We start from the raw sequence: 144,179 nt of genomic DNA, 5'->3' as shown, positions 1-144,179 counted from the left end.
GTATTCCTTAATGATGTAAGTTTACTTTGATGAAGATAGTTCGTTAAAATTTCTTAGTTTTCTAAGAAAAATATCGCTTTTAAAATTGTACTTATTTGGAAAATATTCGTAACTTTAAATTTTTTTTATCGTTTAATAGAGATACAAATTGAATAAAAATCTGCGATAGTGCGCAACAAAATTATATTCCACATATTACGTATTTTTTAAAATGGTTTCAACGTAGAGGTTATTGAAAAGTAGGACTTCAAAGTATACATTGCGACCGTTTACCCAGGGAGGAGGCTGATGAAAAGGTTAATAATTTTATACAGATAATATAAATCAAAATTCTGATCTGACTATGGACTACAACATAGGTTGCTCTATCATATTTCAAGAATATAAATTACATTATTGCATCCAACACTGAGATTAACGACGTCAAAATATTACAATTTCGCGGATTGTTACCGATTTTTGTGAAATGGCTCTTAACATAGTCGCCTTGCTCTATCCTGTAAGGGTTGTGTGTCCGATTGCTGCCTAAGGTCTGCGTGTAATTTATAATATGTACTTTTTAGGTTTTTTAGACTGTGTGTGTATGTTGCATGTATTTTATTTATTCATTTTGGACTTGAATTTTGGCATTTCATAAAAAATTTGGAAAAATTCGTATTCCAATGGAAAATAATAAGACTTCATGGTACAAGTATTGAATTTTGGTGTGCCTTATTGAAATAAAATTGACAGTTTTGAAAATTTGAAAACTGGTGGGCCGCACAAAATCTCTATTCGAACCGCATGCGGCCCGCGGGCCTCGGGTTGCTCACCCCTGGTCTAGATATAATTTTTTTCAGTGATTGTTTTAGTAAACCTGCTGGTAAAACATAAAATTAATAAATATGTGCGATTATAAATGGATTATTAACAAAAAATCGTTATAATAAGGTCCATTAAGAAGTAGCAGAGTCATTTTTGATAGTGATAAACAAACTATTTACGGACTAATTTGTTTGTTGAGAAGTAAACAAAAACGCTTGATAATATCCAATATCACGTTGCTATTGAATGTTTATGTACTTCGTCATTCGCTAAGTAATTTTGTCTACAGTCCGCTGTCGTGACAATTAGGTTGATTCTTTTGTTCTTGATAGTAATATTTCGTCACCTTCAAGGTATCTCAAGTTTCTCTCCTCTTGTACGACAATTGTATTGTAGGTATTTTTTTAATTTTAGGAAAAAAGTCTTAATTATAGCTTTAATGAACTAACAAAAAACAAAAATTACTCAAAAAGTAGTTATCAGATCTCGATAAAATTTATATGTGACCACATAATAAATATCAGCTTTTGATTAAATTAAAAATTATCAAAATCGGTACACCCAGTAAAAAGTTATTGCGGATTTTCGAGAGTTTCCCTCGATTTCTCTGGGATCCCATCATCAGTGCCTAGTTTCTTTATCATGGTACCAAACTACGGATATCCCCTTTCCAACAAAAAAAGAATTATCAAAATCGGTACATCCAGTAGAACGTTATTGCGAATTTTCGAGATTTTCCCTCGATTTCTCTGGGATCCCATCATCAGATCCTTGTTTCGTTATCATGGTACCAAACTAGGGATATCCCCTTTCCAACAAAAAAAGAATTATCAAAATCGGTACACCCAGTAGAAAGTTATGCGGTATAATACAACGTAGGTCGACGAAAGAAGCGTCAAGTAAAAACGCATTATTAGATATAACTCGAAAAGTAGTTCTTAGATCTCAAATAAATTTAAATGGGACCAATTGGCACACACTACCTTTCGATTAAAAATTTTTTTGTCGAAATCGGTCCACACGGTCAAAAGTACTGATGTAACATACATTAAAAAAAAAAATACAGTCGAATTGAGAACTTCCTCCTTTTTTGGAAGTCGGTTAAAAAAACAGACTTCAAACTACATCGACAAATAATACAACTTGATTGACGAAAACATTTGTCAATAAAATACGCATTATTGAGTATAGCTCATAAAGAATTCGTCAGATCTCGATTAAATTTGAATAGCATGTGCAATGGAATTAATTGGAATCGACCACATGAAAATGAACAAAAAAGAATCATCGAAATTGGTACTCTAAGTAAAATGTAGTAAGTAGTAACACATAAAAAATACACTTGAACTGAGAACATCCTTTTTTAGAAGTCGTTAAAAAGATATTAAGAAGTAAATAATTATACACATTTTGTATTGTTGGTTCCGGTTGCACAAAATCTCCATAGATTTTAATAATAATAATTATAATAATAAAAACTCTTTATTGTCCACCAAGAGTGAGCAAAAATACAAAAATAAAAACAGGAGTTAAGTACAAAAGGCGGCCTTATCGCTAATGAGCGATCTCTTCCAGGCATCATTTGGGTAAAGGAAATGGTATATAAATATGTAGACAGTTTAGGTGTACAGTTTTACCTAAACATATACAATATATTTAGACAAATAAGATTTTCAGTTTGACCCTAAAGGTCTAACCAAAAGTCTGGTGTAGGTATCATCTTTAAACAATCTACTGTTTAGAAGTGGAATTATTACTCAAAATATAACAACAACAATGATGAATGAACAATGCAAGCGTCTGCGAGTATGAGCCAGTAGATTAAATAATTATTTTTAGGATACAGTAATGATAACAGATTATGTTTCATAAAAAAGGATTCTAATCTCTAACATATGTCGTTGCCTGGTAGATAAGGCTGCATGGCTTTGTGCCTACTGCTCAATGTTTTTTACAGTTATGTAATAGAGTGAAATAAATAAACATTCTGTTGGGGGTTTTATGGCAGATAATCTTCTTTATCTATGCAAATAAGTAAAAGTGAATCACTAAATGATGTATTGCTAAGCTTGAGAACGGTTGGACCTATTCAGCTGATTTTTTTTTTTAAGTTTACTAAAACGTTGTAGAAGGTTATCTATCTTCTTCTATATAAATAAAAATGGCTCGACCAATTCGGCTATTTTTTGTATGTTAGTTTTAATACTAAAAATAAAATTAATTTTTTTTTAACTTGACAGAACTTTTGACAGAACGAAATCTGGCCAGGCAGCTTGTTATGTAATAAAAATTAGGAAAATTAAGTCAGTTTGCAAGTCAAGACAATGTCTATAATAATATTGACTGCTATCGAGTTGTATGATGATGCTAGATCATGTCAGTTTTATCTCGCAAAAGCAATAATAGTGATTAGATTATTTTAGAACATATGGCTAGTATTATCTGGAAGAAAGTATTGTATTTAAACAGACGTGATGACTGGTGACTTAACTATTTAATATATGTACTTGGAAGTTATACTTTGGTGTGTTATAAATCTGGGATATATTGGGTGTTCAGAGTGAGGAAATTTGGACAGTTTTGGTACTAAATTTTTTATAAAATAGTGAAAAATGACCAACTCTACAGGAGATCACAGCCAAATAATACTGTAAAGTAGTATTGTGTTTCTGTGGTAAGGTGGCAAGAGTTCCCGGGGAGGGTCGGAGTATAGACGGCAACGAGCTTGTATTGCCTCTGGTGTTGCAAGCGTCTATAGGCTATGGCAACTGTTAATGTCGGATGGGTCATACATTTGTTTCATCATTACAGCCTATACAGTCCACTGCTGGATATAGGCCTCCACAAGTTTACGCCAAAAATAACGTAAACTCATATGTTTTGCCCATAGTCACCACGCTGGGCAGGCGGGTTGGTGAACGGAGTATTGGCTTTGTCGCACCGAAGATGCTACCCGTCTTCGGCCTGTGTATTTCAAAGCCAGCAGTTGGATGGTTATCCCGCCACCGGTCGGCTTTTTAAGTTCCAAGGTGGTAGCGGAACTGTGTTATCCCTTAGTGGCCTCTTACGACACCCACGGGCAGAGAGGGGGTGGATATATTCTTTAGTACCGTAGCCACACACTGTTTACCAATACATTTACCAATACATTTGTTTACCAATCTTGAAATTTAAAAACCTTATAAGACAAAAGTCACCATCTATAATGCTCTTGCGCGCAGTACATTAGAGTACTGCAGTATTGTTTGGAATCCGCATTACAAGGTGTACAGCAAGCGTTTGGAAAGCGTTCAGAAAAGATTCCTACGGCACTTGTCATATCGTTGTGATATATTGAAGAATTCAACAAGCTATTCGGATAGACTCCAACACTTCACCTGAATTCCCTTTCTAATCGTGGAGAGTTTCTCGATGCAATATTTCTATACAAGCTGGTCAATTCGCACACGGATGCTCCTCAGCTTCTATCTTTGTTAGATATAAATATACCTAAACGCCTACCGAGAGTCACCAGATACAAGCCTTTTGCTCAAAAATGAGCTAGGTCAAATCTGGGACTGTTTTCTCCTTTAAATAGACCCACGAAAGCATACAATGCTATTCATAATACCACTGTTTCCGTCAACCACTCAAGCCATGAAATTGATATATTCTCTAATAGTCTCAATTCATTTAGAAAACATACAGGCTTAAAATATTATGAATTACAAGAGATGGTTTGTACTAAAAAGGATTGATGTATATTATATTTATGTCCTAATAGTTTTACATTTTTTTAACGTCTACTGTCAAAATTTTACATGTAATTAATTTATAGTTTTTAATTCAATCTAGTCGATACCGTCTATTTATATTTATATTCGAATTAAGTGTTTTATTATATATATTCTAATAATTATAACTTAATTCAATGTTAGTTACTTCGTATTTACTTATTATTTTCAATTGACGTAAAAATTGTCTAATTCGCATTGTGGTTTGCACATGTAATTGAGGTGAAACTCACAATCAACATTTTATATTCATGCTATTTTTTTGTGATGTATTGGTGTTTATCTTGTGGGTGCAACTAAATAAATAAATAATAAAGACGTAAAAAATACACTTGTGTATATTTTCTATTCATATAGTAGCCGTGCAAATAAAAATATATTTTTTCATATGCTGAAGGTTAAATAATAAGCCTTAAGGCTTAACTACAAGTCTTGACCTAACTTAATGCCAAGTATTTATTATAAAGTTTTTGATGATCGCCAGTACGATAAACTTGCTTAGAAATATTTTTCTCTACTGTTACTGTGCTAATGCTCAAATAACCATTTGTTAATTGAATAAACATTAATAAATAGTTTGCAGTTGTTACCTCTAAAATGTTTTATGTCTAAATGTTTCATAATGTGGTTCAGTGAACAACTATAATTTATAATTTGCTTTTAATTCAGTCGTTGAAACTTTAATATAAACTGCGATATTATAAAAGTCAAGTCAGCTATTTACGTTGTTCTTTAACTACATAAAAATTACAAAACGATGTATCTATTTCAGGCGCAGGACTTGGTCTTCAACGAGAATGTCCTGCTACAGACATTAGGTTTCGATGTTGCGATCGACCACCCTCACACGCACGTCGTCCGCACCTGCCACCTTGTGAAAGGTGAGACGCGTTACGGACTTGTCGCCAGCGTGGCGGGCGCCGCACGACTGTCACTGATGCGGCACGGCTGACGTGAGGACGGCTCGGAATATTCGTTCGCTCGAAATTTGAATTTTTGTGCGTTCGAAATTTGTTTTTTTTTGTACATTCTAAAATTTAATTTGTATTGACGGTAGAATGTTTGATTTTAATTTTGGCGACGACAAAATTGAGATGCACTTATGATAGTTGCTTATTAACTTCCATTATTATAAATATGATTGTTGGATTATGGTGTCATATAAAATGGTTGAACTATTACAGAACGTCTACTTTTATGAGAGCATTATGCTAGATCTTAAACTCAATTCTGAATTATATTCTGATTGTATTGTGACAGTCATTCTATACACTATTGGACTGTGGTCACCCTTCCAGTTGCTCAAACCTGTAAATTATTTAATGATAATTGACAAATGAAACTAAAAAAGACAGATCCTAACTAGAGTGATGGTGTATATGTTGCAGTCAGAACTCTTAACCAGTCAAAAGTACTATTGACTAGCGAAATCAGTCAAAAGTACTTTTGACTGGACAAGTTGGTCAAAAGTGGTTTTGACTGAAAATTATCGGTTATTAGTACTTTTGACTGCAAATTCGCGGTTAAAAGTACTTTTGACTGACGCTCTCCGTCAAAAGTATTTTTAACTGCAAAAAAGCGTCAGTCAAAAGCACTATTAACTCGTTAGATGTGAATAAATTTAGTCAAAGATCCTGATAAACCATAATAAATGTATGCCCGCGATCTTCTTGCGACTGCATGTCAATCAGATTGACTTGGCAGCGGCAGTTCATTTCAGTGTGCAGGATCGGTTTCTAAACCTGACCATCCTTTTCTTGCTTTTCTTCCTTTGGCATACTTTGCACATTGATAAATATATATTAATCATTTCTTTTGTAACATTAGCGTACTTTTTTGCCGTTTCATTCTTAAGTCTATCGCGACCACCATGCCCTATAGAAATATGAGCAGCATCAATAATGTCGTAGATTTCCTCAGCCGGCAAAAATATTTGACAGGTTCTGTGTTTGCAATTAATTTTTTTATACCACAAACTTCAATGTGTTAAAGCGTTGTAGTCTACTGTACTGTAATGGTGTTTCCTTTTCATTAAATTTCGCGTCTTCCACATCCATTGCAAACTTTTTAAATTTTTCTTTTGTCATTTGTCACATTGAAATGACTATCTTTCATATCTTCCATCGCTAAAATTCTTTGCAAAAAGCCTTCTTTCTTTTCGTAGTCACTCATTTTTGTTCTAATATCAGCACGTTCTCCACTAATAATGAGTAATATAAAAGTTTATATGTGCGTTTGTCGTTATTTTTATCGACCACCTTAACTTTTTTAAAGTTTTGACTGATACAACCAGTCAAAACCACTTTTAACGGAATCATTTAGTCAAAAGTACTTTTAACTGTTATTTTAGTCAAAAGTATTATTGACTAAAGCAAACGGTCAAAAGTACTTCTGACTGATTTTGCTAGTCAATAGTGCTTTTGACTGGTTAAGAGTTTTGACTGCAACATATATATTATATCTAATGCACTAGTATAGTATACATCTCCTACTCCATACCAATTTGTCTATTTCTCTCTTTCTTCGATTTCGCATCCAATAGCAAGCAATAGGGTCTGACGTTTAATAAATATTATAATTAAATTCAAGCATTCATTTGATAATCGAGCCGTCCTCAAAATATAAAACAAAGCCGTACGCGTGCTATGGCATGGACCAACGGGCCAAGTATCTGCTATTATAGGTATGTTTAATTGACAATATATGTGTGTTGCCCCATTTCCTTGTTGCTCCGTAACTTACAATAAAAATTAATACTAAGAAAAGAAAAAAAAAATGTTGAGATGCTATATATTATTAAAAATTATTTATTTATATTTTATTATATTATGTTTGAAATATATACTGCAATATGCAGCTTAAATAAAAAATAAAAACTAAAATTAAAGAATTTTTAAATAAATGTTGTGGATATTCTACAATATTTTGTGGTTTTAAAATATAATGTAAAATTATTCTCACTATATGTTTATTTATATATATTTAAATGATTTTGGCATTCTCCTGGGAAAAGAATTTTTCAAATCGGTCCATTTTTTTATCCATTAGAAAACAAAAAAAAAGACAATTTTTGTTATTATAGTATTAGTATTAGATAAATTTTGTGTAGTAAACAACGATATAAAACTTTTCAGCTCCGAAAGATTTGGCCCAAACTTCATACTTCATGGCATCAAACAGTCTCCACTTAACAACGATGTGTCTCCAGTATCGGCCGACAGTTGTCGCCTGCTTTTGTATACATTTAGCGTCGAAATGGAGTAATTGGGCGGTGAGTGTAATATTGTTCTTACGTATGCCCAATTCCCATATTATTAAGGCAGGATATATCCTGTTTAAAATCTGGAGCAGCCCATCTGGGAAAGTATCACCACCTTACAGAAGCTCACAGTAAAATAACACTGCTATGTGATGAGTAAGGTAGAGAGCTCCTGGGGAGGGTCGGCAACACTATTACGATGCTTCTGGTGTTGCAGGTATCTAAACTACGGTATCCGCTTACCATCAGGTGATTAATAGGCTTGATTAATGACTTAGTTGTATTAAAAAATCTGTAATATTAGCTTATCTCTTTTACTCTTTTAGTAAAAGTATTTATCTTCCAGATACCTCAGTCGCACGAGGGTAGACATTGGTTTTCCTATGTGGATCGGAGTGTTACCACCGAGCTACTGGAACGTTTAACAGCGGAGTTCCTTCACATATTTGATAAGTGCCCATCTAGATTGAAGAGGAAGATGATGACCATGTCCAATAGTGAGTTGAAATAATTGGTACTAAGCTGTTAGGTGAGAGAGGACACAACCGGAAATATCCTGATCAAAAGCTTTACCTACCCAACTTTGGAAGTTCCTCGACCTTGCAAAAGACCACAGCTAAATATTACTGCTTTCAAGTAGTGTTTTGTTACTTTGGTGAGTAAGGTAGAGAGTTACTGGTGGGGTAGGTTCGGAAACGCGTTTGCTAAGCTTCTGGTGTTACAGACGTCTATAGGCTACGATAACCTGTCTGGTTGGTACTCTTGTTTGCCGACTTAGTCATATAAATAGGAAAAGAACACACATATGCGAAATATGGCTAAATATATAACAAAGACAATATTTTAAGAGGAATGGTGGAGTTTCTTGCCATTTCTTCTCTGCAGAATCTACATTTCTAATCGGTTGTAGCTTCACTTTAACTAATAGTAACTTAACCTAATTGGTTTATTGAAAACAAATATTGCTTTTGAAGCCTACACAAATAAAGTAGATTTTGATTTGATTTTTGACATGGTCTTTTCTTAACATCAAAGGATGTCTCTTACTAACTTAACGCCCGTGTTTTATATAGTTGTTATTGATATTTGTTGTTTAGCCTTTTATCGTGAAGAAAGGCTTGAAATGTAAATAATGTCGCGTGTATCAGCTGGTGCCTATTTATTAAAAGTAGTGGTGCCAGTTGTCGAAATTCGACCATAATTAATTTAAATTATAAGTTTGAAATTTTCAAGGTTCTGCTGTCGAAGACTATCTATAATAATAAGCAAAATAGTGTATAATTATGTGTGATGAATACATGGTTGTGTGTGTAATGTTTTTTTTTTTATTATTGATTCAATGTATATTTTTATGTAAAATTAAAAAAAAATATTAGCATTCTGCACTCCTCTATATAAACTATAAGCTTCATACTCCTCCGTCCGCGCAATTTTCGTAAAAGGGGTACAAAGTTTTTGCTTCGCGTATTAATATATAAATAATGTCTCCCAGGCGGCGGATCCCCGCACTCAGGCGTTCACCCATCCGGCTCAGCGGTTGCAAACTCACCGTTCGATAAGAAACACACACTGGCCAACAGCGATGAGATTGACAAGTCATTTGATAAAGGTAAATATAATTATGTATAAGCAGGATATGTACTAGTCAAAATCTTGTACAGATCGTCTCGTCTCTACATAATACGCTCTCAAGTAGCGATCCTGTGGTGAGTGACATAGCCAGAGTCTCTGGAGATTAGTGATGTAAATCGTTAACGATAAATACCGATTATTAAATAAAAAACTGGTTTTTACGTGTTTTATTAATTCATATATTCATCCTCAACTATAGAGTGTTACTGAAAGTCCATATCGTCCATCCATCATATCAAGCTATATAGGTCCTAGTAATTGATTTACCTTTTACTTTGCCATTTTCCAAACAAGATAATGAATCTGACTTTTTAAGACACTGACTAACTAGCTAGTTAAGTACTAGCCGTTTTTTTAATTGGGTTTAGACGAGAAAATTTAAATTACAAAAGATTATTCGAAACTTGCAAGCGCATTCCTAAAAAGAGTCGTCAATACCTGTAAGCTCACAAAAAAAACCGGTGATTATCGGTTTTTACAAAAACTGTTTTGTTTTTTTTTTAAGTTTTTTGCGAAACTGATTCATTACATGAGATGTATAATTTACTAAGGGAACAGCAGGATACTTCCGACTCGAAATCTGTTGCTGCCTGACTTTGGAAGTACTTTTAGCATTACAAAGACCGCAGCTAAATAATACTGTTCTCAAATAGTCTTGTGTTCCTGTGATATGTGTGTTGTTGAAGATAGGGTTGGCAATGCGCTTGCGATGCTTTTGCTGATGCAGGCATGGATAGTGTACAGTAATCGTTTACTATCAGGAGGGTTTTTTTCCTGTTTACCCCCATTGTAGTAAAAAAAATAGCTATTTGTTAATCGAATGTGTGAAAATATTGAAGCAGGTTTAAGATTTAAATAAACTCGTAATTGCTATTGTGTTATGTTAAGGTAGTGTTTTACATCCTTTACTACTGTGTCACAGCTACATGTTCATAAAGTTTTAAGTTTACAAAATATAATAAATACTAATCAACGATTATTTTAACAGAATACGAGCGTGAAAGGCGTCGTCAACAACCACCAGGCGGCTACGTTCCAGCGACCGCTCCACCGAATCCTACGCAACCACAGAAGATAGATTATAACCTATACAGAGAGAAGAGAGAAAGAGAAGAAAGAGAGAAGCGTGAGGAAAGAGAGAGACGGCAACAGCAAGCCGTGCAACGACCGGGGGTTCCCCAACCGAATAGACCCAACCCTCCTCCGCCTCACCATCGTCCCTCCAGCCAGCATCATAAACCTCACCCGTGGCCACACAAACCCCCACACCACAAACCTCCTCACGACCATAAACCTCCCCACGACCATAAACCTCCCCACGACCATAAACCTCCCCATGAACATAAATCTCACGACCACAAACCTCCCCATGATCACAAACCTCTCCACGAGCACAAACTTCCCAACGACCACAAACCCCCTCACGACCATAGGCACAGACAAATGCCAATACCGTCAACCTCTAGTCAACCGGTTCCGCATCAACCGGAAGTTCCCACACGCACCCGACCCCCCTCGTTATTCTCTCCAGAAAATACAACTCCGGCGGTCGCAGCGTCGGCCCCCCGGCGACCCCCCTCAAATCCACAACAGAGACCGAGGCCGGAACCTAGGCTAGTACCGACACTACCTCCCCATCCCCAAGCACCACCAGAATCAAAACCTCCTTCAGCGAGTCCACACAAAAAACGTCCAGATCCTACCGCTGTTGTTCGCGACATGCAACCCCCCGCCATTCTATCTCCGTTCTCGTCGCCCCCCAATAAAGAGGTGAAACCAAGAACAAGGTTGCCCTCGAATTCGGAACCTGAGTTAGTACCTGTAGTTAAGAAAATAGACGAGACGCCGGGTTACGAAAACGTGATCAGGGAGTCGCAGCGCGGCAACGCGATAAAGACTAGACAACCTGAAAGGAAACCTGAACCTAGGTCCCTGAACGGTATCGAAACCGACCCAACTCTAGTCTCCAATCTGCTCAAAGAGAGTTTAGTTAAGCCCGTTCCTATCACAGTTCCTACGGAGAAGAAATCCCCCGTCGAAGTTAAAAAGGAACCGGTTATAGAAACTCCGGCCCCCCCACCGGCACCCCCTCCCCAAGTGGAGCAACCCGTCCAACCCCCACCGGCCCAACCCCCCCAGCCCGCCCCTACGGAGGAGTCCGACCACAAACATAAAAAGGAAAAGAAAAAGAAGGACAAACACAAACACAAAGACCGCGACAAGTCAAAAGAAGAGAGAAAAAAACATAAAAAAGACAAAGATAAAGAGAAAGAGAAGGAAAAGAAACCGGAGTCGGCGCCGGAACCGGACGGCATCCGGATAACCATCCCCCGCGAGAAGCTATCCAGCCCCGGGTTGAAGATCAAAATACCCAAAGAGCGGCTCGCGGCCCCCCCACCACCGCCCGGACTCAAGATCAAGATCTCGAAGGACCTCCTGGAGACGTCTCGCAAGCGGCCCGCCGCCGGGGAGCCGGGGCCCCCGGCGAAGCTCAACAAGGTAAGGCCCCCTTTCAGGCCCCCCCTCCCGTACTACATGGTGCGGCCGCCCCCGCCGCTCTACTACTATTACCCGCCCATGTTCGCTCACGCCCACGCTCAGGCGCAGGCCCACGCCCATGCGCAGGCGCAAGCCCACGCCCACGCCCAACATGCCCACGCACAAGCCCACGCCCAGCCGCCGCTACCCGCCATGCCGCCGCCGCCTGTACCGCCACCTCCACCGGAGTGATCGCCATCATGAGCTACTGTTCAAATTAAATACTACCCTTTACATATTAATTTCGTTAAGTCTATATTTTATAGATTCTTTTTTAATTTTTATTTGTCATACATTAAAATGTATAAACAGTACGGCATTTGGAGGGTAGATCTTGATTGTAAGTAGCCTTTGATTAAAAAAAAATGTACTTATTGTACTAATTTCTGTCTCGAATGAGTTCATTACTCATTGATAAATATTTACTAGGAAATAATATATTTTTTATAAAGAAATATTTGTAATGGTGTTTTGAAAAGTTAACGTTTAGTAGCAAAATTATACCTTTTATAGGTTTCTCTAATCAAAAAAGCTGTTTTTGACGATTTTTATACTTGTACTTATTTTTATTAAGACTACGAAAATTGTTTAGGGGTACTTATTATGTTGTGTTTAGTTTTTTTTCTCAATTTATAAATAATTTAACTACTTATTCTTTAACTTCTTCTAAGTTTTTTTTTAATTGACTGAATTAGTTATTATTGTAATGGTAACACACATTAAGTTACGATTTTCGTAGTTTGAAAAAAAAAAAAAGAAAATCCTTAAAGAATTAGCTATTTTTGACTACTTTAACGGTTATACTGTATATATTAGGTTAAGAATAGTTATATTTTTAGATATGAATAGTATTTACAATGTTTTGTAATAATCTAAAAGTTATCGTTCTGAATGTACAAATTTTATTCTATACAATTTTTTATAGCTTATCGTCTATTTAATAAAAGCAAATAGATATAGTTGTACTTAAAAAAATATAATTATTACGTCCATACTTAGATATTCCCTCGGTTTCTATATTCAAAACTGTGTCGTTTTATTGAATACCGGGTCGTAAAACGAATCTTTTCACAACAGGATCCGAATCTTGGACTATTATTGTCTATGGGTACTATGTGATTTTATAAGTTGATCAGGGAAAGTCTGAGTAATTTAGAACATTACATGTCTTCCATAACTGTTTTTTCATTGACATTCCGCTAAATCAAAAATCTAAATGACAGTGTTCCGAAGTGGTTTTTTTTTACGCAACAAATTTTAAATTGTTGTATTTGATTTAAAAAAAAAGTAAATATATATTTTTTTATACAAATTTATAAATATTGTCACTATATTTAATAGTTAATATGAATTAAAAAGATATATTGTTGATGTTTTAACAGATTATAAATATATTGTTACAATGAATGGTAACACAAATATGTTTCGGGAGGTACTTTTCGAAACTGATCAAATCTAAATTTAATATTTTTGGGTCGAAATTTTTCAGATACTTATAACTTATTAAATTTCTTTCAAACTGAGTCGAATGTAATGTGAATTCCTTAAAAAAAAATCAAGTTTACCTTTCTCATGTATATTTCTAAATGACTATTTGAAGTCTATCCTTATTTTGAAGATAGTCTGGCTTAAGGATTAGTTTCAAATGTTATTATAGTTGGAATTGTATTAAAAACTTGACTAGTTTCAGAAGCTATCTCCTGAATAATGTTTATTATATATATTGTAAAATATACCTAAAACTTATTTATATTAACGAAAAAAATGTAATTTACTGAGACATGACTTCACTTGCTTATAAAAATCTATAAATACATACAACGAAAGTCGTTGATCAATAATATTTATAACATATATTTCATTATATACACCTAAAACCTATTTATATAAACAAAAAAAAAATATGTAATTTACCGAGACATTAATGTCATACATACTTGCTTATATCTATAAATTAAACGAAAGTCGTTAATATTTTGTATCTTAGAAGATTGTAGACAATTGAATATATATTTAAATTTATGGAAAGTAAATTACCTTTATATTATTACGTCATAATATAGTAGAATATTAATATATTTATTTATTTTTCCATTGACCCACATTTTCGCACGTTTACTTACGTTTAATTCGTACACAATTATGAGAACATGGAACAGTATATAGATAATAAAGTTTGTGGGGTAGATTTGTACGCGAGAGTTTAGGGGTTAGAAGTGTTGAAATGGGGTTATATTTATCAAAACCTACTTATAATTTCAAACTCATATCATGGTATGTTAGTTTGGGGACTACAAATATACGTGAGTGTTTAGGGGTTAGGAGTTTTGAAATGGGGCTTATATTTATCTAACGTTTCTATTCTTTTATGTCAGAGGCTATTAATAACTAGTTTTTCATATTTATCTATTTATTTATTTTTTTCTATCTTTTTAGTTTTTTATATATTAATCGATAATCAATATTTAATTATTTTCAATGTAAGATAAGATGTATGTAAGAAACACAAGCTAAAATTATAGTTGATTTAAAATCATTTCATAAACAAAATAAAAAGTGCGAAGATGTGGGTCGATGATCTATACACATAAGCTATTACACATTTATTGTAATTACAAAATAATCTCATGTAAATCATTATTTTTTATTATTTATTACATAATTACATACAGGGCTCTCGACTTCTAACTACGTTCTCTCAAATGGGGGTTCTGTAGGTGTAATAGATCACATTCCATGTGAAAAAAAATCCTAGCCCTAGACGAACAACCTGTATAATTTATTTGTTGTAGATTTGTTCAGAAAGTTTTAAATATACCGGTTCCATCACTGGCCAGGATATTACTTCTAAACAAATTTAGATCTATTTAATAATAATTATGATAATTTTATGTTTAATATATATTTTTATTTAAAACGAATATAAAACATTACCAGATCAGCTTTAATTTAATATAAATTTAAAGATTATAAATATATACCCTGTTATTTGTATTAAAAACAAAAATTTATTTAGTTTTTATTTTGCAAAAATAGAAAAAAGGTATAAATACAGGGTTTTTTGTAATATAGTGTTCCTTGAGAGTTGATGACTAAGCCAATCTTAAGGTATTATGCTCACAATTATGGTTACAATTTTTTTTTTTTTTTTGTATGTAATTACGGCCTGATACATTTAATTTCTGTTCCTAATCAAATGTTCATATGTATGGACTGTACTTTATATGTACATACATGTACGTATATTATAAAATAATAAATATAAATTACTGATTAAATTAAATCATGTAATTATAGTAAATACCATTTGTAAGCTATGTTCAATAAAATCAGTTAGAGACAGTAGCAACCTTACAGAAGATCACAGCTAAATAACACTTGACAAGTAGTGTTGTGTTCTTGTGAAAGTAAGGTTTATAGAGCTCATGGACAGGGTCGGAGATAAGGCTGGCGACGCGCTTGCGATGCTTCTAGTATTGCAGGCGTCTAAAAGCTACGGTAATCGATTACCATCAGGTGAACCGTACGCTACCGCACGTTTACCGACCTAGTTGTATAAAAAAGCAGTAGTTTATGTATAAGACAGGCTTCTAATGCTGCTTTGATTTCAGATGTCTATCATTTGTTTTATTTACACTAGCTTCTATTCTGTATGTGCATATACAAATATATACTTATTTGTTTAAAATGTTATAGAACATTGCTGTAAATCGCGATAATTAATATTTCTCTGTTGTGTACAGTCCCTACATATTTACCTTCAAGGAATAAAAATTCGATTTATTGTTGGTATACAGAGCAACTTAAAAAAAAAGAATGACCCAAATTACAACATTAATAAAGCTATTTGGATCTAATTTTAACAGTTTAACAGTTGTTAGTAATGCATAGTATCAAAACATTTTCCTGTTTTAAAAATTAAATTGAGACTTATCTCAACTGCACCGATCAATCAATCTCCTACGTGTGTTCTCCACTCTACGTGACATTGGCGGAATCAACCGTGCTTCTCTGGCACAACTGAAAGCCATTAAACCAATCAATCAATCAATCAAAACATTTTGACATTGAGCGTTTTTTTTTTTTTAATGAAAATACCTACAAATCAAGTTTTATTTCTTGGAGGTGTCATGATTGACATAATAATTGTATTATATATTTGCTGATATAAAAAAAAATGTTAATGTCTAAAAAGTTTCTGTAATTTTTGTAAATAAATATTTAAGTAATGGTGCCATTATCGTTACCATTTTTTTTGTAGTTTTTAAATTTTTTTCGAAACGAATTTAGCTATTTTAAACGTACTTAATTATTGTCTATTGTATCAATCGAATAAGTTTGATCATTATGTATGTATATCTAAATCATTAAAATTTAAAAATGAGATTATAATTACGAATTATAATTGTTAATTTAGTTGAGTAAATTTGTAAGGTCCTTAATTATTATTTTTTTAAGACTTAACTGAAAATGTTGTTTTTATTTTCTCAATTAAAACATCACGATGTAAAATTTATTTTGAATTTTATTTTTTTTATTTGACACCATTGTGGTTTGTATACAGTGATCGTAATTTTATTATGACCATGTTTGAGTTCATTCAAGTTTCCACTATAACGAATATGTATGCATGTGTGAATTGTTGCTTAACACATTACTGTTTCTTTTTTTTTATATTCACATGGTTTTTATGGCACATGTTTATAATTATTTTTTCTTTCTATTATTTAGCTGTTATTTTTCATGGTTTTTAATGATTATGATGTGTTGTTTCCGTAACAGCTACTTAATAGATTGCGCGCAGCTGTGTATATCGTCCTGTGGGGCTCAAAAACTACTATTCCAATGTTTTTTTTTTTTATTTCCAAATACTTTGGAATGGTATTTTAAAAAGCTAGGATGCAATTTCAATACATAACCGCTGGGTCTTTTTCGCTTTGTGAAATTGGTGGCGGGAGCTTTGTGGTTCGGATCGTCATTACGAACAAGGTTCATCGAACCAACTAATCAACCAACCAACTGACCAACCAACCGACCAACCGACCGACCAACCGACCAACCGACCAACCAACCAACCAACCAACCAACCAACCGACCGACCAACCAACCAACCGACCGACCAACCAACCGACCGACTAACTAACCAACCAACCAACCAACCAATCAATTAAAGTTCGATATGCTGGTTCGTTTTGATGTATCGGAAGTGCGGCGGTGGTACGAAATATTCACCAGTCTTGAGACTTATAACAAACTAATTTATTTCAATGATGTGTCAAGAAAGGTTCACATTTTTACATGCAATGGTTTTTAATTATTATTTTTTTTCATAATAATGGCATTGCTGTAAATATTTTAAAATAAAATTATATGTATTTTTATTGACACATGATAGAAATGAAACATAGAGAATGTTGTAGAAAGAACGAGCAAAAATATTTTAATTTCGTTTTTTTTCCTACCAGGTTAGTAATTAAATTTAGCCATTTTAAACAGAGGTTGTATAAAAGTAAAGCATAGTACAACTTTTAAAAAGAAATCGATATAGGAATTTGATTTGTCTATAATTTCTAAATATTGACAAAATAATTGCCAAATAATGCAACACTGCATTATTTGGCTTTGTCGGAGGTAAAAAGTTGTTTGAAACAAATCTTGATCGTTCTTTCTAAAATAATACCGTTCAAGGGAAGAGTTTTTACAATTTTGAAGTTATCAAATTGAAAGCCAAGTATAAACCATAATGACACAATCATAAAAAAATACATATTTTGGTACATGGTACTAAAAATGTACTCAGTATATCAAATAATTATATCCAAAAAAAAAAAACCAAATTGTTTTCTGTTTAATGCAATCTCATATTCAAGAATTTATATAAAAACATGTCAACGTGTCAAATAATGTTACTATTTTTTCCTATATGTCATAGTTGCTATAAAGCATTCGATTGATTACTTGTTAACACTTAATAAATATTTTATTCTCTTCCCTCGTACGGTCTCTATGTAAATTAGATTCGACCCCGCCACGTCTAGCCTCATAGGAACGACGACACACGGCTGTGCGACTCAATAGGATCGTATTGCAGGTCGACAACGGCAACGGACACCCGGGCAAGTGACAACCGTCACGCCACATCCCGTAACTGCGTGTGTCGACGTTCCTCATCAACAAACGGACCTCACTAGTGTAGTGTAATTACTACCGGTTTTATTTGTTTAATAATTATTTTATTTACTTTCTAATTTTTTTTCCCACTCGTGGTTCACGCCATCGGTTTGAAATACTGGATTCGTTGACCAATTAGAATGCGAGCATATGACGCTACAAATCTAGCAGCCAATCAGAGTTGAGTTCGTTGAAATTAATTTGAAATGATTGGATTTCTAGTATTCGAAGCCGGTGACACGCGACGGTTTCGAGTCGTGTTGCTTTGGGCGTTGTTTTAGTTTCATCATTTTTTATAATTAGATTTTTTTCATTTTTCCAAAAGAAAACATTCTCTCTCTAGAAACGTGTTTTTTTCTAAACGGATCAGTTAAAAAATTGATGAAACTAACGGTTTTATTTTTTTATTAAACGAAATTGTAAATATGGGAATCAATATGTCACTTTATTTTTCTTTCTCAATTCGTAAATGTATATAAAATTAATTATAATAACAAGTCGCGTCTATGTCATTCTAACGCCTGCATTTCGGATATACGATAATATTAGCCCAATGTTTCGACTGATCAACGTTGGTTCCACTTTGTTCACTATTATTAAAATTGTAGTTGTTTGATCAAGTTATGAGAGATCAGTGATAATAATATTAATATTTAAAAATATATCGAATATTGAACGGAATTTTTTTAACATACACTTTTCAAAACTATATTCTTATATAATAAATAAGTCGTCAATATTTTTTTCTGAATAATACGGATGTAACAGTAAATGTATCTGTACGTTAAAACTTTATGTTCCAAATATTCGGTATGTGAATATTTAAATATATAATCAAGTTCCTTGTGTGCTTTTATATCTATAGAATATTTTTCCGAAAATAATTTAAAAAAATTAAAGATTTTTTTTTAAAAGAGCTACATTTCGCTATGCCTTAACAATAATAAATAAATTTCAAAGCCTTTAATGTTAATATAGTTAGTATCATAATACAAAATAGTTATTGAAATCTTTATCACTTATGTACTATTTTGAAATGTCTTTATATACTGGATATATTAGAATGTGTATATAATATATCCAGTATAAAAAGATCTGTATGAAAGTAGTCATTTTAACGCCTCACCGAAGCACAATGTTCACATTTTTTTGTATATACATAATTGTACGATACATAGCAATAATAGGAAGTGATCTAGTGATGTAGATAACCTAAAGTACTAGACTGAGACTAACATATTATATTGGTTATCGCGTTGATACCAAAATAGTACCCAAAATTATTTAAATTTAGTTCCAATAACTTTTTTCTTTTAAATGTACATATTAGTAAATTTAATTTAAGTGTTTAGTGTATTTTTTTAATGAAAAAATGGTCACATGTAAATTTTTTTTGTCTGTTAAGTGACTAATTTAGGATTTAATAGTTTAGGGGCGGCGAAGTATATTTTTTTCAGATCTAGCAGCCCCGTGACTTAAATTTCTTTTTTTTTTAAATATAGATATCTTAGTTCAGATTAAAAATGTGGCTGTGAAGACCACTACAGTTTAATTTTTTTTAGTTATGTTAAGATTATTTTGGTATGTGACGATTCTTATGATACATTGTCGATTTAATTTAGGTGCATTACTATAAATTAAGGTATAAATTTTAAAAATGTATAAAAAATATTAATTAAGTGAACGAAATGTGTCCGTGTAGGTTGCAAGTTTAATGACATTATATTTAGTCAGTTGCTGGCAGTTGTTTGCAAGCCAGTGACTGGCAAAGTCAGCCTTACTCATGTCCGTTATAAATCTTACGTCCGTGTGGTCACCCTTTGTGGTTAGTATTGATTAGTCAAATAGTTAAATAGAGCCTAGCATCGAGCCTTCGTTGCATTGAAGACTTAAAAATCGTTGACACATTTTCTTCTTAGGGCGAAAATTAAAAAAAAAAGTTTTAAAAAGTATATTTTAGTTGTAGACGTCAATCATAAAGAAGGTGTCATTTTTTAATTATAGATGTAAGTGTAAATTTTGTAAATTATAAAAAAATAAAAACGAATTTTCGTATCTTAGTAGGCGTTAGCGTTATTTTTTTTTCGATTGTTGAAAACGAATCGTGTATATTTGGTAATGAAAACCTAGATTCGTACTGTCGATATTATTTCGAACAAAGTGGGACAATGTTTATTATTAACAATATTTATTGATAATTAATAAAAAAATATACTATTAATACTGTACGATTGAATTATCTAAAGAAATATAGGGTAACGGCCGCGTTCTTAATATGTGATTATATGAATCAGGTAAAATGGTTGTACTCCTTGTTGTCTATATGTGTATTGTGCGTTCGATAGTCGCCCTATAGCTTTTGTACAATTATTCCGCTCATCTCGGTCGCAAGCCCAGGCGACCCGTTAAATGTTGACCAAAAAATGCCTAGAACGTATGCTACATCAAAGTATTATGAAATTTAAACATAAAAAAAAAAAATAGTATCTATACTATATTTGGAACTTTATTTTTCATTTTTATTTCTTGCCCTCCTGACGACCCAAAGTATTTAGCTTAAACTACTCGAAATGTGTATATCTGTGGACTTATTTTCGTACATATGGTCAGTTATTATTTTATAATTTTAAAATAAATACTTTGGTTGTGTTGTTAGGAGTTTTAGTACTATAAAACGTCTTTAAATAAAAGGAAAAAACGTTTGTTTTTTACTACACTATATTTGTTTTCTTTTCTTCAACCAATTTACTCTATATGCATCATTGAATGGAATTTACACCTGAAATTATTGGAAATCAGATTACACAGAATCATATGACTTGGTATTACTTATTGGAAGTAAAAACTACAGTTAAAAATTGAAAAAAAAAATCGCGAGTTTTAATCAAACTATTTCTATTTAATGTTGATTAAGATTTGAAGTCTTAAATTTTTAGTAAATTATTTTGTAGATACATGACAACACTAAACAAAGTAATTAGGCTGGTTTTAAAATATATAGTTTAATTACATGCAAAAACAGAAAAAAATATATGGATGTGTAGTAATTATCAATAATTGAGTTGAGGCATGGCAGAAAATCATTGTGCTTAAAATCTGGAGAAGTCAAATGGTAAGTAAGTATATTAACCTTACAAAATATAGTAAATTAATCTTTTGACCGCCATAGTCACCTATACTTGACAAGGGCTCGCGAGTCCTGTGCGCCAACGACGCCGACGTCTATAGGCGACAAAAAACCCGGACCACAAAAATATTAAATTATTAAAAAAGTATTTCTAGTATTTTAATTCAAAATTTCTGAAAATAGAATATCCCTGCAACATTTGAGTATAAAAAACAAGTCTTAGAGATACATGTACTGAGAAACATTGAAATAAAAACATGCATTATTATTCCACGTAAATGATATATCCAGAACGCCGAAGTTGTCTATAGTTGACCGCTAGGGATGTGACACAAGAGGTATAAAAAAATAAATATTTACAATATACACACACCGTCATCTGTTCCTAAAGCAAGCAACTTAATGCTTGTGTTATAGATAACAGCCGACTGGTATAGCTACATATTTTTTTTATAAACTTACATATAAATAATACATAAATAAATAAATATATATTACACCCAGATTCGGGGTGGGAATCGAATCCAAAACCCCCGGAGCAGAAAGCAGGGTCACTACAAACTGCGCCAATGGGCTAGTCAAAATGGTATAGATGTTTTTTAAGCTATTCAAAATTGAATTCAAACGTGTTATATTTTTTATAAATAATTTGATATTTGAATAAAACAAAACTATCAGCTAACACATAAATAGCAAATGAATAAAAAAATCAAATCAACTAAAATCAATCAAATTGTCATAATAAATCTGATATCGCAAATCTGGCACATCCCTAGCGTTGTCAAGCATAGACTACCCTACTAGTGGTGACGTCATAAGAGGATAGTGAAAAAAGTAGTGCAGTGCCATAGATGAATTTAAACTAGCTATGCAGTGCTGGAGGGATACCTTAGAACATCGTGGCATTTTGGAATGCGTCGCATCGATGATTTTAATAATATACAATTACAAATTTTAAAAAAATATATCAATTTTTTATTTTTATATACTTTATTGCACTAAAAATAATGTACAGAAAAATTATACAAAAAAGTTGATGGCAAAGGTGGACTTATCTCTAGAAGAGATCTCTTCCAGTCAACCAATGTTCATGAGAGAGAGTGTCATATAGCGGGGAACACAGTGCAAGAATTAATAACGTAATAGCTAAAGAACTGTAATATATTACATACTTACAGGTATAAATACATACACTTACATAGATATATATAGATATAATACATATACATATACACACACACTACTTACATACATATATATATATATATATACATACATACGTACACACATAAATACAAATATATGATATAATATTATAGGTAATTATATACTTACATATTCATTAAGTAGATGATTGTAAATTGAGTTGAGATATAAAATGCTCCTTTAATTTACGTTTGAAGGAAACAAGGGAAGGACTCTTTTGAATGTTTTCTGGGAGTTTGTTCCACAGTAAAGAGGCGCGTACCGCAAATGAATTTAGTTTGAATTTGGTATTGCACTTTGGTACATCCAGCTTTGGTGTAATGCCAGGGCGCCTGGAACGATTAGGAGAGGGTAGGAAGTGGAAACGGGATCGAAGATAAGAAGGAGAGTTTGGGTTACATATGATGCTAAACAGAGTAGAAAGGATATGCATATCACGGCGAAGGCGAATAGGGAGCCATTTGATCTGAGCACGGAAGTGAGAGATACGATCAAACTTTCGTAGGCCAAAAATGAAACGTACTGCGAGATTCTGAAGTCGCTCCAATTTTCTAAGCAGCTCCTCTGTCACATCCAGATAGCATACATCGGCATAGTCAAGGATAGGTAGTAGAAGGGACTGCGCGAGCATATATTTGGTTTTGAAAGGAAGAAAATACTGGAGACGCTTGAGAGAGTGGATCGAGTAATGTATTTTTTTGCTGATTTCATTAACATGAGCTTTCCAAGAAAGGTTGCAGTCCATAATAAGGCCCAAATTTCTAACTTTATCAGCGTAAGGGATTGGGACCCCAGAGTAACAGATTTTAGGGACGGATTCCCATTCCAGTCTGCTTCTTAATCTACTGCTGCCAATAATGATGGCTTGTGATTTAGCAGGATTTACTAACAGACCAAAAGATTTAGCCCAGGCCTGAACAGCCGCAAGATCATCATTTAAAATTCGAACAGCCTCATCCAACTCAGTCAGCCCGAAGTGTCGGTATATTTGCAGATCGTCTGCATACAGATGGAAGGGAGAAGTGATAACACGTGAAACATTATTAATAAAGACAGAAAACAGTAAAGGAGATAATACGCCACCTTGTGGAACGCCAGCAGTGAGGTCCATCCAATATGATGAGTTATCGTCAAGAGTCACACACTGCTGGCGTCCAGAAAGATAAGAGTGAAACCAGTCAATAGCTGTGGGAGAGATATTAACAGCTCGCAAGGTACCAAGAAGAATATCGTAGTCAACAGAGTTGAAGGCACTGCTGAAATCCAGTAGAATCATGGCAGTGAGCTTGGTTTGATCCATCGCACACCGCACATCTTCTGAAACATTCAGCAGCGCTCCGACAGTGCTGTGGGATGGACGGAAACCGGATTGAAACGGACACATGAGGTTGTGAGAGGAAAGATGGTTGTAAATTTGATTATGGACGACGGATTCTAGGACTTTGGAGAGAAGAGGAAGAATAGATATGGGACGGAATTGAGAAGGATTAGTAGGATTGGTGGTTTTAGGAAGGGGTATGACAAGGGCTTTCTTCCATAGTGAAGGAAAGACATTGCACGTAAGTGAAAAGTTAATAATGTGTGTTATTACAGGTGCAATGTCCTCCAACACAGGAAGAATCATGCCGAGGCTGAGGCTATCACTACCAATAGCTTTTGTTGAAATGGAGCGGACATGCTTCTTGATAGTTTCTTGCGAGACTGTTTCAAAAGAAAAGAGAGGTAGGTCAGGTGAAACAAGAGTAGATAAAAATGAAAGAGTAGATGTTTTTGTGTTGGAGTCCACAATTATAGGAGGAGTAATGAAGTAAGTATTTAAAGAGTTGAGATCCACGGAACTTTTACAAGTTACCGTGGATTTGCCCACACCTAGTGACCTCAGGAATCTCCAAGCTTGCGCTTGGCAGAGACCCTGCATTGAAGAGTGGATGTAACGGCGTTTAGCATCCCTGCACAATCTGTTGCAGATGTTACGAAGTTTTTTGTATACATTCCAGTTTTCTTCGGTTGGATTTTTCTTATTTTTTGTTTTTGCTCTATCGCGTTTAGCCATTGACCTTTTGATAACAGGTGTTAACCAGGGAGCAGGAACATGTTTAATACGCACAGGTTTTACTGGTGCGTGTGTATCGTAAATTCTAATTAGTTCAGCAGTAAATGAGCTGACCATTTCGTTGATATTGTTTGCCGCAAGTATAGTGGACCAATCAGTGTTTTTAATATCCTCTCTCAAGCGTTCTAAATCCATATGCTTAAAATTTCGCTGAAAAAGAACTTTACCTCTAACCTTGGGTGGGCGAACTTTATAAGCAAGAAAAATAAGGTCATGGTGTGAAAAAGGGGCTGTCATCTGCCCATGAGAGATAGCAAGGTTAGGGTTAGAGATAAAGATAAGGTCAATGAGTGAAGGTCTGCAGTTGGGAAAGTAATGTGTAGGTGCGGTAAAATTAAGAGTCTGGAGGTTAAAAGATGACAAGATGGAATTTAAGGTGTTAGTTCTCATATCATTTTTGAGTAAGCATGTATTGAGATCACCCATGCAAATCACATGATCGTATATGGGAACCAATCTCTCTAGAATATCTTCGAGTGTGTCAAAGTAATTAATTTTGTCACTAGGACAGTACAAAACGCCGAGCAGTATTTTTTTGTGACGAGCTTTTAACTCTAAGAACAGATATTCCAGAGAGCCAGTCGCCTGAGAACTAGATGCGCAAACAACACTGGCGTGAATGTGGCTGCGCAGGTAAATGCCCACACCACCACCACCTCGATCAGCACGGTCATTTCGGTATAGTTGGTAGCCCGGAATAGAACAGTATGTGGATGGGATTGAGGGATTGAGCCAAGTTTCAGAAACGAGGACACCGTCGACTATGCCGGTGCTAAAGGATGTGAGAAGATCCGAGTAATGAGCCATTATGCTCTGCGCATTGATATGCACAAAGGAGAGAGAGTTAAGGTCTTTAAAAAAAACCTTTGATAGTTTCTCTTCTAGTAAATCAGAATCAGATAGCATAGAGCTAAAACTATTTTCAGCGCTTGCGTATTCATCCGAGGAACAAGTTATATAATCATCGTCAAACATGATATAAAAATATTAAATATAAAGTAATAAAATGTATGTATAGATATAAAAATAAATAGCTTAAAAAAGTTATACTAATAATAATAAAAATATTAAATAATATATATATATATATATATTATATATAAAAGAAATAAAAATTAATAATAAAAAAGATGAAAAAAAAAATTAAAAAAAAATAGAATTAAAAATTAAAACTACAAATAGCACTATACCTCACGCATAAGTTGACTTGACACATAAATATTAAATGTAAGATTAATATACACACTTATTTGAAAAAGTTATACAAAAAAAAGATAATTTACAGAAGCACCATAAGTTTTGCAGTGAAACGAAACGCAACTTGAATGACGTTAACCTTTAAACTACTTTGGCAAATGACAGCTGACAGTTTACAATTTTATGTTTGTTGTTATTTATAATTTCTCTGCTTTGTTGTTTTAGATTACATAAGTTTTTTCGCGCCTTAGTGGTTTTGGCTAACACACGTATTAGAGAGATTTTGGTGTTTTATTTTCATTTCTTTCGTTAATTTACTGTAAAAATAGTCTGTTTTTTATAATTATTGTATTCTACTCTCATTACTGGTTGTTGTAAGTGTTTGTAGTTAGTTATTTATTATTTTTGTAAACTTAAATTTATTTTAGTTTAGAAATAAGTTTTTTAATTCAATATGGAGGTCGATCGACCTCCCGATCCCCCCGATCCTGGGATTTTTAACAATATCCCTGATCCCTCTTTATCTAATTCATCTTCCGAATCTCGTAAACGACCGAATGAACATATTTTAACTGATATAGCATCTAAGAAAATAATTGTCAACCCGGCCACTGCAAATCCGTCCATCCAATCCATTTACGTACACCCATCTTTCTCTGAAGGTCCTAAAAAATACTCAGGTGATGATAAAGGCCCCTTCATCGTTCAGGTGTCACGGGAAGTAACTGAGCCCTCCTCAGGTACTACTCTCCGTGCGATACAGTTTGGGCAATTTTTACATAAACATAAAATCAGCTCCGTCGTAAAAGACGGAGTGAAAAATCTAGGCAGAAATAAAATCTCTGTTCAATTTGATTCCGCTGATGCAGCTAATTCATTTTTAAATAACCCCATTCTAAGCCTCTGCAAATATAATGCCTTTATCCCGACATATAATATATCTCGAATGGGTTTAGTTAAAGGAGTTCCCGTGGACTGGTCGATGGAGGAATTCGTCGACTCATTAGAACTTCCGGCTGGATGCGGTGAAGTTGTGAAAGCGAGACGTATGAATCGCAAAGTTCTCAATGAGGGAGTCATCACCTGGGTTCCTACCCAATCCATAGTTTTGACCTTTAGGGGACAAATATTGCCCACTAAAATCTTCTCCTATCACACTGCCCTTCCTGTAGAAACCTACAACCTTCCTACTATCATGTGTCTCAGTTGCTGCCGCTACGGACATGTTAAAAATCAATGCAGATCGAAACCGAGGTGCTACAAATGTTCACAGCAACATGGTGGAGATTCATGTGATGTCACTAAGGACAATGCTTCTTGTGTTCATTGCTCAGGAACGCATTTCGCTACAGACAAAGGTTGCCCTGAGTATTCGCGACAACACTCGATTAAATTAGAAATGGCCGCTAGTAATAGTTCATATTTCGAAGCATCCACTAAATTTCCTCCTGTTCGTAGATCCTACGCGGAGATAACTAAAGAAGTATCCTCCCCGTCCTCACATATTTCTCTAAACCCCCACAATGCCAGCCCTTCCTCAAACAATTCCATCTCCTCCTACCGCAAAACCGTAGTCCGTTCTTCTCGCCCCTCTTCCGCTCTTGGGAAAGGGTACGATAGACAAGCCCACCAAGCCATTATTGGCAGCTGTCCTTCCACCACTCCTAACGGTTGCGCTATTAATGAAAACAATAACACTCCTTCCTTTAGAAACTCCTCAAACCTTTTAGAAATGCTTACTGAACTCATCCTTAGTATGGTTGTTTCATGCAGTGATGTTCCCCTACCGTCCAACGTTGCCCTTAACCTTTCCAAACTAGCTAATTTTGCTAATAATGTTTCCGACCAGCTTCCTTCAGTGGAACTGCCAGAGCATTCGTCCTAAAAAACATGAACTCATTTCCCTCATCAATCAGCATAGTCCGTCCATTATTGCCATCTCTGAAACGTGGTTAGTTCCTGGTTCTCGGTTTCGGGTCCCAGGTTTCTCCTGTTTGAGAGATGACAGAAGTGATGGATATGCAGGTTGTGCCCTTTTTATCCGCCATTTTATCCCATTTTCTCAAATCCCCCTCCCTCCCAGCCAGCACTTTAGTGCTGTTGCTGTGAGATCCTTAAACATTTCTATCCTTTCTATATATATACCTCATCCTTCTTCTTCCCTTTTTCCAGATCTTCACTCTGTCTTTTCCATACTACCTCCTCCTGTCCTTATAATGGGTGACTTTAACGCTCATCACACTGCATGGGGCTGTCATTCCTGCGATAGATATGCTCACTTATTGGTGGACATTGTTGATGATGCCAATCTTTGCATCCTTAATGATGGTTCCCCTACTCGTAGGGTTTTCCCTTCGCAAAACCCCGGGTCTGCAGTAGATTTGTCCTTATCGTCTCCCTCTCTTGCTTCACAACTTTCATGGAATATCCTTTCTTCCACTTTTGGCAGTGACCACTTTCCTATCGTCTTATCTCTTAATCAAAGTTCCACTTCTTCTATTATCTCAAATCCTAATCCCCTATTAAAATATTCCCTCAAAAATGTAAATTGGTCTGACTTTGCCAGTTCTGTTGATGACATATTGGACGCTATCCCAGGTTTTATAGGTGTTGAAAATGTCATTCTCTGTTACGAATCATTTGTCAATGCTCTTACAACTGCCGCCGATTTTCATTTTCCTAAAAAACATTTTCCCAAAAAACAGGTGCTCTCCACTCCCTGGTGGGATGAGGAATGCACTCGTGTATCTAAACAAAGAACAGAGGCAGAGTCTATGTATTCTGTGTCTATGTCCCCTTCTAATTTTTTAAATTATAAACGGTTAGACGCTAAATTGAAAAGATTAGTGTCTAAAAAGAAAAAATGCTGCTGGGTTGATTTTTGTGAATCACTTTCTCCGCGATCTCCTTCTTCAGTAGTTTGGACAAAACTTAAAAAATTTCGTCGTTCCCTCATTTCAAGTAATAATTCTTCTAATGATCCATCAGAATGGCTTAACAATTTTGCTGACAAACTTGCTCCTCCCTTTGTTCCTCACCAGAACAACTTTCTTCCTTCTCTTCCAAAACCTATCTCAGACGAAATGGATGCTCCATTTTCCTTCTCTGAGCTCCAGTGTGCTTTGTCTGGGCTTACAGACTCCTCACCTGGAGAAGATGGCATTCCCTACTCTTTTATAAAAAACTTAAATCATAAATCTCAGGTTATATTTTTAAACATAATTAATGGATTTTATACAACAGGCGTTCTTCCAGACTCTTGGAAAACACAAATAGTTTTACCAATTTTAAAACCAGGCAAAAATCCGTCAGATTCAAATTCCTACAGACCCATCGCCCTTTCATCTACTTTAGCGAAAATTACAGAGCATCTGTTGAAGAACCGTTTGGAATGGGTAATGGAAAGTAGAAATATTCTCTCTCCCTCTCAATTTGGCTTTCGAAAGGGACTGAGCACAATGGATAGTCTCAGCATTCTCACCACAGATATTCGAATAGCCTTTGCAAAAGGAGAGTACCTTGTGGGTGTATTCCTAGACATAAATTCTGCATATGACAATGTTCTTCTCGCGGTACTCAGGCAAAAACTGCATCAGCTGGGTATTCCACCGAGGATGATACATTTCATATGTAACTTACTTTTCTGCAGATCAATATCTGTAAGATTCCAAAACGTCTGTCTTCCCCCCAGACTTGTCTGGAAAGGTCTCCCTCAAGGCTCCGTCCTTAGTCCTTTACTTTATAGTATCTACACCTCTGATCTCGAATTATCTGTCAACAATTTTTGCAACATTTTACAATACGCTGATGACATTGCCATATATTATCGATCAAATTCAGTCGATGATATCACATTTAGGGTTAACTCTGCTTTGCATTATCTAGGCCAGTGGCTGTCTGACCATGGCTTATCTTTATCGATAACCAAAAGCCAGGCAGTTGCTTTCTCTAGAAAAAGAATCGTCCCTGTCTTCGATTTTCATTATGGAGGTCAGCGCATTGACCTCGTAGATAAGGCTAAATTTCTGGGAGTTATTCTCGATAACCGACTTAATGGACTTTCTCATACAGAGCATATTCTTAAAAAATGTGAAAAAGGTATCAATGCCCTTCGGGCAGTTTCAGGCGTTTGGTGGGGAGCTCACCCATATTCTCAAAAACTCCTCTACAATGCCATAGTTCGTAGCCATATGGACTATGGTTTATTCGTTTTAGATCCTATTATTAAATCAGCTTCAGAAAAACTAAATAAAATACAATACAAATGCCTTAGAATCATTCTGGGTGCTATGAAATCTACACCTACGAATGCTCTGCAGGTTGAATGCGTTGACCCTCCGTTGCAAATAAGGAGACAATTCCTTTGTGATCGGTTTGTCAGCAAAATGTTACAGCTATCTTCACATCCTCTTTGGAGTCGTTTAAGCGAACTATCACAAATTCACAATCCCAACAAACCCGAATCATGTCTTTTGAATAGCTTCCTGTACTTTACTAAACTTCCAAATCCATATATTCAACTGCCTATAAATCCTCTTTTTTCTATTCCCTATAAAGCCCTTGTACATCGTCCTGTCATTGTTACGAACCTTGGTCTTATCAAAGGTTCCCCGAACACTAAGTCTCTCTTTAATTATGTAGTTCATCAAAATTGGTCCGATCATCTACTTATTTATACAGATGCGTCTAAACTGTCCGCAGATAGCTGCGTTGGCGCAGCCTGCTGGATCCCAAAATTCAAAATTATTTTACAGTTTAAGTGCCCGCCTGAATCATCGGTCTTCACCGGTGAAGCAGTCGCTATTTTGGAAGCTATTTTATATGCCCACTCCCATGATTTAAGACAAACCGTAATTTTGACTGACTCCTTAAATTGCCTATTAGCAATTAAGGAAAACCCGTTTCGTAGCAGAAAAAGATTTGTCATTATTTTAAAGATCAGGGAAGTTTTGTTTTTATGTCATCAGAAAGGATTGCAGATCACTCTTGTTTGGATTCCCAGTCACTCTGATATTCCCGGCAACGAGACTGCGGATTCATGTGCCAAATCTGCCATCCAAATCGGCTCCCATGCTCACTATAAAAATTTCTATTATGATCTTGGTGTTGCAGCGAATACTCGGTTGGCCAATTCGTGGACATCATCTTGGATATCATCCAAAATGGTAAAAGGTAAATACTATGCGAGCCTGCAACCAGAAATCCCTAGACGACCATGGTTTTTCCGTTTTAGACACGCCGATCGCTGGGTCACTTCGACCATTTGCAGGTTGCGTTTAGGTCACGCGTGCACACCCAGACATCTCGCAAAAATTAGAGTACGGGACCATTCACTCTGTGAATGCGGTTTAGATGAAGGATCTCCATCCCATATCCTGTTTAATTGCCCCAAACTCCTTCATCCGTTGTATGACGTACTCCCTCCTGAAGTTCCCCGCCCTATAAATGTTGAATCTTTATTAATGTTTGTGTTTAGTCCTCTGTGTTCGTTTTTATGTAAATATATTAAATATAATAAAATTAAATTGTAAATATTACAATGTATATATATATATATATATATATTTAGTACAATGTTATATACTTATAAATATTTTTATATTTTTGTACATTTTGAGAGTATTGTGAATAAATACATACTATTTTCGTGTATTTTCAAAATTTAACTAAATTGTATTCTCAAATCCACCGAAATAATAACAATCTCCGTCGTGTGTTCTCCATCCCACGTGACATTGGCGAAATGATATGTGTCAAACTGACACAACTAAAAGCCATTAAGCAAAGAACTAACTAACTAACTAACTATTTATAATTTCGTACGGTGAATATAAATTAAAATGAGAAATAGCAAAGTAACAAAGAAAAAAAAGACAGATAAATTTTACGATTACCCAGCACCTAAATTTACAAAAATGATATTGATATTAAACGTCTGTATGAACAATGCATATACAAGGTAATCATTTTTTATTATTGTAAGACTGCTCACTGTGTGGATGCTGCGAAATGATTTGTTTCAACTCTGCAAGAGTGGTAACTTTCTTCCGGGACTTATCTGGTAGCAAAATCACAATTACACCATCAGCTGTCCAGCACTTCTTCATACCGAAATGATTGCGAGCCGCCACAAAGATTTCTTGTCGGGGTTTTGTTAAAAATTCTGTTATTGTAATTTTAGTACCTCTCAAGCTAGTTTTGGCTTTCCATACTTTAGAGCGAAGGTGCAAATCGGAAAAGCGGACAAGTATAGGGCGAGCAGATTCTCTTTTTGTACCCAATCTGTGGCAAGAACTGAGATGTTCCGATCTTATATCAGGTATCTTCATCTGGTCAGACAACAATGCAATGACACTCTTCCGCACATCCTCATCTTTATCCTCCCTGACCCCATGGAAAAGAAGAAGCTTTTTGCGGGACTGAGTCTCCAGTTGATCCATGCCCAGAACCACCAGTTCAATTTGGGACTTAAGCAAGCTAAGAGTTTTCCACACTAAGGACTTGAAGGTTGAGAAGTCAGCTGCCAGGGATTTAACAGTGCAAGTTGCAGTACTAGGTAAATTAAGGTTCTTCTCAAATTCATCCATCCTGTTATTAATACTTGAAGAGAGTTCTTCCATAGTTTTCTGTAGATGCTCAACTGTAGTGTTCATCTTGAAGGTTTGAGTTGTAAATTTTGTGTGAAAGTGTGTGGAGAGAGTCAACTTACACTATACTAACTTAAATGTTGCACATATATATGTAAAACAGTTTTAAAACAATAATAATTAAGAGCACATAAAAATACGTCTGTACACTTTCGTGTCTACCCGCCGAAAAAGCCTTTTTATCTATGGTTAAGAGCGAAGATTACGATTTTCTTTCTCATTCTCAAAATCATCTGGTAGCATCAATATCATCTCTAACCCCTACTCTTATAAAAGCTTTTCTTCTATGCTTAAGTTAGCCTACGCTTGTGTGCGCCAGACCCACGGCTTTGGTGTCGTGAAATTAAATGGCGGGATCTATTACTCAATACTGTTTCAGTACTATTTGCTACCAAAGTAAAAAAAAAGTACTTCAGTAGTTGATACGATGAAGCAAATTAATATAATCGGTGCGGTCGGTGCCAACCTTAGTTTAAAAGAAATATTTACATGTGTTAAATATTACGGCTGGCACCGACCTCTAAATAAATAGTAGGCATATTTAGGTAAGTACTTTAGATTTTTTAACCGACTTCAAAAAAGGAGTAGGTTACTCAATTCGACCGTATACATATATACTACCATTAGTACAGACTTATTACCTAATGCGATAATACATAACTTCTAAAATATTGTAACCAAAACAACCAGTAACCATAACATATAATAAATAAAGCAGCTCTTGTGAATTCATCATCATACGTATTTATCATTATCACGAATATACTTGTGGCCGAAAATGAAGGATCAACCCTATGGAAAGAAATATAATAAAACATGGACAAATGGAGACCAAATTCTCATACCGAGTTTTAAGAATCTATCAGATCTCATAGACTCTCATAACCCTGTATGAGAATTTGGTCTGCATTTTTCCATGTTTTATGATATTCTTTCCATAGGGAAATAACTCAATTTATCACAGAGTGCACTATATGCGGACAAGCTAAGTAAAATCGAAATTCAGTCAGACCCCAATTTAACGTTGTAATCCCAGCGACGAACCATTCGAATAATTCACATAAACTTACTGACAATGCAGAGTATCATATGTGACTTTCATAGACGTTTTTTATAAAATACGGACAAGCTTAATACTTACGTGACGGAAAAGATGTTAGCGTATTACAAGCCTTTTTTACAACATTGTACCTACCATGGTGTACCTATCATTACTGACAATAGAACAGAATTTGTTAACCAATTATTTAACGAATTTACTAGACCATAAAATTAACCATCACCAAACCTTAGCTCATCCTCCTAATGGCAACGGAAATATTGAAAAATTCCACTCGACTCTCCTTGAACATCTACGACTTAAAATTTACAGTATAAAGATGAATCTATTGTCAATCTTATTTCCCACGCTTTATTTTAGACATAGTTTCATGAGATGTAGACCCTATGATTAGTTAAACGGACATTTTGATCCAAGAGACTGTCTTGACATTGACCTCACTCAACAAACGCTACAGCAATACTTACAGACACATAAAGAACAGATTAAAAGGAAGGAGTAACCGTGGTCGGCTTTAAGCTCGTGTTTGTTTCTCCTAGTTATGGATACTTTAATATCAGACATACAGCAGGAAGCACCCTGGTGTATGTTGTTTGCCGACGACGTTGCCCTTGTCGGAGATAATTGTTTTTTTTTTTTTTTTTTTTTTTATACATAGATAGGCTGGCGTTTGACCGCTATTTCACCTGATGATAAGTGAAAATGCGGTCTAAGATGGAGCACGCTTACCTAGAAGTAACCTATTCACTCGCGACTTAAAGATCCCCAGGTCATAGCTTTCAGGAAACACAGACGCTGGTAGAGAGTTCCATTCTTTGGCCGTACGGATCAAGAATGTACTAGCGAATCGCTTAGTGCGTATAGGGGGAATGTCAACCATATAAGGGTGACGAAACGCAGAGCGTCTGGTTGTACGATGATGGAAGGGGGAGGGAGGAATCAGGTCATGGAGTTCTTGCGCACACTCTCCGAAGTGTATCCGATAAAAAACCGACAGGCCGGCCACCCTACGCCGATGATGTAAGCTTTGCAGCTTTTTGGCAACCAGTGCATCGTCACCGATGAGCCTCCTGGCTCGTCTCTCAATTGATTCAAGAAGCTCCAGCTGGTACTTGGCTGAACCATCCCAAAGATGAGAGCAGTACTCCATGCATGATCGAACTTGTGCTTGATATAAATTCAGAAGCTGTTCCGGAGTGAAGTACCGTCTCACCTTCGAGAGGACGCCCAGTTTTTTGGCAGCTGTTTGAGCTTTTGCCTCTATGTACGAGCCAAAATTGAGGGTGGATGTTAGAGTAACGCCAAGAAGCTCCAGGTGGTCGGATATGGGCACGGGCACACCTCGGAAAGAGGGAGTCAGTTGGAAAGGACTCCGTTTTGCCGAGAAGAGACACGCCTGGGTCTTAGAGGCGTTGAACTTGACCAGATTTGCGTCACCCCAATCAGAGACGGCGTTAAGGGACAAGTTCAGACGCTGAATCATGGCTTCCCTCAGCGACTGGATCTCAGACCCACTCGCTCGTGCGTCGGACATGTAACGCTCGACAACGGTGCTGTCATCTGCATACCCAAAGGTCCCGGGTTTGAGCAGGTCGTTGATGTGCAGCAAGAATAGCGTTGCCGAGAGTACAGACCCCTGAGGGACCCCGGCATTGATGACCAAACGATCGGACTCGCAACCGTCTATAACCACGCGAATTGATCGATCCCTCAGGAAGTCAGATATCCAAACACAGAGAGAAGCGGGTAGGCCGTATGAGGGAAGTTTGCTAATAAGGCTATCGTGCCAGACCCTGTCAAATGCCTTCGAGATGTCGAGCGAGACCGCTATGGCTTCGCCGTGTTTCTCGATAGCCTCACTCCAAATGTGTGTGGCATACGCGAGAAGATCACCCGTGGACCGCTTGCGGCGAAAACCGAACTGTCGGTCGCTAAGAAGATCGTTCTCCTCAAGGTGTGCCAGGAGCCGATTATTCAGTATACGTTCCATACTCTTACAGAGTATGGACGTTATGGAAATAGGTCTGTAGTTGACAGGGTCAGCTCGACTGCCCTTTTTGGGCACAGGCTGCACGTTAGCTTGCTTCCAGGCTTTCGGCACTTGTCCTGTCGCTAGAGAGAGACGAAACAGACGTGTCAGGATTGGAGACAACTCAGGTGCGCAAGTTTTAAGTACTATGGCAGGTATTCCGTCAGGACCACCAGCTTTGTTCACGTCCAGATTGCGCAAGGTTTTAAGGACCTCTTTTTGACGAATTCGGACTTCAGACATAGACGTCTCGCATCGAATCGAAGAAATTGGAGGTGTGGCGCTGCCTGAGTCTAAACATGAGGATTCCGCAAAGAGATTTGCAAATAGGTTTGCCTTCTCCTCTGCGGTGTGGGCTAGTGATCCATCGGGTTTTAGCAGTGGAGGTAGTGAGGGGCGACAGAAGTTCGACTCAACCGACTTAGCCAGGGACCAAAAGGCCTTACTACCAGGTGGGTATGACGAAAGCCTAGTCCCAATTCTGCCAATGTGGTCAAATCGAGCCCTCCGCAGAGCCTTCTTGCAGGACTTGGCAGCTCTATTATAGGCTTTCTTCCTCTGGCTCACGTCTGTTGTCTTGTGGTTACGAGCATCGACCCAGGCCAGGTAAGCAGTGTTCTTTTCTGCTTCAGCACGAGAACAGTCAGAGTTGAACCAGGGTCGAGCTGCCACGGAGGCTGAAGCGTCAGTGAATGGAATGTAATACTCCATTCCCTGACGCAGCACATCAGCCACAGCATTCGCACATGATGAAGGATCATCAGAGGAGAAGCAAATCTGCCGCCACGGGTACGATGCAAAGAAAGAACGCATCTCATCCCAATCTGCTGACTTGTATCGCCATATTCGCCGGGTGCCTTTGGGGCAGGGAAAGGGCGGCGAATAAACGGATACAGACTTCACCAGACAGTGGTCGGAGCTGCCTAAAGGCGATGAGACCGAAACCGAATAGCGGTCAGGATCTGTTGTCAGCAGTAGGTCCAAACAGTTGGCAATATGCGTGTCAACATCGGGTACCCTAGTTGCTTCTCGGACTAACTGGGTGAGATTGAGCGTTGAAGCGAGGTTGCGAATCTCTCTACCAGCGTGGTCAGTGTGCTGGTATGGGAATAGCCACTCTTGGTGGTGGGCGTTAAAGTCTCCCAGCATTACCAATTGAGCAGTAGGATACCGCTGCTGAGCCGCGTCAGCCGCCTCACTAAGGTGTTGCATAAGCCTGGTTGTCTCCACATCTCCGCTGTGTGAACGGTAAACACAGACGTAAAGAATTTTCGCCACTCCTGTATCCACCAAAACCCATAGTTGGAGAAGTTGGGGTCTTCAAGATTACGGAGACGCCGGCAGCATATGTCGTCGCGGGTATATAAGCAAACGCCCGCGCGTGGTTTAAAATTATGCTCCAATGTATATCCCGGGTAACATAAGTATGCCGTGTCAGACGGACTGCCGATCTGCGTCTCCGAGAGGAACAATAGGGCCGGTTTCTCAGTCTCGAGATGGTGGTGGACTGCAACGAGATTGGAGTGCAAACCTCGAATGTTGGAGAGGTGCACTGATAGTGAGAGGGAGTGCAACCGCTGTGCTGCCTTGTTTTTGTACCTCTTAGTCATATATAACGAGTGAAGGAAGGCGAGAAGAAGGCAGTGAAATGAGGCTCCACGCAACTAACCCCCAGACTACCACCGGATCACCGCGCCGGAAAGGGGATTGGACTGGAGACTGCGGGGACGCCCGAGCCCCCCCGGAGATGTCCACCGGGCCCTCTCGTCCGGTCGCCAACCGGCACGATGGCGCATCCCGGGATTTTTCGACAGTTGGCGGGGCAGCCTTTCGTGTGTGGCTAGCACATTAATTGGGCCCCCAACTACCTGCGGTCGGCCAGCGGTGCACCGTGCCTCGGATCCCGCTACCCTCCAATTCCAATCACCACAGCGCAGCGGCACCAGTGCAAGTCAGTCCGGTCAATTCACGCGGAGCAACTATTTCGACCCAACTTCTCAGTCGGCTACACTGATCAACGTACCGAAACACGAAACCGCTTGACGGTACGACTTTGTTCAGTGGGTGGTCGCGAGCCGTCGGCCAGAGCCTACCACCAGTATGTCACCTGATTAGCACCACCCGGGGACCACGTGTAGGGTTTCGCAACGGGGTATACACCTACGGACGAGGGCGACTCAGTCCCCAAACAATTGTCTTAAGGTTCAAAGAAGATTGGGAAAATGGCAGGAAAGACTGGATAACGCAGGTTGAAAATAAGTAGCACCAAAACTAAGCACTTGGTCTGCAATTTCAGCGGTTCATCCAGTTTTTCCCACATTGCCTTAGATGGTGTATCCTTACCAGTCTGCTACGACTTTCGGTACCTCGAGTCATTGATCCAAAACGACGGCAATGTAGACCGTGACGTGAAAAATAGAATAAATGCGGGATGGATGACATGGCGACAGGTCATTGGAACAGCTTGTGATCCACGAATACCCCTTAAACTTAAGGGGAAAATCTACGGAAACGATCATAAGACCTATCGTAATGTATGATTGGGCAACGAAAGTGAGGGATGAAAAAATAGTGCACGCAGCCGAGATGAGAATTTTGAGATGGATGTGTGGAGTGACGAGGAATAATTGGATTAGAAATTAGTATATTAAAAGTAGCACCCCTGACGGAGAAAATGAAGATTAGTAGGTTAGTGTGGTATGTAATGAGAAGGGATGAACGCTGTAGGTATTGGTAAAAGAATGTTAGGGATGAATGTCGAAGGATGAAGAGCGATTGGCAGGCCAACAAAGCGATGAATGGATTGTATGATTGCGGACATGAGAAAGAAAGGAGTGAGCGCTGAAGTGACGAATAACAGAGAGGAGTGGAAGAGAAAAACATGTTGTGCCAACCCTACATAAGTGGGATAAGGACAGGAAGATGATGATGCTTTTAGCTTCTGAAGTCCCCTTAATAAATAAATAAGGTGATGGAAAATAAAACAAGAATGTTAATAAACATATATTAATTGTAACAATTACACATGAAACGTACGATAATATTCATAAAATTGACAAAAATAAATACATTTGGCATATACTTATGATTTAGATATACACGACATATAAACGTGTTATTTTTAAGACAATTAAAATTTTTATAAACAGTAAATATTGTTGTTGTACTCCTTAAGAAACGATATATGGTATAAAAAATTTAAGGAGTGAAATAACGCTAATTTGCCGAACGAGTCACATCATAATGAGAGAAAGAGATAGATATAAATGTCACGGTAATCCTTTTTAAGGAGTAAACTTCAGTCGTGTGTCGGAGTTGACTCACTCACTTTTTAATTTTAAAATGTATCTTGAATAGTTTTACATTTGTTTTTTTTATAATGTAATGTGTAAAATAAACTTATAAATGTTTTGCAATTGTCTGTTTGATAATTGTTGCTTTTAGCGTTGGAATTACAATAAATTCGTCATAACGGTAACATATTACGATATTACACAATTTTTTAGCCATAATTAGACGATATCGTAACGATAATTATAAAAAGTGATTTATAAATACAAACGCCTTATAGACACTACTGAATTAGGGTATTTATCACTATTTGATAACCGAGTCAAACTGCACATATAAGTCACTGATAAGATTTATCAGCAGAAGTTAAGACAGGCTCTTAGGTCTTGTTTCAATTCAACTACAAGTTTTGGATACACAGTTCGCAAATAGAAATATCAGACAGATGTAGTGGAGCTTGATGGTTGAAAAGGAAAAATATATAACAAACTTTTATCCGTTAGATACCGTTTTACGTCAGATAGCTTCATCAGCAACCGAGGAAACAAGCCGTCAATAAGATTAGAATTGTTAATAATAAATAATTTTGATGTCAACAATCGGACCATTGAGAAATAAATACCTATTGTGGTTTGATTGGAATGTAACAAATAAACAAACTATACAAAATATATTAAGGGTGACCTCTTTTGACTTTAAAACTTCTATTACTTCTGAGGAAGAGTAATTTTTAAAAGCTGTCTCTACATTTTGAGAAAAAATTTTCATGATTAACTGAGAATTGGAATCAATGTCATGTCTTTAAGACCAAGTACCTATTATATAAATTCTAAAAAATATATAACTTAATCCTAACAAATGAAAAAAAAAAATCCTATTTTAAGAATCCTATTACAAGTTTACTTTCAAATGTTGTTACTTTCAATGTTGTCGTAGGTGGAAAAGTAGAATTGACTAATTAGAAATGTAATCTGTAATGCGACTACTAACTTTACTGAATAACTCACACTCAATAAATAACGCTAAACATTTACATATAAATAATTAAGTAGCCGCTCATTTAAGTTTAATATTTCATTCAAATTACATTAGCATGAAATGAGTGAATTGAAACATATTTATACATTTTTATCGTATAAATAGAATTACACTTAGGTCCATAGTATACATTTAGTAATATTTTATTTACTTAGGATTTTCATTAATACGTAATTTAGGAACATAAAAAATATATTGAAATAATATACAACTAAGTACTAAATAAAAATTACTATTTTTTTTTATTATAACCATTTTTTTTTAATTATTATAATTCGGACTACATTGATACATTTTAGGGGTTGATGACATTTTTTTTTCATTTCGTAAAGTTGCTACAGTAAAAATATTTTCGTAATAACTTTATATTATTTGTGATGTCAACACATTAAAATACCTACTGAGTACTTACTAATATTTTATCCATATATAAAAATATGTAATTTTATTTTAGTTCAAAATTGTAAAATTTAGATAAAACGATTCCTGATGATGTATAAGAGTTTCAATATGTGTAAAAATAAAAACATATTTAAAAAAAATAACGCATATATATATTTAAAATACAACTAAACAAACAACTTATAAAAACACAACTAACAAAATTCATCAAAACAAAAGACGAATGTACATTTTATACAATTTTCACAATTGTCAATTTTAAGGAATGTCAAGTAAAAAAGAACTTATACAATCAAAAATCCAAATACATTTTATACAATTTTCACAATTGTCAATTTTAAGGAATGTCAAGTAAAAAAGAACTTATACAATCAAAAATCCAAAATGATATTCATTCAAAAACAGAATAAATAAGTCCTAATTTTATTTTATCAGTCGTGTATATGATAATGCCTGAAAAATTATCTTATCTATGAAAAAAAAAGTAATCTATGTGACATAATTTTTTTTCCATATATAGATAAATACTTATTATAACAAATATTAGTACCTAAATTAAAAAGAAAAACTCAGAATATTCGCAAAACTTAAACTCAAATTGAAGGAAAAAAAACTAGTTAATAAAAGCACATAAGTGCAGCACCTGTTTTAAATGACAAGAAAAAAATATTTTAATTAATAAAAATACACGTAAAAGAAAATAATAAATAAACGTATATAATTAATGTTTTAACTGTAATAATATAATAAAGATAATAGCACTATAATACAAGATTATAAAAAAAAAACACAAAGGTGCTTATATACATAATAATTAATAAGTCATAGTACAATGATTTCTGATTTTAAAGATATATTTTAATATAATTTTTAAAATTAAAATAATATAAACAACGGTCAAAATCCTTTTCATTACAACATTTCATTATAAATAAATAAAAATCTATAAAACGAAATAACAGATAATCAATAACGTAGATTTAAAATATTTCTAAATAAAAATATTTCTTCAGGCATTATTCGTTGTGAATCTGTCCACACGTTTTTACTTCTTTTTCTTCATCTGTTTTAGCTTTTTCTTCTCTTCTCTTTTCTTCTCCTTTTCCTTTATAGATTTGTAGAGTTTGTAACCGAAGAATACTGGAAATAAAAATGAATATATTAATAATAATAATCTCAAAAAAGAAAACATTGTGTTTTCACGATGCGTCAATATTCGCGATGAGTCAATATTTTCTTAACGAGAATAGACTACAAAACTTTATTATATGTTCAATTGTCAATTTATAATGTACAAATTTTTGGTTTTTCTGTTTCAGCATCTCTTAATAAGTAGCAGGGCCGAATTTGGAAGTATGAAGGCCCTGGGACGAAAAAAGCTGTCCATAATTTTTGGTCAAAATAAAAAAAAAATCAGTTCAGATATGTAGATATTGTGGATTTTTTTATAATATTGTTTTTCTAGATATTGATCTCAATATTGCTGACCACTACTCTCGTCTCTGATCGAGAAAGTAATATTTAATAATGTAAAATGTCAATTAAAAAAAAAAAAAAACGCAAATATTATTATGACATAAATAAATGTATTTTTTATAGACACAAGGTTGTTTGTGAAAGTAGGCAACTCATATCTGAAAGATATCATCTCTATATTTTATGAAGTTGAAAATATGTCTTATAATTAGTTTGATGGGGTCCAGTTACAAATAATATCATTCGTTAATCACCATCGGGGTTGATAGCTGCTAGACAGTTTAGTTAGTACATACATTCAAAACGGATTATATATGTCTTTTTCATAAGTTTTTGTTTTTAAATATAATTAATAATTATTAAGTTTATTAAGTAGAATCATAATCAGTAGTGATTTCCTGCGATCGGTAGTGACAGTTAGTGATAAGATTTATATTTTTATACCTTAATCTAATATTAGATTTGAATTTCCGTTGATATAAAACAAAATATCATAGTTTAAGTTCTAAGACCACGTATGTCAAAATCAATGACAAAACTGTAGGTATACTCTGATACAGACACAGTTATGTTAACTTTTTTTATTCATTTTACAAGTTTTTTGCCTTTTCCTGATCTTTTGGTTTTCCCGCAAATATTATCAAAATAAAAAATACGGTTTTTTATTCAATTAGGTCGACAAACAAGCGTACGGCTCACCTGATGGTAAGCGATTACCGTAGCTTATAGACGCCTGCAACACCAGAATTATCGCAAACGCGTTGCCGACCTATCCCCAATTTCCCCCAGGGGCTCTAGATACACACAGGTAGGTACACAGGAGGTCGAGGTACTCCCCAGTCAGGCTGCTTCATATTTTGAGCAGGAAATTACCTACTGTGTCCTACCTCAGTAAAAATATAAAAATCTCAGTATATTTTTGTATATTATATTTATTATAAGTTTGTATGTATGTTTGTTACTCAGTCACGACAAAACAACTGAACGGATAGCGATGAAATTTGCCACAGAGGCAGGTTATAATCTGAAATAGAATAAAGCGATTTTTATCCGACAAAATGTACCGTTTCGGTGATAGAGTTCCACGCGAAAGAAGTAACATTGAATAAGTATGAAATAAACAGGTTTCAATATAAAAGTGAAATTCATGTAATGATTTTTGAATACCTTATACTCGAGGCCTATTTAGGCATTTAAATCGTTTAGCATCTACCTTCACACTTTTTTGCTTCAGCCTGTAATATCCCACTACTGGGCCTCTTTCCCCATGTAGGAGAAGGATCAGAGCTTAATCCACCACGCTGCTCCAATGCGGGTTGGCGCTTTGGCGGATATATTCCCTACTATGAGTAACGATCGCTATCAGGTGTACATGGTAACAACCGGGACCGACGGCTTAACGTGCTCTCCGAGGTACGGTGTGGACCCACTAGGACTGCACAAACAACCAGACTACGGCAAACACCTGTATGGCCAATACAAATGTTTGTCACGTGCGGGGATCGAACCCGGAACAGTCAGCACAACAGGTACAATCCATGGCTGTGACCACTGCGCCAAAGCGGCGTCACACTTGGATATGTAAATTTCTGATGCTGAGATTGGAGGACTGAAATTTTAGTAAGAACTAGATAGTTTCGTACCTGCCGCCAATTGTTTTCGTGATTTTATTGATTTAGGTATTTAAGATTTTCTTTAAAAAAAAAAGATCAACCAATTTGGTGCAGTCATTCAGATATTCGAGTATATACATTTTGGTGATACATTTTATTATATAGGTAAAATCTTATAGCCAGTGTTACCGACAAGTCCCAACAAACATTTTTGTCATATAATCAAACAATTATATGACTTTGAGTCTTATTAAAGTTATATTACAGTATTTTTTTAACTCTACGTCATGTTATGGTGCATTATGTGTCCAAATAGACGTATAGATTTTTTGTCGTATAACATTGTCGTATAGACGTTATTTCGACATTTCTTTACAATCGTCATATAATAGCGTCTATGAAGACATCTATAAAACTTACATATACAACTTTTCGTCGTGTAAACGTTTTCGTAGTGTAAACGTCATAATACTATTAATTTTGTCATATAATTACCTTTTAAACATCTGCTAAACGAATAGTAATTGTTTACACGTAGTACTTGTAACCATTATATATAAGTCGAATAAGTGTACTAGTGTACTAGTGTAACTTGTATACATCCTAAAGTATTACAAAAATGATAATGACCACGGCCATTTCAAATGTGCGCATATCATTTCGATGAAGTCCATCTTCGATAAAAACTTATCAACATCCACATAAATATGGATCATAATTGTGGGGTATATCTAAAAAAAAAGTATTATTCAGACTTAACTAAGTTATATGTCTCGTAAATTCTTCTGTTCTGAAAATATAAATTATTTGAAATAAGTTAGCTAGGCGTTTATTATTTTATTATTGATCCCTAAATCAACTGTCATGGCGTACACATTTAAAATATGTACGCAGTATATACGTCGGGAAGTTATATAGTTGTCATATAACGCAGTCACTTAATAAATTATTAATAAAAATATACGAAAACATTAAAATTTTAAAAGCGCATGAAAAATTTGTTACAAAGTTACCTCACATTAATCAGTAAATTTGATTGCACAATGGTTTGTAACTGATGAAATGGTTTTATCACCTCAACAAAGTAAAAAATACAATATTTTAACTCAGCTGTCAAAAAAACTGCCATATTCAATTAGTGTGTGTTATGTTTATAATCTGTTACAATTTTTCATTCGTTCAATATAAAAGTATCATCTTTAAATGACAATAATACAACGAATACGTTAGATAAACGTCACATTGTGTGCCATTACTCGACACGAAGTCGAATACACGCCGCGACAGCTATCATTACATGACATGTAGTCAAATCGCCAACGTGTATATGACTCCTATGCGACTATATAGGTATTTATATGACTGTTACACGAAACTCTTAGCGCCTTAAGTTGAATAAAATGGGCCCTAATGCCGTCGAGTAAACGTTCTAATGTCGTTTATACGATTATACTAAATAACATTAAGTTGTCACCAAAACGTCTACTCAACGTCGTAAATGTTTGTTGGGGTTAGCGCTGATAAATTAGTGTCATTGTTTATATATTATATGGACGTCTAGTGACCTTTGATAGTATGATAGTTTACATGATAGTTATGATTTGACATTTATATTATGTCATGCATAATATAATAGCCATTCTGGTGCAGTGGAGTGAGAAGCTGCTATAGTTCGAACCGTCTCGAGTGGGATTCCAACTCGGAGTAGCTATTTACATTAATACAAATATTTATTTTTATTCTGGATGTATGTCCTTGTACGTCATACATTTTTCTGAAACAATTCATATGATAAAATTCCGTTTGAATATCATATCTAAATTCAATATCTATGGAAGTGGAACCAGAAGTCATCTAATTACTAGTTGTAAGACTGACCATTAGTTATGCAAAAAATAGCACAGATTATATTCCTTACACAATATTAAAAAAAAAATTAGAATGGCAACACCGTTCAACATTTTGAATATAAACGCGAACCAACCTAAATTTTAAATAAATATTTCTCATAACCAAAATAATAAAAAAAAACTTTGTTGTTTCAAAAACACGTGAATCGTCAAATTAAAATATATTCGTTTTAATTAATAAATTATAGTTAAAAGTGAAGCTACCACTGATAAGTTTAGTAATAATAAAACGTACCAATAATCACGATGAGCACAAAAACACCGGCTCCAATATAATACATTTGAGTGACAATCTCATTCTGTATCGCCTCTTCTAAGCCACTGAAGTTTATTGGCGCATCTTTCAATTTCGTTGCCAATTTCTTTACTAATAAATCTTTTAATTGTCCAGTAAATTCAGCCTTCATATCTTCCGGCATGTTATTATACTTCTCAAGAATATCTTGCAGTTTGCTTTGTATTTCTCCCGATTCTTGATTATCTGTTGCAGTAGCCGCCATGTTTTTTAGAAGAGACATTACGTCGACATTTTTCATAGATTTTACAACTTGATCTTTTATCATACTCCCGATGTCCATATTCGAATTTGATTGATCGATGTCCATTTTGTTCTTTTGCGCGGGAAAATAAAATTATTTTTTTTAAATTGAAATTACTATTATACATTAGAAAATTATATTATTTTTTGTTTATTTTAAATGTTATTGTAAATAAAATATTATTTATGTCAATTCAGATACTAAAGTTATTTTATACTTTAACTTGAACGATAGAAAAAAAAGTTATAGTTACCTATAGGTATAACCCTCTTTATCGAAATTGACTTGACAGCTGATAATAAAAATTAAAAAAAAAATCAGTTTATCAGTAAATAAATATAACTTACCGCACGTTACTACACCTTTAGATAAACTAATGAAGTCGAAGGCGATTATTATTTATCTTCGTATATGCAACATAATTTCAACTGCCCAATCGCGTGTTGTGATGGCGATATCGACTGTCATATCATAGCAATGAGCTGTACCGTTTTGATAAAGTTTATCTTAGTTTTATAAACGCTTAAGTTTGGATGTATGTTTGTAGCTCAATCGCGACAGAACTTCTCAACGAATTGAAATTAAATTTGGCACAGACATAGAGGCAGCTGATGGTAAGTGGTTAACGGACGCTATAGATATTGTATGTTTTTCTCGAATACAAAAATTAAGTTATTAAGTAAAATTTATTTATTAGTAAATTAATAAGTATTTTTTTTTAGCAAATGAAAAAAAATGACTTTTTATACAACTAGGTTGGCAAACAAGCGTGCTAGATTCCACAACAACAAGCCTATATAGTTTTTCACGTAGACTAGGGACTTCCAAACAAAACTTGTTTGTATTATAATAAAATTTGATATTAAATATTGAACAGATTCGCTGGACCGACGATCTACATAAGATTATCGGTGTAGGCTGGATGAAGATTGTAAAGAACCGGAATATCTGGCGCAAACTTGGGAGGCTTAATTATGTCCAGCAGCGGACTGCAATAGGCTAAACTGAGACTGCCAGAACCATTACCGTCCGAATTTAATCGCACTTGTTTTTAATTATAAAAACCAATACATTATTTACTTTCCATGAACTCAAGTAATGCGTTATCTGTTATCAATAAATTATTTACTCGACCGTTTTAATTACGATATGTAAGTGACACGTCGATAATCAGATATATAACAATAATTATATATACCAATTATACACCTATATAATATATAATTATACTTTTAATGGGACCATCTCAAAATCGCTACACCTAGAAAAAAATTATGAGGTGACACACAAGGAAACACAATTAAATTGAGAACCTCCATTTTGAAATCGGTCAAAAATGATTATTATTAATGTTACTAGCTGACCCCGTGAACGTTGTTTTGCCATATACGTTATTAAATCCTTTACCCCCCCCCCCCTATAAATAGGGGTGCGAAAAATAGATGTTGGGCGATTCTCAGCCCTACCCGATATGCACACAAAATTTCATAAAAATCGGTCCAGCTGTTTCGGAGGAGTATTGTGGCTATCACTGTTACACGTGAATGTTATACATATATATATATATATATATATATATATATATATATATATATATATATATATATATATTAGTGGTGGGGAGGAACAGGGTGTGAAGCCCCTCACCCACCATAGAAAAGGGAGGATCCTCCGACTAGGTGGGTGTAGTGTTTGGTGGGCTACTGTCCAAACGATTGTTGTCGGGTTCTTGTATATACACTAAATTGCTCTGATAACGGTTGTGGTCTGGGCGTTTATGTGTATTTCCAAACTCTAGACTGTATTCCCGTTCTAGTGAGAACTGTTGTTCGTGAGGCACTTTAACCGACTTCCAAAAAAGGAGGAGGTTCTCAATTGGATTGGAACTCCGAAACTATGAACATTTATGGACTTTTAAAAAGCTCCTTAAAGACGTGAAAATTTCCTATAAAAAATTAACTCCCTTCTATCTTTATTATTTATAATTTTAATTTAAAACTGAAAATAGCTCCCCACCCCCCGCCCCGAGTCAAGATAGAAGAATACTCTGAAGAAGATAAATCTTCAGAAAATTTAAGAATAGACTGTGTACATCTTTTAATTATAACCTCTTTTGAATCATAAAAAAAAAAATGAATTTAATGCAATCTCAATAAATAATGTCATTTAGCTATAAGTGATATAATTTAATATAAAATTAGAGTTTAATACAAGTAGTTCTACATTGTAATCAACAGATTAAAACATTTGTAGATAACCCTCCAAATATTTTCGAATTGATTCCACTTTACAGATAAACTTTTAAAAACATTCAATACGAAGTAATGAAAACTGAATATTACTATTTAGTATTTACATTAACTTGTTTTAAAATACTTTTTGTTTCATAAATTTCTTCCTCTGACTTATTTTGGTTATCTTCTAAACTGGCTAAACATATGCTAACTGTTCTTTTGTTGACTTAGAGTTGATTTATATATATGATAATGTGTGGGCTTAAAGGTGCTGTATTTTATTATATTGAAATAAATAGCCTTTTTTACCAGACTTCAAATATAGGGGAAAATTTTGAATTCGGCTGTATTTTTATACAAGTTCCTCAGGACTTTTGATTGGACCGACCGACTTCGATGATTTTTTATAATCGAAAGGTGGTGCGTGTCATGTGATGCCATTTAAATTTAAGCGAGATCTGAAAAGAACTTTTTGTGTAATCTCTAATAATGCGTATTTACTTGACCATTTTTGGTCGCTCATTACTTTTTTGCGATCCAGGAAAGGACGCCCGAGCACACAAACTGCGAAATATCAACTGTCAAGTTGCGCGCGACAAACCGTTCACGGCACCGTGATACGGCACGACGCCGTGAAATGTTACGGTTCGACGCCGTCACCGTAAAAAGCCACGGCGCTGTGCCGTGTTACGGCGACGGCGTAGTGCCAGCGACGTGCCGTTTTACGCCGACGGCGCTGTGTCGTGGACATGGGGCCGGGCCCTTACACCTCATAATTTTATTGGATTGGTCGATTTTAATGATTCTTTTTTTAACGATAGCTGTTGCTTGTCGCATAGTCCCATTTAAATTAATTTTGACGACACGTTGGCGCAGCGGTCACAATACTGACTGTTACGCTGGCGGTCGCGGGTTCGATCCCCGCTCACGATAAGATATTTGTATTGGCCATATAGATGTTTGTCGTGGTCTGGGCGTTTGTGCTTGTGTATTGTGTGTGTTTCCGGACCCCCGACACAGGAGAAAATCCTACTGGGGGCCGTTGAAAGTGAAGCGTTAAAAAAATTCATCGAGATCTGATGAATACTTTTTCAGTCATCTTTGATAACGCGTATTTACTTGACTATTTTTTCGCCTACATACGTTGTGTAACTTGTAATTGAAGCCAGTTTTTTTTCGTTTGCGAGCAAACACAATTATTGAAGAGTAAGCAAGTATAGTCTGTTATCTTGCGGAGTTTTCTTTGTAGAGAATCTATAGTATCTTCACAATAACAATTTTTTATATCAATGAATTATTATTTATAAATATTGTATGCCTATTATTATTTAATCGATTAACTGTTGAGTTTCTTGCCGATTGTTTTCAGTTTCACATTCCTAATAATATTAAACGTGAATGTAAGTTTGTTTGTTACGCTTTCACGCGAAAACTACTCAACCAATCATCATGAAACTTCGTACACATACTCTTGGAGGTATTAGAAGTAGGTAACATAGAATACTTTTTATTAAAAAAAATTCAATGCGTGCGAAGCTGCAGGTAAAAGCTAGTAATCTATAATTGTTTCATAATTATAATTTGTAAATCGACGATTCAGAAGTGCTTTTGAAGCCTACTTAAAAAGAGTAATTTTTTATTTTAATTGTATTATTTGTAGTAACGATTCAAAGGCGATATTAAAGCCTAATCGAATTAAGATACATTTAATATTTATCACAAATATCTTACGATGGTCTTTCGAAAATTAAAATGGCGTTAAAATGTAGTACTCAATCTAAATATGATTAAAAACTTACATATAATTAGGAAGATTAAAGACGCGAATACAATAGCTAAGTAGGTGCCGCTTCCTTGACCGCCGAAGAACTGAGGTACATCACCTGCTAGCATACTTCTCAAGCTCTGCTTCGTCTCCTCATCCATTTCAGCGTTTTCCAGCATTTCTAGCAAATCCTTTGTTGTTGGGACATAATTCGGATCGTCATTTTGCAATAAAAATTCGTAATCTTTCTGATTTTCGACATTTTCTGTTATAATATTAGCCATATTGTCAGCATTGTCCGCCATTATATCAGAATTGTGTACGGATGGATGTCTTAGGTCTAAGTGGTCGGGTTATCAAGTGGACGACGTATAATCGACGCGTGGATATCCACGTTGGTTTATTTGATTGGTTTAATTTATGAGTGTCAGCGTTTTAATACTGCAGTATGCCATCAACTTTATGTATAATTTTTCTGTACATTATTTTTAGTGCAATAAAGTATATATATATATATATATATTTATATTTTTTAGGGTTTAAATTGGCAATGAATGAAATATAAGTAATATTTTGGAAGAATTTTGTACAAACAAATACAACTATACTGGAATAAGCTGTGAGTCCCACGGCTGGACAAGTCTCCTATATCTATAGTATATCATCAACAGTTAAATCGCTGCAGTATATAGAGGTGCAAGTTGGTGATTAGTTCTAAAACCACAGTAGTAATCGTTATCAAGAGGTTATGATAATGATCGAAGTAAACTGCTTTAGAAGATCCCTGAGTCACAGGATATGGGTATCCTCGGACCAGGGATCTATACTTCAAAACAGACGACAATGTTTATGCTAATAGAAATGGGTGCTTTAGGGAAGGCAATCGATTCAATGATCACTTATATATCTTGAATCCAACCTAGCACACGTTACACGTAATATCTATAGTATATACTAATATTATAAAGCTGAAAATTTTGCTTCTTGTTTTTTTTTAAACGCGCTAATCTCAGGAACTACTGATTCGAATTGAAAAATTTCTTTTGTGTTGGATAGTCCACTTACCGAGGAAGGCTAGGCTATATGAACGCGAAAGCGCAGGACAAAGTTAGTAATAAGAGTGTTGACTATTCGCGGCTTTTTTGTGCGATTTTCATTTTATTTAATTAAATTACTATAATATAACAATAACATAATCTAATATATAAAATTGTCGTTTCGCGGTGTCTGTAGTCAAACTCCTCCGAAACGGCATGACCGATTCTCATGAAATTTTGTGTGCATATTGGGTAGGTTTGAGAATCGAACAACATCTATTTCTCATACCCCTAAGTTATAAGGGAGGGGGGGGGAGGATTAAGGGGGCTTATAGCATATATAGCAAAACAACGTTTGCGGGATCAGCTAGTATAAAAATAATATAATATAAAATAACTACAGATATTTTAATTTGTAAAGTTTATGGGTAGTCTGGAGTTTTTGTTATAGCGCCAATTCTCTTCCTTTTAATTTTCTTTATATTAAAAATATACGGATATAAACCAGAATATTTTTGTTTCTATTGGAGTGCAATAAGTAAAAAAAAAAAAAAAAAAAAACAAAATCCTACGATTTGGACCACACAACCTATTGATAAAATGTAAACACCTGTTTCAATAAGCACTAAAATGTGTTAATTTTTTTTCTTTTAATATAAAACAAATTATTTAATATGCCATAAAAAATAACTAACAAACTAAAAGACAGCAGTCTTGTTACAGGTGATTGTTAATAGGGGAATCTATACATCATCACAACATTCGAAAAAAAAAAATGAAGATAGGCTTTACACAACTGCTAGCGGTATCGCGGAAGTGCAACCGCGTCCCCATGATTCCGCCGGGGCGTGTCGAAGGAACACCCAAGAGGTTTTAGTCCGTGCAAATCGGACATACCCTCCAGCTCCCCCGGACTGGAGGCATCCGTTAGGGATTTCCTTAGGGTAAAAAAAACTTTGTCTTTACATGCATAATATTGTTATTAAGCTACTGTCTGATTCTTTTTTTATTTTATTGAAATCTGTATTTTGTTGGTTCAAACATATATTATTTATTTTATAAAATTGCTAAAAGTAAAAGTAAATCCTTAAAATAAATAATTATTTCTATTAAATGGTTTTTGGTATAGTATTTAAATAATATACTTTTTGATTGAAATTTATTGATATCTTCTTAAAGATGTTTTAAAAGATGAGGTAAAAATTAGATGGATGGAATTGGATGATGGATTAAAAAGTGTTAAAATGACAATGTTCGAGTTCAAGATTCTACGAAATGATTAGCATTCTAAAGTTTTATATCATATGAGATCATATGACTGTGCTACCATGATTTAGTAGATAATAAACAAAATATAGAAAAAATATAAAAATTATTAGAAACATTAGAAAGTTGAGTCTAATTAGCTTTCAAATGTAGTATCAAGTCTTGAATCCAAGTTTGTTACTCTTGTTAATATTAAAATATATTTATAATATTTATTAAATGACATTATGTGTTGTCAGAGTGGGTGGAAGGGTGGAATCAAACTTGCAACCGCATGAAAAGAACTTATACACAAAATAATATGAGAAATGTGTACATCTATTCCATTACAGCGAGATCTTATCATTAAGGATAAATTCAGGAATTATAGTATTTATGCTATATCACATTGATACTATACAAATTTTGATACAGTGCTTATAAATATTAAAGTCAGCTTTCAATACTTTTCTTTCGGTATTACATTCTACTGTATTCAAAATTCACTTCCACACAAAACATCTTTTTTTTTAAAAGATGAATTTCTTGAAAACACAAAAGGAATTAGCTGTAATTACTATAGAGAAGAAAATGTGTAGCTTGCATTTGATAGAAATTAGGAAAATATAATAAACAAATATTTTCAACAGCAATTTTTTTAATACCTTTAAAGAAAAAGTTGAGCAGGATACGCTTGTAGAAAGTCGTGTAGCGTACACAGCCTTAATAGCTACATTACGTACCTGATAAAGAAACAACTACGATTCCAGGAATGATGAAAACTGTGTTAGAAAATGCATGCTCCAAAGGCCCGTCTTGACCGCCACTTAAGTCCACCATTTTAAGTTTAATACTGATATATTACGATATAATACTATAAATATAACATAAACAATTAAATCAGAACATTCGTGAGATCATATGTTACTATTTAATTCATTTTTTAGTCAAAATATTCGGGAACCTGCTTTAGCGTTCTTCATTTTTGTTTGACAATTGACAAATTGACAATAACAAAACATGAAAACGTAACCTGTGTTGCCAACCCCAAGAAACTAAAAAACAGCAGCTCACCAATAAAAAAAAACAGAAGAAAACAGCAAAAATCAGTTATTTCGGATTTAACCGAATGCTACTCATTTGAAGATATTTTTCTATTCTATTTCAATTCTACTTCTATTCTATTTCTATTCTATTTCTATTCTATTTCTATTCTATTTCTATTCTATTTCTATTCTATTTCTATTCTATTTCTATTCTATTTCTATTCTATTTCTATTCTATTTCTATTCTATTTCTATTCTATTTCTATTCTATTTCTATTCTATTTCTATTCTATTTCTATTCTATTTCTATTCTATTTCTATTCTATTTTCTATTCTATTTCTATTCTATTTCTATTCTATTTCTATTCTATTTCTATTCTATTTCTATTCTATTTCTATTCTATTTCCATTATATTTCTATTCTATTTCTATTCTATTTCTATTCTATTTCTATTCTATTTTTATTCTATTTCTATTCTATTTTCTATTCTATTTTTATTCTATTTCTATTCTATTTCTATTCTATTTTCTATTCTATTTTCTATTCTATTTCTATTCTATTTCTATTCTATTTTTATTCTATTTCTGTTCTATTCTGGCATACAGGTTGCCTCGATCGATGGGGAAGCGGCAACGACGGCTCTCGTCTCCACGGTTTGTCTTCAGACAAAGAGAGCCATCAGCCGTTGTCGACGCTGGTACGTAAGCGCTGCCATAGAAAAGTGAAAAAAGGAGAGAATTTAGTGAAGTGAAAAAGTGAAGAATTAAGTGTTCATAATATTTATAGCACAAAATAATCGTTCTACAGTGGCGCTTCAAGTAAGCACAAAAGTTTCTTCAGCAATTCACACAAGTCACACAAAGGTTTAACATTTGTGAATGTTTGAAATGTTTTAAAATATCAGAAAAACATGTTTTGGTACTGGTACTGTATGGCTACGGTACTAAAGAATTTAGCCACGCATACGGTACTAAGAACTTAAAAAGCCGACCGGTGGCGGGATAACCATCCAACTGTTGGCTTTGAAATACACAGGCCGAAAACGGGCAGCAGCGTCTTCGGTGCGACAAAGCCAGTACTGCGGTCACCAACCTGCCTGCCCAGCGTGGTGACTATGGGCAAAACACATGAGTTCACGTTATTTTTGGCGGAAACTTGTTGGCGGAAACGGAAGAAGTTCCGGTTGTAAACAGTCAAATGCTCGGGAGTAGTCTAAAAGAACCATAATGCTGCTCAGCCCCATGTCCGATGCTTCACTAAGGTCCTCTGTCACGTGTAGTTTCTGTGCCATAGCCTCTCCGAAAGCCAGATTGGAGTTTGGGAATTATTTTTTTATTTTCTACAAATTGCAGTACTTGGTTTAGGACAACTTTTTCCAAGACTTTAGATAACACCGGTAATATTGATATAGGACGAAGATCTTTTAGTCTAGTGATACTGTTCTTCTTAGGTATTGGTCTCACCAGAGCCTCCTTCCAACACAATGGAAATTTATTAGTTTCAATGACTTATTATTGACTATTTTAGTGATAACTGGAATTGTCATGTCTAGAGTCATTTTTATCATATCTATATTTAAGCTATCTAGTCCTGATACTTTTGTTTTGATACTACAGATAATTTTTCTCACATCTATTTCATTTACTGGCTTCAATCGTAACCTATCATTTTGTACAATATTTGAGTTAATTGGATTTTTAATCTGGTCTGAATATGAATTGGCTGGCAACGTTAGGAAGTGATCATTAATTTTATCTGGATCATTTAAATGGTCGGGAATGATATTCATATATTTGTTACTGAGGTGAGCCGTATTTTTTAAATTTTTCCACAGAAGAGCAGGTTTATTTATATTGTTACTAGCTGCGCCCGCGACTACGTCCGCGTGGTTATAAAGATATGCATTACTATTAAGCTGCTTAACGCAAATTATTTTTTTATTTCAGTCACTTGAAATGCTTATCACTCTGAGTAACTTTTTTAAACGCACAATTTACTATAATTTAAGAGTTTTTTTATAAAACCTCTCTATACACCACATTTTTAGTTTTATTTTCAGGCTGCAGTATAAATAACCTTTCAGGCGAACTTATAGCTGCTGTATATGTTTCATACAAACTATCAACCCTAATTAAACCCCTTTAGCGGGGGAATATCGCAAAATCCGTTCTTAGCAGACGTCTACTAACTATAATCTACCGCCTGCCAAATTTCATCTTTGTCCATCTTGGATGGATGGAGCATCCAGCGGTTTTTGAGTTCTCGTGATGAGTGAGTCAGTGACCTTTCTCTTATATATATATAGATTACGATGTATTAGTTGGACACTTCCTCACCATTTATAGAGTTTTGAGTCCATTTGATGAGTGAGTCAACCTACCATACCACGTTTTAACCTCAAAAGGGAGTTGATTTCTAAAGATACATTATTTGAACACCTTCTTACCATCTATAGAGCATACATTTTAAATTTCAAGTCTCTTACTTCAAAAACATAGGACTTTCATACAAACTTCCAACCCCCGTTTTATCCTCTTAGGGGTCGAGTTTCGTAAAATCCGTTCTCAGCGGATATTTATGCCCTATAAGAAACATATCTGCAAAATTCCAAGTTTGTATCTGTTATAGTTTCAGAGATTTCGTGATGAGTGAGTCAACCTACCATCCCCCGTTTTAACCCCAAAAGAGAGTTGATTTCTAAAGATCGGTTATTTGAACACCTATATAGAGCATGTCTTTTAAATTTCAATTTTTCTATTCTGTTCTGTTCTTATTCTGTTCTATTCTATTCTGTTCTGTTCTATTCTATTCTGTTCTATTCTATTCTGTTCTGTTCTATTCTGTTCTGTTCTTATTCTGGACTATTCTGTTCTATTCTCTTCTGTTCTTATTCTGTTCTATTCTATTCTATTCTGTTCTATCCTGTTCTATTCTGTTCTATTCTGTTCTGTTCTGTTCTATTCTGTTCTGTTTTTATTCTGTTCTATTCTATTCTATTATGTTCTATTCTTTTCTGTTCTTATTCTGTTCTATTCTATTTTGTTCTCTATTCTGTTTAGTTTTGTTCTGTTCTATTCTGTTCTGTTCTGTTCTTATTCTGTTCTATTCTATTCTGTTCTGTTCTATTCTATTCTGTTCTGTTCTATTCTGATCTGTTCTGTTCTGTTCTTATTCTGTTCTATTCTGTTCTGTTCTATTCTGTTCTATTCTGTTCTATGCTGTTCTATTCTGTTCTATTCTGTTCTGTTCTATTCTGTTCTGTTTTTATTCTGTTCTATTCTATTCTGTTCTATTCTTTTCTGTTCTATTCTGTTCTGTTCTATTCTATTTTGTTCTTTATTCTGATTAGTTTTGTTCAAATTTCAAGTCTCTTACTTCAAAAACATAGGACTTTCATACAAACTACCAACCCCCGTTTTACCTTCTTAGGGATTAAGTTTTGTAAAATCCATTCTTAGGGATGTTTACGCTCTATAAGGAAACTACTTGTAGATTTTAAATTTGTAGCTGTTATAGTTTCGGAGATTTCGTGATAACTGAATCAACCTACCATCCCCCGTTTTAACCCTAAAAGGGAGTTGATTTCTAAAGATAAATTATTTGGACACCTTCAAGTCTCTTACTTCAAAAACATAGGACTTTCATACAAGCTTCCAACCCCCGTTTTACCCCCTTAAGGGTCGAGTTTCGCAAAATCCGTTCTTAGCGGATGTTGACGTCCTATAAGGAGTCTACCTGCCAAATTTCAAGTTCGTAGGTGTTATAGTTTCGGAGATTTCGTGATGAGTGACCTTTCGCTTTTATAGATGTATAGATAGATAGATTTATAAAAAAGTTAAAATATGCCTTTTTCTCTCTCTCTCTATAAATGCTGTAACATAATTTTTAAGGTCGCGATAGTAATCTTTCAATATTGTATTATTCTTATCTTTACGTGCTTTCATTAGGGCTTCGTCTCGCAAACTCATCATAAGCTTTATTGTATCTGTTATCCACGGTTTAGGTTTTTCTCTAATGATATTATAACAAACGAAGCTGAGACCAACACTAGCTCCTCAGGCGACATGTTGTTGGTGACTGAACGTCCATTAGACAGGCAACGTTGCTAAGCAAAAGTTCCGCATCGTCGCTCAACATGTTGACATGCATGTTGAGCATCATGTGTTGTGCGTCAAATGTTGCTAATGAATACATAGCTTTACTCACAATCTCAAAAAGCACTATGTAACAAAATATTTATTTTAAAATTTATCACGATACTACATGCATAGTATACTCAAAATTAGTAAATATTTGCTTTTGTCATATTAAATGAGCAGGAAATGTATACAAATCAAGGTGTTGCGTTTTTAAACTATTATGTATACTTTACACTTTCAGTTTGATATTTAAAATAAAGTACCCGGTTGACCGAGCTAAGCTCGGTATTTTTAGTAAATCGTGTTTTTTGGAAATCATAAAGTATAAATACGAATTACATATTGATAAAATATGAATAATATTTTTCGATTTTACCGACATAATAATAAAAAATAAGAACAGTCTATTTAAATAAAAAATAACGAGTGCAATTAGAAAAAGAAAAAGAAAAAATAATTGATCACGGACATGTGGATTTGAACCATGATCTTCTCGGTTGATCCCGAGCGGCCGATTTCCCACCGAGCTATTTCAACTACATTGACTTATGCGAAATTTACCTTCGTATTCTAACGATATTTTTTTCAATTCCTAAAAACAGGGATAAAACGACATTTCCTGAAAATGAATCCTAGCTAGATAGATTTATCTCCCCCGAAACCCCCTAAATACTAAATTTTATGAAAATCGTTGGAGCCGTTTCCGAGATTCAGATTCTATATATATATATATATATATACAAGAATTGCTCGTTTAATAGTATAAGATATGTTTTTACAGAATATACAATTTAATTTTAGTGGTACAATTCATTAACTATATATACTTCTGTTTTGTAAAAATTAATTTGAACAAATTATATTTTTCAGTTTAACATAGGATAATTTTTAGGTCTAGAAAAGGGATGAGGGGGATAGGGAGTCCCCCTGAACCCCACTATAATTCAATATTAGGCCGATTATCAGTATAATTTCCTTCTGTGACATCTTTCTTTTACCCAAGGATGTTTCTTATATATTTAAAGGCGCAGAACCAAATGTCAGAGCGAGAAAGCCGGATCGCAGGCGTCGTCATCGTATAAATGAAAATATTTTACTCTAAGTGGGTTTTAAAATTTATAATTTATTTAATTAGTTAGTGGTACAATGAAACAAAAATATATAAACGTAAATTTTATTACTGCATACTTTTGGCCTTAAAAGTAACATTAGATTAGACATTACTTAAAGATAATCCACTAATGACAGAGAAATACAACAGATTATAAAAACTAATATACACAATTCAAAATTTACTTAAGATTATTAGGATTAAAATAGTTATATAATAAAAAATAATAATAAAATAATGGAATGTTTTGCAATCATTAAAACAGCAATGTCATTCTTATCATGAAAAAATAAAATAAAAATAAATTGAAATATACTACTATTTCAAAATTTAAATTATAAAAAATTTAAATTATTTATGGACATGTAAAGAAAGCTTTAAATAAACTGTTAAAATCGTCAATTCATTTAAAAATAAAACAGATTGTTTTAAATAAAAGAAAAAAATCTTTATTATATGTATATCTTTTCTAGAAACTTTTATGAAAAATGTATGTCCTCTTTTTATAAATTCGATCGAAAAAGGCTATACTTACTATATTATGTTATATTTAGTAAGTCTTCCCACAGACTATTTTTATCGGCTACAGTTTAGTCAACTGTTGATTCAGGTGTTGTCAGATGTGTCAACTAGTTGCTTGATATATTGGCCAATTTTTATATTAGGGATCCGACAAAAATATCGATAGGAAAATATTATTTCGCAGTTTTATTATATTTTGACATTTTTATTTATATCGTTCAATTGTAATTAATTTTGAAGTGCCTCAATTTTAAAAGAATTATCACAGAATTTGAGGCGTTCTTCAAATTTTAATTCTTTATTTGCCTTATATTATTATGGTTATTATTATTTTTTAAAAAAGCTTAAGGCACTTTCGGAATGACATTGAGCAGATTATCGTGAAGCTATAAAATATCACTGTTGATTTTTTCTACAAAAAATTACAGTTATTGTTAAATCGGAGATTCATTAAATATTAAAAAAAACTTCTATATAAAAATAGGGAAAAACGTGAATACTACCTATTATCACGTATTTTGTAACCAATGTAATGGCAACATTTTTTTTAATCATCGATTTGACTCACACAAGGCTGTATTCCGAAATGTACTGGCCAGTATTACTGTAAATTGTACTGGTAACAGTGACTTTGTTTGTGGACTCGAGTGGTCAGTCATTAATCACGTGGTTTTCTTTTTGTAACTTTTCAACCCCTTCCCCCATATCCAATAATCACGTGTAATTTTTTTGGTACAAAGTATATTGAAACTTTCAGAAGAACTACCCCTAAAATGTTGACCTATATCAGTATGACTTACACAGACTGACTTATCAGAACACATTCTAGATTTTTCTTGACATTTATATTTGTGTGAATCAATACAAGGATTGTTAATATTAACTATTATTAAATTTAATTCCGATGTATTTTAATTCTTCTTAAGAGGATCGAGGTTATCTATTGAAAAATCGTCGTTTCCAAAGGTGATCCCTCTGCTAAATCCATCCTGTGTACAAAAAAAAAATATAAATAATATGTTAAAATAAATTAAAATAAAACATATTTCCGTTTATACTGATGCTGTAAAACGCTTTGATTTGAATTTGAAAAACCCGCCAATATAATTTAAAATTTTAAATATAAGTTAGATATATATGGCAACACTAACGATTTTACTTATTTATCTAATTAATAAAGGTAATCTTATAAGAGAAAGAGTGACTCAAGACTAAATAGAAGGAAATATTTCACTACTTTTAAGATATACCAGTGCGAATAATTCGCACTAAATAAGTGTAATAATTATCACTTTACAAAATAAAAAAATATTTATACGTGAGTTGATTTGAAATTGAATAAAAAATTTACCGACCGTCATCATGTTGACGTTGTTTTAAAATTAAAGCCTTCATATATATATAATTTTGATAATTAATTAATTTACAAAAACAAAAATAATGATAATTTTTTTAGTTGTTGATGCCAGTAGAGCAAACAATTATCTATAAAATGATATATAATTTATGTGGAGTAATAGTGAGGTCTTTTCTAAAAAGGGAGGCAAACATCCTCATCTTAGCGTATTGATATGATTATTCTAAAAAAAAATCTACTACGTACTTCTAGGAAATTAACTAAATACATTTAAATAAAAAACTATTTTATTCTAACAAATATTCTAAGGATGAGTTTTTAATAGGCAACTTACCAATCATCAATCTGTAAACACATTCTAATTTCACTAAAATTCGTCTACAACGTTATTTAATCTGTATAATCAGTAATTGAACTTTCTTTATATTAATTTAATATTACTTTTAAGTATTATAGGTTTATATATGAGAAAAATGAAAGCCTCTACGTAGTAATAATAGTAAAATTGGCTGGGAAAATGTATACATTGGACACTATTGTGCTGACTTGTTGTATTATTTCATCTCCAGACACTAATAATCTCACTCTATTTACATATATAAAGTCGAACAAATCCCATCAAATTTCAAATTATCATACACAAAGACACAAACATTCAAAAAATATGTCATTTTGGCTTTTGTTACTACAATAGACCCTAGTATTAGTTGTTTCTTAAAAGTATAGCTAGTTGAAATTAAATGTACATATATGATCAATATATTTTTTTAAATAAATAAATATTTTTAATTTAACACGGTTGTCTGTTACTTTATTTTACTAACCGACTTCCAAAAAAGGAGGAGGTTCTCAATTCGACTGTATTTTTTATGTACCTATGTTACTTCAGAATTTTTGACTGGGTGGACCGATTTCGGAAAATTTTTTTTTTATCGAAAGGTGGTTTGTGTTATTTGGTGCCACTTAAATTTATTTGAGATCTAACAACTACTTTTCGAGTTATATCTAATAATGCGTTTTTACTTGACTATTTTTTCGTCGACCTACGTTGTATTTATACCGCATAACTTTTTACTGGGTGTAACATTTCGATGATTTTTAATTTAGTCGAAAGCTGATGTTTATCATGTGGACACATTTAAATTTCATCGAGATCTGATAACTTTTTGAGTAATCTTTGATAACGCGTATTTACTTGACTATTTTTTGGTCTTACCTACGTTATATGTTGTCGATGTAATTGAATTCGGTTTTTTTTTTGTTTGGGATCCAATACAAAAAAAAAAAAAAAAATTATGTACAAACAATACAGATATATGTATGTTATACACACCTTCATCTCCGAAATAGTCTTATCTAAGAACCCGTTAAAGCTGCTGTCCAGCTCCACGGTTTGCTTCTCACTCAAATTCCCAAAACCGTTGAAAGTGTTGCCATAATTATTACCGAAGATATTTCCCTGTTTCTGCGTCTCGAACGGATCGTAGCCCGTCAGGCCGTTAGTAAACGAAGTGGTGGAATTAAAAACTGACGTTTGAAGGTTAAAGTCGCCTATGTCGTAGTTTGGCTTAGTGGTTGGAGCGAACGGTGACGTCACAGGTACGGAAAATGGCGTTGAGCCGAATATGTCGTTGTTTAGCGGTGGCATTAGTGTTTGTTGCGTTTGTTGTGGTTGCTGTTGTTGTTGTTGCTGTTGTTGCTGCTGTTGTTGTGGCTGTTGTTGTTGGGACTGACGTTTCGACGCTTTTGGTGGTGGAGCCACTGTAAATAAACATATTTATTAGAAGTAATACAGATTAAAGATAAAATACATACTTGTTTGATAGGTTAGTTTTTTTCACTTCATTTTAATTTTTTTGAGTATTAATGTGTAGTAAATTAATAATAACTATAATAATATAATTATACTCACAGAGAGGCGGCGTAGGTGTGGCGGTGGTCTCTGCGACGGGAGATGTGAAGCGGGTCACAGGTTCAGACTCAAAGGCACGCGGGTCGAAGTCTGAAATTAAAATAAATATGTATATATAATACTGTAAATACAATATTTATTATTACTTTTGTCTGTCTATTTGTTTCTATTAAGACTACGATTAAAACCTATCTCCCTGATCCCATCTAATCCGATATAATATATTTTAACATAGAAAGTGGGATATTTAATTTTTATTTGTATGGTATCACTAAATCACGGTCATACATAACATCAATTCAGTTTGATACTTGAAAAATATTATTATTATTTTGTTATTATGTACACTTAAATATATTGTCAATATTTTTTTTTCTTTCTTTGATATGTATTATTTCTGTTTTTGGTGTACAATAAAGTGTATTATTATTATTATTATTAAATATATAGACAATAATTAACGATAAATGATTTTGTTTCCGTATTAAAATTACTAACAAAAATATATAAAAAATTTACACAATGCCTTTATTATTAGTTGCCATTATTGTTAACGAGGTTCTAAAAACAGATGCGTGAATATTTAATATACTTACCGCTGTCCGAGTCTGAATTTAATAGAAGACCCTCCAACTTTGTACCGACGACTGGATTCTTTCCAGATGACGTGTCGCCGAGGAGTTTGCTAAAAAATAATATTGAAATGTTAATTTATGAGTCTTATTTACATAAAGTTTAGACGTCAAAATTTATTTTCTTGATAAATAAACTACTTATAGTCTGACGTCAAATTGATAATAGATTAATAATGTTTGTCTATACTGGATGAACTTAAAAATAATTTATAAAGTCGACCGATGGCGGGAACTGCTGGCTTTGAAATACACAGGCCGAAGACGGGCAGCAGCGTCTTCGGTGCGACAAAGCCAGTACTGCGGTCACCAACCCGCCTGCCCAGCGTGGTGGCTATGGGCAACACACATGAGTCCACGCCATTTTTGGCGCAAACTTTTGGAGACCTATGTCCAGCAGTGGACTGCGATAGGCTGAAGTGATGTGATGATGATGTCTATACTGATTGTTAAACATAACCATAATAAATTCATTCAAACCTTATACGCTTCACCCTGTCCCACTACTGGGAATAAACCTCTTTTCCCATGTAGGAGAAGGATCAGAGCTTAATCCACCACGCTGTTCCAATGCGGGTTGGCGCATATATTCCCTACTATGAGTAACGATCGCTATCAGGTGTACATGATAACAACCGGGACCGACGGCTTAACGTGCTCTCCGAGGTACGGTGGGGAGACCCACGAAGACTGCACAAACACCCAGACCACGGCAAACACCTGTATGGCCAATGCGCAACAGGTACAATCCATGGCTGTGACCGTTGCGCCAACGCGGCGTCAATGATGATTCAAACCCTAATAAGTTATAATTGAAATGAATTATGGTCGAATTCCGAGGTCCAGGTAGTCGATAAAGAGTAGCGGGGAGCACTCACCCGCGGCCGTTGTGCGCGGGCGGCGGCGTGGCCAGCAGCAGGTCGCGCTCGGCGGCCGGCGGCGGCAGCTTCATGTGGACTGCGGGCAGGCGGGTGGGTTAGTGGCGAGGCTGGGGGGGGGGAGGGTTGTGAGCTGCGGTAACCGCTTACCGACCGTGAGCCGCTCGTTGGCGGGGGAGGGGGGGCTGCGGTAACCGCTTACCGTCAGGTGAGCCGCTTGTTGGCCGACAACCAAAAACTACACCCTAGTCAATCTTTAAGTTGTTTAGCTTCTTTCACTTTACACCAACAATTTGTAGCATTTAAATCTTTTACCAGACTTTGAAGATGACAACACAAAATTAATATATATATTATATATTTAGATTGTACACGCTAATTTTGCGACTGTTTTATAAGTTTCCTGTAGCAGGACTACTGGAAGAGATTCCATCATGGGATAAGTAGTGCCTTTGTACCAGCATTGTTTATAAGAACTATTTCCTTTTGCTATCCTAGTGGACATAAACTGTTAAATAAAATAAATAAATTAATTAATTAAATGTCAGTTTTTTCATTGTATTACTAATAATTTTTCCTTACAATAGTCAACACCCGTAGTTCCGTTCAACGAGAACCCGTTTGCAACGGTAAGGGTTGATAGTTTATCTTCTAGCTCCGGGGGTAGTTTGAACTCTGCGATGTTCGTTAGATTGTTGCGGGCGAGATAAGCTGACAGGTCTTCTTTGTACGTTATTTTTGATAACTCCTGGAAAAAATGTTTGATTGATTGATTAAGTTCTTCTTCTTCTTTAGGGTTAATAGCTTTAATTATTTGATGATTGATAAAGTTATTGATTCATTAATTCATTGACTGATTGATAGATTGACAGATTCATTCGTTGATCTATTCATAATTTACTGATTTATTACTTAATTAACAGATACGTCATTGATTAATCCGTTCATAATTGACGGTTTAATTAATTGAAGAACTAATTCATTCATTGATTGATTGATAAAATTTGCCAATACCATCCCACAGCTAGACGAATGTTTTTTTGTTTAATCTCCTGCTGATAAAATCTATCATTAAGTTATATGCAACGTCAACAGGCAAAGTAGGCCCTCATAAATCGTGAAGTGACTAATTTTTATTTTAAAAGCATCAAAAATTTTGTCTAAGAAATTCATGTCATATTGATATTCATATTTAAATAAATATTTAATGAAATTACCTGTAAGCGTTTCTTGTACGCTTTCATTTGTAATTCGAGTCTCTTGTTCTGTAAGGTCAGTTTTTGCATCTCTATGTATTTTCCATTGTCGTTCAAAAACCGCCTGAAATTATTAAAATAATTAATATTATTATTAAGAAGATATAATTAAAATAAAAAAGAAATTATTAATCTGTATGCTGTTTTAATCGCAAAATAATTGATGGGAGCATATGTGACGTCATATTTGTAAGAAGATCATAAAAATATAACAAAGACTGAGGGGAAGTCCAAAATGGTTAAATTGTGCCGTGTAGAAGGCCCCTTATAACTTTTATTTTGTATTATTTTTTTTTATCTATTATTATAACCAATTAAATACTAGCTATGCCCCGTGGTTTCACACACGTTAATTTGAAGACAAAAATAGCCTTTCTTGGTAAATGGGTCTAGGTGTTTGTGCAATCCTTGTGGGTCTCCCCAACGTGTCTCGGAGAGCACGTGAAGCACTGGGTCCCGATTGTTATTAAGTACACCCGATCGTTACTCATAGTAGAGAATATATCCGCCTACCCGCATTAGAGCAGCGTGGCGAATTAACCTCCGATCCTCCTCCTACATGGAGAAAGAGGCCTATGCCCAGCAGTGGGATATTAAAGGCTGAATCGTAGTTCTTGAGATTAACGTGTTTAAATAGACTAACTTTTCAGCTTTGTAATATTAGTATAGATATAATTTCTTACCTATAAGCGAGATCGAATGCCTGACCGATAGTTAGGGTAATTTCTGATGCTAATTTCGTTGATATGAACACGAAGCATTCGTGTTTATCAGCAGAGTCATCTTCATCGTTGACTCCGTGCTGAGAGTTGGCGTCAACGCTGCCACCTGTGAAATATGTTTTGGTTAATTTAGATTTTTTTTGTATCCTACAACACACACATAGGTTTCTCTTTAGACCTTTATTATATCTTAACAATGACTCTAGTTTTGTCAATTATAGTATTAAAGTTTAATAAGATTAATTGTCTTAAATAAAGAACATTTTTTGAATTTTTACAAATATAAAAAGCCTATAAGGCATTAAAAAGTATATGTAACAGCACATTGAATTAATTAATGTTGTAAGATGTAATTTTTTTTTTAAATTAGTGTTGCAAGTAACAAAAATATGTTTTTACCTTTAGCTATAAAAGAGAAATATTTTTTGGCCCCTTTATCATCCGCGCAGTAGGATATCCTGTGGAGTGGAAACTGGTAGAGAACGTTGTTAGATCTCGGCTCCTGGAATAGAAATAACCCAAGGCTTATTCATCATTCATTTATCAAATAAAAACGGGCTTTAATCAAGGTAGGCTAAGAACACTTGAACTGTCATTTCTATTTTTTTTTTATCGAACTAGATTAGTGTGGTGTTTTTTAGCTAAGATCTTCTGTAAGGTCGAGGTACTACCCCAGTCGGGCTGCTGCTCCATATTTTGGAGCAAGAAATTTCCTGCTGTGCCCTATTGCCATTAATTGATTACAATTATCAGAAGTTACCACCGATTTTTAGTTCAGCAGTAGCTAAACTTTAACTATATTATATTAATTTATTAAAACACATTTTATTTTGTAAAATGAAGATTCGAAAGTGATTTTGAAGCCCAAATTTTTTTTATACTTATTGGTTTTGATTTTTGATTGTTAAGTTAGGTTTCGTATAAAAAAAAATATTTATGAAACAAAATAATACAATTTATCTACGACGAAAATGGCGATGTGAAATGATAATGGGTCACCTTTTTAGGTGTAGATAATCCCGAGACCATTGTTGCTGTAAAGTATCCGAAACGTTGGGCATTTAAAAACTTAATACACCGCGATAAAATCCGAAAAAGTTTTTTCATTGTAATGTTAGCATTTCGTTAATACTCATCAATATCGTACATAGACCATAAAACAAATCGTCAAGTTTAGTGTGTAATGACAGGAAGTGATTACAGAGACGGTCGTCATACTTGCGGCGATGACACGAATAGCCGCTAATACGCCGCGAGGATGAGGTGTAATCATAGGTGGTCCACGGAGACAATTGTGTTGGAAATGGCTTGGGTCTTACTAGAGATTTTTTGGTAATATGTTTTAAATTAGAGAATTGTCACATATACTTTATACGCTATACACGTGTTTGAGTATGGGGGAAATGTTGCCAGTTTTGCTACCTTTATTTATATCACGAGGGTAGAAAATAAGCGTATGGTAGCCTATGGATGCCCGCGACGCAAAGAGCTATGAAAGCACGTTATCGACTCTATTTCCGATCTTCCATAGCTTTCTTTAACTTTGTTTTAATACACAAACTTGCACGTATTTTCTTATACCACATGTATTAAATAATAAAATAATAAAAATCATTCTATTATCTTTGTTACAATTTATCAACATATCACCATTATATGTATAAATATATAAGACTGCCATTATATACTAGTCAAAATAATAAAACTCGGTAGACAAATGAATCAAAGATATATCTATCTTTGTCATGCGTTATATTCTGAAATGAGCAAAAATAATTCTATAATACCACATACAAGAAGTTGGACATAGTCTAGATCAGATCCAAGGGTCTCAGATCTATGATCTAGTTGGTAAGCGATTACCATAGCCAGATGATGTCTGTAACCGTCGACACCACCCTTGTAATGCTCCTGGTATTTATAGGCACCCATAGCCTACGGTACCATACCTACGATAGGATTACGATACGATTAGGTTGCCTGGAAGAAATCGCTATCGAGCGATAAGACCGCCTCATTGTGCATTATACTTTTTTTTTCTTTACAATTCTGTATGAAATTACTCTATGTGGTGTACAATAAAGATTAAATAAAATAAATAAATAAATACGATAATGGTTTAAGTCAAAGAAACTATTCTGCTGCTTGTTACCATTTCTGTAAACTTATGTTCATCATATTATGTCTTTAATTTTGTTCCGTAATAAACTTCGTGAGAGAAAGAAAAATGGAATTACGCCACTACACATACGCTAAGCATACTTTACAAGTAAAAGTTTCAAATTAAAACGTCCACAGAAACAGGAAAGAAACTGTCTATGACTAACTTCGGGCCATTATTATGAATATTCGGATTGAATCAATTTCGCGAAAAGATTGAATTGATTGAACAAACAATTGATGAATGATGGTATTATTGTTTATTAGCAATATCAAACATTGAATTGTCACTTTTCGCCTGTAGTACTAATAAAAGAAAAAAAAAACTTAAAATATAGGACAGTAATTGATTGATTTCTTCGTCCAGTGAAACGCGGTATGAAACTTTTATATATATTTTTTTATTTTTGAATAGAATCAATTAAATATCTAATGTTCTCCAGTCAAAACACACCTCAATTGTAACTTTTACAAGGGATAAGAATAATAGGCTTAACAACAACATATTAATCAAATTAATTAATTAGTACTTATCTACTGGTTTTATATCAGAGGTTTTCCTGTCTTGCGAAATATCAAACGCTTGAAATTTAAATCATAAATATTAATTACATTCAACTAACTTATCTGAGGCAGGACACAACAGGAAATATCCGCCTCAAAATCTGGAGCAGCCCGACTAGGGAAGGACCTCGACCTTACAGAACATCACAGCTAAATAATACTGCTTGAAAGCAGTATTATTTAGTTGTGTTCCTGTTGTGAGTACGGCAACCAGAGTTCCTGGGGGATTGAGGGTAAAGTCGGCAACGCAGCTGTGATGCTTCTGGTGTTGCAGGCGTCTATTAAACTTGGGTAGTTGCTAACCATGATGTGAGGTGTACGCTTGTTTGCCGACCTAGTTGGTTCTCAATTGCCCGATTAGTATTTCAAAACGACGTTACTTCTCACGCAAATAAAACTGAAGTTATTTACCGTTATATTTTAAACTCGGAAGACCAACCGGATCGAACGTTTCTCATTTCAAAAATAGAAAACTGACATACAGTACAAATAGTTGCAATTACATAAAACAGAGATCGGTAACTTTTTAAACGTTACGGATGCGTTCGTAATTTTAAGTATTTGATTGCAAAATTTAACATGTGTTACCGAAGCTTGTATAAATTTATTAATTTTCTTCATGGTTACGAGTAAATTCACTTTACATGGAAACGTTGGCTTACTTTTTTTAATTCTATTAAAAAAAATGTAGTTATTGATTTTTAAACATGCACTTTGATCTTCACTACTCATGAGGATGAGACAAAATTTTTAAGGCTAGAATAGAAGAATCTAACAAGGTAAGCTCTCCGAAGCCTAGGGACCAAGACTCAAAAAAAAGAAAGAAAATTCTACAATACGAATATTTTACCCAAGCGGCGATCGAGTAATTGCCGGTTTTTACAAACTTTTACTTTGTATATACCACTACAATGGAATGACCATCAAAATTTATATCCATTATATGTAAATTAAAGTATACCATATTCAAAGAAAAACATTAAAATCGTTTAACAATTTCAATGATCAAAACACATACATACATTTTTAACTCACAACTCTTCGAAGTCGGTTAAAAGTAAACGTGAATAATTTCATTAATTGAATTAAGCAAGTTCGAAAATGATAAAATCAATTTCTAACACTCCTGTCGTAATAAAGACAATAAACCTCGTTTCCAATGTTTCAGTCAGACCCGTTGATAATCCGCAACCACGCGGCTATTTCACAATACAACTGATCTCTCTCTTGGTAACTCAAAATCAATTACCAACTGTCAAAAATATAATTTAGAATACGAAAATTAAATCAACGTATTTACCTTACATCGTCACACATTTCTATATTATTAACTATTTAAGTTAGAAGTTTTCCAACATATAAAAACTAAACAACGAAGATATTTAGGGATAATTCAATTTTAAAAAATAAATTGGAGAATGTACTTATTTTTGTGTGATACAAATTTTTACCCAACCCACCAAACAAAAAAAATAGGGAGTTTTACGTTCATCTCTGTTTCACTTTTCGTATGTTCTTTAATTATAAAAAAAATATTCATGGAAACGAATAATAACTGTGACTATATATTTGTTGAGAGATTTACTGCATTTGAAACAGAACACTTCGCAGTAATTAACCGATGGCCACTGTTATTTCTTATTCTATTATTCATCTGTACATTTACTTAATAGTCACACCTCGTAATTTAGATAATTTAAGCACGAGTAATTATTTTAACATAACAAAAACTATCTGTTTGTTTAGAATTCTTAAGCTACGAAATAACTCAATTAATTTTAAAATTATTTCTCTTTATACTACTAGAGTTGCAAACAAGCGTACCGATGGCCTGATGGTAAACAATTACCATAGCCTACCATGCTGGCAATACCGGGGGCATTGCAACCGTATTCTATACATTACTACCGCTGTCAAGACTCCTTCTCTTCTTGTCTTGACAGCGGTAGTAATAATATATCCCCACGAACTCAAGCTACTTACTTACCGGAATATAAGACTACAAATCTATATATTACTGAAGGTTGGGGTTCTTTCTTACATATATTTTTTAATAAATGTAAATATTAATAAATAGTTATAAAACTTAAACACAGCAGAACGATTGATGACTGATAACATCTTTGATTACTTCATCATCATCATCATCATCATCATCATCATCATCATCATCATCATCATCATCACTTCAGCCTATCGCAGTCCACTACCTCTACAAGTTCGCGCCAAAAATGTTGTTAACTCATGTGTACTTTAATGGAATCGAATGAACAACTCTCGGAATAGAAAATAAAGCCACAGCAAACTGCGCCGACTAATCAAGTTACAACAATTATTCAAAGCGTGTAGCGAACACACGAATAAATTAACACACGTATACTCACCCATTTGTCTACATTCGTCATGTATAACCGCGCCATAACGATTACGTAGGCGAGTAAAAGTGAAAACGTCTAGAAATGAGCCGCCATTTTTGCGTAGTTATGGTTTGATCGTGAGGTAAATAATAATTTGCTTTTGTTAATTATTTTTTTAATACGAGGTGAAAGAGTTATTTGATTTGCCTTGCAGAATTTATCTATCAAGATTATGTTACTATAAATTCTGCTAGTTTTTACCTAAGTAAGTTAAGTATTTTACTTAATTTTTTTTTGCAGTTTGATAGGTAAATTTTATAGGTGACTGAGACGAAATTTGGAAGCTAAAAAATTGAAAGTGAGTGTGATTGAGAGTGAAAATATTTGGTTTATGAATACTTATTTAATGATTTTTGGAATAAAACATTCCTGTTTGAAAAATTCGCTCTAAAAATGAATGGTTTTATACAATATTTATATTCTTTATAGTTATTATCATTTAGTAAATTTTGAATTAAGTCATAAAGTCCCAAAAAATCACCTCTATTCATTGAATATTACAGAAACATTGATTAAATGTCACACTATAGAAAGAAGAAAAATTTAGAAGATAGTATTTTTGTCCTAAATCTTTAGCTTTAGTATAGATATTGTTTCCTAAATTAGTTTTTTAGTTAGCAACACTAGACAAAACTGACCTGAATGGCAACACCATCGACGGAGACGGTAATTTCAACTTTTTTACACTTCGCTGCATCCTTGGCCTCCGACTTCTTAAGCTGTTGTGTAAATTGTAGCTTTTTGATCGCGTCCTTCACCACCTCGATGCCCTTCGGCTGGTCGACTTGTGTGCAGCCTAAGAACTGGAATAGACATAAAAAATTTAAATATACTTCGCTAGCTTAGCTTGACGATACTGTACTATAATAATTAGCAAAATAATTGGGTTTCTTATCAAAATAAGAAACCGACGTATATTTAGATCGAAAAGTAAAAAAATGAAAACAAAATCATACATAAAAAAATCGGTTTAATAGATAAGAATTAAATCGAAAACACTAGACGCAACGATGCTGAGTTTAAGAATAAGGTTAAACAAATTGATATCAGTTCAGTATCAGTTTAGCACTTAAGCCTATTGCAGTCCACAGCTGGCCATAAGACTCCCAAAGTTCACGCCAGACATCCCGGTTTTTCGCAGTCCTCATACAGCCTACATCGGCAATCTTAATATTATCAACTAACTGATAATAGTCTGTTAAATACAAAAAAAATACGTAACTGCTGCAATAGAGTTTGCCGTGACGCACAGCGTGAACTTATATTTTTCCCTTCAAAACAATAATCATCATTGAAAGTGGAAGTTTCTAGAGACACTGGCTTTGGGCGGCAGTAGGGTTGTATCCGTAAATATCTTGACATAGAGGCTTTTAATAAAAGTTTTTTATCTACTACTAAGATTTATACACTAAGTAAATTATACACTCTAAGCTATCTTAGGTCTTTACCGGTCCCGGAAACATCATCATCATCATCATAACAGCCTATACAGTCCACTGCTGGACATAGGCCTCCACACATTTACGCCAAAAATAACGTGAACTCATGTGTTTTGCCCATAGTCACCACGCTGGGCAGGCGGGTTGGTGATCGCAGTGCTGGCTTTGTCGCACCGAAGACGCTGCTGCCCGTCTTCGACCGTGTATTTCAAAGCCAGCATTGTACTGTGTGGCTACGGTACTGAAGAATATAGCCACCCCCTCTCTTCCCGTGGGTGTCGTAAGAGGCGAGTAAGGGATAACACAGTACCGCTACCACCTTGGAACTTAAAAAGTCGACCGGTGGCGGGATAACCATCCCGGAAACATACTTCCTTTAAATTTAACCACATCTCTTAGAGAATAATCAAAAATACTTCAAAACTTTATTAACATTGTACTCTCGACCACGCTAATCTATCCTTCATGTCTTCTCTATCCTAAGTGACATTAGCGAAATCATCTGCGCTATCTTGGTACAAGAGAAAGCAGTTAATTATACTTAATGATTAAAAAACGCAAATTATGCAAATTACTTAGCAAACTTCAAAGATAAAGAGGTTCCTTTAGAAAACATATTCAAAGCAGGTTGACGTTACGTAACGAAAGTAAGTCGGCAACGATGAAGACATTTGGGAAAACGATAAAAATCTCACACGTAACTGTTGTCCTATAACTTGGAATCCAGTTTTGAATTTGAAGAGGCGATCGTTTGATAATTTTTGCAAGAATTTTAATGTGGTTACAAATATTAAATAACAATAAAAGAGAAATTCGTGCAGTTATGTTAATAATATTCCACATATGTAAATTTTTTTACGCTGTGAAGCAGCGTAAGCTCTGATTCTTCTCCTATATGGATCCCCAGCCCAGCAGTGGGATGTTGCAGGCTGAATCAATATATATCTTAATATATATAAATCTCGTGTCACAATGTTTGTCCTCAATGGACTCCTAAACTACTTAACCGATTTTAGTCAAATTTGCACACCGTGTGCAGTTTGATCCAACTTAAAAGATAGGCTATATTTTATTTTGATATATTATGTTATTATTATATTTCAGAAAAAAATAAGGTGATACGAAGTTCGCCAGGTCAGCTAGTATATATATATATATATATTTAACTGTCATGGTTACTTAAACAATGCTTATACTCGTATGTATAGCTGTGCTCGCAGCTCGTCCGCGTGGAAATTTAACAAAAAAGTTATTGTTCAGTTCGCAGATTTATAAAATAACTAAATTTATAAAATAAAAGTAGCCTAAGTTACTTCCTATTACATAAGCTATCTGCCAATGAAAGTCCCGTCAAAATAGGTCCAGTTGTTTCAGAGATTAGCCGGAACAAGCAGACAGACCGATAGACAAAAATTGTAAAAAATGTTACTTTGGTATATGTCCATATGCATTATAACTAAAAAGCGGTTACTTTAATATTCTAATAAACTCAAAAACTACTCGTCAGACGTAGAACGTCAGAGAATTTTCTTTTTTGGAGTCGTTTACAAATAACTAGGTACAAAACAAAAAGTGGCAATTAAACGTCTTTATTAATACGCTTCGCTCGCAATCAAATTAATATTAACTAGATGTGCTATGCGGTTTCACCCGCATTAATTTATGGAAAAAAACGCACTAAAATATTTTACAGCCCATCGTCTTCCTCGGTAAATAGGCTATCTAATACAAAAAAATCAATTCGAAGCAATAGTTCCCGAGTAGAGTTCCTGATAGAGTATTTACATATGTATAGATTTAAATAGACCCCAATACATAATATACCGATTTAAACAAAGGAGTTTTCGCGTGTCCGATTACATAAGTGAATGCATACCAATTGCATAATTTTTAACCTTTTCGGCTAATTTGTATCACGCGATCAACACAACCTACGAGTACCTTGACCCTATTCCTTCAGACAAGTGTTGTACTGATTTGTTTTAGAGCATTGTACGTGATTGGTGAAGCCAAATGAGTGTCTGGTAAATGATTCTGTATGTTTGTAGACGACGTCGCAACAAGGTTTTCAATTCGATTGTATTTATTTATTATTATTTTTTTTTTATACCATGATAGGCTTGCGTTTGACCACTATTTCACCTGGTGATAAGTGAAAATGCGGTCTAAGATGGAGCACGCTTACATAGAAGTAACCTATTCACTCGCGACTTAAAGATCCCCAGGTTATAATTTTCTGGAAACACAGACACATTTTTTATGTGCTACATCATAACTTTTGCTGAGGGTATCGATTTTGAGTTTTTTTTTGCATTCGCAAGATGATGCTTGTCGTGTGGTCCTACTCAAAGCGAAATCTGACGTAATTTTTAAGCTATCGGTTAATAGTGCATCTTAAATTGATTATTTTTTTGAATACTTACAGTAAATTTATCGTAGTCGGTTTTTATTTGTTTGAAAAAAAATCTAATATTGTATTTAGCTTAGAAATAGTTCATGTAGTATGTATAGTCCATATAATATGCTTTTCAATTTACTGCCTCTCGATTGTGTCCACACATATCTACTATAATTACAGATATGGTATGCAGTTAGTGATAGTAATAAGGTACATTTGTTCGTAACAAAGAACGTATCGTTTACAATACACGTGCGCTATTATCGCATGGGGGCGTTGTATGCGTTTCCAGATCAACGGATTCCACACATATTTGTTTATTTTTATTAATTGTTGTTTTGTACACATTTGTATCTTTATGAAAATCGAATTCTCGTATTATGGGACCATGTTTCTGGCAAATTTGGTATTCCACTACTTAAAATGCGTCAGTAATCAGAGAAAGAATGACAGGCGGAGTTTCTTGCCAGTTCTTCTCTCCAGAATCTACGTGCCGAATTGGTGGTAGCTTACGTTTAGCGTAATTTGTAGTTGGAGTGGAGAATGAATCTAATGTCAAAATGCGTTGTCAAGTCTTTCGTTGAATTATCAATTTCGTAGATTGTCAATTGACTATTAGGCAATAATTAATCCTTTCAAAATAGGATGTCATTTGACTTTTTACTAAAGGATCCTTCGAAATCTGTGGTGGCTTCACATTAAATATATTAATTTGTGAACTGATGATTTAAAAATGCTTTTGAAGTCAACTTGTATAAAGTAATTTATGATTTTGAGTGAATTGAAATAAGTACTTTAAAAAAGTGTTTATACCTTAACTAAATACGCCACATGGCCCTTGACAAGGGTGTCCGGCGCATGGATCCAATTCCTGCCGTTGGGAGCGCCGTTCGCCTTGCCCTTGCCCTGCCAGAACAACAGGGTTGACATTCTGAAACAAGATACACAACGTTATTGGGGTAAGGTAATTGAGGGTTAACTCTTAGGGTGGGGATGTCAGGAGGCCATACACGTATACTTAAGTACTATAAAATCTAGTGCAATTTGAACCCCTATGTCTCCTGACAGCACAGGACATAAGCTTTGTATGCTCACATCAATACCTAATAATACATATTTCAATAAAATGTAAAGTTCTATTCACAAAATACTTCATAAATATCTTAAATTTGTATCTCCAGGACTAATTCTATTCGAAAAATTATTTTCTAATTGTTACAGGACTCCTAAGAGTTTTAGAAATCTATAAGCGTGTACATATGATATATATATATATATGTATATTTTAGATGTTAGACATTGAAAACTAACATAAGTTAAAGAGACTAACAGAAATTAAAAGAAACGACTAATTATACTAAAAATCATATTAATATAAATAAAGATAAACAATACTTCATTTAAATTCATATAAAAATCTATTTGCGTTTTACAACGGCTCGTTTATTCCATAATCGTTCGATGTGAACACAACCTTATTCAATAAATAATACGTAACAATCGATAACTTTTCGTAACGATTATTCACACGTGGTTTTAATTAAACCTTCGTCGGGCGTTTTCCTTATAATATATTATTAATAATATAATTCTTGATAAAGTATACACATTGTTTCCTTTAATTAAACGTGGAATTGTTTTGTAAATAGTTTATATACGTAACAAGAAAAGATAAATAGTTATAAAGCTAAGTTTCAAGCCTCTTATTTATTTATAAATTAATAAGATTTTTTTATCTGTGAAAAAATACAGAAAAAAGAAAGTAGTAACTGCATTTAAATATAGCCCTGTTTGTAAAATCTTCTAAAAACCTACTGCTAAGTGTAGAAAAAGGAAAACTGATGTTCATTCCTTTTTTTTTCATCTTTAGTTATTTCTTTAAAATTTCATTAGAACCAAGATAAAATATAGAATAGAACCTCAACCTTTTTTTGTTTATCTTTTAATTAACTAACGCAAGTCGTGATTGCGTGACGCGTATTATTTATACCTACACGTACTAATATTTGATTATCTGTAAATTAATCACGAAGTACCAAGGTCCTACTATGCAGTACTAGTACATGACTGATTAAAAATGCCATCGCATAGAAACTTTTGTTTGTCTACAAAAAGTTGACAAGTCTAAAAAAAAAAATTAAACATTTTAATATTGCACCAAATTAAAAATATCCATGTGCATCGCCTCGTTTTTTTAAAAAGTTACAATGTCAAACAACACCCTGTTTGTTTCTGTTTGAAATGTCAAACGTTTTTTATTTATTTATTTACGGACGATTTTACACTTTTTTCAATTTGAATTTTAAATTAAATGGCCTGCTTTAACTGGTCAACATGCACACGGCGTTTTATTTTACTACGATTTAACTGGTCACAAGATGAGTCACTATTTTCTTGATTCAAAATGACAATTTTTATTTATTTATTTACGGACGATTTTATACCTTTTTCAATTTGAATTTTAAATTAAATGGCCTGCTTTAACTGGTCACCACGCACACGGCGTTTTATTTTACTACGATTTAACTGGTCACGAGATGAGTCACTATTTTCTTAATTCAAAATGACAATTTTTATTTAGGTAGAGCATAGTAGGATTAATTTGTTCAAAATCTGGAGCTGCCCGACTGGGGAAGTACCTTAATTTTACAGAAGATCGCAGCTAAATAATATGCTTTCAAGCAGTGTAGTGTTCCTGAGGTCAGTAAGGTAACAAGAGCTCCTGGGGAAGATTAGGGATAGGGTCGGCAACGCGCTTGCAAAGCTCCTGGTATTACTCATCACTGGGCCGTACGCTTGTTTGCCACCTTTATAGTATAAAAAAAACAAAGATCATGAAAGTTTTAAAAGATGTAAAAATAACATGAATCGTACAGTTCAGTGACGCATCCTTAAGAATCTTGAATATCAATGTCATATAATGACTCTATAAAACTTGCATTTTTATATTTATAGTTCGCGTCATGTAAAAAGAACGCTAGCCTTGAAGCTGCGCAGAAGCGATTTATCGGTCTATTTGGTGGTATGGGGAAGCGGGCGGGCGTGTTTATCACGTGTCGCATGCTTGCCGGTGTGCTATTGGTTGGACAGTTCGACGTCGACTCAAAATATTATAGCGATTATCGCGCACAAAACAAAATTCTCTATTTACTATTTATTTCACTAAAAAACAAATATCAATTTATCATTTTGATCAACACGTAAAAACTAATAAGATACGAATATCGAGAGTACAGATAATTAATATTTTTGAATACGACATTTCAATAACTAAAAAATTTGTTATTTCTTTTGTTTAAAAAAAAAATGTGATTTTGTAAAGTGATAATTATTATACTTATTTAGTCCGAATTATTCGCACTTGTATTTCTAGTATTTTTTAATGTACCTACCAATAACCATTATACGAAGCCGCGAGTGAAAGCCTAATTAAAAAATAAAACAGTAGTACTTGTGCGCGAGTATACCCATGCGCAAACGCACCCCCTCCAGTTTCCTTCAGCGTTCTTTTTACATGACGCGAACTATACCTCTAGTAATTTCCTGGTGTGCTACAAAAAGAGGGAGAAAGAAATATTTGATGATGTATTTCTATCTCTTTCTATTTTCGTTCGCAGCTATCTTTGTTTGTGTTGCAATGGTAAAAGATTTTACGAATAGTAAACAATAATAATAATAATAATCTTTATATTTTTTTGATACATAATTTTTAAATGTGGAAACTTTATTATAGTAGTATCTGATAGAATAGAAAGTCTATAAACGAAAAAGACAAATTCAAGAGGATTAAAATTGTAAGACATTCAATTAAAAAGTAGTACCTACCTATATAGAATATAGAAATAAGAAATATTAAAAATCAATTTAAGTCTTTTAATTTTACGTACAAGGTATAATTTTATTAGATAGTATTTTGAAAGTTTATCTGCTATTTCCTATTTTTAGTCTATATTCTTCCGCATATTTTTATATATTTTTTTATTCTGCTCAGAAACAACACTGTAATGTATGCATATATGTAAAAATAAAACATAATTGTTTAATTTAACCAAACACCTGTTAACATAATGATGCATTATTGCACAATAAGATATTTTTCAAGAAATACGTTGTGATTTATTATTATGCTTATAATTATTTATTTTATTCTCAGATTCTAAGATGGGTTTTGCCTAATTATAAAATTGTTAAGATCTACGCACATTGGCGGATAGGAAAAGTTTTTGCTTTATCTGCGGAGATGCATTAAAAACTTTTGCGTCATCGCTGAATGGAGCTGTCAGAGATAATTAATTTTTAATTAGTACCTCGGGAATTAGTTCCTAGATGTATTTCTAGCGAAAATATCTGGTTTAGAAGTTTTCTGTTTATAGTAATAAAATATGTTAAATATTACTTCATTTCTATTTACGGATCAAATGATTATTTTATTTTATTTTAATAATTTGGAACGTTTTCATTACTGTGTGGTTACGGTAGTAAAGAATATAGCCCCTCTCTTTCCGTGGGTGTCGTAAGAGGCGACTAAAGGATAACACAGTTCCACTACCACCTTGGAACTTATGGCAGGATAGCCATCCAACTGCTGGCTTTGAAATACACAGGGCGAAGACGAGCAGCAGCGTCTTTGGTGCGACAAAGCCAGCCCAGTCTGCCCAGCGTGGTGACTTAGAGCAAAACACATGAGCTCATGCCGTTTTTGGCGTGAAATTTGAGAGGCCTATGTCCAGCAGTGGACTGCGATAGGCTGAAGTGAACGCTTTCAATGCCTTCTTATTTCTTTTTAAATAACAACTTATGATTTGGCAGATTGCCCATGAAAATACCTGATACTTACCCGACCACCCCAAACTTTTATCTGTTCTATACCGTAATATTTTAGATAATAATCTGAAATTTATGAATAATAGATGACATAACCCTTATTACATTGTACAGAAACCAGTTCAATTTTTTTTGTTGCAGTGCATTTTTTTTAAAGTGTTGTGGAATTTCTTGCCAACTCTTCAACTCTTCTTTGCAGAATTTACACACTCAATGTTTATCTTTATTTTTAAACACATTTAATACCTAATATAATTTGTTAAATGACGAAGGTGCTTTTGAAGCTTGTCTCAATAAAGTTATTTTTAATTTTTATTTTGAGTATAAAAATCCGTGACATACCTCTAATGTGCCCGGGTCTTTATTCGCCATTATTAGTTTTTGCGTCGCAATCGTGTATCACGCGTTTTGATAAAAAAAAAACAAGTTATTTGTTATTTTTTACGACATGACGTCGAATCGAACATATAAAAAGTTGTAGTCATAATTTCTTACTTAATTAAAACAATCGCAAAAATCTTCCGTCATTTTCAACCGACTTCAAAAAAGGAGGAGATTCTCAATTCGACTGTATTTTTGTGTGTTACCACATATTTTTTTTAGTGAGTGTATAGACTTTGATGATTCTTGTGTTAATCGAAAGCTGATGCTTGCCATGTGGTCCCGTTTGAATTTGACTGAGATCTGACGAGAGAGATTTTAGGTTATCCCTATCTACGTTGTATGACTTGTCGGTGTAAAAATTAAAAAGCTTGCGTTATCAAACCCAAACATCTTTGTTTTGAAATATCTCATAAATACGGTAGATTCGATAATAAAAAACAATAATATATCAGAAAGTCTGTCGGATACACCATAAATAACGTACCCACAACTGGTAAAACAAAACTGTCAAAGAAAACAGCATATAGGTATTTGTTAAGACGATCGAGCAATTTGAATGCATGCAAATTAGGACTTAATTGCTTTTAACTGTTAGAATTAATCATTCTTTTTATTAGCACATCCGACAGTTTATTGAGCAATTTTAGCTAAAAATATCTAGACAAGATTTACAGAAAAAGTCTAGAAATAGATATTGTTTTTTAGTCTTGTTCAAATGTTCAAGACCTCTAGGTAGGTGATTTTTAAAATCTAAGCTGATAAATGAACTGAGACAAGTTTGAAATCCCAAGAATGTACCAGGACTACATAACCAAAGAGTTACCTTTGCACCGATTCCAAACACAGTTCATCCGTAAGCATGTTCCACAAACTACTTCAATTGATTCTAATATTAAAATTATGTGCAATAAAGTTCAAATTCAAATAATAAAGATTTGAGTTACGGTGTTCTGGAAATTTTATAATCGCCGAGTTTTAAATTAAGTAAGTAACGACTTCTAACAGGTTGTCTTAAAGCAGAAATTCGTATGGAAAGTAATGGAGTTACGACGTTCTATAAATAGTATAACCGTCCAGTTCCGTACTTAGCACGGACTGATACGGACTCGGCACACTGATGCAAGTGTACGTTCATTCACACTTGAATCGACGTAGTGATGTTTATATTTTTTTTTGTCGATGACTATTTTATGTTTATTATGATTGCTTTTTTATTTTATAGTCATTATTTAAATTTGTAAGTGTATATATATTCAAATTTTTATATGTAGTATGTTATATAGTATTAGTGAAGAGTGGAGACCATTATTAGTAGTATAACCTATTATCTGAAACTACTATTAAATTTTGATTTCAAATATTTTAGTAGCCTTTTTTAGTAGTTTTTACGTGAGAGTGACAAGCATCTATCCAAATGTTGGCATTTACAAGAACATTTACATTTGTCGAATATTTGAGGTTTGCCTGAAAAATAACGCGCTATTTACTTTTAAAAGTACACCTTAAAGTCACTGAATTTTATACTGTGATGTTATTTTAATGTTTATGCGTATAAAATAAAAAGTACAGTTTAATACTATTTTTCTTAGATAAAAACATCTTTTAATTAGTTACAATTTTTAATAGCACTAATAATAAAAAAATTGGTATAAAAAATTGTATATCTAATATATCTACTAATATTTAGTTACTAAAACTATTATAGTTTGAAGAGAATACTAAATTAGTCACACTTATCATCATGTATAAAATTATAAAACAAATTTGATATACCTCAATCTCAATAATCAAATTAATAACAAGGTCATGAGAAATTTGTCGATATCGATAAAACGTATTATTTTCACACACACACACACACACACACACACACACACACACACACACACAAAACGCAACACTGCTGTTTACAGAGCTATCCTTTGACTTGTACAGGAAAAACTTGTGATAAGCGGAATCCGCTACACTGGACCAGAAAGATATCTTAACAGCAGTAAAACAAGAGTTAGAATTGTTTGAAATTATAATCGAATAACAAAGAATTGTATCTTTGTGAATCTGTGTTAATTTATATTTAAAACTAGCTAGTTTTTATTCACCATTTTATTTTGTGAGTTATTTTTAACTTTCATTCATATAAACTTGATAGTGACTAATGATTAATGGATTAGGCTCCAATCCTTCTCCTAATGGAGAAAAAGGTCTATGACTAGCAGTGGGGTATTACAGGCTGAATCGTGTTAATGACTAACACAAAAAATAATTTTCGAATTTTGTGAAATTAATCGGAAGTATCGCATACATAAATATCGGTAATTCATTATATATTGTCATGTCCTTTTCATGCTAGAGGTTGTCTGGAAGAGATCGCTCTTTTAGCGATAAGACCGCCTTTTGTACATGTCTATATTTTCTTTTACGGTGTAAAATTTTTTCTCTGATAGTGTACAATAAAGAGTATTTTGTAGGTTTTTTTTGTATATAGATTCTATTTAACTTTAATATTCTTACAGTTTAAGCAGAATATAGTTAAAGTGGTAATTTTTTAAAACTGTCCATATTCACTTTTTATCGATAATTATTTGACTGACATCTCTTTTTTTGGGTTTATTTTCTCAGCATATAAACACACACGCCACAAGGTAACGACCAATATTATGAAAATATAATAATTCACACATGTAATAACATTATATATTAGAAGAAATAAAACATGATAATATTATATTTAACGCTTTTATGAAATATTATAATGGAAAAAAAGCTTAATGACTCACTGTAGGGTAGAATTAAAAAGTTTATAATCCAATAGGGATAAAAATAAGTAATAAAAGGCGTTACTATTAAATTTGTGTAAATAAAAATGAATGGCCGAAATGTATGCGCATAACTTCCGAACGGTTGATTGCACCGAATTGCATAATTATTATTTTGTTGTGTTCTTTGCTATCTGTATTTGTATTCAAGAAAAGAAAAAGTGGCGGGAATGAAGTTAGCGAAACGCTTCAGCCTGTAATATCCCACTACTGGGCATAGGCCTCTTTCCCCATATAGGAGAAGGATCAGAGCTTAATCCACCACGTTGCACCACTGCGGGTTGGCGGATATATTTCCTACTATGAGTAACGATCGCTATCAGGTGTACATGATAACAACCGGGACCGACGGCTTAATGTGCTCTTCGAGGCACGGTGGGATTAGCGAGTTTAGTTAGCGAAAAATCGAATAAAAATCTAGACTAGTTTGACCATAAGCACATCGTCAATGTTAGAAATAATTTCAATTTCAAAACTATTAACTAAACTATCAAGTTACCTAAGACGAAATGTCACGAACCTTTATCTCTGCATGTACGTATGACTCATGTAATATATAACGAGGGAATATATATCTTATTGGATAAGCTATAAAGATAAATTTTCTTTGAATACTTTAAGGAATTCAATGCAAGACGTTTATGCCTTAGGCATATCTTTACTAACAAAAATAACACACATATACATATATAGTATAAACTTACAACCATTTTTTTTCTTTCACCTAAATAAACAGATTCAATAACAGTAATCAATATAAATAAAAATTAATCCAATAAATTATACGCTCATAACTTTCAAACGAATGCACCAAATTGAATAACCTATTTTTTTTTTTATTCTCAGAACAAGGTATGTACAGAATTTGTTGCCAAATAAAAAAAATAACGATTTCAATTTACAGCAACAAGTAAAAAAAAAAAAGAAAATTAAAATCGTTTAACAAGTAACGACTAGAACGAGGTTTGTACCATACAATCGAAATAAGTGAAACTCTTTTTGAAGTCAGTTAAAATGTCGATATATTAAGAAAAAAAATAATGTGTTACAAATTCGCAACGCCGGGTCAGATATATACCTACTATAAACACTACGATTTTGTAAATGTTTCAAAGGTGGTTCACCAGCTAAGCATAATATCTCGATATGTGTACCATTATCATAAAAACGGTGCTTTTCTTATAAATATTTATAAGGACGTAACTTTGGAAATAAACTTTTATAAAGAAATATAAGTTTACTGCTATTTATAATCGACTTCAGAGGTTACTCAATTCGACCGTATGTATATTACGTATGTTCGGGTATAACTTCGTCGTTTATAAACTAATTTTGGTAATTCTTTTTTTTTTAAAGGAGTTCTCAAGATTGGACCACAATAAAGACACCGGGATCTGATAATGGAATCCTAGAGGAAATCGAGGGGAATCCTCCAAAACCGTAGTGACGACTAGTGCGTTTGTTAATTTTTTTTGTCAACTTAGTATGATGATTTTTAATCGAAAGCCGATGTTTATCATTTACTTGACTATTTTTATGTCTACTTTTGTATTACTTGTCTATGTAATTAAAGTCGGTTATTTTCGTTTGCGAGCAAACACAATTATTATTTTCGTTTCTAAGCAAACACAATTATCTAATGAATATTTATAAGTATTCCACTTTGAAAAGAAATCTCTAGGAATAAATATAAAAAATATCCAAATTTATTACCATATTATTGTTTGAAATGTTAACGGTGATTTTTTCTATGACAAAACCTTGACTTATTGAATAAATGAATTATTGATATCAGTACACAGTCGAAAATATTACGTAACAAGCTCAAACAAAAAGAGAAAAAAAAGCAATATGGCGTCGATTTTTTGTGTCTGTTTTATATATGAAGTTAGGGTAACTTTTGAATTATGTAATTGTTTGTTCTCAAAAAAAAAACCTACTTCAATTTACTTTGACATGTAACATAAAAAAAAACATTATTAGAGATTAATTGGAAACTACCAGTCAGATTTCTCTCAATCGTACAATCAGTAAAAAGTTACGAGTGATACACATAAAACAATAAACTGTAACAGCCAACTGCTGATACATCGAGAATGAAACCCATAACTGCCGAAGCAAAAAGCAGGGTCACTGCAAACTGCGCAATTGGTTTAGTCACTGTCCGAAGAAGAAATAGCAAAAACCTAAACAGTTACTCCTTTAAATCTAATTTATACTGAGTTAGCAAAAATTTTATTATTGCTAAACCATATAAATTTATTACAATTCATATTTTTATTTCTTCCTATTTTTTACAAATCGGATTGACAAACTAACAAACAGATAAACAGCTTTTTTTATAGATATACATTACATTACTATTTTCAATTGGCAACAAAGTGAGTCATATCTGTAACAAAACAATTTCAGCCTTTCACTTTTAGTTGTTCCGCTTCTCAGTCTATTTCAAATGTAGACGTTAATAAAATCTACATTTAGGTCTAACAATGAATTAGACTTTTATAAATATAGCAAGATATTTATCAGGTTTCTTAGTTGTATTATTTAAATTGATTAAGACTGTAATATCCCACTGCTAGGCATATACTCTCTCTGCACGTAGGAGAAGGATCAGAGCTTGATTCTCCACGTTGCTCTACTTCGGGTTGGAGGATATTATATTACTATGAGTAACAATTGCTGTCAGGTGTATATGATAACAACCGGGACCGATAACTAACAGTGATCTCTGAAGCTCGGTAGGGGTCTCCCTATGGACAGATACCCAGATCGGAAATATATTTGTACAAATTTGGTCATTTTGAGTTTCGGATATTTTGGCAATATTTCAAGTACCGAGTGCATGGATATAAGGGATGCCAACCCTCTGAAGGTTTAGAAAAGTGTGAATTGGCGAACGTATAATTTATTATTTTTTACTTTGATAATTTATTAATTTATTTATATTACACAAACACCATCATACATCATAAGAACATTGTGGGTATAAGAATATTAAACAGTTATACATTTTCTATTAATTTTCTTTTATACAAACTTACTTTAAATTTTTTTATATACATTTATATAGTTACAGTTCAAATACATACAATTTAAATACGTAGTTATTAGGTACATACATGTACATGTGTAATCTGTATTGTGAAGCAGTTGTTATACCTTAAAATATGCTATTACCCTCAATTACCATACAAATATGTGGTGACCTTGATGTTAGCAGTTTTTAAGTAGGTATATTATTTATACATACAACAAAGTTATCACTGACTGATGTCTGTACATGAGAGACAAAAAAAAACTAATGATAGGAATATCTATGAGGACAATCGACACGATTAATCTATAGTCTATACAAATAAATAAAATGTAGTGTCTGTTTGTACTATTAACATAACCGCTTTTTACTAAGTGTATGTATATACCAAAATAACATATTTTACAATTTTTGTCTGTCTGTTTATTCCGGCTTTCACTGGCAGAACGCTGATGTAATAAGAAATAACTTAGGCTATTTTTATTTTAAAAATTTATTTATTTTATAACTCTACGAACTGAATACTAACTTTTTTGTTATATTCCACGCGGACGAAGTCGCGGGTACAGCTAGTATCTATACATATAATAAAATGGTAGGAAAGTCAAAACTGTACATTGAATATTTTTTTTAAAGAATACTTGTGGTGTGAACTACAATCGATACCGAAGCCAAAAATATGATTTTTAGAATTTTTGTTTGTTTGTCCGGGATAAACTCAAAAAGTACTGCATGGATTTACTTCAAATTTAGCATGAATATTATGGAGAAGTCGGGTCAACATATAGGCTACATATTATCACGCTATCACCTACGGGGAACGAGCAGTGAACCTTTATTTCTTCAACGCATTCTGTAACAACGTGTAATCTAACGACATATATTTGAATGTTGTTGTTATTATGTTAATAACCATGCTATATAAGCTAGCTTCACACTATAAATAAAGACATTCTGTAGTATATTTACTATCAGCATTGCACCCGTGCGAAGCCGGGCGGGTCGCTAGTTATTAATAAAATTCTATTGATGTAGGTCATAGCAAGAAATGTCCTGTTCAAAATTTGGAGCAACCCGACTGGAATAGTAGGTCAACCTTACAGAAGATCACAGCTAAATATCACTTGCTATCAAGTAGTGATGTGTTCCTGTGGTGTGTAAGGTAGAAAGCTCTTGGACAGGGTCCGGGGAAGGGTCAGCAACACGCTTGCGTTGCCTCTAGTATTGTAGGCGTCTTTAGGCTACGGTAACCGCTTACCATCACATGGATTGTTTACTTGTTACTTGTTTACCACCAACATGGTATGGTAATGATACATAAAATAAGCGTACGAAGTCATGAACACTAGTTAAGTTAGACGCAAGTTCTCATCCAAACGATTAAAAGTGGAAACGTCATCGCCATTTTAAAATACAATGGAGTGACAAGTGATATCTCGACTGTCCCTACGTACAGTATCGAAACAGAAAATTTTCTATTTTTTTATTGCATGAAAAAACTACTTCTTATGTATATTTTTTTTTAAAGAAAAAAGAGAAAATGATATAAAATACACATAAAATCACATTTTTCATGAGCTTATACTCAATATCGATACTTAATAAATCATTCAGCGTAAAAAATGTAAAGTGCCTTTTTTCAATTTCGATATTATACGTAGAGACGGTCGATTTTTTTTTTTAAATTTCCTTATAAGGTGTAGAAAGTAATGATTATATTGTTTACACTTATCGTCTTTTGCGATGTCATCATTAATTTTCCTTACTTGTTAAGATGGCCGCTATCTCGCAATGGGTCAGGTTGGGGGTTAAGTTCTAACTCTTGCATTCCTAACGGAGAAACAACATACACAATACTGATCTACTTTTTTTTTAAATATATAGGAAAATACGAATGTTTGGCGTGAGCGGGGATCGAATGAAGGTAGTGCTTTGTCTTATGGCTGCTGAGTAAACGCTGTCGAATTAATTATTATTTATTACTGAAGTAGTCAACATTACATTCTAAAGTCATTATTTGTAATACACGCCATTATTATTTATGCTTTCCATAATTTTATGCAAAAAAAATTCAAATCGGATCATGTGACGTTTCATACATAAAAACAAACACATCATCTCCGTTATATTATAAACAAAAATATATCAGATACAAATGCAAATCTATCACTATAAACACGAAGAACGATACCATTTTCATACCACATCATCATTATTTACAAAAAGATCTACTATTAAGTTAGTACATATTACACTTCTGTTCCACATGTTCTGTGTCCATCAACAATGAATGACTACTACGATACTATTTATAGCCCAACATATAATGGCCCTCCCGACGGTCCCGCCAGTACCAGGGTACGGATTTAGCGAGATTGGACGAAATTGACCTAATATTTACCAATGGAACGAGATTGATGGCCCAGAAGGTTCCTATAACGGTAATCAAAGGGACTTTGAAGCATATAATGTGACATCTTTAGAGGACAATCTTTTTACGACAAACATATTACGATTATAACCTAAAATCATAATAAAAATATAAAAAAATAAAAAAAAATACAATGACAGTTAAAAAAATTATAAATATACAGATAAAAAAGAAAAACAAATTATATCTCTGTTTAAGTGAAAAATAAAATAAAAACAGTGTTGCTATCTCAATAATTTCTATATTTTTATATAGTAATATTATAATATATAAAATGAAGTTTCAAGTAGTTTATACAACATGGAAATGTGGTTGAATTACGATAATCGTAAACCTCAAAGCTATCACGATGATTTCCTAATGTGCTAAATATTGCACAACACATGAATTTAAAATATACTGTTAAATAAGTAAAAACACTATAAAAAAATAATTAAGGAATTAATGTTTGAAATTATTGTATTAGCAACAAGTGAGATCCACAGTAAGTTTAAAGAAAAAGAACTGGAACTTGAGTGAATAAATAAAAAGTATATTATTAAGGATTAAAAGTTGATTAAAATGTATAAATATAATTGAATCAATATAGGGTTAAGATTCGTTGAAGGGATAATCTCATGAAGTACTAAGTGAACCGATTTTGAAAATTCATACACCATTACAAATCTGATTTATCTGAGTGTCATAGTCTATATTATATTTCTGTACTAAAAATTGTTCAGTTACAAAGATTTACATTTTTAAGCTAGTCGCAAGAACAGTACTTTTCGTCGCTTTATTCGTTTGACGTTATTACATAAAAATGTTAGTCACAACATGATATATCTCTCCTTAATATGTACGATTTTATTTTTATGTTACCCACACATTATGGATTCTAAACATTTTTTAACGGTCGCTTAAACCGAAAATAAAAATCATCATATCAAGAATTTCGCTCTGGCGGGTACATCGTTCCATAGCTTAATTGGCTAGAGCGCCGACACGGTCAGTCGGAGACGCGGGTTCGAATCCCGCTGGAGCGGTCAATTTTTGATATGATATTCAAAATGTTTAGAATCCATAATGTGTGGGTAACATAAAAATAAAATCGTACATATTAAGAATAGCATGGTGTCGTCTCCTGTCAAAGATTTTCATTGTAATATGAAACTTTGAATAGTTACGGGTCTCTGTAAAGAACTCACTATAGACGGCGCCACGGTTCGCTTAAACCGAAAATAAAAATCATCATATCAAGAATTTCGCTCTGGCGGGTACATCGTTCCATAGCTTAATTGGCTAGAGCGCCGACACGGTCAGTCGGAGACGCGGGTTCGAATCCCGCTGGAGCGGTCAATTTTTGATATGATATTCAAAATGTTTAGAATATCTCTCCTTAGTTGATAGACCGTAATATGGTATTATATTTCCAAAAAGTTAATAAAATTTATTGAATGCTCAGCTAAGTACGGTGGAAATGCGAATCTTTACTTCAATAAAAACGGTTAAATTAAATACATAACTCTTTATATATCTGAAAATGATTTAGAAGCTTTATTCTGTGGAATAGTATAGCATATGGAATAATATTAAAATTTTAAACGAAATCGCAATACTAAGTTAGTTTAAATGCAACACTCGTATTGAATCCTTATACAATTATATTCAGTTATAATTCTTATCTGTGAAATTTTTTTGTAATCTGTGTATTTATGATTTAAACGTGTTTAAACGTAATGCAAATATTTTCTCACGTATTTAATTATTATCTGTGCACACAATGGTATCGTGTTCGCATAACGTTTATTTTTTTATCTGTGACGCGGATCGTATTTGCAGTCTGTATTGATATATTTATTATATTGTTAATGCATAATAGATATGTTATATATATGAATGATATATGATATGTTATTGAATAATAGATAGGTACTCTATATAGTTTTCATCATTAATGCTAATGTTTATATTGTATACTCGTATTATGCGAGACTTTCCCGTTTTCTACCATTAATATATAAACATTCAGTGGTCATGTTGTGTTTTCGTGGTGAAAAATTTTCAAAATCAGTCTAGTAATTTTTGACTTTATTCAAATTACAAACTAACAAGAAATCAAATGTTTCATCTTTATAATATAGTATAATCTGTAAAAATTAAAGCGGCCATTTTGACGTCTTTCTAACAAAATGGCGTCGTAATTAAATAAATAAACTTTTAGCGTTATTTTTATAACTACCTACTATATACTACATATTTTCTTAGATGTATATAAATAGCTAATTATAAATAATATATCAACTTCCTAGGAAGTATTTTTATTATTATACTTGACCATTATATAGGAACAGACATTTAACGATACTACTAATTTACTGTAATTTATAGACTCTGATAAGTATCTACTAATTAAGAATTGTATTTAAAATATTGGAATCTTCGTGTGATTTTTTTTTTGTAGTTAAAGAGCTAATTTTCATAATGTATTAACTACGTGACTAAAAATAAAATAACATTCTAGAATTAGCTCTTCAAATTACAGAGTTACAAAAATGAACGTGTGTTTCACTGAAACCAATTAAAGTGTAATTAAAAGTAATTCGCTAATTAAAATGGAGACGAAAAAGTTTTATGAATTTTTGCTTGTTTTGTAACAAACGCGATTTGTGCCGAGGTCGTCTGTACACTTGTTAGTTATATTGAGATTACAAATTTTAATGATAAATGAAGTTTTGTATATAATTTTTACGAATATAGGAAACTGCATTCCGTAGCTTCATCTTTAACTATATTTAAAACTATATACATAATTTTAATTTGTAAAATTACGATTCAAAGGTGCTTCTTAATCCTACTTGAATATAGTAATTTTTTATTTTTATTATGATTTACATTTTTTTTGTAGCTTCTCCAGAGGGGACGGACTTGAGAGCTTTAGAGGCTGGGGCGATTGAGGAGCGGGGGACATAAAAAGAACAATTTTTTTCTTTAAACATTTATTACTACTAAATGAAGCCTATTCAACAAATGACATAGTCAAATGGAATTAGTTAAAAATAGAAAATAGGGATAAGTTTATGACAGGTTGAAATTCGGAAAGGAGTTTTAATTTTTTTTTGCGGAGGGCCTCAGGGCTGAAACCCCTTGTCCTCCAAATCTAGCTCTGTTCATTAGTATTAATTCAAGCTATGTATTGACTTTCGTAATGAAAACCTGCAGTTGTAGATAAATGCACTAAATCGACTTCAAAGAGTTTTTTCCTTCATCCTTAAAATAACTAAAACATAAGTTTGACATCTTTAATTATATTCAAAATGAAGAAACAATACAGTTTTAAATACCTTTTTAAAACAATTAAATAATATTTTTAATCTACACAACCTAATTAATGATCTTTTAAAAGGTCAACCTTAACAAGATGGCGGTTGGCGCGAAAACGTTAAACCGTTTGAGGTTAAAAGTGAAAGAAATCACGCCTTCCATTGTTACAGTGCGAACTTATTCGAGGTAAACGTCCTGTGGTTAGATTATATTTAGATATTTCTAGAAAGAAAAAACAAGAATCGCAAAAATGGCGGATTTATAATATCTGTACTGTCATCTATTTCCATTAAAAAAAAAAAAAAAAAAAAAAAAAAAAAAAATATATATATATATATATATATATATATAAGTTTTGAAGTCCAGCTTGTAACTTAAAAAAAAAGCGTACTCGACTAAACTAAACCAAACTAAAGGGTATTTTGTTGATGTATTAGAAGTACATCAAATTATATTACAAATATTGCGTTATATTTACACAATTTTGGCGTATAGTCTACGTTTATTTATTAATGAGTAACAATAAGATTTAAGAATAAAAAAAGGGAAACATAAAAAAATTAAAATATACGCTTATAATGGTGTTGAAAAAAACCGACTTCAATTACATCCACCAGTAATAAATACAAAGTAGATAGTACCTATGAAAAAATAGTCACGTTAATATGCATTATTAGCCATAACTCAAAAGTACTCAGCAGTACTAGTTGTTCAAAATTCTAATGGCATTTATTATGATTAAAAGAATTTCGCGTTTTTCACACTATTATGGCTATTTGAGAAATCAATTATGCTATAACTATCATCTGTGTCATTAGCTCTAATGAATGAATTAATAAAATATTTTCATCTCAAATAGTAACAAGTGTATGAACGAAAACAAAACAACGTCAAAATTCTCATTAGAAAGAGGAGAATGAACAGGATATATCGAAGGCCGTTGCGTATGTCAGAAACGTGAACGCTACCATTATTTTGTGATTTTGAAATTCGTATTCGATTAAAAACAATTAAGTTTTTTTAATAAAATGTAAAATAGATTAGATGTACCTAGTTTGGTCGCTTACCAACAAAATTTTAGCTAGAAATTTTTATATCTACTCTAAGAAAAGAGACATGCATACCCTGAATGACGAGGTGATTGGGAAATCCGACCCTGGGTGATAGTATTATAATAATATGAGTATAATATGATTTAAAAAATCCGCTCCACAATAGTCAAGTACGTTTTACTAACAATTGTTTTTAACTCATTTTAAAACGCCTAGTTGGTTCTTTATTCTGTTTTGTTTTTTAAATCTGTAGTTGGTTGTTAAAACTGAAAGTCTGTATCAGTAAAATTTTTCACAAACGCTAGAAAGGGGCGCCATTATTATCTGCCCAAAAAAAAAAAACCCTCAAATCCACGGCTACAGTTACAATCTTCAAGATTCTTCACTCAACTTCTCAGGCCTTTTAAAAATCAATATTTTTAGGATTGCTATAATGAACACACCTCTTTCTATAGATTTCATACACGTAGTCTTTTAAATATTACGTTATAAGGATTTTACTTCTCAAAAGCTTCAAGCAGCCGTATTTTTTTAATCTGTATATAACAAAAAATGGCTCAAAATAATAATAACATTATTTTAGGAACTTTATAAATTCATTGTTAGTACTAAAGATTAGCTCATTATGAGTTAGGTAAATGGAATTTCCTTTTTACATAAATGCAACCCAATTTTTTGTTGTTTTTATTTTGCTGTAATGTATAAATGTTTTTCATAATTGCGTCCTTTATCTACCCTACAGTATGTAAAAAGCCTTTTTTTTATAACAAAGCTTCTGAGTGAGTGGTTAGAGGTTAATATTTTTTGGAACACAATATAAAATGATAATTAAACTGTGGGTTTAAGATATTTTTAAAAGATTTTTCGGACGGTACACTTTAAATAATGAATAATAGCGCCTTGCACTTAGCAGCCCTCAAAAGGATTTTCTACACTCACAATTTACAACCACGAACGCCCAGATCACGGCAAACATCTTATGGCCTATTTAAATGTTGGTCGTGTACGGAAATCGAACGCGCGACCGTCAACGCAACAGACATGAGCCAGTGCTGTGACCGTTGAGCCAATGAGTCGTTCAAATTCTATAACAAATCCCAAAAAATGTCATTTGTTTCATAATTTTTTTCTGCTTGTTTATTTTGTATTTTGCAATGTACAACGCTGAAACTACATAACGAATTGGAATTAAATTTAGTATGATTTTCGTTCATATCACCTAGTTCTTAGAACTGTTTATCACATTTCCCTTTATTACCTTATTCTCTAGAGACTGATATTTGTTACTTAATCACTGCTGAATTACTGACCAGATCATGACAAATTTTGGCAAAGAGTTTTTTTTATTTTTATTTATTTATTTATTCCATCATTTTACATCTAACATTACAGGATTTTACCCTAATGCGTTAGTGTCGTTGTCGTATTAAATACATGTCATATGAAGATATAAAATTTAGTTAGACTCTTCAAACACCATATGTTCGAAATGAAACTGTCCGTTAGCAAAACGAATCGTTTTCTAAATATAGCAATAGGGTATTAGTCCTAAGGTGTCATTTAAATTAATGTTATAATTATACTAGCTGACCCCGCAAACGTTGATTTGCCATATATGTTATTAACCCCTTAATCCCTCCCCCCTCCTCTTTATAACTTAGGGGTATGAAAAATAGATCTTGTTCGATTCTCAGACCTACCCAATATGCACACAAAATTTTATGAGAATCGGTCAAGCCATTTCGGAGGAGTTTAACTACAAACACCGCGACACGAGAATTTTATATATTAGATTACCCAAATTCCCTTGTGAAAGAAGTCACGGGCAACAGTTTTTTTTTTTTTTTTTTTTTTTTTTTTTTTTTTTTTTTTTTTTTTTTTTTTTTTTTTTTAATCTATGCCCCCGCACGTTATGCGAGTCTGTATCGGGCAACAGTGTTAGTGCAGAGTTAATTTCTGTTTAACATTATGTGACGGTACCATAGTGTCATTACGACGCGAGTGTTTATTTTTACTGCCAGTTGTCGAGTTAGCGAATATGTGGCCTAGACACAGTTTGAGTTTAATGCCGTTATTATAGGCTTAGTGTAAGTCTGAGCTATTTTTTTTAAACGTTTTTATTTTATTTATTCACACCTTTACTAGCCGACCTAAACTTTACACCATCATTTTTTTTAAATGCGTTTTTTTTTTCTTGTATACAGACCTTGTCTTGACAATAACGAACAGAAGTAAAAATATATTATCCGATTCGGTCGAGTAGTTCGGAACTTATGCGCATAATTTAAGGCAAATAATTGTTATTTATATAGATTATATAGTTTTAAGACTGTGTAGCTCAATGCCCATATCTTCCAGACAACTTCGTACCAAAAGCAAAAGAAGGCAAAAAAGAAATATTTAAAATCGATAGATAGTAGGCGGTGTAGTTATATAATAAACTTACACTATTATTTATCAAACCATAAAACAAGCGACAAAGCCAGTCCTGCGGTCACCAATCCGCCTGCCCAGCGTGGTGACTATGGGCAAAACACACAAGTTCACGACATTTTTGACTCGAACTTGTGGAGGCCTAAAATACGTCCTGTGGACTGCGATGGCCTGATGTGATGATGATGATGATGTGATGATTATCTATCATCATTTATATATTTTAAACAATACATGGTATAGTAAAGTTTATTTTATTTTATTTATTTAATGCTGTTTTAAAATGCACACGTTTTTAAAGGGCTTAACGTTTTTTCAGTTTCTATAATTCGCTGATCTATTTATGCACAGTCTAACTTAAGTTTTAGGATATGCAGGGGCGTATGTACCCTAGAGCTAATAGGGCCATGACCCGGGGCGGCAGGTTGCGAGGGGCGGCACAAACTGTATACGTACGCTGCTTTTGCTTATTTAAATTAATTTATGGGGCAGTAAACTTTATAGGCCCAGGGTGCTGAATCTTAAACTACGCCATTGAAGATGTGGACAAATAACAGACAATTTTATTATCCTACGTGTCTAACAATGACAAAAATAATAATAATTGTGTTTGCTCGCAAACGAAAAAAAAACCGACTTCAATTACATCGACGAAGTAATACAACGTAGATCGATGAAAAAATAGTCAAGTAACTACGCGTTATCAAAGATTACTCAAAAAGTAGTTATCAGATCTCAATAAAATTTATATGTGACCACATGACAAACATCAGCTATCGATTAAATTAAAAATTATCAAAATCGGTACACCCAGTAAAAAGTTATTGCGGATTTTCAAGAAGTTCCCTCGATTTCTCTGGGATCCCATCATCAGATCCTGGTTTCCTTATCATGGTACTAAACTAGGAATATCTTCTTTCCAACAAAAAAAGAATTATCAAAATCGGTACACCCAGTAAAAAGTTATTGCGGATTTTCAAGAGTTTCCCTCGATTTCTCTGGGATCCCATCATCAGATCCTGGTTTCCCTATCTATCGGTACTAAATTTGGGATATCTCCTTTCCAAAAAAAAAGAATTATCAAAATCGGTACATCCAGTAGAAAGTTATGCGATATAATACAACGTAGGTCGACGAAAAAAGCGTCAAGTAAAAACGCATTATTAGATATAACTCGAAAAGTAGTTGTTAGATCTCAAATAAAGTTAAATGGGACCAATTGGCACACACCACCTTTCAATTAAAATAAAATTTGTCGAAATCGGTCTACACGGTCAAAAGTTCTGATTTTACATATATATATATATAAAAAAAAAAAAAAAAAATACAGTCGAATTGAGAACCTCCTCCTTTTTTGGAAGTCGGTTAAAAACCGCAAATTATTCATTTAAAGCAACTTTTGCTTTGATCCAAAGAGGTTTTAAATATAATAAGTATGACAGGATAAATAAGATAGGAAACAACAAAATAAAACAAGTACCTACAAAGTTTAGTTCTTAACTTAAAATACCAAAAACTAACAATAAGTATGCAAAGAGATGACTATTTATTACCTGAATATGTTAACGAACTGCCCAGAGAACTGCAAGAAATGTATAAGAGTACCACGAAAATCAAATCACGTTTTAAAAAATATTTTTTACAAAAACAAACTGAATTAACTATGTGACTCTCTGTACCCAGATAAACCCGCGAGGTTTTCGTGGTACTTAAATTGGAAAGTAATATGTATTTGTACTTAATGCATTGGTCAAAAATTGAAAAAAAAAAAAAAACAAATAGCAAAGATTCCAAGTTTAAATCTAGTTAATTTTTTACCTTGCTAACTTAATTTTCAGTAATTCTTGAGAAAATCCCGAAGACATAAGAACTTTGTATAGTTTTCCACAAAAAACGGTAACAAGAAAAATTATATAAAAACGGTCTATTTTTCTACCAATCTAATAACTCGTTATTGCCACAAACAATAAGTAAGTTATGGTCTTTAAATCTCCTTAACTTTATAGTAGACTAACATTGAGAGTCTAATTGTTAAATCTTAAATTAATCAACCAATTTCAATGATGCATTTACCACCAGAATACCATAAAAAGCACAATAAAATCTATACTATTAAATGGAGAGCCGGTTGTTTGTTCGGTAATGCGAAAAATACTGAACCAATCGGAATAATACTTATAGCATAAGATGCGGCGTGTTTCGGAGAAGGTTTTAGTATATGATATGTTGGTGACTACTTATCGTGTAAAAAAATATGGACCGACAGAGGTTTTTTTTTATTTTAGAAGGCTTCGCGTAGAGTAAAAACAATTTTGAAATGGGCACTTTATGTAAGTATGTATTAAGTATTCAACGAATGAATTAATTAATAATTTGAAATGTTATATTTTTGAAGAATTTCGGAACGTATCAATCCGATTCTGCTGAGAGGAATAGGTAAGAAAGAAACTCCAGTTAATTTTTCATTGAACTGTAACTCTTTTATAAACGCAAAAATTACATTAAATGTTGTATGAAAGTAAAAGCGATACGCATAGGGTAGTTGAAACTTGAGTAAAAGCAGTGAAAATTGTAGTCCCAACTCAACTGACCCACTTAGACGCCCTAACTAGAAAGTTGGTCTAGAATTTCTATTTCATACATATCATTTGATTGATGGCTGTATACAATACTTATAAATCTACATTACGAATCGGTGATAGCTTCACTTAAAAACTTTTTTTTTTTTTTTTTATGTCACTAGGTGGGCAAACAAGCGTACGGCTCACCTGATGGTAAGCGATTACCGTAGCTTATAGACGCCTGCAACACCAGAAGCATCGCAAGCGCGTTGCCGACCCAATCCCCAATCCCCCCCAGGAGCTCTGGTCACCTTACTCACCAACAGGAACACAATACTGCTTGATAACAGTATTATTTAGCTGTGGTCTTCTGTAAGGTCGAGGTACTACCCCAGTCGGGCTGCTCCATATTTTGAGCAGGAAATTCCAGCTGTGCCCTACCTCAGTTATATTAACTTATATAATTATAATAAAAAAAGTCGATTTAAAAGTTACTAGTGGTCGTCATGTGGTCGAAATTACTATACTTCTATATATATTATACTTTATTGCACTCAAAAAATTGATATAAAACATACAATAATAGAAAGGTTTATGGCAAAGGTGGACTTATCTCTGAAAGAGATTTCTTCCAGTCAACCCATGGTCATGAGTAAGTGTTTCATATAGCGAGGCAAACAGTGCAAGAAGTATTCATTCAGAAGAAAATAAAAAATAAATAATAAATATTAAAAAAAAAAACACCAAAGAAAAAATAAATAAAATAAAAGAATAATATTTATATATATATATATATATATACATCCTGCTAATAATTAGGCGTCCCACATGGGCCGAAATGCATCTAAACTGGCGTCCACCTCCTTTAGACGTCCGCATATCGGACGCCACTTTTTTAATCGATGTCCCATTAGTCCTTTTGGCTCTAGCTACCTGTACAACAAAAATCGCCGGAAGTCAAAAAATCGTTGAGACATTTGCATTTGTATAACTAAAACTTCCGCGAAATTCCGCACCAACGGTGCAGCGCTAGTCTAGCGCGTATATCGACAGAGCGTATACTCTGCTAAAACTCTTCCGATACAACCGATTATTTGACGTCCTATTGCGACGTTGCCAAACTGACTGTATTTGAAGGTTTTGAAATATTAAATTAAGTCAAAACAAATAATTTAAAAACCGTTTGCCGAAGTTGCTACGCACGTGTCGCTGCTTATTTGACGCTCGGTTGCAATATACTGCTTAAGTAGTAAAATAAAATAAAAGTACACTTAAAAGGAAAAAGTGAGGCTTTAACGAATTTACGAATTGAATTTACATATTAAACGGAAAAGTGACACTATTTTGTCATAAAAATAAAAATATTTCTATAAGTTAATATACATTATCTATAATTTTTTGCATGCACATGGAAGCCAGGCTGGGTAGCAGTCTTTGAATTTGAAAAAATAAAGGTTCTGTTACATTTAATACATTTTTGCAATGATTTTTTATTTGGTTACTGAGCGCCCCTACTGAAAATTTGTGTTTTTTGTTTAGTGACGGTTTGGTCATGGACGTCGAATATGTACTGGTTCGAATAGTAGGTATACAGGTTTACGACGTCCGTATATAAGGTAAGGGCTACGCAATACGTAACACATATACGGACGTTAGTTTGACGCATACTGTTATTAAGGATACGAAGTTTTTTTTGCAGCTGTTCTGGCTTTTGACCCAATCCAGGCTACACGCAATGCCGTCAAAAAACTTTGGGACACTTTTAGACAATGAAAGTTTTAGGATTGCTCTCGGTCTCCGGTTGGGAGCTCCACTGTGCTTTGAACACAGATCCCCGTGCGGAAAAGAGGTCGATTCTTTCGGACTACACGGCCTTTCCTGTAACAAGAGTTCAGGTAGGTTTTCCCGCCACGGTTCCCTAAACGATACCATAAAAAATCTCTTGCCACCATCGACGTTCCTGCTATTATCGAGCCTACTGGAATTAGTCGCAATGATGGCAAGAGACCTGATGGATTAACGTTGGTTCCCTGGGAAAGGGGACGGGCGCTTTTGTGGGACGCAACCTGCGTTGACACACTTGCTCCTTCTCATGTCAGGGAAACAGCCTTAAAAGCGGGAGCCACAGCGGAAAAAGCTGAAACGACTAAACGGCACAAGTATTCGTCATTAATTTCAAATTACATCTTTGTGCCATTTGCAGTCGAAACACTTGGATCTTGGAGTAGCAGTGCTAAATTTTTTTTAAATGAGATAACTCCTCGCCTTATTGCCTCCACTGGTGACAAGAGGGCTGGTGCATTTTTTTGCCCAGAGAATCGGCATAGCGATTCAACGAGAAAATGCTGTCAGCATTCTTGACACGATTCCACGCGGACATGATTTATAACAAAACTATCTGTAAATATTTAGTTCTTAAGTTGTGAATTATAAATATGTATAATGTTTAATAAACTATTGTTATCCACTTAAAAAAAATTAGAAACCTACTTAAAAGATATACTTTATATTTTATAAGTAAATATTGTTTGACGACGTTTAAATTTGCCAGACGACGACTTAGGTAAATCATTCTAGTGAAATAGAGTTAAGTAGTTAGACTATTTAGTCTGTATAAAAAATATTTTAGCCATGAGTCATTTTTATATTGAAAATGATAATAATATGTTGTTTGTAAAAGCAGGTGGCACAACTATTTGTGGCTATAAAACATAATTAACCTATAAGATTCGTCAGCGAAGAAGAAAAAATAATATCCTCGTATTCTTGGATGCCCAGTTACCCATGTTCTAAAATTACTTGAAATCCGTTTAGCTGTTTTGGCGTGATGAAGACACAACGACACATACAAACATATAAAAAAAAATGTTCGATTCAGTAACCTGTATTCATAGACCGTATCACTTTTTTTAAATATCTTCAATGTACAGAAAGTATCCGTGGCAGGATAAGGGAACATTATTTATTATTATTCTTTGACGGTTCGCAGGAAAGTGGACATAACCTGCGAACCGTCAAAGAATACTTATAAAAAATGGACACAACGATAAATAATTATTTATTATATTATTATTCTGATGATGTGCTACGTCGTCAATAATTAAAATGTTAAAAGCCTAAATATAATATATGTTGCAACTCATTAAGAGAGCTATTATAAGATGAAAAATTGGAGGTGTTCCTATGACCGTTACATGTTAAAATTTCAACGAGCGTAATAGAATTATTTCTTAAGTTAACGATAGATGATCACACCTACTAGAAAACTGGCAACGTCGCATTTCAGCTTACTTCTCACTCATTTCATCATTACTTATATAGGACGCTAAATAATCGGTGCATTAAGTGAGGCTATATGGATATATGGAGGAAGCAATAACATAAGTATCATGAAAGGGGTTCATAAATGGTTGGGCACAACTGTAAGCAGAATATTCTCAAAAAAGAAATTTAAAGAAATTGATATAACCCACGGAATTTAAAATGAAAAAAATAAGCAACATTCGCAGAAAAAACATATAAAATGTAAGCATAACTGAGGGACGTCGTAATAACGCAGTTTGTGCTTGACGCCAAAAATGTATCTGGATGTATATATATATATATATATATATATATATATACAAAGATGTAACATACTACATATTAACAAATACATATAAAGATACATACCAAAATACAAATATACTTATACATATACATACTCACTATAATATATAAGTAAATACATACATATTCTATAATATACAGATGATTACACATTAGCTAGTGAAAGCAAGTGTTTCTTTAATTTATATTTAAAGGAAACAAGGGAAGGACTAGTTTGAATGACTCTTGGGAGTTTGTTCCATAGTATGGAGGCGCTATTCTATAATAATAAACAAAAGAGTATAGGTATGTGCATGTGTGTGTCAAATACATGGTAGTGTATTTAACGTTTTTTTAATGATTTAATTTATGTTTTACGCTTAATTAAAAAAAAATTATCATTCTGCACTCCTTCTCTAACGGCCTAAAGAATATAGCCACCCCCTCTCTTCCCGTGGGTGTCGTAAGAGGCGACTAAGGGATAACGCAGTTCCGCTACCACCTTGAAACTTAAAAAGCCGACCGGTGGCGGGATAACCATCTAACTGCTGGCTTCGAAATACACAGGCCGAAGACGGGCAGCAACGTCTTCGGTGCAACAAAGTCAGCCCTACGGTCACCAACCCGCCTGCCCAGCGTGGTGACTATGGGCAAAACACATGAGTTCATGTTATTTTTGGCGTAAACTTGTGGAGGCCTATGTCCAGCAGTGGACTGTATAGGCTGTAATGATGACTCCTTCTCTATATAAACTAGAAGTTTGCAAAATTCCATACTCATCCGTCCGCGCAATTTTCGTAAAAAGGGGTACAACATTTTTGCTTCACGCGTTAATATATACAGTTATGTTGAAGCGTACTTGAACAAAGCAATTTTGTTATTATGATTTTATATGTGCACATGAATTAGTAATGTATTTAATTTAACTACTATCACTTATTTTAGTACCAACTTTTGATTTTTTTTTAAACAAGATTTTTGCTTTTGCTTTTCAATTTTGTACACCTTCAGATTCTTTCCATCGTACCTCGTACAGTTCCCGGCCATAAATAATGCACATCGACCTTTGGAAAGAGGTCATCGGGTACTGTACAGTAACTGTCTATCTCGGTTGATAAGGATTGTTACTCGTCGTAGGGTAATTATCCGCCAATCCGCAGTAGAACAGCGTAGTGGCTTAAGCAACAAATCTTCTTCTATATAATTAAAGAGCAGCAGGACGTTACTAACTGCATCAGTGCATAAGCATTAAAATATTATCTACCTGTTTATAAGAATAAAAATTTAAATTTTTACATTAATTATTGTATAAACGTGAACAAGAAGCGCATATCGTTCTTGAGCATCTCCAAGGTTAACTGCAATGTAATACTATTATAATAACCCGTTTTAGATTCATACATAAGCATGCACATGATAGATGTGCATGCATGTATGTATCTGACTTTACTTAGTTTTTATTCATATCTACGTTGGTAAACAAACCTACGATCTGTTCGATGGTAAGCGATTACCGTAGCCTATAGACGCCTGCAACACCAGAAGTATCGCAAGCGCCGACCCTACCTCAGTCCCTGTCCAGAAGCGGATCGGACGGATGAAGATGAAACAAAACATATATATACTACTACTATACATATTCTACTATATATAAATACATATATATACTATATATATATAAAAAATAGAAGGGGTTGAGTATCCCTTTTGGAATTTTTATCATCGTTTCTAGACAGTAATAGAAAGGTTTCTACGAAGTTACAATAAAATGTAGTGTCCACGGGCAGAGATATAGACATTTGTAGAAGTAGTATATAGGCATTGTCTTATAGAAAAAAAAATAAAAAAAAAATAGAAGGGATTGAGTATCCCTTTTGAAATTTTTATCATCGTTTCTAGATAGTAATATAAAGGTTTCTACGAAGTTACTACAAAATGTAGTGTCCACGAGCAGAGATATAGACATTTGAAGAAGTAGTATATAGGCATTGTCTTAAGAGAAAAAAAAAAAATAGAAGGTATTGAGTATCCCTTTTGAAATTTTTATCATCGTTTCTAGACAGTAACAGAAAAGTTTCTGCGAAGTTACAACAAAATGTAGTGTCCACGAGCAGAGATATAGACATTTGAAAAAGTAGTATATAGGCATTGTCTTAGGAAAAAAAAATAAAAAAAAAAATAGAAGGGATTGAGTATCCCTTTTGAAATTTTTATCATCGTTTCTAGACAGTAACAGAAAGGTTTCTGCGAAGTTACAACAAAATGTAGTGTCCACGAGCAGAGATATAGACATTTGAAAAAGTAGTATATAGGCATTGTCTTAGAGAAAAAAAAAATAAAAAAAAATAGAAGGGATTGAGTATCCCTTTTGATTTTTTTATCATCGTTTCTAGACAGTAACAGAAAGGTTTCTGCGAAGTTACAACAAAATGTAGTGTCCACGAGCAGAGATGTAGATATTTGAAGAAATGGTACATAGGCGTTGTCTTAGAGAAAAAAAAATAAAGAAAAAAATAGAAGGGATTGAGTATCCCTTTTGAAATTTTTATCATCGTTTCTAGACAGTAACAGAAAGGTTTCTGCGAAGTTAAAACAAAATGTAGTGTCCACGAGCAGAGATATAGACATTTGAAGAAATGGTACATAGACGTTGTCTTAGAGAAAAAAAAATTAAAGAAAAAAATAGAAGGGATTGAGTATCCCTTTTGGAATTTTTATCATCGTTTCTAGACAGTAACAGAAAGGTTTCTGCGAAGTTACAACAAAATGTAGTGTCCACGAGCAGAGATATAGACATTTGAAGAAATGGTACATAGGCGTTGTCTTAGAGAAAAAAAAAATAAAAAAAAATAGAAGGGATTGAGTATCCCTTTTGGAATTTTTATCATCGTTTCTAGACAGTAACAGAAAGGTTTCTGCGAAGTTACAACAAAATGTAGTGTCCACGAGCAGAGATATAGACATTTGAAGAAGTAGTATATAGGCGTTGTCTTAGAGAAAAAAAAATAAAAAAAAATAGAAGGGATTGAGTATCCCTTTTGAAATTTTTATCATCGTTTCTAGATAGTAACAGAAAGGTTTCTGCGAAGTTACAACAAAATGTAGTGTCCACGAGCAGAGATATAGACATTTGAAGAAATGGTACATAGGCGTTGTCTTAGAGAAAAAAAAAATAAAAATAAAAATAGAAGGGATTGAGTATTCCTTTTGAAATTTTTATCATCGTTTCTAGACAGTAACAGAAAGGTTTCTGCGAAGTTACAACAAAATGTAGTGTCCACGAGCAGAGATGTAGACATTTGAAGAAATGGTACATAGGCGTTGTCTTAGAGAAAAAAAAAATAAAAAAAAATAGAAGGGATTGAGTATCACTTTTGGAATTTTTATCATCGTTTTTAGACAGTAATAGAAAGGTTTCTACGAAGTTACAATAAAATGTAGTGTCCACGAGCAGAGATATAGAAGTTTGTAGAAGTAGTATATAGGCATTGTCTTAGAGAAAAAAAAATAAAAAAAATAGAAGGGATTGAGTATCCCTTTTGAAATTTTTATCATCGTTTCTAGACAGTAACAGAAAGGTTTCTGCGAAGTTACAACAAAATGTAGTGTCCACGAGCAGAGATATAGACATTTGAAAAAGTAGTACATAGGCATTGTCTCAGAGAAAAAAAAAAATAAAAAAAAATAGAAGGGATTGAGTATCCCTTTTGAATTTTTTATCATCGTTTCTAGACAGTAACAGAAAGGTTTCTGCGAAGTTACAACAAAATGTAGTGTCCATGAGCAGAGATATAGACATTTGAAAAAGTAGTATATAGACATTGTCTTAGAGAAAAAAAAAATAAAAAAAATAGAAGGGATTGAGTATCCCTTTTGAATTTTTTATCATCGTTTCTAGACAGTAACAGAAAGGTTTCTGCGAAGTTACAACAAAATGTAGTGTCCACGAGCAGAGATATAGACATTTGAAGAAATGGTACATAGGCGTTGTCTTAGAGAGAAAAAAATAAAATAAAAAATAAATAGAAGGGGTTGAGTATCCGCTTTGAAAATTGTCTTATCTTTTCTTGATAGTAAAGAAAAGGTTTCTGCAAAGTTACAACAAAATGCAGTGTCTATGAGCCGAGATATGATAACTTTAATAAATTATATTTAATCGTCTGCTTAGAAAAAATCCCAAATTAAAAAAAATTAAAGTAAATTTTTTTTTTTTCTAATCTTTCTTGTTATTATAAATTACCTTTGTTTTCAAATTTTGACCCTATTTTATGCTTAGTAACATTAATTTTTTAGCTTTTATATCGAATTAGCCTCCTTTTTTAGTTTTTAAATTTAAAAAAAAATAGAAGGGGTGGTATAGTAGTATAGTTAGATGAACAAACGATACTAATTTGTGTAAAGTTACAAATCAATCTGTTGTTTAGAAGCAGAGATATAAAGAGTGGCTGCTAGTTTCAGCGTCATACAACATAACTCAAAGTCGACTGATGTTTTGTCATGTTGATCTTAGAAATGGTATCTGGTTCAATTGCATGTATCTCACTTGTATTCACCTCTATATAATAATATATCTATAAAACCTGTATATGTAGATTATGTAGAATAAATTTAAGCATATAAAATAGTTACCGCATTCCTTTTAGGCTAATCAACTTGTTTTTAGTTAAGTAGCTTCATTTTAACATGAATTATTTAAGACGACGTCATTTTAATGTTTGTATTTTTTAAATTTAACTAAGTCGGCAAACAAGCGTACGGCTCACCTGATGGTAAGCGATTACCATAGCTTATAGACATCGCAACACCAGGAGCATCGCAAGCGCTTTGCCGACCCTATCCCCATTTCCCCCAATAGCTCTGGTCACCTTACTCACCAACTGGAAAACAACACTGCTTGAATACTGTATTATTTATCTGTGATCCTATGTAAGGTCGAGGTGCTACCCCAGTCGGGCTGCTCCATACGTTGAGCAGGAAATTTCCTTCTGTGCCCCCTACCTTATTTAAGTTAATTGAGTGTAGGTAATAAATATTTATGATTGATATAAAGCATGATTTGATTGTTTTTTTTTACCCATTTTTGAAGAGTTGCATTTGTATTTACCTGAAATAGAAAAAAAATATATTATTAGCGACTGAAATTTAAGTTAAGGAAACTTAATTTAAATTAAGATATACAAAGAATTCGAGATACATAAAAATATAAAGCATATACTTATCATTTTTATTATTTTAGTCAAGATATCAAAAAACTATAAACAGCTAACTTAAAATGTTTTATAAAAAATAGATAAAATTTATGACAATACATATTAGTTACAACTAGTGGTCGCACAGTGGTCGGAATTTGACCATAATTGATTTATATTATACGTTTGAACATTAAACAAAAGAGTATAGGTATATGTATACGTGTGTGTGTCAAATACACGGTAGTGTGTGTAATGTTTTTTTTTATTGATTTAACGTATTTTTTATGCATGATAAAAAAATATCATTCTGCATTCTTCTTTGTATTAAGTATTAGTGTGTGAGATTTTATACTCCTCCGTCCGAAGGGATTCAAATTTTTGCTTCACGTATTAATTAAAAATTCTGACAAATAAAATAATAAATAAAGTTTAAAATAATATTTTATTCCACAGGAAAGTGTTAATTTTGATAACAGCAATTAAATTATTATAGGTTTCTTCATTAATTAGATTGCTTATTGTTTACGATAGTTTTAGTTTTTAAATATCACAGTGCCATGATTCTTTATTGGATAGCCTTTTAACCGAATGCTATACGCTATTTTTTTCCTTAAATTAACGCGTGTGAAGCCCCTTGGCAGAGCTAGTAATAAAAAAATTCGATAGCCAAAAAAAAACATTCCTAAGCAAAACTCTTTATAGGGACTCTGTCTCATTTAGGGGGAAATGGAATTTTTTTTTGAACATCAGTCAACAAGGAAACAAACAAGTAGGTATATAATATTTTAAGAAACTACATATAATTGAATCTACGCGTAGAAATTACGAATGATTGCATCATATTGCCTAATATATTGCTTAATATAGCTTAATATAATTTTTTATGTATAAACATATAAAAATTAATATATTCACAATATATATAATATTGTATCAATATCCTTACAACATTTACACGTGGCATGGTAGATAAAGTTATATTCTGAAAATGCTACCTATTTAAATACAATTTTTAGGTTCAAAATATTATAATAATAGCAGAAACATAATTATAACACATTTTTGAGTGGTTTTCCCTTAAAAAAAAGGGAATTCCCAAAATACATTCGGCGTTACCTCTTTTCCTTGTGGAGACATCAAATTAATACCCGGTTAAAACTGTTCTACAAAATTCTTAAAATCTAGTAAAAAAAAAACAACAAAATTTATTAAAAATATTTATATAAAAAATTAACTATAACCTTTGCCGCTGGTTTATAAGTGGGTTCACATTAAAGTGTTTATTAATTTAACCTCTGCATGACAAGTTAAAAAACGGTAAGATTCTTGACCTTCGTACAAGGTAATAACCACCAGAGGAAACGTACAGAATATCGGTAAAATTATCATTAAATTTGAGAATCATTTTCAATCATAATTATTTCTTTAAACAACTAGGTCGCCACAAAAGTACGCCTCACCTAATGGTAAGCGATTACCATAGATAATAGACGCCTGCAACACCAGAAGCTAAAATAGCGTATATTAATTAATTGCCGTATGAATTCAAATATTGCGACAACGGACGTTGAACTTTTAAATACATCTTGGATCAACTGTTTCATGACCGCCATTTTGTATTCATTTTTAAATCTGATTATAATTCTTTGTTTTTTTTTTTTAAAGGGAATACTTTTTAAATGCGATAAAAGTACCGTTATATTTTTTCATCTCGGATCAGCTGTTTCGTATTCACCATTTTGTTGTCATTAAAAAAAAAGATTATATTATCATGTTTTTTAATATTTTTTTTTGTCGCATTATGTATGCTGCCAATAAATATTGTATTCGTTAACTAAATAGTTTTGATATTCTTACCGTTAATATCTTTTTGTTTTTTGTCTAACTTTTTGTCACATTATCTATGCTGCCAGTAATTATTCGTTATCTAAATAGTTGTTATTTTAATAAAAACTTCGGAATTAAATATAAAAGTAGTGAATTAAATACAGATAACAATAAATACAAAACAATAATCTCTTTGAGTAATTATAATGCTCGCCATACGAGCTTCCGCATTATGTGCAATTTTATTCATATGTGTGGGTTTAGATTAACAAAGAACTTCTCGGTTAGATAACAAAGAGTTTTTGCGCATACAGCGGTTGACACACAGCATAACTAAGGCGGTATGGACTGTTATTGTTTATATTAGCATTTATTGTTTGCATATACCACTTATTTACTCAACTTTACTCTATTCTATATTATATCTCTCTTCTAATGATAAAACCGCCTTTTATACAAGTTTATGTTTTTTCTTCAAACATACATTTTTTTTCGATGAAAAATGTCGTCCTTTGGTGTACAATAACAATATATACAAAGTAAAAAATTTACATAGTTTTACTATACCTACATATTTTAAATAGAAATTTTATAATTGATTCATGCATACATAAGGCTGAATACAATAACATCTTTATCCAAATAAGCTTAAAAAAAGTTGAAATTAAATAAAACGAATAATTGTGTTTGCTCGCAAACGAAAAAAAAACCGACTTCAATTACATCGACAAGTAATACAACGCAGATCGACGAAAAAATAGTCAAGCAACTACGCGTTATCAAAGATTACTCAAAAAGTAGTTATCAGATCTCGATAAAATTTATATGTGACCATATGATAAACATCAGCTTTCGATTAACTTAAAAATTATCAAAATCTGTATACCCAGTAAAAAGTTATTGCGGATTTTCGAGAGTTTCCCTCGATTTCTCTGGGATCCCATCATCAGATTTTGGTTGCCTTATCACGGTACCAAACTAGGGATATCCCCTTTTCAACAAAAAAAGAATTATCAAAATCGGTAGATCCAGTAGAAAGTTATGCGGTATAATACAACGTAGGTCGACGAAAAAAGCGTCAAGTAAAAACGCATTATTGGATATAACTCGAAAAGTAGTTGTTAGATCTCAAATAAATTTAAATGGGACCAATTGGCACACACCACCTTTCGATTAAAACAAAATTTGTCGAAATCGGTCTGCCCGGTCAAAAGTTCTTATGTAACATACATAAAAAAAAAATACAGTCGAATGAGAACCTCCTTCTTTTTTGGAAGTCGGTTAAAAAATATATTGCATCCAAAAACAACTTTTTACAATAATAATTACTAATAGTACTTCTGTACAAATATTGTACGTACGTTCAACTTACGTAAGACCTCTGCGGTATAATTAACAATGGCGTTAGCCAACCTTATTTACCAACTTTACATATTATCACAATTGTTATAACTGAATTATTTATATTTTATTTACATTTTTTTCTATACATAGATGTTTATTTACTTTTTTTAAGAACCTATCTAACAGGTGTTTTACATTTATTTGGGATAATAATAACCTTGGTGTTAATACAAATTCAAAAATAAGTTTATTCAAAAGGGAAGAAACTCCGCAGATACTCTATAATAAAAATATAATTTTGTGTTATACAAAGGTTAATATCTTGCATGAAATACAGCGTCACTAAGTCCACACATCTTTATCATTTATGTAATCCTTCACCGAATAATAAGTTTTAACCATTAAACTTTAAATTTATTGTCAGACATTTTCAATATCGTTCGTGGGATTTTATTATACCTACATGCGAATACCATAACCCAAAAAGGAGACGTTTACTTTGCGCAGTCGGAAACTTGCTAGTTACAATTTTGTTATCCATTCGACAATAAAACAATCGATATTCTTGTGAATTAATCCAGATTATATAGCCTATTTTTAACCAACTTCAAAAAAGGAGGAGGTTACTCAATTCGATTTTTTTTTTTTTTATAAGACAAGGGAAACTCGAAAATCCGCATAACTTTTTACTGGGTGTAACGATTTTGATAAATTTTAATTTAATCGAAAGCCGATGTTTATCATGTGGTCACATTTAAATTTCATCGAGTTCTGATTACAACTTTTGGAATAATCTTTGATAATGCGTATTTACTTGACTAATTTTTCGTCTACCTACGTTGTATTACTTGTCGATATAATTGAAGTCGGTTTTTTTCGTTTGCCTGCAAATACAATTTTTGTACCAAATTTCATTGATATCAGTTCAGTCGTTCTGTCGTGATTGAGTTACAAAGATAAGTATATCAAAATATACGTATTTATAATACACTAGATGTAAGTCGCGGTTACACCCGCATTATTTTCTATTATGTGTTATTCTGAATTTTCAGTTACCTACATACTAAGTTTCATTAAAATCGGTTCAGTTGCTAGTGTGTGATAAAGAAATAAATAAGAATGTTCCAAAGGATACGTAACTAAAGAAATTTACTAACTATGACCCGCGGTTTTACCCGCGTAACATTTGAGTACGCACTTAAATAATAAGCACACAGCCTTCTACGTTAAATGGACTATCCAGCACAAAAATAAGTTTTCAATTCGAGTCAGTAGTTCCTGAGATTAACGAATTTAAACAAACAAACAAACAAACAAACTTTTTCGGCTTTACGATATTAGTATAGATAAGTAAAACCACAAAATACTAATAGTTGCATTAAGCATTTCAAAGTTCAAGACGGGTTATCGTTAAACATTACTATAATTGGGTCAGACATTAATTTATAGGTTATTAATATATTTCATAATCAAAGGCGGCCATTATGCTGATTTTTTTTTTTATAGTACGTACAACAGTGGCAATCAAGCAGACGGTCCGCTTGAAAGCGCTTACCGTCTTACGCGCCTTTAGACGCCTGCAATAGAAGCATGGCAAGCGCGTTGCCGATTGTCGATTGGAACACAACACTACTTCAAAAGCAAGATTTAGCTGTTATATTTTTAATGGAAAAAGGAACAAGCAAAAAGATCACGTATTTAAAAGTTGAAAATAATCATTATCAACATAATGTATATTAATGAAAGTATAAATAGCAAACGACAGTTTTTATTGTATCCGAGTGATAAAAATAATTTATTGTACAATGTATTCGTACATCGACTTGTTATATTGATTGATAATGTCATTATTACATATTTATAGAAGTAAAACATAATCATGGGGTCGTCCATTACTACCCCCCCCCCCCCCCCCCCGTGAATACGCCACTATACTGCCACCCCCCGTATCCAAAAATTTTTTTTCGGTACATAGTATATTGAAACATATATATGAGAACAACCGGTACCAACATCTTAACGTCCTATTTGAGGCACGGGGAAACCTATAATGACAGATACCTAGAACGGAATACAAATATTCACTCCGAGCGGGAAACAGCACTACACCAGAGCGGTCGTCTTCAAATGAACACGAAACTAAACACGTAAGTCAACTTAATAGTCCATAAAATATTGTGTTGTAATATAAATATTTATTTTTATTAAGCAGTCATTGAATACATTGTAAGTCTAGAATGTAGATGTTAATTTAAAACAATTATTGCTGGAGATGCTTCATTTACATTGTTAGTATGTAATGGTTTTATTTATGTATTTACTAGCGACCTCTGTCTGTCCATATTTTGTTACACGTGAAGTAATCACCAACACATCACATACTAAAACCTTCTCCAAAACACGCCGCATCTTATGGTACAAGTATTATTCCGATCGGTTCTGTAGTTTTCGCAGTATAACGGAACAAAAAAACCGGCACTCCCTTTATTACTATAGATTCGAAATTACATAAAGAAAATAACAATAATATAACGCCAAAAATAGAGAAAATATTTAAAAAATGAACAATAGCGCATGAAAGTTAATTATTTCAACTACAAATTATATACTGCACTTGTAAATAATGTGTAATGTTTATATTAATATTACAAAGTATTTATTGTCATCTTAATAACGACATTTATTTTATTTTATTGGTATAAATTTATGGAGGTCCTGTTTCACCGGTTTTTTAATATCGAATATCCCTAAATTTATGAGATATTTCTATTCGCAAAAGGGAATCTATAAGTTGTAATTAATTGAGAAGCAGATCCTAAAGGCCCATTCTACGAGTACTTCCTGCTGTTAAACTATTTTAGTAATAAATTGATAACTAAAGTATTAAAAACTTAGTAAACTTTTATAATAAGTACAATCAAAATTAAAAAAAAAAATAGTAAGGTAATATACTTAGGTTTAGGTATACATAAAACCTCCTTTTTAATTTTTAACCGACTTCCAAAAAAGGAGGAGGTTCTCAATTCGACTGTAGTTATTCGACCGGGTAGACCGATTTCGATAAATTTTGTTTTAATCGAAAGGTGGTGTGTGCCAATTGGTCCCATTTAAATTTATTTGAGATCTAACAACTACTTTTCGAGTTATATCTAATAATGCGTTTTTACTTGACGCTTTTTTCGTCGACCTACGTTGTATTATACTGCATAACTTTCTACTGGATATACCGATTTTGATAATTCTTTTTTTGCTGGAAAGGGGATATCTCTAGTTTGGTACCATGATAAGGAAACCAGGATCTGATGATGGGATCCCTGAGAAATCGAGGGAAACTCTCGAAAATCCGCAATAACTTTTTACTGGGTGTATCGATTTTGATAATTTTTAATTTAATCGAAAGCTGATGTTTATCATGTGGTCACATTTAAATTTTATCGAGATCTGATAACTAATTTTTGAGTAATCTTTGATAACGCGTAGTTGCTTGACTATTTTTTCGTCGATCTACGTTGTATTACTTGTCGATGTAATTGAAGTCGGGTTTTTTTTTCGTTTGCGAGCAAACACAATTTTTTTTAATATTTAACGCAAAAAGAATGATAGATGGCATTCTTATAAGATGTCAAAGAATGCCAAAATAGATTTACTTTTTATACAAATTTATATTTATTAATAATTTTTCACCCCTATATAAGATAATAAAATAATTTTCTGACTCTTAAGGTTAAACAGTAATATTCTTCAGTCCTCATATTTCTATTGAGATTGTACCCTCGACCGCATATCATCTGTGCTCTTTTAGATTTATTAAAAGCCGGTGATTAAATAATTGTGTTTGCTCGCTGACAAAAAAAAAAAACTGACTTCCAATTTACATCGACAAGTAATACGTAGGTAGTTGAAAGCATTGTCAGTTAAATACATATTATTTGGGATAGCTCAAATCATAATGATCAAAATATGTACTCCCAGTAAAAAATTATGAAATAACACACATAAAAAATTCAGTCGAATTGAGAACTACTTCCTTTTTCGAAGTAATAACAAAAATCAAAAGAATGTTATTATAAATAGTCAATATTGTTAGGCCTTGAAATATATAAACAATATATATTTAAGCTAGTTTTTAAGTATGTGAAAAACCAACCAAGCAGACCCAAGCAGATACAGGAAAATAGTGTTAGCTATTCCTTGTATAACCAGTTTTGGTGTCCTCAGTATAACAAATACCTTTTATATATTATTGGAATCTTTTTTTATCAAACAAATAATTTATACAAACAAGAAAGAATATTGGTCTTTTTTTATTCTTCATAAAACTAGGTCGGCAAACAAGCGTACACCTGATGGTAAGCGATTACGATAGCTTATACATAGACGTCTACAACACCAAAAGCATCGCAAGTGCGTTGTCGACCCTATCCCCAATTTCCCAGGAGCTCTGGTCACCTTACTCACCAACAGGAACACAACATTGCTTGAAACTGACCGCTTTTCCTAATTTATTACATTAAATATAATAAGAAGAGTTATTCTCAATGTTATTTTTGTAATTAAATAATATCATTAAAACGAAAAACAAACAATAAGAAAAAGGAAAACCAATTTGATGCTGTCGTTCAAAAATTATGCGCGTACATACATTTCGGAAATAATTTTTTATTTATGTATGTAGATTAATTTTCATATGACATCACACATACAATAAAGCAACGCTACCAATACTATAAATTATTCGCTAATCTATTCCATATAACTTATAAATGCGAAAATTCAGTCTGTTGGTTATTCAATATCAACAGATTAACATTTTTTTTTTAAATATATTTCTTTACCATTAGAAAACTATTACAGGCTAATAAAGTAATGCCGTGACTCTTTTAAATCGATTAAAAAATTCGAAGAACGTTTAAGTCCTTTTCTCATTGTCAAAAAACGATTCGTTATTGAATAAAGAAATCAGATTTTTTTAAAGAGTAACTGCGGAGTTTCTTTCTGCAGAATCTACATTCCGAATCGATGATCACTTCACTTTAACTATAATCAATTAAAACAGATATAATCTTAATATATATATATATAAATTACGCGTCACGTTGTTTGTCTGCGATGGACTCCTAAGCTACTTAACCGATTTTAATCAAATTTGCAATTATTGTATTTAAGAATAAAAAATAAGGCCGTACGAAGTTCGCCAAGTCAGCTTGTTTTAATTTGTAAAATGAAGATTGGCAGTTGGTCTTGAATAAGCAATTTTTATTTTTATTCTTTAACCAGGCATTACTCGATAACTTGCCAAAATCTATCTTAATACAATAAATGCGTAAATTTATTTGACTGTCTAATATAAAAACCGATGGTCAAAGTACACAAAGTTAATAATAAATTATGCTAAATATAGTTACATAACTATTCAAATAAATTGTTAGTTCACTTAACATTTTATCAACAACCCAGCCATTATTATACAAGCGAAAGATAGTATAGATCGGTATAAAATACGTGTTAAATATTTTTGCTTTGTTCATAATAACACATATTTATGAACATCTCGCAGTCAATTATGTGTATAAGGTACATCTAATTTATTTAAATATACAACCTTCGCGCTCGATCGTAATCGTGGCATACTTTAAGACAATATAATCATTTTGTTTATCTGTGACCTTTGATTTTGTAAAAAATAAATTAAAAAATAAATAAATAAACACGTCCTAGGAATGCTTAGTAACATTTTTTATTTTATATGTATACTTTGTATTTTAGACAAAACAAAATAAATAAAAGAACAGTTATTCGACTATGTTTTGTATCTACTTCATAAAAAAATTAAATAAAAAGTTTTATAGTAATTCAACTTTTTTCTATTTGGAATGTATTCTAATTATTATTAATAAGGATAAATGCTTTTAACCCTTACTTTATAAAGCGAGATATTAAAAAAAAAGCAAAAAAAAAGACAAAAAGGATCTTTTGTCTTGAATCACTTTCAATTATATCTGTATTTATGATTTTAGTTATTTGTTTTTAAAATTTAATTTTCAAATTAATAACAAAGTCATAACGTCTTCTCATGAAAAATATGTAAAATAAACGTCCTCCAACAAAAACTAATCGTCATACCCCCAACTATGTCACAATAAAAGAACGTGCCTAAAAACAAACAAAAGAACAACATTACTAACTATAAAAGTAATTGCTCAATAGATAATTTTACAATAAAAAAACTATTTTACACAGTAAATCCTCTTTGAAGGAAAACTTACAAAAAACTGACCTTGAATTAGATTTTGACACTTTCCCATTCGCGCCAAATTCGATTTCGCTACCGCCATAACTCGTCACCAATGGCATGTCGCCTTCCGCCATGATTATTTTATTAACTTTTTAAAAACCACAAATACACAATGACAAAAACCCAACGATAGAAGTCCACGTCAAAGTTTTTTTTTCGTTACGTAAATTTATTTATTTTATGTCTCGTTACAACTAGCTCGTCCGACGGCCAGTGATGCACTGAACTGACCGATTATTTTATTGATGCTAATGATGAACGCGAGCTCAGATAACATATGACGGTCTACACTGTCATTGATAATAAAATGGTTTATGCAATAACTCTCTCGCGGTTTATTTGATTTTTTATATTATTAGGTTTTGAGTAGACTTGTAAAAGAGGGGCCTTATAACTTTTTACCAATTTTGATTAATCTTTTTTAATCGAAAGTTAACTTTTTGAACGAGATCTAAGTAGTTTTTGAGTTATCCCTAATAATGGTGGCTGTTTTATCGACACTTACGTAATATTATTTGTCGATGTAATTAAAGCCGCTTTTTTTTGTTTGTTTGCGAGCCAACACAATTATACCTTTGTTTGGACTTATGCCTAAAATTATAAAGCCTCACAATATATATATACCATTATTTATATTTAAATAGAAATAAATATACTGTCATAAATTAATTTATGTTAAATTTATAAATCATACCTGAGCAGTCATTCGCACGTAGAGTGTAATATCGAAGACACGCAAACATTTTTCTACGCAATGTATCCGCTTTATATTCAGTCTGTTCCGGATTTCTTAATTTACGTAATAATGTACTATATTAAACAACTTTATTATTTATTCCAACATATTTAGTGGTGTATTTTGATTAAATGCTGCAATCAAACGAACGAAGCGTTGGCGCAACGGTCACAGCACTGGATTGTGGCTGTTGCGCTGGCAGTTGCGGGTTCGATCCCCGCACATGACAAACTATAAGGCGTTGGCCATACTGATGTTTGCCGTGGTCTAGGTGTTTGTGCAGTCCTTGTGGGGCTGTCCACCGTGCCACGGAGAGCACGTTAAGCCGTCAGTTCCGGTTGTTATCATGTACACTTTATAGCGACCGTTACTCATAGTAGGGAATATAACCGCCAACTCTGATCCTTCTTCTACATAGGGAAAGAGGCCTATGCCCAGCAGTGGGATATTACAGGCTGAAGCGATATTTCGGACAGGTTGCAGACAGTTACGTGCGACTCATTTAAAATGAAAATTACGGTAAGTCGCAAATAAGTTAAAGTTTAAGGGCCAGTTTTATATTTGCGAATAACAATATCTCATAAATATAGTGGAGTTCTATGGTGCAAAGGCAATAAATCAAACTTTTCTTACTTTTCTCGGTTAGATACCGTCATCCGTGAAATAGCGTTATTCATAACCGGTGAAACATGCCCTAAAGAGGTTTTGTTGGTAACCTAAATAAACAGTACTTTAAGAAATATCTTGGCACACTCACGTATAAAGCTGTTCAGTTTCCCGTTTAACGTCACAGCCGTATTTACCAGATAATAACGCCAGACTTCTCAAAACTAATAGGATATTCCGCGTCATCTAAATGATAATGTAAACGCCCAAAAAAACAACAGATTCTGGGTAAATACACGTTTAAGATTAAAAGACAAAACACAACTTTAAAAAAAGAACAATAAATTTTTAAAAAAGAACAATACTAGCTTTAAAGTAAATTAAACCAGATTTCTACATTTAGAAATAGACCTTTTTGCATAAAAAACAATAACGAGCCGTTTTGAATATTGGAAACACTTTAGTCTAAGTGGAATCCAACTTATATTCAATGGTTCACCATTCTTATCACAAAGTAGACTAATAATCCATTTGAATATGTAGTCGTCTGGATTCTTATTTTTTTTTTCATTTAACTAGGTCGGCAAACAAGCGTACGACCTACCTGATGGTAAATGGTTTCCACAGCTTATATACCTGCTACATCTGAGAGGATGTCTGATGTAGCGTAAACTTTTATATGGTGGAATAAGCTGTATACTGAAATACTTTTTTTTATTACATAGGTGACCGCAGGGCTGGCTTTGTCGCACCGAAAACGCTGCTGCCCGTATTCGGCCTGTGTATTTCAAAGCCAGCAGTTGGATTTTTATCCTGCCATCGGTCGGCTTTATAATTTCCAAAGTGGTAGTGGAACCATGTTATCCCTTAGTCCCCTCTTACGATACCCACGAGAAGAGTGGGGGTGGCTATATTCTTTACTTTTATAATGCCCTCCCCAAATAAAAAGACTAAGCGTAAAAAGCATTTGTATATAGTTACATAGGTACTTATAATAAAACTTTAACAGATCGAATTACGTACATCCAAAATATAAAAATAATTGGATGTAGTAGACTCGATACTAAAGCCGAATGTGTGTTTGTATTAACGGTTAACGACAGTCTCAGTGGATCAGCATGGTGGATAAAGCTCCCATCCATGCAGAGCAAGGTCCCAAGGCCTAGCAGAGGTATGTTACAGGCTAAATCAATCAATCTATCAAAAGACTGATTCACTTGAAAGAGGTCGTGGAAGTCAGACCTTGGCTAGGTTTTTGGATATCTTCTACTTCAAAGTAGGACTAAAAAAGTAAAAAAAGAACAAAAAACAATTAGGTAGTCACGTTTTCAATGTAAATAATGTACAATGAGTGAATTCTACGTATTTAGTGTTTTTAACCGGTAATTAAGTATCCAGCGTAAACCAATCCTTATCTACTATTAGTAAATGCGTGAAATCCAAAGCAATATCCGCAATGACAACAAAACAACTGATTATGTTGTGACAAACTGCGGTTGTTTATTGATAATATGTTATCTGTGAAATTAAAAAAAATATATATGGGTCCTCTTTGGTGTGTAAACAGTTTAATGTTTTGAGTTGTTGCAAAACTTTTATCTAGCTGCCATGGGTTTTTCGAATTTTTACTTTTTTTTCTGTTATAAGGCAGTACGTGACAGTGAAGGTACATTTAGTTTATATATTTTACGTTAAGTCATAAGAATTTAGGTAAAAAGTATTTTTGATTTGTTAATAATCGCTAATGTCCAAGCATTGAGATCTAAAGACTTAAATGTTGTTTTTGGAGTGAAATTTCTTGAGAATCGTTGTGATTTGAAATCGATGACAAAAACGCGACAGGATAAATAATTGTGTTTGCTCGCAAACGAAAAAAAAACCGACTTCAATTACATCGAAGAGTAATACAACGTAGATCGACGAAAAAATAGTAATACTTTGTTCGTATTCCATATAACGCGACATTATAAAATTGTAGAATTATATAATGTTCTACTGTTATTTCTAACATTTTGTTAGCGATTGTAGGCAGAAATTTCATAAAAGGCCCGTCGTCGATTCGCGCGAAGCGCTGACATCGCTTATTACGGCGGGTTTTTTAGTTGAAGCGGATTTATATTGAATTACGGTTTATGTCTTTTTTATTAAAAATATGTAATGTTCATGTTTTCACACAGCTCCGATGCACGACTGGAGTTTACCCCTTCAGATCAACTGTCTGAATAGGCACAAAAAGGCTTACTAGTCTAAGAAATATATTATTACTATATCAAATTGTAAATAAATGAATGCAATAACGCCATCTATCGGAACCTAATTGCGTTATTAGAAAACGTCTGAACGCCATCTCTAACAAGGTCATTCGTTCAGTAGATTTTACTGTTCAATTTTTTCATTCCGGGGCCTTAAATGAAAATCGATTCTTAAGGAGAAAACTCCAAAAACAGTCAAGTAAATACGCCATATCAGATATAGCTCAAAAAGTTCGAGTCAAATCTCAATTATATTTAAATGGGACCACATGACAAGCACCACCTATCGATTAAAAAAAGAATTATCGATATCGGTCCACCCAGTAAAATAGTAATGAGGTTAATATAACGTTGGTCGACGTAAAATAGCCAAGTAAATACTCAGTATTAGCGATAACTCAAAAATTAAAAGCTCAAATATATTTATAACGAATAAACTGCTACTCTCTACTCTAGTGGAATATTGTAATTTGATCTATAGTGAACGAAGTAATTTCATTACATTTTTTGATAGATGGCGTTTTGGCAAAGTATTGAACATGACCACAGTCGTCTTAACATCGTCATGTAAATACGTGTCATCAAAGATTACTCAAAAATTGCTCATTATATCTCAATCATATTTAAAACGGACGACATGACAAGTATTAGCTTTTGATTTATACAAAAAAGATCAAAATCAGTGCACCCAGTAAAAAGATATAACGTATAATACAACGTAGGGTGACGAAAAAACCGTCAAGTAAATACGCAATATTAGATATAACTCACAAATTACGAATCAAATCTCAATTAAATTTGAATGGGACCACGTGACGAATAGTAGCTTTTAATTTATATAAGAAACGTCAAAATCGGTGCACCAGTAAAAAGTTATGAGGTATAATACAACGTAAGGTGACGAAAATAATGTCAAGTAAATACGCGTTATCAAAGATTAATCAAAAAGTAGTTATCAGATCTCGATAAAATTTATATGTGACCACATGATAAACATCAGCTTTCGATTAAAGTAAAAATTATCAAAATCGATACACCCAGTAAAAAGTTATTGCGGATTTTCAAGAGTTTCTCTCGATTTCTCTGGGATCCCATCATCAGATCCTGGTTTCCTTATCATGGTACCAAACTAGGGATATCCCCTTTCCAACAAAAAAAGAATTATCAAAATCGGTACACCCAGTAGAAAGTTATGTGGTATAATACAACGTAGGTCGACGAAAAAAGCGTCAAGTAAAAACGCATTATTAGATATAATTCAAAAAGTAGTTGTTAGATCTCAAATAAATTTAAATGGGACCAATCGGCACACACCACCTTTCGATTAAAACAAAATTTGTCGAAATCGGTCTACCTGGTCAAAAGTTCTGATGTAACATACATAAAAAAAAAAAAAAAAAAAAAATACAGTCAAATTGAGAACCTCCTCCTTTTTTGGAAGTCGGTTAAGAATAAAAATATATAACTGCTGTGTGTGAATTGCACGCACACACACGCACACACACGCACAAACATACATTTTTATGTTTATAAATTAGAGCGATACCACTACTGCACAATTTTTCGCTAACTAGTTAGATACTAGTTAGCGAAAAATTGTGCAGTTGAATTATTATTTTATGAAAACAAAAAAAAACAATCTGCTGTCAGCTCCATAGATTCTCAACTCTACTCGTTATAAAATAATTGAAATGTAATTATTGGAGTGCTGAATCATCTGTTCATTGTTTTAGAAAACAGTCACCAAAATAGTGGCATTAGATACACGCAATTGACAAGGTAGTAATTATAGATACGACTTAGTTTTGTACAGCTCAAACGTCAAAGTTTCAACTAATCCCGTAATGACGAAATAACAACAATAAGTAACTCATCGTCAGTTAAAAACGAAAGTAGATAACAAAAATGTATGTTTTATAAATGAATACAAGGTTGGCTCGTGCGTGAATGCATAATGTCGCCCTTTGTAGGCACTTGGGTAAGTATGTAGTTAATAATTACATATAAATAAATAAGTGCAAACGCTCTGGTGTAGTGTTGCGAGTACCTAGAACACCGACGGTTAGCAGGTTCGAGTTCGAGTTCCCGCTCGGAATGTATATTTATAAATGTACAAATATTTCTTCCCAGTTTGGATGTCTTTGTCTCTCTCTTGTGCTTCGGAGAACACGTTAAACTGTCGGTCCCGGTTGTTATTATAAATATCTGATAGCGATCGTTACTCATAGTAGGAAACAAATCCGCCAACCCGCAGTGAAGCAGCGTGGCTGATTAAGCTCCAATCCTTCTCCTACATGGAGAAAGAGGTCTATGACCAGCAGCGGCAGGTTACAAGATGAATGCAGAGAAGTGCAGCCATAGATAATTTACAATGAGATTGAAGAGTTTAAATGCTAACTTTTAAACTTTATAGGTAGTCAGCGCCATCTAGTTTAAAACATCAAAACTAAATAAAACACTGTTCAAGGACGCGACCTTTAAGTATTCAAAAGTCTTATATTTCAAAACAAACTTGTTTAATAACAAACCATTTGTATGTGTTTATAATATTTTTATTGTACATATATAAAACAAATAAATTTTTAACACATTTACCACTACGGCGTGTGGCTTTTTATCACATGTTTTGGAATTTTTACATATTTACAGTAAATTTGATGACTATACTGAATTTTATTTATTACCGTTCCGTTTCCATTTTACCAAAGAGTAAATAATAATAATTATATGATAAACAAAGTAGGGATTTCCAGTTTGTGTTTTATTTTAGATACATATCGATCTTTTTTCCCTTAATTTATGGAGCGGCAAACTTTATTGGCCCAAGGCGCTGAATGTTACTAACTAATAATTGTGTTTGCTCGCAAACGAAAAAAAACCGACTTCAATTACATCGACGAGTAATACAACGTAGATCGACGAAAAAATAGTCAAGTAACTGCGCGTTATCAAAGATTACTCAAAAAGTAGTTATCAGATCTCGATAAAATTAATATGTGACCACATGATAAACATCAGCTTTCGATTAAATTAAAAATTATCAAAATCGGTACACCCAGTAAAAAGTTATTGGGGATTTTCGAGAGTTTCCCTCGATTTCTCTGGGATCCCATCATCAGATCCTGGTTTCCTTATCATGGTACTAAACTAGGGATATCTAATCTATCTATATCTTCTTTCCAACAAAAAAAGAATTATCAAAATCAGTATATTCAGTAGAAAATTATGTGATATAATACAACGTAGGTCGACGAAAAAAGCGTCAAGTAAAAACGCATTATTAGATATAGCTCGAAAAGTAGTTGTTAGATCTCAAATAAATTTAAATGGGACCAATTGGCACACACCACCTTTCGATTAAAAGAAAATTTGTCGAAATCGCTCCACCCAGTCACAAGTTCTGATGTAACATACATAAAAAAAAATACAGTCGAATTGAGAACCTCCTCCTTTTTTGGAAGTCGGTTAAATAACATTCACAAACTAAGCCTCCAGTCTAAGTATATGATATCCTTAACATTAAAACGGAGTGGTCACACTTTCTTGCTACGTGAGTTGAGTATCAAGCTTTGCCTATAATTGGTCAACCATAATCTTACTTTCCCCCTTGACTTTCGTTTTGTTTTCTAATGATAATAGTGGGTAATGTTTCATTAGGAAGAATCATTGTTTTTTTTTAATTGTCGACGTATTGGCTGTGTTTCCGGGTCTAGAGAATGTGTTTGGAATTTTTTAAATTTGATTATTGTGAATACATATAGTTATCCTTAGGAGGACGATTTTGTATCTATTACTAACTGACCCGGGGAACTTTGTACCGTCATATTTTGACTTAGAACCATCGATTTTTGAAATGAAATTAGAATTGTGATTTGAAACTCGATGAAACGAAAATGCGTAACGATATAGAAAGAAACACATAAATGTATAAAAGAGCATGAGAAGTAATACAGGGCTGCCCAAATTTGATTTGGTTGACACTTAGGTACGACTTTTTCCACGAAATCGTGATCATCGCCGATAGAAAAAAATCGTAACGGCCTACCTTCTTGCGACTTTTCAGAAGTTTCACTTCTGCTGTGTGTGAATTGCACACACGTTTTAAAATTATTCTTTATTAACCTTGTCCTAACAATAGGTACGGATCAAGAAAAAAAAAAGGATTGTCTCATTCTGTGTTTATTTCTATTCTTTTAAGCGAGATGTGAATTTATAAGCTTTGACTCTACTAGGCGTGCTAATAAATGCAAAAGGGTAGATTTGATAAGTAAGATCTTTTGGTGGTAGTACCCTTTATTATCACCATAGCCTATGAGTATCGCGATGTGGACTTTTCGACATAAATAGCCATATTAAATCAGTAAACTCAAAAACTCTTTTCTTTACTTTTCACACAATTTCATAAAATATTTTATTTAAAAAGATTTTAAAGAGCACAAGATACAAATTAATTTATTGTTATTTAATTATCTTAACGCAGTGAAAGTAAAGAAATGCAAAGTTCGTAATACTGGTACGTGATTCTGGTGACATTCTAGCCTTGTGGGTTCCGAAACATAAAACAAGGTAAATTTTTATGTCATTTTTGTCGTGAAATTTAAGGTTATTTATATAAATTACTTAACTTGTCTATTTCCTATTAAACAAAAATTCCTACAAGTAATTAACATATAAATAGAACTATTTCAGGAAATAAAAAAACATAAACATTATTATCTCTAGAATAATTTAATTTCTTAAATTTCGTGTTAAATTAATTAATTATTAGTAATTTATTGTTATTATTTAATTCAATCATGATTTGTTTAAGTAATTAAGTATAAGTGGTTATTAGGTTAAATTAATGATACTTTTTTCTCAATGTTAAATGTTCATGAATCAACTTAAAAACGGTTATCTTAATAAGGAAATAAACAAACAAATAAGTAAATAAATAATAAATTACTATTACTTAAAAACAAGTTTGCCGTAAAAGTAATTAAATGAAACTTCACTGACATGTCTTTAACGATGGCCGCTTTATCTTACATCATTCTTAATTAATAGATTAGTTGCAAATATATATTAAGTTCCTAGAATACCGGAGTTTGTTATAAATTACTATGAAATTGGTTATAATACTAATATATATATTAATTTCTTAGAATACACAAATTTATTATAAAGTACTAAAAAATATTTCATCGCAAGACCTTATTAATTCAACAAGAATATATGTAATTTATATTCCACTTGAGACCGAACTCCAAGAGCGCCAATGCATCAACCCCTGCACAAAACTATCATTAAAACTGGTCTAGTTTTCTAGTATAAGAGGGGAAATGGTACTAATCTAGTATTCAATATATAAGTCCAAAGTGGGCTTGCAAATATTTATAGTGCCAAAATCAATAATTGTTATCACCAAAACAAACCTATTCATTCACTTCAGTTCAGCCCACCTCAGTGCACTACTGGCCTCCCCAAATTCGCGCCAGACATTATAGCGCGAATTAATGTGTTTTGCCCATAGTCACCACGCTGGGCAGGCGGGTTGGTGACCACAGGGCTGGTTTTGTCGCACCGAAGACGTTGCTGCCCGTCTTCGGCCTGTGTATTTAAAAGCCAGCACTTGGATGGTAATCTCACCATCGGTCGGCTTTTTGAGTTTCAAGGTGGTAGTGGAACTGTGTTATTCCTTAGTCGCCTCTTACGACACCCACGGGAAGAGACGGGGTGGCTATATTTTTTACTGCCGTAGCCACATAGCGAAAGTATTTTAGATAACTGATGTCAATTGGGGTTTCCACTTCCTCTGTTACGAACACAGGAAATACTAAACTTACCTCTCTATAACGTTATGAAATACATAACTAGACCATTCTGGTGTAGTGGTGGGGAGTGTTACATTAACGACGATATGTCAGTAAAATCAGGAGCATCGCAAGCGCGTTGCTAATCCCCTATCCCTATCCCCGAACCTCCCCAGGAGCTCACTATCTTACTAACCACAGGAACACAACACTTAATTATTTTAGAGCAGTATTATTTGTCTGTGATATTCTATAAGGTTGGGGCACTTCACCACTCGAGCTGCTCCAGATTTTGTGCCAATGAGTCTTATTTTCTAAGTATTTTAGATCATCATTCATCATCATTTCAGCCTAACACAGTCCACTGCTGGACATAGGCCTCCACAAGTTCACGCCAAAAATGGCGTAAACTCATGTGTTTTGCCCATAGTTACCACGCTAGGCCGGCGGGTGTCGAGACTAGTGGTTAAAATATTAACTGACCCTGCGAAATTCACACAACTATATTTTAGTAAAATAATAATAATATATCTTATATCTAAATTTTCTTTCAAAGAAGCCTAGTCCTAACAATGAAGAACACAGATAAAAAATAATTATTCAATTTGGTGCTGTCATCTGGAAGCTATGGACACACATTTTTACTGAGATTCCTTTTTAAATATATTTAATGAGTAGATTATATTAAAAGCGTATTTTGCGTAAGAAAGTAACTTTTTTTGTATAAGCAAATACATTTTACTAATCTTTCGCAACAAACATTTAGGAAAATATTCAAACAACCGCACGGAGATTTGCAAATCCGTTAAGTTACCAATCTCTTATCTCTGTCATACCAACTATTATGATATATTGCTATTTCAGTCGCACCGTCGCCATCTTTTTACCGTTAGCTTACATGTGTTTATTATGCTTATAAAGCATCGTTTATGAATTTAAACAAAAGTATTAGAAGGATGGTGTACCTTTAATATAATATCGAATCACTTAGTCGCTTGTTGTTTTATTCATACAGTATTTTTCATTTATTAATATTTCATTTGGATCGGATTGGACGGAATACGAATGCGTATAAAGAAAGATAGAGGGTTAATAGAACATCATGAAAACGCGTATAAATAAATAACGTTTCGTAATTGACGAAAAATTGAAGAAAAGAATATTCGTATTTGGTCGTAAACAAAGAAAAACTACTCCAATTTAGGTCGTTGAGTAATAAAATGAGAAGTCGAATACGCAATATTAAGAATAGTTCAAACACTACTAATCAGATCTCGCTTAAATTTAAATGGGATCATACGGCAAGCACCAGCTTTCAATTAAAAAAATAATCATCAAAATCGTACACTCAGGAAAAAGATATAAGGTAACACAAATACAGAAGAATTGAGCGTCAACCTTTTTTTGAAATCGTTAAGAAAAAAAAAACAAAAAAAACTTAAAATTAAACATGATTTAGGATACAAAAGGAATTAGAAGAATTTTCACTTATCATCAGGTGAAATAGTGGTCAAACGCCAGCCTATCTATGTATAAAAAAATTAATAAATAAATAAAAAGAAGAACCAATAATATTACTTGTACTAAGTACAAAGAAGATAATTATAAAGTCACTTGTTGTGCACTGGGGTTTCAAACGCTTAAATTTGAAGAAAAAAATAGCCTATAGCCATCCTTGGGCTATTCATTGAGGGAAAATAGCCTATTAGCTTTCCTTGGTAAATGGGCTACAAAACACAAAAATAATTTTTCAATTTGAACCAGCAGTTCCTGGCATTAGCGCGTGTAAATAAACACACTTTTCAGTATTATAATATTACTAGCTGACTCGGCAAAAGTTGTCTTGCCGCTAAACGGTATTTAAAAATAGGGGTTGGTGGTAGGAGGAAGAAATATAGGAAAGAATAAAATAAAAAAATAAATAATTTACCTAAAAAATAAAAAAAATTTGGGGTGGACTGCCCTTAACATTTAGGGGGGTGAAAAATAGATGTTATTCGATTCTCAGACCTACCCAATATGCATACAAAATTTGATGAGAATCGGTTAAGACGTTTCGGAGGAGTTTAACTACAAACACCGTGACACGAGAATTTTATATATTAGATTATTAAAGTAAATTAATATAATACAAAAGTAAAAAAACCGGGTTCACGTACAAGCGAACCCTTTATTTTTTCAAGTGCTAAAGTGCTATTTACAAATAATTTCTTGCTTGACAGCGCAGAAAACGCAGAAAGGAAATACACTACTTACTTACTAAAGTAGCGGAAGACTTTACTGTACTTTACATTATCAGCTGTTTTATTGAGTTAGGATTTTAGGGAGGGTAAATTAGGTTTTGCTGGTCAAAATATGGAGCAGCCCAACTGGGGTAGTACCTCGACCTTACAGAAGACCACAGCTAAATAATACTGTTTTCAAGCAGTATTGTGTTACTGTTGATGAGTAAGGTGAACAGAGCTGCTGGGGTTTTTGTCAGTCTGTTTGTTCCAGCTCCGAAACGGTTGGACCGATTTTGACGGGACTTTCACTGGCAGATAGCTGATGTAATAAGGAGTAATTTAGGCTACTTTTACTTTAGATTTTTATTTTTATTTTATAACTCTGCAAACTAAACAATAATTATTTTGTTAAATTCCGATGTTAAAAGTCGCGATTACAGCTAGTAATAAATAAACGCCTCACACTCAACGGCTCCCACTAGGATTTACTCCTGTGTCGGAAGTCTGGAAAGACACAAGACACAAGTGCAAACATCCAGACCACAGCAAAGATCTCTATGGCCTATACAAATTTTAGACTTATACGGAGGATCGAAAGTGTATCAAGATACCATTCTCAAGAAGGTAGGTAAGCCCCTTAACAACATCACGTTCAATAACCATGAGTGGTCCTTTCAGCAAGACTCGACGCCGGCTCATAAAACTCGAGCCACCAATTCTTGGATAGAAAGCAACGTTCCAGACTTCATCAGAGCTGAAGACTGGCCGTCATCTGGTCCCGATCTTATTCCGCTGGATTATGATTTATGGTTTGTTTTAGAGAGGATAGCTTGCTCTAAATGACAGGATAATTTGGAGTCCCTAAAATAATCCATACGATTGGTAGTGAAGAGTTTTCTCATGGAAAGATGCTTCTATTGATAACTGGCCTCAACGTTTAAAGGAACTTTATATATTTTAATAGTTTTATATTAATGTTTTAATCTAACATATTGTAATAGTAATACGGGGGCATTCATTAATTACGTGAGATATTTTTCGCTCAGTTATGAACCCCTCCCCTTTAAGTGAGATTAAGTGAGATTTGCCTATACCCCCCTTACGATTGACGCTGAATATAATAGAGATTGACGGGAAATAATAAACTATTCGAGTGTACTATAGTTAATTTATTTTAATTAAATAAGATTCAAAGCAAAAACTAAATGATTTTAATAGCCATGAGATTTATTTTAGCGGACAAAATGAACACTCGAAATATATATTTTTTTAATATTTGTAATATTTTATATTTTTTGAAGTTGATGTGAGATTTTCGATTAACTCCCCTCGGTTTAAATGAGGTTTGGTGATATATTATTGGACCCCTCCCCCCATTCTGAGCTCACGTAATTAATGGATGTCCCCTAAATGTTACGCGCAATAGAAAAAAAAGGTTTTTTTCTTTGTAACAATATTGAGGGCACAAATTGTTCTTGGGGCCTCGCTTGTGACGTAATATTTGTTAGGGGGTTATTGAAAGTGTGATTTAACATGACAAGGGGAGGATCCAACATGGAAAAATTCCGCGTTACGTAGTTTATAGAGCCCCTGTTTGTTAGTATTTATATATATCTGTTAACTAATGTATGTTAAGTATTAGCTAAAATTGATAAGTCCAAATAAAAAGAATGCGAGTATATCTTACACGAAGGACGTTTACACGGAGAAGGGGTCTTATGATCTCACTGCTAATATTAGTTAATATGTTGAACATAGTTTCTATAACAAGTACAATAAGAAACAAAATTACCATAATTGAAAATAATATAAATTAAGCGGTAAAGAGGCATTTTACAGGTAACAAAATTAAGATCAATGGTGTTATTTTACATCACATCAATTCATTGGGTTGTCTGCAAGAAATGGCTAAATAGCCATAAGTCCGCCCATTGTAATTCACAGTCTGTAAATGTTTTTAAATGTGTTTAATGTTTAAAATGTAGTCGTGGTACAATAAAGTATAAATAAATAAAACAAATAAATAAATAAAACAAATAAATAAATACTGGGCGTAAGTGTTCACTTCTTAAGTTGTGAATTGTAAATATGTATATAATTGTAAAATTTTAAAATAAATTGGTTATCCATTAAAATAATTGTTCAGACACATACACAAACTCTCAAAATTAATAACTAACATAACTTTATTCTCTAGGTATTTGGATTCGATTACAACACAATAGGTATAGCTTACAACATGGTTAGAATAGTCTTGATACATGAATGCGCGGCAGCTATTTCTGTGCACGTATTTGACATTTAGATAAAGCTACTTCTACACTGCAAAAATAAATACTTATTATACAAGTTACTAGTAGTATAGTAGTAATGCCCCGCAGTTTCGCCCGCTTTAAATCGTAGAAATAATTTTGTTATTATTTAATAATGGCTTTCAAAAGAAGTTTTTTAAAACTATTAATTTATGAAATATAAAAATTATTATTTTGCTAATGCAAACTTTCCACGCAGATCCTTCACAGCATCTACTTAATTTTGTTTTGAAACAGATAAATTTTTATCAATATATCTCTTTATATGTCAGTCTATCGCAGTTCAATGCTGGACATAGGCCTTCCCAAGATTGCCCCGAACATTCCTGTTTTCCACAATCATTATCTAGCCTAGTCCGGCAATCTTACATATCTTTAGATGTATGTACTTTCAAATCCAGAAATAATAAACTCCTAAACAAACAACCTCCCCCTTTACAGAGAGAGTTTTCAAGAATCCTTTCTAATAAGTCAAACTTTAACGATTCTACCCGAACGTTTAAACGAAGAATGCCGAACAAACTGACAGGTGGCCATTTTTGATTTCTGTTGTACTTAAAGGTATCGGCACGAATATAAAGCGATCGACGACAGAGCGCTTTGCACAGTCCAAGGGTCGCAAACAGAAAACAGTTTTAATTCGGTACAAAAATAAATTAAACTTAAAAATATTTAGTGCTCATTAAATGTCTATATCTATAAAATGTTGAAGTTACTTTGAAGGTCAGCGCTCAATATCTATACCGATAACCATAATTGCTTCACATTCAAAATTACAATGAAAATAAAAAATTACTTTATTTAAGTAGGCTTTAGAAGTACTTTTGAGTAGTCTTCTATAGCCTACTACCGCATTGGCGCAACGGTCACAGCACTGGTTAATGGCTGTTGCGCTGGCGGTTGCGGGTTCGATCCCCGCACATGGTGTGGTGCACTGGCACACTGGGTGTTTGTGCTGCCTTGTGTGTCTCCCCACCGTGCCTCGGAGAACACCGTCGTTAAGCCGTCGGTCCCGGTTGTTATGTACAACTGATAGCGATCTTACATAGTAGGGAATATATTCGCCAACCCGCATTGGAGCAACGTGGTGAATTAAGCTCTGATCCTTCTCGTACATGGGGAAAGAGGCCTATGCCCAGCAGTGGAATATTACAGGCTAAAGCGTATAGAAGTACTTTTGAATCGTCATTTTACAAATTAAAGTTATATTCGGTTTGAATTAATTATAGTTAAAAGTGAAGCGATCACAGATTCGGAATGTAAATTCCGCAAAGAAGATTCTCATTTTAAAAAACATTGATTATTTGATCAACAAATATTTCTAAATCGAACGTGTCGAAATATGTTGTAGTACGCTTTAGGATACTGATCTATTTTCATGAGTCATACTGTCATGTTTTGTAGCTTTTAAGCTTGAAAACATGACAGTATGACTCAGAGTAGATTAGAGTAGGTTTTAATCAAAGTAATTTATCTGGGTTCTTAAACATTTATCAATTATAAATAAGCTTCCTTTAGTACTTTTGTTCAGTTAATATTATTATTTATAATGTGTTGCCATATGAAAGAATATGTATGACAATAGAAATAAGTGGTAAAAGTTTTTTTATAAAATAATCACGCTATATCGAAAAAGTCTTCAAAAGTATGTTAAATTAGCGTAGTTCGCAGTCATCCTGCTTTCCTTCCTATGGTCTTGAGCTCAATTCCCATGTAAATATATATTTATTTACAAGTCGCCAGCTCTCCCCTGATCTGAATACTATTAAAAATTCTTTGGATAAACTAGAACGTGCTTTGTAATAAGATGTTAAACAACACTGTTGAACAACTAAACAATTCTGTCCGAGAATTGTTGGAAAAGGTTAGACCAAGATCATGTTTAAAACCGGCAGGAAATTCTGCCGAAGAGGCTGATTGAAGTTGTAAAATATGGAGGAAGACGTACTTTTTACTAAAACAAAAAAAAGCCATCACCTGTTTTTATACCTAAGTGTGGTATTGTTTTGTCTCACCTTTCGAGCAGCCGATCTTAGTCAGAACCTATAGGTACACGATAGCTATCTCTTTCTAATCTTTGCTTGAATGCCTTGATTAATAGTTTAATGGCAGAGTCAAAAAGTTAACAAAATATTCTTATTAAGAGTTGAATGAAAAATGTTTAGTATGGTAAAGTTTTATCAAAGACTGTATACCAGTCAGTTTTTACCTAAAAACAGGGATTATCTACGTTAGGAAACGACGACCTCTTGTATGTTGAACATGATTATTTATTATTATTTATTTCTGCTCTACTTCTATACGTAAAACTATGTTTTTAAGGAAAACATTATTTTGTATTTCTAATAATAGCTATAATAATAATACGGACAAGTAGAATATATTATTTTAAACCAGCTGTCAACAGTTTTATTAATATGTACTGTAAATAATGTATACATATATACTTACAGACTAGTAAGTGTATAAAAAATTAAGTAGTTTGGCCTTGTAAGCTGAGTAATGTTCGCTTCACACTCAACGGCCCTCAAAAGGATGCAAAATCTGTGTCTAGGGTTTGAAAACACACAACACAAACAAAAACGCACAGATTATGACAACATCTGTATGATCTATTAAAATATTTGTCATGAGCTGGTCCTAAATTTAATAAATAACAATTCAATGAATTTCAATAATACGTAACAGATGAAAACACGTGTTTGCTATTATTTTGTGATTCAATCACAGTTAATATGGACATAAAGCAGTTGCTACACTGCGCATGATTGCACGCGAGATCAGAATGACATTAACACTTGATCTTGTTGATGAATCATAACGGGGATATGGCATTCAATATATACATATAAATGTTTCTATGTGTGTATTGAGAGATTAAGCTAAACTAAAGAGAAACTTTTTTCGTAAAGATTTATCGAAAAGCACGAGGTGAGAGACTCTGGTATGAACTATTTTTGACAAAAAAAAAATTGCTTGCTAGTAGAACCTTTTTCGGTTCGACAAAGCCAACCCTGCGGTCACCAACCCGCTGGCCAGCGTGTTGACTATGGCGCGAACTTGTGTAGGCCTATGTCCAGCGGTGGACTGTGATATGCTGAAATGATGATGATGATGATGAACAATGTTACGTTACATATTGTTAAAAGTTATTTGATTATATTATAATACAAACAAAAATTCAATTAAAATCATCAAGTACAGATAAAAAACATAACAAAAGCAATTAAAATAGTTGCAAGTTTTCTATCGACGTACACACTCATTGTTCGACGTCATTTATGACAACAGATAAGGTATACGAAATGTCAAATGCGTGAGCGCGAAAGTTACAAAAAAAAAAACAACATAACAGTATGTATTTAATTTAAAACATAAATTTTAATGTTTTATTCCATATCTATACTAATATTATGAAGAGGAAATATGACTAAATAAATGACTTATTGAGGTAGACCCACCATTTGGGGTAGCCGGACTGAGGAAGAACCTCAACCTTACAAAAGATCACATGTAAACATTACTGCTCTTAAGCAGTGTTGTGTTCCTATGTGAGTAAGGTAGAGAGCTCCTGGACAGGGTCGGGTGTAGAGTCAGCAAAACGTTAGCAACGCTCCCGGTGTTGCAGACGTCTATAGGCTACGTAAACCGCTTACCACCAGAGTGCCTAGTGCGAGTTTTGTTTAATCCGTCTCGCAATAACGGGCTTTTAGAAATTTTAACTTCATTTTGTATGGGAAATTTGGGATTTCAACCTAGTTCACGCGTTTGCCGCTAGATGACTCTGTATCGATTGTATCGTATACTATTCTTTATTGTCTAGGCTGGAGTGTTTAAATTCCCATGCAAAATAATCTTCACGTATAAACGCGTTTCTCTCATGTTTCTGTGAATAAAATTCGCACTAGGCACTCATATGTCCAACTGTACGCTTGTTGACCGATCTAGTGTCGTAAAAGAAACGCTTGCAAGATCTTACATCACCATATTTCTCTTTTTTTCGCAAGAAAATAATACTTTTTGTCTTTGAGTTAACTATAATATATGAATCTAGTTTAAAATTAAAAAACCTCACAAAATCTGTTACGCTTTTGGTCATAACCTCATTTAGATATATACTTTTGTAATAATGAATTAATTTTATTTCTTTTTATGACTGAATAAAAAATCGTTTTAAGCATAACTGTTAATTTTTATAGTTTATGTTTTAAGTATATTAAAATATTAGTATTATTAATATGAGTATTTCAATAATACTAGTGGTCGAAATTCGACCATAATTACCTAATTTAAATTATAATTTTGAACATTATTGAGGTTCTGTTTTCAAAAATTATAATTCTATAATAAGAAACAAAAGAGTATTATGCGTGTGTGTGTGTTAAATACATAGTAGTGTGTGTAATGTTCTTTTTATTGATTTAATGTATTTTTATGCATAATTAAAAAAAAAATATTAGCATTCTGTACTCCCTCCTTAAATAAACTATAAGCCTGCGAAATTTCATACTCCTCCGTCCACGCAATTTTCGTCAAAAGAGGTACAAAGTTTTTTCTTCACGTATTAATATAGATGAATACAGACTATTTGATTAAATTTCGCTATTAGCCATTAAAGTAAGGATGGTTCTTTTATATAAATGTGTATAAATGTAAATGAAAATTTATATGGCCTATACGAACATCTGTCACAAACTGAGATGGAACCCTTGAAAATATATCGAATACTCGATGGGGTGTCAATAACGCAGCTTGCTACGACCACTATTCTGTCATCAGTCTTTTGTAAATTTTATTATATTTATTGGGATTTAAAACAAAACCAAAAATAGCTTTATTCAAATAGGCTTCAAAAGCATTTTGGGTCATTTAACAAATTAAAATAATAATCTACAAATAGATTTTTTATCTACTCGCCACCCCAAAATTATGGATTAACATTGCCCAAGTCTTTGGATGCTGTGGGGTCATTTGTCAACCTTAGCGTTATACCATACAAAAACCGGTCCGATCTGGATTAGATTTATGCCAAGTACAAATCTATCCTAGGATAAACTAGCTTATCCCGATATTCTTATTTATAAGATAAATCGGTTTTATCTATAATATAAAAATGAGTCGCTGAATGTGTTGCTAAGCGCAAAACTCGAGAGCGGTTGGACCGATTTCGCTAATTCTTTTTTTAAAATATTCCTTGAAGTACGAGGATGGTTCTTACGGAGAGAAAAATTCTAAAAAAAAATTTAAATTTCCTGAAAAAGTCTAAAAACACCACTTTTCTATACTCCCATACAAAAGATTTGTGATAATACTTAAAAGTCAATTTGAACTTTAATACCATACGATAAAGTTTGTGTTACGCGATACGAAGTTCGCCGGTTCAACTAGTATTAAATAATATTAGTACAATTTTAATATTACAATATTGATAACAATTTGTTAATTAAATTCCTAATCGATTGTACATTCAGCGACTCATTTTTATATTATAGAAGATGATGTTGAATATGGATTTTTTTTTAAAACTATCTTAATGTAATTTATTAAGGACTAGCTGGCGAACTTTGAACTTTGGATGAATTTACTGTCTGTTTATCTATATAAATAAAAATAAATCATCAAAATGTACGTATATGACTGCACAAAATTTTTGTATTCCCTATTTTATCTACAGAGATTGTATGAAAGAAATAAAAAAAAGTGATATGTTTACCTAAAAAATGTAGATACGAAGTTTGCAGTGTCAGTTAGTTGTTTTCAAAAGTTGTGAATATTTGAACAATGGGCTTGTGTTCAGAATTCGATATAAGAAGCGATTTGTTTTATTTTTAAGCCGACAATCGGCCTTAATTGTCGGAATAATTACATTCTATTGTTGGACCTTTTTTTACCGATTGTGTTTTGCAATTGTTTTCGTGAAATTTGAATGACCTTCTATTATGTACAGAAAATATAGAACAAGATTCAATTACAATTGTGTTTGCTAGCAAACGAAAAAAAACCGACTTCAATTACATCGACAAGTAATACAACGTAAGTAGACGAAAACAATTAAGAAACGCACTAGTCATCACTATCATTTTCGAGCGTTCCCTTCGATTTCTCTGGGATTCCATTTCCAACAAAAAAAAAAAAAAGAATTATCAAAATCAGTTCATAAACGACGAAGTTATCCCCGAACATACATTATAAAAACAAAATATATATATGTCGAATGGAGTAACCTCCTCTTTTTTTGAAGTCGGTTAATAAATAATCGAAAAAAATGTTTCGTAAATTAACGCAATTATTTTGCAATTATTAATTTATAATTAAAATACAATTATTATTTTGTAATTATTCACACGACAAAACAGTGAGTTATTTTTAAAAAGTTATAAAAGTTTCCAATTTTATTTTGTAAAGTAAGTATATTTATCATTAAATTACGTTTCTGTTAGGTTTTTCTCACACGATTTTTTTACTAGCTGATTCAACAGACGTTGTCCAGTCTTGCGAGCTGTCGAACGCGTACATTTAAAATAACCTTGTGATAAAATCTCGTAGAACATGGGTAAATGCAGACCAAATTCTATATATATGTATCTTATAGCTCGGTATGAGAATTTGGTCTGAACTTGTTAATCCATGTCTTTATGAGACTTTCGTCAAAATTAAAAAAAAATTAAAATTTTTTGTAAGTTCAGTTTCATTACATACGAGCCTTCTACAAGGTATTCAAAAACTTTAGAAAACGATTTGACTAGAATTGATTTAGCCGTTCTCAACTTTTGCGTTTAGTAACACATGAAGTGATTCATTTAATTATATAGTTAAACTAGCTGTGGCCCCGCGGTTTCACACGCGTTAATTTGAGGAAAAAAGTAGCCTATAGCCTTCCTCGGTGAATGGGCTATCAAACATAAAAAGACTTTTTCAATTCAAACCAGTATCTCCTGAGATTAGTACGTTTAAACAAACAAACTTTTATGCTTTATGATATTACTATAGATACCTAAGTATATTTTGAGTTTTTAGTGCCAATTTTTTTTAATTAACAAAAGAAACCTGAAAGGTAATTAAATAAAAGATAAATTATTTTCTTTCCAAGTTAAATCTCTCGCACATTACACCGGCGGGCAACAATGCGTATTGTATTTCTGTGAAGGACAATTAAGAAGTAATTAAAGACAAAGGGGAAATAACTTCGAGCCAAGGTTGGCGGTTTATACCAAAGACTTGAATATAATACCTTGTAGGGTTATCTTTACAATGATTATAGAATATATCTAGTTTACTTATATGTAATTATTGTGTTTGCCTGCAAACGAAAAAAAAAATCCGACTTCGATCACAAGTAATTCAACGTAGGTAGACGAAGAAAGAAAAATAGTCAAGCAAGTGCGCATTTGATCTCGAGCAAGGACATCATCGAAATCAATCCACCCATAAGAATATATTACGTGAACAATACACGTAAAAAATACAGTCGAATTAAGCACCGATTGACCGAGGATTTTACTTATCTTTTGAAGGCTGTAACCTTGTGTGTGTGTCAAAGTATATTAATTTTGTTAGTCATTATGAGTTCCCGATATTTCGAAATTTGTCCAAGCGATTCTTCAAAGTTAACTCACTCACGTAATGGCATCGGGTAAATATCCTACATTTTAAATATTAACCCATTAATTATGAAGCTATTAAATGAAATTACATTCAGCCTTAATAAATCTTGTTTATTGATGAGGCAGTAATCAAAGTAGCAGAACAAACTCAGCTCGGTTGTAAGTAAGTATTTTGATTACTTCTTTCTCCATGTAGGAGATTGCCCAATCCGTGTAGACGAAGGGTAAATGAAATATTTATTGCAAACAAACCGATTTGTTTCACGTTACATTCAATTGACGATAGAAAAGCATTTATTGCTTGAATAGCCATCCACAAGCAATTACCAAGCGAACAAAAATAATGTTTATTTATGACATTAGGAGCAATGTAAACTAAAGTTTTGAATAAGATGCGAACAATCGGCATCGGGTAAGCAACTAAATTCAATATAGTTATGTTATTGTTTGTTATAAGGCAATCTATCGCACGATGACATTGCGATAATCGCAAATAATACAATAACATCTAAAAAGTTCAGTAGAGCCTATTCAATCAAACCTTTAGGACGCTATAGGCGATAAATACACAACATAACAAATCTCATTACTTCACAGAACAAGTATAAATACACAAATTATATGAAAAACTCGTCTGTCGTCATATTTGTCAACATATCCACATACACTGATATGTGTTACAAAGTTAAGCATTTGATTTAAATGCGGTAGTATAACCTACTTGGTCGATGTTATTTTTTTAAAGTTATTTACAATGTTTACTGTAGGTTGTAATAAGCTATAACAGATCGCGGTAAGGCTTATAGAAGAACAATAAAATAATAAAGATATCCTGGCACCATTTGGAAACCATGACACGAATGAATTGACATGAATTGAAAATAAAAATGTACCCGCATTTATGAGCAGTATTTGAATTTGTTTTTTATTGTTTATTCGTTTAACTACACAGAAATTATATAGAATTACCATTAATACATTTGGTTTAACATATATTTCAACGAATGAATGAAAGAATAAGTTAACCCATTCAAGAACTTTAAAAGTACAACTACTGTCTTGGGTAACTGTATAAAAAGTATGCGAAAACCACTATCATATTAATGACATTTTTTTTTCTAAGTCTTTAGACTTAAATCAATTTAACTAATAAGCTATAGTTAACCTAAGGTCTAATATCATTCTTAGGCTATAAAACAGCGTGCTACGATATAGAGTAGTAGACCGGTAGTTATATGTTCGTTGCAGGTAAAATTGCATGGGAGGAATAATCGCTAACACAAAAGCAGTTCAACTAAAAACCGTTTACCGATTACGATGTTACCTTACAAAAACAATATCAATGGTACGTTATATTTGTATTTAAAACATAAATATGTTATTGCATATTCACAACGAAAATACAATTTTTCAAACATAAAACAAATAAAAGATACAACTCCGTGATTGGGGAAGTAAAAATAGTTGCCAGTTAAAAATGTTTAAGTTAAGTTAATCGTAGTTTTAAAATGTGCACTATATAACACCCGAAAAGATCAACGTTCCGTTTCACGACACAGCAAAACGTCTGTGCAACCCTACAAAAAAAAGGAGAAAGCGCTCGTCCATTCATTAGAAAAAGAAAAAAAATACGTCCGTCACTCACCTGACAAAATGAACTCGATTTCACTCAACTGACGACTATAAAACACTTTATTAAAAAAAAAATACAAAACTCCGTTTAACACAAACAAAGTCGATTTTACCTGCGAAAGAAAACCACCATTACTATTTTATATAACTGTCGTGCCTACTTCCTTTTTAACCGGTTTCTTTTATTATTATATTACTAACAATCGACTCACTTGTAACGTTTCAGACAATATCACGATGTCACTAAACTTTAGCTGCGTTATTTATGTATTTTATAACACTTTTTAAGTTAATAATAATAAAATAACGTTCAAGGTACGTGCGCACGCGTCGGCGGTCTACTCTCAACTGGTGCCTAGCTGATTTTTGTTACTAAATAAGTGAGAACGTCGCCAAGCTCAAAAGAGGCTTTGTGCTACGACAAACTTAAGCCTAACTCGCTTTTATTACTAAAACGCCTTATGACAAAGGTATAAGGTATAGTTTATCTATGAATAACTGTCTTATTAACTTTTTAGGGCAAACCGATCATGATAAATCGCACAAAGGTTTACTTATCCTGCTTAACGATGAAAAATACTTAATTGAATGCGTTTGTGTGAAAATTTTATTCTGTTTCACACGTTTACTGTTTGGATGCATTTAATGATAACACACATAGAACGTAATGATTGCAAAATCATATTTGTTTTAGTTGAGTCTTTAGGAGAAGGGACAAAAATAAGTTATTATTTTAAAGTACACCTCTATTAAGCTTTATTCTTATTCATATACTTTTTCTAAAGGTTGTCTGGAAGAGATCGCTCTTTAGCGATAAGACCGCCTTTTGTACACATTTTTTTGTCTTGCATATTTTATGTTACATGTATTGTTTCTGGTTGTACAATAAAGTATATTTGTATTATTAACCTAGTGTATATTCCTTAAACATGGCCAAAGCCTGATCTGATGATATAATTTACCTTGATTGTTGTGGGTAAAATCGTGTCAATATGTAAAATATATAATAATACAATTTATAAAATAAAATTTATAAGTTTTTAAGGTTGCGCACTCACTATTCCTCTTAAAATACCCTCAATATTTTATGTTTGTATTTAATTTACTACCACAATAATTTAAGATACACACACTTAGACGAATTGCCTTTATAAAATGCTCAAAGATATCCTTAAACTCATACTAAACTGTAATTTTTTTTGTTAAAATCTCTCTAATGTTTGTACCAAAACAATAACATATACAAACATCTATCTACATATGAGTATAACTTAATCGTTAGTTTTCTGCTGTCCGAAACTGTCTGTGATTTATTTCGATTAATGGTGTATAAAAAAATAATGGCTTTAAAACATGTTCATATTATTTTTATGGATGAAAACAATGTATTAAATTCTACGCAGTGGCTTTTCCCAAAACACAAAACTTGACTTTAAGTTAATTAATTGATTAATCATAATATTTGTGTAATTCTAAAGGTCTCATATGGTTTGAAATGTAGGGTCAGCCTAATTTCATCTTTACATTTGAAACGGTTTTCTATACTTCGTAATTAGTCTCTGACCTCATAAAAATTATATTTCCCTAGCTGTGCCCAGCAGTTTTACACGCGTTAATGTGAAAAAAATAGCCTATAGCCTTCCTCTAACACTGAAAGAATTTTTCAAATCGGAGCAGTAGTTCCTGAGATTAGCGCGTTCAAGCAAGCCAACAAACAAACTCAACTTAAAAATATATTAGTATAGATTTCGCTTATAATATTCGTCTTTAGAGACTTGAATGTTTTGTCTGTTAGCTAAAATTGAACCAAGTATAAGGAGATGGTGCTGCGAGGTGAGAGGATGACAGGTGAAGAGCTTCGTTACAAATTTAATTATTGAGGACGGGAAGATAATTAGAAGTTCAACAATAAAATATAAAATTAGTTGAAACTTACGACAGGCTATAGGATAATAGAATAGGACGCAATAATCATAGCAGCTGAGAGTTGTGCTATACAATCATAGATCAAGTAAAAAAGGTAGATAGCGCACCTAGAACAGAAAACTGAAGCCACTTTTTTAAAGATGTGTGAGTGAGTGAAGTGTTGACACCTTTTAAAAAAAGTCCCTAAAATTTTTATTAAACAATTAATTTAATATAGGTAAAATGGGTATGTGAAAATAAAAACCTGTTTATAGTTTTAAATAAATTTACTAAAAATAAAACAAAAAATCGGTAGAATAATAAAAAAATATATTCGTAAGATAATCGTATGAATGGACACTTCCTATCCCCTCTGTTTATCTCTTTTCAGTTTGCAGTCGGGTTTTTTTAACTATTTTTCTTAAACCTAGAATCCTTTATGTTGTATAAGTTTTTAAAATTTTTGTCGCTTAGAACTCAGAGTCATCGTCATTGTTTGCATTTCACTAATATGATGTAGTCTTATGTTCAAATATTTTTCAATCACTAATCGTATTAAATTGACTTTATGCGCATGGCCAGCATAATCGTGGTCATTTTCTCAGTCTTACAGCCGCTACCCATTCACCTCTTATTAAAATATTCGTTGGAAACCTAAAACCATGAAATTTGATAGTAAAATATGGGTACCTAGTTTACCTACTCAAAAATTGTAAAAAGTTAAAACATAAAACAAACGAGTTAATAATTCATAAATATATTTTGATTTTTTTATTTTCAATTTATGTAACATAAAATAACACGAGAAAAAAAAACAGCAACTATGTCTACTTTTTACTTAATTATTTTTCTGATTGCGTACAAATTACTTACCCACATTTTGGGGTATTGAAAAAAAGAACTACTGGCAACACTCCCGTGGTACGTCATTTCGTGACATTGAAATTATAAGTTCCGAATAACCTCAATATTATTTTGGAATAACAATAAATTTAAAGTTTTATATGTACTTACGTGTGAAACGATATTCCTTCAGATTTTTTGTTTACTTTGGTATTGTTTTTGCACCATTTAATCACACAAGACGGCATTTTATAAGCAAAATTACTGTATGAAGCCTCGTGACATACTAACGAAAATGAGCGTAGTTTGATGCATATGTGTGCGTGAGCGCGTGTATTTACTTGAAGGAGCCGAGTTTTGTGGCTTCACTAACAACAAAGGCCGCGCATTATCTACGTTTTTTTACTATATCTATGTATACAATGTTTTACGTGGTCTGGGCGTCCGTCCTTATATCGACGTTGTATTTGAGCATTTTTTGGATTCAATTGGATTAGAAGTTATCCATAGTGAAAAAAATTTATAAAAGTAAATTAATATTTGTGTTTTATTTATTTTTTATAGATCGATATTAGTAGCATTATAATATTATTCATAATTATTAGCATTTTTATTTACATTTATAATGGTCCATAAAAACCCCGCGCGCATTTTATGTCAGTTTTGGGTAAAAGGAAAACACAACTGAGGTAGGGCACAGCAACAATTTCCTGCTCAAAATATGGAGCAGCCCGACTGGGGTAGTACCTCGACCTTACAGAAGACCACATCTAAATAATACTGTTTTCAAGCAGTATTGTGTTCCTGTTGGTGAGTAAGGTGACCAGAGCTCCTGGATTGGGGATTGGGTCGGCAACGCGCTTTCGATGCTTTTGGTATTGTAGGCGTCTATAAGCTACGGTAATCGCTTACCATCAGGTGAGCCGTACGCTTGTTTGCCGACCTGGTGATATAAAAAAAAAAAAATTGTATACCTTAATATTTTTGCGCCTCAAGATCTTTATAATTAAAGTCTTGACGGGATATCAAATAATAATTATTAGTTTTTTATCGCCTACATATATCTATAATAAATAAAGAATCAAGAATCGCTAAATATGATGCTAACCGATAAATAAGAGAACTATTGGACAAATTCGGCTAGTTCTTTTTTTAATATTAGCCAATATTTATGATAAAACAACTTTTTCTACATCACAGTCCTTCCGTGACCATGGTTGCTGTAAAGTATCCGTAACGTCGAGCATCTAGAAAACTTAATAAACCGCGATAAATTATAATGAGTAAAATTCGCGTAAACGTTAGACAATCCTTATGTTTTTACGAAATATATCAAATTTAAAAATGAAATGAAAAAAAAAAAACTGCACAGAATCTTAGAAAAATTTAGAAAATGTTGATTGTTTTATAGATTTTTCGAACATAACGTGTTTGACTCTTCAAGACTTAATGTCTGTTGGGTCATCGATTTAATATTACTTAATGAACTTTTTTAATATGTTTTCGATAAATGCGCAGGTACGCATCACTACATAGTATAAAACAAAGTCGCTTTCTCTGTCCCTGCACATGTATGTACGCTTAAATCTTTAAAACTACGCAACGGATTTTGATGCGGTTCTTTTTAATAGATAGATTGATTCAAGAGGAAGGTTTATATGTATAATAACATCCATTAAATGGTGGAGAAATACTGTTATTTTTGAATTTTCTAATGTTATGTCGTAAATAATTATTTTTTTTTCGCTTAAATTGCAAACGCAGGCTGAACCCTACGAGATTTATCAAAATAATGTACTAAGTATTGTACATATTGAAAAGGTCTACAGAAAACTCCGCGATGGTATATACCTATCTGTTATGGATATCCCACAATAACATTTTTTTGTCATTTACTTTTTACGAAAAATAATGGCTAATTTTCGAAGCGATTTTAACCAATACAGCATTAATCCTTATCCAATTAAATACCTTAAATATATTTTTTATTTAATATAGATCTATATGGCCCTTTACAGCAAATGATTTAAATGAATATTTTCGAAGATATTACAGATTTAAAAATCGCGGTACGTAGCGTTTGCGGCGGTTCCGGCCGGCTTTTACTCTAAGTTAACGCGTGCGGGTCACGGGCAGTAATGAATAAATCAAAACTACTGGATCGATTTTAATCACTTTTTCACTGAATGACATAGGCTATAATTATATTTTATACCCGTGCGAAGCCGGAGCGGGTCGCTAGTTTACAATAAAAATCTACGCGAATTTCTACAAATTACCGACACACCTGGTGGAATCAAGCAGCTGGCCATTTTAATGCATTGGGTACCCAATATTACCATTTTCGAGGTATTTATCCCTTCAGCTTCGTGCCGAGCACAGCCCATTCTTTGTCTTTTTTTTTACCCGCTAAGGGTCCCTAATTTTTTGTGGATAGGTGTCCTTTTGTAATCGAAGGTTACCTGTCACTTTGGTAATAAAAATGTTATTGTAAAATCATTTATTATTTGCCATTCCATACATTT

General features: G+C 33.2%; 3 protein-coding genes across 4 annotated transcripts in view; 1 reads left to right on the top strand and 2 right to left on the bottom strand.

The window, feature by feature from the left end:
• The window catches only part of LOC123667988 (cyclin-T), a 31,955-nt gene extending 12,868 nt beyond the window's left edge, over positions 1 to 19,087 (top strand). The window contains exons 4-9 of the mRNA XM_045601812.1: positions 5,350 to 5,458; positions 7,712 to 7,848; positions 8,183 to 8,333; positions 9,329 to 9,445; positions 10,457 to 11,967; positions 18,098 to 19,087. Coding sequence (XP_045457768.1) covers positions 5,350 to 5,458; positions 7,712 to 7,848; positions 8,183 to 8,333; positions 9,329 to 9,445; positions 10,457 to 11,967; positions 18,098 to 18,130 — 2,058 coding nt within the window. The 3' untranslated portion in view covers positions 18,131 to 19,087. The remainder of the gene's footprint in view (positions 1 to 5,349; positions 5,459 to 7,711; positions 7,849 to 8,182; positions 8,334 to 9,328; positions 9,446 to 10,456; positions 11,968 to 18,097) is intronic.
• Positions 19,088 to 41,176: 22,089 nt separating this feature from the next.
• On the bottom strand, positions 41,177 to 50,166 carry LOC123667925. 2 transcript variants are annotated; one of them, XM_045601754.1, is made up of 3 exons: positions 46,173 to 46,200; positions 45,522 to 45,897; positions 41,177 to 41,427 (listed from the first exon to the last, which is right to left on the bottom strand). In XM_045601754.1, the coding sequence occupies exons 2-3, from the start codon at positions 45,889 to 45,891 to the stop codon at positions 41,333 to 41,335; spliced, it is 465 nt and encodes a 154-aa protein (XP_045457710.1). In that variant the 5' UTR covers positions 45,892 to 45,897; positions 46,173 to 46,200; the 3' UTR covers positions 41,177 to 41,332. The 2 variants fall into 2 exon arrangements, with proteins under 2 accessions (XP_045457710.1, XP_045457711.1); XM_045601755.1 differs by lacking the exons at positions 45,522 to 45,897; positions 46,173 to 46,200 and adding an exon at positions 49,859 to 50,166.
• An 8,663-nt stretch (positions 50,167 to 58,829) lies between these two features.
• Positions 58,830 to 138,979, bottom strand: LOC123667832 (PTB domain-containing adapter protein ced-6). Its single transcript, XM_045601670.1, has 12 exons — positions 138,920 to 138,979; positions 75,474 to 75,591; positions 71,462 to 71,626; positions 66,082 to 66,184; positions 65,644 to 65,788; positions 64,922 to 65,024; positions 64,270 to 64,452; positions 63,705 to 63,772; positions 62,791 to 62,879; positions 62,195 to 62,284; positions 61,616 to 62,043; positions 58,830 to 59,914 (listed from the first exon to the last, which is right to left on the bottom strand). The coding sequence occupies exons 2-12, from the start codon at positions 75,588 to 75,590 to the stop codon at positions 59,837 to 59,839; spliced, it is 1,569 nt and encodes a 522-aa protein (XP_045457626.1). The 5' UTR covers position 75,591; positions 138,920 to 138,979; the 3' UTR covers positions 58,830 to 59,836.
• Positions 138,980 to 144,179: the final 5,200 nt, after the last annotated feature.

This window comes from Melitaea cinxia, chromosome 29, assembly GCF_905220565.1.
Source record: "Melitaea cinxia chromosome 29, ilMelCinx1.1, whole genome shotgun sequence".
Taxonomy (NCBI): Eukaryota; Metazoa; Arthropoda; class Insecta; order Lepidoptera; family Nymphalidae; genus Melitaea; species Melitaea cinxia.
Note: the sequence above shows the minus strand (reverse complement) of the source record. Positions and strands in the feature narration are given on the sequence as shown.

Bases quoted from the DNA above. Each gene is read 5' to 3' on its own strand.
- LOC123667925 (XM_045601754.1), bottom strand. From the start codon at position 45,891: ATGGACATCGATCAATCAAATTCGAATATGGACATCGGGAGTATGATA. The intron at 41,428-45,521 runs GTACGTTTTATT...TTTTATTTCCAG, and splicing joins TGTGCTCATCGTGATTATTG to TATTCTTCGGTTACAAACTC.
- LOC123667832 (XM_045601670.1), bottom strand. From the start codon at position 75,590: ATGTCAACCCTGTTGTTCTGGCAGGGCAAGGGCAAGGCGAACGGCGCT. The intron at 62,880-63,704 runs GTGAGTGCTCCC...ATTATTTTTTAG, and splicing joins CCCGCGCACAACGGCCGCGG to CAAACTCCTCGGCGACACGT. The intron at 59,915-61,615 runs GTGTGTATAACA...TTTTGTACACAG, and splicing joins AGACTATTTCGGAGATGAAG to GATGGATTTAGCAGAGGGAT.